At 44.2% G+C, this 142,715-nt stretch overlaps 3 protein-coding genes across 6 annotated transcripts in view; all 3 read left to right on the top strand.

The window, feature by feature from the left end:
* Fam117a (family with sequence similarity 117 member A) overlaps positions 1-24,428 on the top strand; it is a 45,330-nt gene extending 20,902 nt beyond the window's left edge. The window contains exons 2-8 of the mRNA XM_021177542.3: positions 6,505-6,674; positions 14,166-14,261; positions 17,502-17,612; positions 18,039-18,173; positions 19,903-20,101; positions 21,239-21,389; positions 23,111-24,428. Of these exons, the coding sequence (XP_021033201.1) occupies positions 6,505-6,674; positions 14,166-14,261; positions 17,502-17,612; positions 18,039-18,173; positions 19,903-20,101; positions 21,239-21,389; positions 23,111-23,411 (1,163 nt within the window). The 3' untranslated portion in view covers positions 23,412-24,428. The remainder of the gene's footprint in view (positions 1-6,504; positions 6,675-14,165; positions 14,262-17,501; positions 17,613-18,038; positions 18,174-19,902; positions 20,102-21,238; positions 21,390-23,110) is intronic.
* A 2,794-nt stretch (positions 24,429-27,222) lies between these two features.
* On the top strand, positions 27,223-34,250 carry Slc35b1 (solute carrier family 35 member B1). 2 transcript variants are annotated; one of them, XM_021176473.3, is made up of 9 exons: positions 27,223-27,615; positions 28,270-28,373; positions 28,956-29,086; positions 29,691-29,721; positions 30,250-30,407; positions 31,579-31,705; positions 32,779-32,885; positions 33,026-33,179; positions 33,962-34,250. In XM_021176473.3, exons 1-9 carry the CDS (start codon positions 27,404-27,406, stop codon positions 34,012-34,014), a joined length of 1,077 nt encoding a protein of 358 aa, XP_021032132.1. In that variant the 5' UTR covers positions 27,223-27,403; the 3' UTR covers positions 34,015-34,250. The 2 variants fall into 2 exon arrangements, with proteins under 2 accessions (XP_021032132.1, XP_029340085.1); XM_029484225.2 differs by having other exon boundaries at positions 27,431-27,615; positions 28,981-29,086.
* Positions 34,251-57,112: 22,862 nt separating this feature from the next.
* Positions 57,113-135,819, top strand: Spop (speckle type BTB/POZ protein). Of its 3 annotated transcripts, none has more exons than XM_085829629.1 (11): positions 57,113-57,163; positions 57,366-57,438; positions 112,664-112,807; positions 113,965-114,086; positions 117,160-117,311; positions 117,414-117,541; positions 124,679-124,856; positions 128,082-128,137; positions 128,649-128,771; positions 133,104-133,246; positions 134,486-135,819. In XM_085829629.1, exons 3-11 carry the CDS (start codon positions 112,730-112,732, stop codon positions 134,628-134,630), a joined length of 1,125 nt encoding a protein of 374 aa, XP_085685755.1. In that variant the 5' UTR covers positions 57,113-57,163; positions 57,366-57,438; positions 112,664-112,729; the 3' UTR covers positions 134,631-135,819. The 3 variants fall into 3 exon arrangements, with proteins under 3 accessions (XP_085685755.1, XP_085685756.1, XP_085685754.1); XM_085829630.1 differs by having other exon boundaries at positions 57,149-57,173; XM_085829628.1 differs by lacking the exon at positions 57,113-57,163 and having other exon boundaries at positions 57,180-57,438.
* The last annotated feature ends 6,896 nt before the right edge of the window (positions 135,820-142,715 follow it).

The following is a 142,715-nucleotide window of genomic DNA, read 5'->3' as shown; positions in this document are numbered from 1 at the left end:
GGAGGCAAGGTGGGCCAGATTGGGCCCTGCTGGCAGAGGGAAGGCAGATCCGTGAAGATGGTAGTGTTGGCTGCAGTCACACTGCAGTGAGGATAGGGCTGTCAGGCCTATGCTGTCTGGATAGCCCCTCCTAGGTATCAGCGCTGAGCCTGCTGGTCTGCAGCCTCTTTAAGGATGGCACAGGATAACATCACTATCTGGTTTTGGCTTTGGTTTGTCCTTAGGGGAAATTGATGCCTTGGGTTAGCAGCTCCCACTCAGTTTTGGTGCCTAAAACAACAGGTGCTTGCCAAACCATTTTGGGGGATGCAGTGGGTTAGTTTGTTTTTTTTTTTTTTTTTCCCTAGTCGAAAACCTAATCTTTTTAGAAGTGCCCTCTCCTTTATTTTCTAGGCAGGAGAGAAACATGGCATTTTAGTCTCCTCAGAGGGGTTGGGACATGCCAAGAATTTGGGGATTTGGGAGGGGCCGTGGAGCCTTGCTAAGGGCTCTGAGACAGGAGGTAATTCTACCTTGTGGCTAGCTAGGAGCTGAGCCAGCACCCTGTGCTGGGATGTGGCCGCTGTGGAGATAAGGCTGGAGCCCAGCTGTGACCTCATCTGCGGGGGTGGGGAAGCAGGTGGGACCTGCAGGTGGGCCGAGCAAGGTCTTTGCAGGTCTGTCTGCCAGCAAGGGAGGCAGCGCAGCCCTTCCTCATTCCATTCTCTCCTTCCCTCCGTTTCTAGCTTTTTTTTTTTTTTAAAGATTTATTTATTATTATAAGTAAGTACACTGTAGCTGTCTTCAGACACACCAGAAAAGGGCGTCAGATCTCATTACGGATGGTTGTGAGCCACCATGTGGGTGCTGGGATTTGAACTCTGGACATTCAGAAGAACAGTCGGGTGTTCTTACCCACTGAGCCATCTCTCCAGCCCGTTTCTAGCTTTTTTTCCTTTAACTTTTTCCCTTTTTTCCCCATTTCTGTTATGTTTATGTATATGGAGGAACAGGTCACACAGCTTTTGTGATCAGTTTTGATCCGAGGCAGCTGAGTAGAATGAGGTATCAAGGGGAATAATGGTTAGGTCTCTTACTGATTCCAGGATTTTGAGTATTTCCTGGAGCCTGTCTGTCAGTAATTGTGAGTGAAATACCATTCAGTTCCCTGTTGTTGAAATCGGACCCCAGCTAAATAGTTTGCTGACTAGGGTGGTTCTGAGGGTGGTGAGAACTGACATAAAATCAGTGGGGGCAGTTGTTGCTAGGTGATAGATTCCTCTGTTACAGGCTTCAAAGGCCTGACCAGAAACAAATGAAAACAAATACACTTTACAGCAGACCCCAAACTCAGGCCTGCCCCTACCACACAAGCACGCACGCATGCACGCAGGGATAGATGGAGATATAGATCCCTATATATCCACACACACATCCCGAAGAGGAGCTGACAGGGCAGTCCCCTCCAGGGACCCAGCAGCCTCAGGGCAGGTGGAAAGGGGCTTGGTTTAGGTATAGGACACAGCCATCTTCTTGAGATGTGGAGTGTCATCAGGCACTGCCTCTCTGGTTGACATTCCTCAGTCTCCCTATCCCTTTCCAGGGCCGACAGGACAGGAAAGGGCGACTGCAGACCAAAGTATTTGTAGCAATGGGGCAAGACTGAAAAGTATTCTCTAAGCCTGAGACGTTTCAGACTCTCCACAGGGTCTCCCTGCTGAGAGGACGGGGCAAGTGACTCTGACTGACCTTTCTCCCCCATCACTGTTCCTCAGCCCTGGAGGCAGTCTCTGTCCTTCCAAACTAGGAAGACGCAGCTGCTAGGATTGTGACATCCTAGCCTACATGCTAGTCATTTTCTTACCTGCCTCTTTGATTATCTGTCATGTAATACTGCAAAGGTGCTTTCTAGAGGCCATGCCTTCTAATTGGGTTCTCAGGGACCGCCTTAAAGGAGGCCTAGAGGACAGGATTTCAGTGTCTGAGCCGGTTTCCATAGTAGACCAGAAGCCTCCAGAAATATTTGAATTACCACCTTTCTACCTTAAGCCCAACTCAGAATAATGCCTGATTGAATTGCTTGTGTAGGAGGTAAACTTGAAGCTTAAACCAGTGGGCCTGTCTGTAAACCACTGCAGTAACAGGGTCACAAGGAAGTGAAGGAGGAGGTGGCCCCCAGAACCTCAGACACAGCAGAGACGTGGCTATGGGGTCTTTCTGAAGGTGAGCGGCTGCTGTGGATGCCCAGAGGTGCAGCGGGCTAATTACAGAAGCTTTGCCTTTCGACTATAGGGTTTTCAGTTTTATTCAAGTGCTTGGGTTCTTGCCAACCTGGGCTCTCTGTGCTGTAGACAGTGGGGACTACAAAGCTAAATCAGAGCCCGACCTCACAGACTGTTCATTCTCTAGGAGTCACAAGTGCCTGCAACCCTAGAGAGAGGCAGTAAGTACAAGGAGAGCCCAGACCATTCTGAAACACTCCTCCAAGGAGCTTCCCAGCAACCGCAAGCTGGGGCGGAGGTGGAGGCAGTTAGGCTGGCCTGGCGGATGGCTCAGACATCAGCAGCCCGGAGAGGAAAAGGCCCTGGTAGTGGTGGGAAATGGCACAGGGTGTCGTGTTTGCAGTGTAGAGGAATGAAGGGCACAGGACAGGTAAGTAGGCCAGAGCATGGCCTGTGACTCCGGGCTTTTACCCATGTGTACATGTACATGTGCATGTGTGCGTGTGTGTGCGCGTGTGTGTGTGTATTGTGTGTGTTGTACACATTCGTAGCCAAGGCATGAGAATGGAGGTCAGAGGACAATCTGAACAACTTTCAGGAGTTGGTCTTTCCACCAATGCGACCGGGGTATCAACCTTGGGCCTTTAGGCTTGGCATCAGGTGCCTTTTCCTTCCGGGTCATCTTGCTAGTTCCTGACTTCCAACTTTGAAAGAGCCTTTGGAAAATTTTAGAGTAGAGATTTTTTTTTTTTTTTTTTTTGGTTTTTCGAGGCAGGGTTTCTCTGTGTAGCCTTGGCTGTCCTGGAACTCACTTTGTAGACCAGGCTGGCCTCGAACTCAGAAATCCACCTGCCTCTGCCTCCCGAGTGCTGGGATTAAAGGCGTGCGCCACCACGCCCGGCTTAGAGTAGAGATTTTATAAACATTTAAAATAATGTATTGCCAGGCATGGTGGTGCTTACCTATAACCCTAACCCCTGGGAGGCAGAAGAGGAGTGCAAGTTTAAGGCCTGATTGGGCTATATAAGAGACCAGCTGGAAGCCAAAAACATGGGTGGTGGTAATGCTCTCGGCAGGCAGATGGATCTGAGTTGAGGCTAGCCCAGTCTACAAATTCAGGGGTACACAGAGAAATCATGACTTGAAACAAAACAAACAAACAAAATCCAAGGTCTGCCTGGATGTGATAGTGAAACACTGTCTCAAAAACAAAAAACAATTTCCTGGTAAATGTATGTTGTAGTCAGCATATACTGATTTAGAAAGAAGGTAGGGACACAGCCAAACAACATTATGATGTGCTTCCGTTTTATTATCGTTATCACCATCATCATCACCATCACCATCATCATCATCATCACCCTCACCATCATCGACAGGGTTTCTCTGTGTAGCTCTGACTGTCTGGAACTCTCTGTAGACTAGGCTGGCCTCCAACTGAGAGTTCTGCCTGCCTCTGCCTCCTGAGTGTGTGTCCAGCCTTTTTGTTTGTTTTGTTTTGTTTTGTTTCTTACCCTAGCCCATTTAAAACATTTAAAATGTATGCGTGTTCACATTCAGAAAGTAAGGTTACATGATGAAACTTCTTTTTTCCCCAGACAGGGTCTCTCTATGCAACCCTTGCTTGCCTAGAACTCACTGTGTAAGGCTGCCCTCAAACATAGAGACCCACCTCCTGAGTGCGGAGACTAAAGGTGTGAGCCACCGCACCCACCAGTGTTTCATGATTAACAGTGATTGTCTCTGGGTGAGGAGGTGGGGATGACCCATCTCTCTGTGTGTGTTTCTTTTGTTTATATATTTCTTGAATTTTTTTGACAACTCATACTTACAACTTTTTTCATTGAAAGTCATTTTCAGTCCCTTCTAAGTGAGTACTTATTTGCTGGCTGACGGAGATGATTTACAGTATGACAAAGGTTACATTAAAAACTAAGAGAGCAGGCTGGAGAGATGGCTCACCTGTTAAGAGCACTGGCTGCTCTGCCAGAGGTCCTGAGTTCAATTCCCAGCAACCACATGGTGGCTCACAACCATCTGCAGTGGGATCCGATGCCCTCTACTGGTGTGTCTGAAGACAGCTATATATACTAACAGCATATTAGAGAGCAATCCAAATGTCCAGCAAAGTAGGAATGGTTAAACAAATCACTGTTTGATATCATAAATTCTTTAAAATGGCAAATATGTAGATCATTGATTCTTTGAATTGGGATTTTGTAATATATGAAACAATGCAAAATATGTTTTATAATTTATATTGATTATGAGCCTGTCAAATCTAAAGTAATTTGAAGAATTTCACATTATTGGTATATTTTTTTTAAAAAAATGGTTAACATAAATAATGTAAGATTTACTGCCAGGTAACAGTAGTGCACACCTTTAGTCTCAGCACTTGAGAGGCAGAGGCAGGTAGATTTCTGTGACTTCCAGGACAGCCAGGGCTACACAGAGAAGCCCTGTCTTAAAAAATAAAACAACCCACCGAGCAGTGGTGGCTCATGCTTTTAATCCTAGCACTTGGGAGGCGGATTTCTGAATTTGAGGCTAGCCTGGTCTACGGAGTGAGCTCTAGAACAGACAGGGCTACACAGAGAAACCCTGTCTTGAAAAATCAAAAACAACAACAACAACAAAAAAACCAAAACCAAACAAACAACAAAAAAGCAAAACAACAGCAAAATTACCATTTTAAGCATCTTAAGTTTACAATTCCATGGCATAAGTACATTTACAGTGTAGCCATCAGAATATCATTTCTGGAATGTTTTACCATCCCAGAGGTAAGCATCGATTAACAGAAGCCCCCATCCCCTTCTTTCTGTGCTCATGGCCACCTTAGTCATCCTTGGCCCTATGGATTTGGCTATTCCAGATGTCTCATGAGGGTGGACTCCTATGACATTTGCTGTCTGTCTGAATCTGGGTTATTTCACCCTGTGCCACCAGGTTGCCTTCAATTTATGGCTATTATAATTGATGCTACTGTGATCATACGTGTACAAATATCTGCTTTCAGAGGTGTTTTTCTATTTTCTTTTTTTTTTTTTTTTTTTTTTGAGGGGAGTCTCTACCTAGAATTGGACTTTCTGGACCCGAAGGGAATTTTCTGTTTAATTTTTTGGGGAACTGCCAATCTTTCTGTGTCTTTTTAATGTAAACCTCTTCAAGTCTATTTATACCTACAGTTCCCAGTTCCTTCTGCTATGCTGAATATACACATAAGTCACAAGGGATTACTACAGATGTGAAGGCAGTTTGTCTGTTTAAAGGAGAGTCTTTATAGATCCTCAGACAGTGGGGTGTTTGAACATGGACATAGAAAACAGAGTCAACCCAGACCCCGAGACTTCCAGATGATCCCAGAACTCTTATGTTTTAAAAAGAGTTTCAACTTTTAATTTCTCCCAGAAGTCTTAAGCCAACATAAAATAAAATGAATGCATTTATAATTACCCCTTCTTGTGTTTTGTTTTTTGCCATTCAGATAAAAGTCAGAGAAGGGATTGGGAAAGGCCTGCAGACTTGGCTGCTGTCTTCTGCTGCACGCCTTGCCTTAGAGCTTTGAGGCTCTTTCTGGGCCAGTGCCCTAGCTCTCCTGGAGCTGCCTGGGCTGGAGGAAGTAGTAAGGACCCTTCATGCTGGGCCTGGTGGTGCACACCCGAAATCCCAGTTTGGGAGGCAGGCAGAGGATTGAATTCAGGATGGGCCTGGGCCACACAGCCCTTTCAAGGCCATCCTGGGCAATATAGCAAGATCCTATCTCAAAAACAGAGGGCTGTGGAATACAGTCCTTGTTTGGCCTATGTAAGGATCTGGTCCAGTCTCTAACACCATAAAAAGAAGAAAAGAATGTTTTTTAATTAATTGAGCCATTTGTGCAGCAAAGAAGATTCAAAATGGATGCAGGAGGAGGGAAGGAGGGCAGAAAATGTAAAAAGGGAAGAAGGCTTGTGTTTTATGAACATGGAGTTCCCTCCGAGGCTGGGAAACAGTTCCTCCAGGGAGTCTCTCGGACTGGACACCTGGGAGTGCTGGACTCAGAGTCCCCTAGAGCAGGAACAAAGGGAACATCATAAGAGACCTCTGTGTCCACTGTGAAGTGGTCAGAAGGGATCCAGTGAGGACGTGAAGTCAGGGTTGCTGGTCAGACAGGATGGGCCTTTGCTGTTGTGAATTCATTCAGGAAGGTGGAAAGACATGGCAGGCAGATGAGGTATCCTGGGAGAGAGGAGGCTGATTGCCATGACTTCTTCCTCCATGCTGATGGCAAGGCCTTGCGGGCTGTGCTCTCTTTCAGCCAGCGTTCCATGTTCGGTGGCCCCAGAAAAGTCGGTGTGTAGGCCTCAGCCACCCCAGGTCCGGCGTACGTTCTCCCTGGATACCATCCTCAGTTCTTACCTTCTGGGCCAGTGGCCACGAGATGCCGATGGGGCCTTCACCTGCTGTACCAATGACAAGGCCACCCAGGTAATGGGATCAGGAGGGGTGGGAGGGCTGGCTGAGGCCAATGGTGACTTCTGTCACAAAAGTGACTTGTCCTGGGTTTTGGGTGTACATAAAAGCTTTTCTTCTTCTACTGTTTACCAGGGTTTTTCCATCTTTGTTTTCTTTTGTAAACATAGGTGAAAATGAGTTTGCATTCCACCTGGTGGAAAAGAGATGTCAAGCTGGGGCTTACAGTTTGGATTTCAGGGTTTACAGGTGGAGAATCTGCAGCTGGCTTTTAATTTTGGGACTTTTAAAATGAGATTTGCCTTCCTGAAATTAAACTAAGGCCAACATTTGGTCTGGTTTGCATTCCCCAGGCATTCGAGGAAGTGGCCAAAGAGGTGCTGAGCCAGGGTCGGCCCCATTGGATCAGTAGGAGTAGGGCATTCTCGTGAAGAACCACGCCTTGCCAGCAGCCAGGCCAGAGCTGCTCCAGGGCATGCGAGTCCTGCACAGCCCAGCTTTCTCTCCTATGTTTCCATGAAGAGCCCTGCCCTTGGAAGGGATCTCCACAGACCATCCAGCCCATGTGTCCATCGTTTGGATAAGATTTGTTAACTTGAGCAAAAAGTCAATCTCATCTGGAAACTACCCAAAGAAGTGTCTTAGTCTGACCTAGGGCTTCAGTCTTCTTAGCATTTAAGTTTGGTAAGAGCCAGGCTCCCTTTGGGGGCAGCTTAAGCTGAGTCCTGTTCAACTTGCAGGGAAGAACACCTAGCTTGGCCCAGCCCTCCATTCTGGGTAACAGGACAAGAAGGGGTGAGGCAGCTCTTCCTTTGCTGCGTAGAGTGTATCCAGTCTGTCCCCATCCATGTTGCATTACGGCCGGGGCGTATGGACCCCGTGCTCCATGCAGCTCGCTCTGCCTCCTCAGCTCATCCCGCAGCTCCTTTTTTTTTTTTTTTCTCCAACTAAATCATTTACTTTTCCTTGAAGAAATGACTGAAAAACACAACTCTAGAAAAACAAGGCTGAGATAACATTCTTCGTGTTGTGTAACAAAACCGACCCTTTAGGAGACACGGTCATAATGCCCATGGCGGGTCTAGCTATGGAGATGTGAAATCCATGCATACAAGTTTCATAACTGAAAAAGAGAGGAAAAAAAGCCAAAGGAAAAACTCCAAATAAATGCTGCGTATACATGATGTCCCTTTTGCATTGCACGTCAGAAGGGAGCTCCTTTCTTTTTATGAGATCCATTTTCAAATGTGTTTAATGAACATTTGAACACCCTCTCTTTTCCAATGGTTACAAGATTTGGTTTCTTTGAGCCTGGTTTCCAGTTGCCTGAAGGCCTGAGAACAGACAACCAAGGAATGTCATGGGGCTGATGTCTGGCAAAGTCTAGAGGAGCAAGAGTCTTCCAGAAATGCCCCTTGTTGTATCAAAAAGAATTGAAACAAGGTTAAAGCAGTAAGGTGATATCAATGGCCAGTCCTCTGTAGACGTGCAGGAAGGAGGTGAAGGGGAGCAGGCGCTCTCCTGGGAGCCTGCACTGGTCTCCCTTTATCCTTAGGCACGGAGAAAGGGACTTTATCCCTCGTGAGCCTGGCAGTATACACTCCTTTCTCTATGGCTCAGGCCAGATAATGTAGTAAATCACGGAGGGCTTCCTGCAGGGGTAGACCTTGATGTTGCTTCAAGTAGGTGGATGCATGAGCATCTTGCTTTGCTAGACATCAGGCAGCGTATCCCTCACGCGGTCATTTCCTGTTTGCCAGCCTCTGTCCAGTGGCTGTCCTATTCCTCATGGAGCTTTCTCTCTGTCACCCCAGGCAGGGCTGGCCTCAGACGTTCTCTGGCCAAGTTGGAGTGGCCCTGGTTCCGAGCTGCGTGTTTTTGCTTCGGCTCCAGCTGCAGGCCAGATCTTTTATATAACAAGTCTGGGCTCCTTGCCACAGCGAGACAGAGGTCAGCGATGTGCCTCCATGGGTCTGGCAAGGCCCAGCCCTCGAGCTTTCCTCTTTCCCGGGATGGGCTCCAGCCCTCGCTCGAGGAACTCTTAGCAACCTGTCAATATTGTGGCTGCAGGCAAGAGGTGGGAGGATTCTGATCAGTGTAAGCATCCAACCCCAAGTATGTGCTCTGCCCATCTCCCAAGCCTGCTCTTCAGGGAAGTTTCTGCTCCTAGGCTTGGGTTCCACTCAAATTACTGCTTGAGGCTCCTGTGCCTGGCACAAGCTGCCACATTTAGCACTGGCATTACACTGTGAAAGCTTTAGGCTCAACTGCCATCTCCCCAGAAGGCCTTGTGCATCCCTTCTGTACAGCGAGAGATCACCCAGGAGGATGGCTAAAGAAGAAATCTTCAGGAAATGTGGAGAAGGGAAAGGGGAGTGGAGAATCTAGATCTATTAAGGTCTTTGAAAGCATGCCTCTGTGTATGTGTGTGTGTCTGTGTCTGTGTGTGTGTGTGTCTGTGTCTGTCTGTCTATCTGGTTGGTTTGCTTGTTGGGTTGTAATGCTGGAGATAGAGCTTAGGGCTTCAGGCAGGCAAGGCAAGTGCTTGTGCTCTACCACTGAGCTACATCCTGAGTTCATTAAAAGCTTTTCAGCTGTTAGGAGTGGATGGATGCCAGACCTTTCCCAGTCACTTTGAGCAAGCCAGCTATTCCTACCCTGCCCCTCACTCGCACCCTTTCTCTCCTAGCCACAGCAGTGAAACATTCCGTGGTCTGCTTCATCCAGCCTAATGACGACAGCCTAATACTTGTTAGTGTTCTCCTGGGTGCCTAACCTCCCTGTGTTGGAGGCTATGCCATTGCTGACACTCCCAGGGATGTGCTTTTCAGTTACGGCTGAGGCTAAGCAGCTCTTTCCCAGAACCTCCCCTAGAGGGCTTTGCTTCTTCCAAGCCAGTGTCAGAGCTAGGCCTCAGACCCAGAGCACCTGCCATTAGAGAGCTGGGCGTGCTGTGTGCTCCAGGCCTGTTAGTGCATAGGGCAGAAGAGACTGAAGAACGCTCAGCACTTGGGTCTATGGCAATGCTGTAATCCCAGGATCCCCTTCCTGGCCATGTCCATGCTTTCAGTCAAGTACAAGTCAATGTTCAGGCAACCATAGATTGAGTAGGAGCTAGGCTCCTCACATATGAGGTAAGAGGAACAAAAACAGCTATTCTGGAAAGGAGGAAGGGGTGTAACCGGGACACCTGGGGAGGGGCCACAGCTTAGATGCTTGTATCTTTTTCAATGTTGGGGATGGAACCCAGGGCCTGCACATGCTAGCCAGATGCTGTACTTCTGAGCTAGACTTCCAGCCAGCTTGTTTTGAGCCAAGAGGGCCAATGTGAAAGGTGTGAACAGGTGTTTCCAGCAGTGGCTTCCTGAGACAGGGCCAGCGAGAGCTAGGGAGTCAGTCCCCCAACACCACTTCCTGTGGCATCTCCATCTTCTGCAGGAAGTCCTGTGTCTGAGAGGAGTTTTTCAGAATTGTCTCAGTTTATTTGAGTGTTTTCTCTTCTGTGGCCCAGGCCATCTGGGAACCCAGAGCTGGCCACCAAGTGCTTTGAGTTGGCCTCTCCTAGTGGCTGGGCCCTGGCCAGGGCTCGTGATGGCAGCACATGCCAGTGGCTGTGGTTACCTCTCTCCCTTCTTACTGGGCAAAGTATATGAGCCTTGTACTCTTCTGGAGGGAGGAAGTGGGCTTCCCACAGCTGGGATGACTGTTTGAACAAAGTTCCCCAGCTGGTGGCATCCTTCCCACAGAAGGGACCTCGGGTACCTCCCCTGCCTGGCTCCACTCATACTCGCTTCTTTCCATCCCCATTTCTGCTTAATTGTGGGGAAACCTCTGTGATCCCCAGTCCTGCTCCCACTTACCTCTGACTTTTCTTTAGTCTTAAGTTCTTACCAGACATCGTCAGGGAGCATCCCAAAGGCCTGAGGCTGAGCAGCCTCCTGACTGGAGAGGACTTCCTTTCTGTCTTTCCTGCTTCAGGGGGAGGGGTCCTGCCTTTCCCTGAGTTGCTGCCTCAGTGTTCCCTGATGGCACATGACCCAGTGTGACCAGCATAGACCTTTAAAAAATTGTTTTGTTTTTTGTTTGTTTTTGTGGGCATAAGGGCTTGGGCACAGAGTCTGGTTTCCAAACTAGTGTCCAAGACCAGTGGCTCAGTGGATGGTTTGACAATACAACAAATACTTGAAAATGTGGCCATGATGGAAAATCTGAGAGTTATCCAGTCACTACTACGGTAGAAATGGCAGCTTTGGCCACCTACAGCCATAGTTCTGGTGCTGGCCAGTGGACCACCCTCCGAGCCTTTTTGTTTGGTCAAAGTCCTAATGGACTGGCTTCCTTCTGAACTGAGCTCAGCACGTGCCCTCTGACCTATATATATATCCCCAGTCAGGTCCTGGGTTGCTCTTTACTTCTGACAGGTACAGTGTGGGTAATGTTCCCAGGCCCCAGCCCGGCTCTGCGCATGGAGCATGCTCAGGAGCCAAGGTCACTGGAGACATTGAGGGCCTGGACTCTTCCCCTCCTGGTCATGACCTCCAGGTAGAAACTTAGCTGGGTTGGAGACCAAGAAAGACATCCCAGTGTGGAGGGCCCATTCTCCTTGCTTTGGTTGCTCTGTAGGCTCTGTGGGGAAGCTGTCTTCCTCTTCCATGCCCATCTATCCCTCCACATGCTGCCCTGGAATCTTATAATCCCTGGCAAGACAATCGTCCTCTACCCAGGCATGCATGGTTTTATACAGCAGCTGCAGACCTGGCTGCTCACTCATGGTTAGTAATCTTACCCCTCCCTCCCTCGCTCCCTTAGCCAGGGTGTGGAGAAAGTCCATTCTAGTGCCTGAGTCCCCTGACAAGCATGGATTTTTGGTCCCCTATGGCCAGACTCTCCTCCACACAAAGGGGCGTCTAGCATGACTATTTACACGGCTGCCCCACAGCTTGGCCTGACTCTATCCTGGTGACCTCCTTGAAGTGGATCTTAGCTGTGACTTTACTGTTCCCCAAGGAGACCATGATCGAGGCCTTTGTAGTGAGGCTCAGAAAGGAGGATCCTGAGCAATCTGGGGTACATTTCCCCCACTTGACATATCCACTGCAGCTAGAAAGGCAGAAAGCTGGACCTTTGTACCTGCCTGGCTTGACAGTACTCACACCAGCCTATAAACAGCTTTCAGTGGTGGTTGGCTTCTCTTAGCTCATAGCACCTTGCTCTAGCCTCTGCTTTAGTCTGTCTTCTTCTTCACATGACTTTATCCTCTGTATGTACCGGCTCCTTCAGCCTCTCTCTTACAAAAACACTCTGGCAAGGCAGGGATTGAAAGTAAGGCTCGCCCATCGTAGAAGGGAGAGAGATGAGTTTGTCTGGGTTGAGGGATGTGATGATTCCCATGGGCAGGTGGTGGATGCTGAGATAAAGTGATGGCGTCAGCATCACATGTACAGAGAGTACGCAGTAGTTTGTAGGAAGATGTTGCTCAGGAGAGGTCGGGAATGGATTAGGAAAGGAGATGATACCAACTCCTATGGTTTCCTCATCTTTCTTCCACTCCTGTACCAGTCTACACCTCCCTGTACGCCTTCACAGCTCCTAGGAGGAGGGAGCTGAGACATTTGTAGAGGTGTTAGTCGCCAGTTGCAACCTGACCCAGCATCCTTCTTGTCTTTCACCACCCACTTGTGAGCACGGTATCTTCAGTGGTGAGGAGGGAACATCACCCTCTTAGGTTTTGCCATCTCTCCTCTGTGGTCTTTGCTCCTTTTCCAGAGGTGACAGAGATGTGTAGGACTCAACTATCCTGGCAGCACTGGTGATCTGCAAGCTTGGTCTAGGCACAGCAGCAGAGGAGGACATGTGTATTACTGCAGAGTCCTAGTAGCTGATGGGGAGATAGGCTATGTTCTCCCTGTCAGCTGGTGTAGCTCTTCTGAGGTCTGATAGCCTGAGTTAGAGACCCGGGCATGTGGAAGGAGATCAGCTATTTGGTTTCCAGAGACTGTGAGAGCCAGCGTCACCTGAGGGCTTTGGGGTACACGCCTGCATTCCTGGCTGCTCTTTTCATAAAGGAAGAAATCTGGGAATGAAGCTGAGGATGCACTCCCTGGGGCTGCCAGTGGTCTCACCCTGGCTGTGGTCCACGGCCTGGGAAAGGTCCTGCTCGCGGGCAGCTGCAGACCGGAAGGGCCAGAAGCTCAGTCTGCAGCAGCTTCTCCAGTGCAGCTGTCGCACCAGGCCGTCTGTTCTCACAGTCCTGGCTCAGACTTGCCCTGCGAGCTCCTCTTAGCAGCTGTTGGGTGGTGAGGAGTCTTGTTTTCCCCTGATCCTCCCCCTCTCTCTGTGTACAGCAGCCTCTCAGGGGAGGTCAGCAGATCTCTTAGAGGAGCTGGTTCCCAGGCCCTGTGTTTTTGGCAGCTTGTGCATAGTAGTCAGAAGAGGAGCTGGTCCCACTAGAGCACTCCCCTCGGCCGCTCCCTTGGAATGGAAATAGGATGTTGGTGATGGGGAAGGATCTGCGCCTCTTGAGCTTCATGCTTGGAACCAGTAACTTCCTCTTTTAGTGGAGGCTCCTCCACTACCATCTCGGGTCCCCTGTCTTTGTGCAGCAGAGGGAAGGGAGCACATGGAATGTTCTTCCCCACGAGGAACAAAGAAGGACCACGGGGAGGAGGCATGAACAGACCAAGAATCAGTGCTGGATTCAGAATTCTGAAACGGTCTTTCCCTGCCTGTGCTGGAGGACTTTGGCATCCCTGACACTCTGCCTACGTGATGACACAAGCTTGCACGGTGGCATTAAACAGTTGCCACCTGCTTCATCCCGAGGCACCCATGGAGACATTTCTCCTGTTTCCTCTTTGGGATCCTGTATGATCACTTGTTTTCCCCAGGTTCCCAGGCACCTGGCCTTGGCTGGGTTCATGGGGAGAGAATAAAGGATGCAGGGCTTTTTGGAAACTTCCTGGGAGAGGGACAGCACTTGGCCTCACCATGGGAGTGTATCCAGACTGACTATAACATAGGTTTGAAAGGGATAAGGAAGGGCTGATGCAGCTCAGTCATAGAACACTTGCCTAGCATTTGCAAGGCCCTGGGTTCCATCCCCAGTACCAAACACTCAATAAAAAAAATAAAAGAGCCTTTAATCCCAGCACTCGGGAGGCAGAGGCAGGCAGATTTCTGAGTTCGAGGCCAGCCTGGTCTACAAAGTGAGTTCCAGGACAGCCAGAGCTATACAGAGAAACCCTGTCTCAAAAAACCAAAATAAATAAATAAAAGAGAAAGGAGGCCAGCACTGTTGGGCCTTGGGGACGGTTTCCTGGAGAGTAAAGATCGGGATGAGGCCACACACATGCTTCTCTTGCCCAAAAGGATAAAGTGGGCTGGGTGCGTCCATGAGGTTGATGAACAGATGTGAGGAGGCTGTACAGGTCGCCACCTCTATCCAGGAAACCGACCGGCTGTTTCCTGCCAGTGGAGCTGCCTGTCTCACTGCATGTCTTTCTACAGACACCCCTGTCCTGGCAAGAGCCAGAAGGTGAGCGGGCCAGCTTCTGCATGCACAAGCGATCAGCATCGTGGGGCAGCACAGACCACCGAAAAGAGGTAAATGCCTTCTCCCTACACCCTCCATCTCTTGGTACTATATAACAGTTTTATCCTGAGGATAGCTACACCTCCATCCTCTCTTCTTCCTGCTAGCCTTCTTCTGAGGGAGTGGCTCTTCAACCGGCTCCCAGGCTTCTAGTAGCTTGGGTGTGGGGCCTCAGACCCTTTTGCTAGAGAAACTCCAGGCAGTGGCTGCTGGGGAGTCCAGCCTGCAGGTTGGGAGAGCCGTTTGCTTAGTTCCTTTGAGGCTGGACTCTGGTAAGTGAGTCAGAGACTGAAGGAAGACAGGGAGCAAGGCCCTGGCAATCAGGAGCCCCCCAGCCTCGTTTGCTACTTAACCATCCACCAAGTTTCCTTTTAAAAGAAGAGAAAAACAATCCTGGGTTCCTAATACTTTTTCTTGGTCCTCCTCCCTCTGCCGCTGGGAGGGCTGGAGGCCCTGACACCGAGGAGAATTCCACAGGCTGGAATTCCAGGGCTTCTGAACCAGCTCCTTCTGACATGTCCTGTGGCAGCTCCAAAGGAAAGGTCAACTTAGCAGGACTCACCCCTGACCCATTCACAGAGGGAAGTTGTTTCTGCCCTCGGTGGTCACGCTCAGAGCGCTGAGAAAACGCACAACCACTGGACTGTAAGCTTCAAGCCACGTGGGATGTAAAACATTCTCAAAACCCTTAACCGGCAGAGTAAATGCATTCTGCCTAGGAAGGCTGGAGCGTCCTGGTCTCTCTGCATGGTCGGATCGATCCCCAGCAGCAAGTCTAAAGGCAGGCACATCCTTGGGCTGGGAGATGCAGCCCAGGGGCTAGTGCCCACCTTAGCATGGCTGAGGCCCTGGGTTCAGTCCCCAGCAGTGTGATTGCAAAGGGGCTAGAGAGGTGGCTGGAGAGGTGGCTCAGAAGTTAAGAGTGCCGCTCATTGCTGTTTCTGAGGTTCTGTCCCCAGCACCTACATGGTGGCACATAACCATCAGAAACTCCAGTTCTAGGGGACTCAGTGCCCTCTTTGACCTCCATGGACACCAGGCACACATGCAGGTAGGCAAGACACTCATACACATACACTAAATGCATTGAAAACAATAATTTAAAAAAGTAGTTTCTTAGCCAGGCAGTGGTGATGCACACCTTTCGTCCCAGCACTTGAGAGGCAGAGGCAGGCAGGTCTGTGGCCAGCTGGGTCTATGGAGTGAGTTCTAAGACAGCCAAGGCTATACAGAGAAACCCTGTCTCAAAAAACCAAAACCAATAAAACAAACAAATAAATAAGCAAATAAATAAAATATGCTTCTTCTTGACTGTCATCACAGCCTTTATGGCAGTGGGCAGCAAATCTACTTTCTGAATTTCATTAGGCTCCTTCCCATTCATAAAATTCTGCATCCTGCTCAGGGTATAAAGGCCCAGAATTACAAGTGTGATGGGAATCATATTTCAAAAGTGGTTGTCTGTTTATTTGTTTGGTTTAGGGATTGTTGGTGGGGGACAGGGCAGGATATTGCTGCATAGCTTAGTCTGGCCTCAAACTAAGACTTGTGACTCAGCCTCCTGAGTCTGGATTATCGTAGGCTTGATCCTCCAGCACTACCGAAATGCCTGTGATACCCTGTATTGTTACAGGGCCTGGGCGTCTCCCTCTTTTCTTGGTATAATTTACCTTTAAACAAGTGGAAGGATTGGATGTCCATACGCTCTGGTCTCGGGGTCTTTGGGATACTTGAGGAAATCATTTGAGAAATGAAAGGTTATTGACCCTCGGAAATGCCACTTTCAGTCAGGTATGGAGGCAATGCCTATAATTCCAACCCTCAGGAGGCTAAGGCAGGAAGACTGTTGTGTTCAGCGCAGCCTGCGCTACACAGAAGGAGACCTGCCTCAAAATAAGAAAAAAGAAAAATCCAGCCAAGTTAGAGAGATGGCTCCACAGTTAAGACCATTCATTGTCCTTGGAAAGGACTAGTGTTCAGTTCTCAGCACCTATGTCAGACAGCTCACAGCCACATATACCTAACTCCAGCTCCAGGGGACCTGGGGCCTTGGTTTCTATGCTCACCTGCACATACCTGCACACATTGCACACACACCCACACACATGCACACAATTAAAAATGAGGCTTGGAAAATTTTTTTTAATTTTTTAGATTTATTTTAAATGTATGACTATTTTGCCTACATGTGTGTCTATTATTGTATGCATGGTTAGTGCTCACAGAATTCAGAAGAGAGCATTAGATCCCCTGGAATCTGAGTTACAGATGGTTGTAAGCGACAGTGTGGGTGCGGAGACTCGAACTCAGATCCATAGCAAGAGCAGTAAGTTGCAAGTGCTCTCAATCACTAAGCCATCTCTCCAGCCTCCTGAAAAGAATCCTTAAAAAAAGAAAAGAGGCTGGAGAGATGGCTCAGTGGTTGAGAGCACTCACTGCTCTTCTGAAGGTCCTGAGTTCAAATCCCAGCAACCACATGGTGGCTCACAACCATCCGTAATGAGATCTGACTCCCTCTTCTGGTGTGTCTGAAGACAGCTACAGTGTACTTACATATAATAAATAAATAAATCTTTAAAAAAAAAAAAAAGGAAAAGAAAAGAAAAGGCTACACATTGCCCCCCACCTTTTTGAGACATTGCCTTTTTTTTTCCCCAAGTACCCCTAACTGACCTGGAGCTTGTTAATGTAGAGCAGGCTGGCCTGCAACTTATAGAGACCTGTCTGCCTCTGCCTCCCAAGTGCTGGGATTAAACTGTATGCCACCATGCCTGCCTCATACACTTAGCGGAAGGGTGTCCCTCACAGTCCATAACCATGATGTTGTATGTTCTCTGTTTGGAGTCTGACTCATCCAGGACATCAGCTTTCAAGCATCCTCACTCTGCGACCCTTTGATACGGTTCTTCATGTTGTGGTGACCCCAACTATAAAACTATTTTTGTCGCTACTTCATAACTGTCATTTTGCTGCTGTTAGGAATCGTAATGCAAATGTCTGATATGTTACCCCCAAAGAGGTCGTGACCCACAGGTTGAGAACTGCTGATCTCTAGGGGAGGAATAACAATTTAAAAAATCAGGTCTAGCAGCAGGGTATCTAGCTTAGTGGAACCTCTGGCTGCCATGGGTTAGCACTGTTGGTGTCCATGTCCCTTTTAGGTATCCTCAGGGATGGGGGCCTCACCTAGGGAAGGAACCAGGATACTCCGGCTTTGCCTCATGTCCTTTCTCCCCCATCTCTTCTGCTAGATCACCAAGTTGAAGCAGCAGCTGCAGAGGACAAAGCTGAGCCGCAGTGGGAAGGAGAAGGAGCGGAGCTGCCCTGTCCAAGGGGACCATGCTGCGCTGGGAGCAGGGAGGGTACGCTGTCTCCCCTGACCTCCAGCTCCCCTGTCCTCCCTCATGGCAGGCTTCTGTGGCAATAGAGTTCTGTCTGTCTGTGCAGCACAGAGCTGCATAGATGCCTGTCAGGAGAAGTTTTAGTCCAAAGTTGGGCTCCGCTGCATGGCCTTGGAAGGCCTCACTGTGCTTAGTGTCTTTTTCCTCTGTCTCAATAAAGGCAGTGACACTAGCAGCATCTTCCAGGTGTCTAAGCTCCAACTCCTGGAGAAATTCCCTCTGAATCAGTTTGTTGGCAATATCCAGTTCACCCACCCCCCCACAACTTGGAAAAAAGGTGAAGAAAAACGCTTTATGGACATGATCATTCCCTCCAGTCATAGCTGATAACTGTCGGGGCTGAGTGTGGAGGGACATCATCTGATGGATTCATTTGCCTCTCTGTAGGCATCCCTTCCCAGCCACCCCCCAGGACCCCCTGTCCTGCGACTCAGCCCTTGTCTGCACAGAAGCCTAGAAGGGCTCAACCAGGAGCTGGAAGAGGTGTTTGTGAAGGAGCAGGGTGAAGAGGAGCTGCTGAGGGTGAGTGGTGGCTGCCCCGACGGTACTGACCGGCTGCTCCTGCATGAGGACAGACGGCAGTGCCACTCTTTGGGGACTCTCAGGCTGTGGCTCTGGAAGCAACAACATGTAAACACCGCCTTCCAGAAGTACACAAATGGAGCTCGTTTGTCTCAAGTGAACTTAAGCTCGGGGGCATCAGGGGTAGGTGGGTGTCACTAGGGAAGGCCGTGTGGTAGGGACACAAAAGCAGCTCAAGGAAGGGAGCATAGTCTGCCTCCCAGTCCCAGGTGTGGTAGGCAGTCATGGTAACAGGGTGAGGCAGGAGGTCGAGGGGCATCTGTGGCCATGACACAGAAAGCAGCAAGTGCTTGGCCTCAGTTTGGGTTTTTCTCTTTACTCAGTGTGGGACCCCTGCCTGGGACGGGGCTGTGTCCTTTATGATGGCTCTGCCCAGCTCAGCTAACCTGATTCAGGGAGTGCCTCACAGACATGCTCAGAGACTGTTGCTGCTGGGATGTTAATGTCCATAAAGTTAGATTAGCTGTCACAAATGAGCACAGAGAGGGCCCCTGCTAGGAGGAAACCATCAGCTGACTGGCCACCCTTACCCACACGTGCCCAGCTTACACTACCTTACTCTCAGTCACTACATCCCTCCCCGTGTCTCACTACTCACAGGCACCCATCAGTCCTTCATGTACAGTTGCCATATGCAGTCTTCCTCCATCCCACGCCCAGGCAGAATCACCAGCCGCCTCCTTTGCCATCTCAGGACATCTTTATATTGGCACAGTTCAGTTAGGGAACGGCAGTTGAGCTGTATGAACATAATTTTGATGGGCACAAAAAAATTCCTCGGCTTGTTATTTCCCTACAGGCTAGTTTTTGTTTGTTTGTTTGTTTGTTTGTTTGTTTCGAGACAGGGTTTCTCTGTATAGTCCTGGCTGTCCTGGAACTCACTCTGTAGACCAGGCTGGCCTCAAACTCAGAAATCCGCCTGCCTCTGCTTCCCAAGTGCTGGGATTAAAGGCATGCGCTACCACCACCTGACTTGTTTGTTTATTTTTATGTGTTTGTTTGTTTGGTTGTTTTGAGACAGGGTCTCACTATGTCTGGCTGTCCTGGAACTCCATATATAGATTAGTCTGATCTTGGCAGGAAGGTCTCTGTGGGTTCAAGAGCACAGAGATCAACTCACAGAGATCTCGGTGCTGGGATTAAAGACATGTTCTACCACAGCCGGCTTCTGGCTGATTTTTAAATGGATGTATGGGCGATTCCTTATGCCCCTGAACACATGCACACACTAGTTCACTGGGAGACAAAATATCAAATATTTAAAAAGAAGGATGTGAGGTATTTAATGTATGATAACCATCTGCACGTTTGTCCTGCAGTGGCCTATAGCATGTGTGATGTTCTGGTACCTTGCCCCTATTATGTCACCCTGTGTATCAGTCACCTTTGTGTCCAAGAGCCTCGTACATAGAGAGGCACTGATCACATCACACAAATGAACGTGACTCTAGTAGAGAGGGTTAACAAGTCTCGAGGAAAAAGAACAAAAGTACTCTAGGAGAAACAGTTTCTCCTAGGCTGCAAGTTGTCAGGAAATAAATGGCTTGAGGAAGTGGCATTCTTCTGTCCTCGAGGCTAAGAGAAAAGGTACAGGGAGACCCCTGAGGGTCACTGCAATGTCACAGGCCTGAGAAGACCCTGGACTGAGTCTCTTCTCTTTCCTCATCAGATACTTGAGGTCCCTGATGGGCACCGTGCCCCAGCTCCTCCACAGAATAGCAGCTGTGACCATTCCCTCCTTTTGGAGCCAGGCAACCTGACCAGCTCTCCCTCCGTGCCACTGGCATCCCCCCAGCCTCCCAGCCAGGCCAGCCGTGAGGAGCACCAGGGTGCCACTGAGGAACTAGCATCCATCCACAGTAACAAAGGTAAGTCATGGAACCGGAGCACTAGAGCTGGCTCTAGGCTATAGCAGGGGCTCCACTGATCTTTGCTGTGAAGCATCCAGGCCTAGCATTCTGAACCAACCAGCTCTGTGTGAGTCAGTTCTGCACACTATACCTGTGATAATAACGGTCCTTACAGCACTCTGACTCCATGTTTATATTATAAAGTCTCTTACCAAAAAGAGCAGCCTTTCCCATCCCTGTTATTTGGCTAAGGTTCAGGCTGCCAAGGTAGAAAGCTAGCCCATCTGTGTTCAAGGGTCCCCTTGACTCATCCAGCAAGACCTTCAAGGCAGTCACAAATTAGATAAGAGAATTATAGTCTCTTATTCAGGGTCCTGCATGTATGACCCAGACTGATTCCACAGATTTTTGGTTCTAAATCCCTAGTTTTTCCCATGTAGGACTTGGCTTTCTACTTAGAATAAGGCAGGAATCCTACTAACACCCAATGTTAGAAAAAAACGGTTGCCCACAACACCTGACTTGTTCTTAGTAACCTCATGAGCTAGGCTAGTCAAGGGCATCATTTAACAATACACACAGGAAATAGACAGCACAGAATGGGAAGGAAGAAGTATAAGAGAAACACAGATAAAGTCAATATTTGCAGCCTAGGCAAAGTGCAGTCACAGGATGGAAAGTGAGAGAAATGTTATCCTCTGAGTGGGGCAGAGTCAAGGTTGCTTCTTGGAGTTAATACAGGAATCCTCTCTGCAAGGAGGGGCTGCCTTTCCAAAATACAGATGGGATGAAGCTATGGTGCTCCTTGGGCAGGGCACTGGCCCCAGGAGAAGGCAGAGGACAGCAGGTATTTCCTTTATGTCAGAGATCCAGGCATTCTCTTTGCTCTGGGAATACAGGATTAAAAGGAATCTTCTCCATCAATTCAGCAAGTTTTGTCCCCTTTCATGGTGCTACTGGAATAGGACCCATGGCCTCATGCTGTTTAACACGTGCTCTACAGCTGGGCTACAGCCCCCATCTCCAGTGGTGTGGCATGAAACACAGCAGCCCAAATAGCAGCACTACATGGCCCCGTGGTACAGAAGGCTTGAGCTAAGGAGAGTAGAGGTTTCCCTTGGTCTCCACTGACTCAGCCCTGCTCTCTCTCTCTAGCCTCCTCTCCAGGCCACCCAGCCTTCCTAGAAGATGGCAGTCCATCTCCAGTCCTTGCCTTTGCTGCTTCCCCTCGGCCCAATCACAGCTACGTCTTCAAACGGGAGCCCCCAGAAGGCTGTGAGAGAGTGCGTGTGTTTGAGGAGGCCACGTGAGTGCATCCCATGGATGAAGCATGGGAGGGAGGGAGGGAGGGACACTATGGAAGGGGAGCCCGTGTTGTCCCACTGTTCAGGTCCTTCTTCAGTCTCCAATCTCTCCAGTCTAGAGAATCTAGAGGTTGTCAACATTAGACTATCGGTCTCGCAGATTTTCCATGATCAAACTTGTTGACATTGCCTACTCTGAGCACTTAAATCTTTGCTTATCATTATCTCCATAGAAACCTGCTTTCTGCCCACACGCCAGCCACAAGCGCAGCGGGAGCTGGAAGGGAAAGAGATCTGAAACTTAAGCCTTTTGTTCCTTCTATTTTTTTTTTTTAACCATCCCTGGGGAAAGTGTGAGGACTTGCTAGACCATGATGGGGGGTAGAGGGGGGAGTGTGAGGACTTGCTAGACCATGATGGGGGGGGAGACGGGGGAGGGAGGTGCAGAGACAGAGATACAGAGAGAGAATGAATATGAATGAGCGAGAGAGAAAATGAACACACCAGTATTTCTTTACCCCCTGGCTGTTCAGTTCCAGTGTTGTAAACTTCCAGGGAGAAATTTCTAATTCTTGCAAGAAAGAACTTTGGAATATTCTCAAGTCATATTGGACGGTTCAGGAGCCAGACACTGATCTCTTTACCATCCGTGTGGGGTTTGACCATGGCCTTTCCTGAGTCCACCCCAGTCCCCTTTGTAGGCCTGAGAGAGCTTGCTCTATTTTCTCCTGCAGCTTTATATTCGTTTAGGCAGATTCACACTGGAAGTTGTGGTTTTGATAGCAGCCAGGAAGTTTAGTCATGGTGTGGGAGTAAAGATTTGGCTAGGTGTGGGTTTGGGCATTGAGGGCACCATTTATATCTCAGCTGAGGGAGAGGACAACCCATGGGAGTAGGCATTTTGGAAAAACAAACCCACTGTCAGCAGGTCTTCATTACCATTCCCACTGCTGCCTGGTGTTCTCCTGACTTCTGGTCCTCTGAGGCACTGTGGAGGAAGGAGGTTTTGTTCCACAATTTATGCAGGCTTGTAGCTTTCCTCTCTCTCCCATAGAGGCAGGTAGAAGTGAGGCTGTGACTGGTCCTCATCTGTCACAGGCTCATGAAGCTAGGGCAGCCTCCCTCCCAGTCATCTCTGCTAGCTTCCCACTGTGTTAGACCTTTAAGGAAGGTGGTGTTGATCAGTTATTTCCTAAGAACTCCTGGGCTTTCTTCAGTCAGCAGCTTTCCTCCTGGGAAGCTCCTGATGGGTATATGCTTCTGTATTGAGGAGTAGAACCCAAGCCTTACACATTTACTCCCTAGCCTGAGACGTTTTTTAGTTGTCATAACTAGGGAGAAAGGGACATGATCCTGCTGAGATCTAGTTGGTACAGTCCAGGGATGCTGTTAAATGTCCTGTGACTTGTAGGGAAGTGTTCTCTACCGTGACCCCTGCAGCAGGAAATCATTCAACTTTGGATGTGAATAGGGTTAAGGCTGAGAACCTTGCTTCAGGCAAAACCCACCACAGCAGCAATGAGACCCGAGAGGCCTCAAAAGTGGCAGAGCTTTCCAGGTTTTGACCAGGTTACTGCCCTTTTGAGCAGGGACCCAGCTCCCCAAACGCCCTGCTGAGGCAATCACCCTTCCAGCTCCCCAGGGACCCTGCTCAGGCAGCCCCCCTTACTTCGCTGACTATTTTTCTTGTACTTATGTGTCTGTGTCTCTCTCCATTCCTCAGGTCCCCAGGTCCTGACTTGGCCTTCTTGACTTCCTGTCCTGACAAGAACAAAGTCCATTTCAACCCGACTGGCTCCGCCTTCTGCCCTGTCAGCTTGATCAAGCCCCTCTTCCCCAGTATGGGCTTCATCTTCCGTAACTGCCCCTCCAGCCCTGGCTCTCCTCTTCCCCCTGCCAGCCCCAGGGCGCCACCTCGGAAGGATCCAGAAGCTTCCAAGGCCTCCTCACTGCCATTTGAGCCATGGCAGCGCACCCCACCATCAGAAGAGTCTGTGCTTTTCCAGAGCTCCTTGGTAGTCTGAGTCCCCCAGGCCCCTACCACACTTTACCATGGAGACTAGTGCCTTGGCGGCAAGCTCTTCGTTAGCTTCCCAAGCTGGGGGATGGAGGAGCCCTTCCTTCCCTCTTGGCCTTTGAGCACTTTCATTTATTGTGTCAAAGCCCCAGGTCCTTTGGTGGACATCAGCCCTCCACAAGGGAGGAGACTTACCTCCTCCACCAGCAGCAGGCAGCTCACAACTTACACTTGTGGACCTGCGCTTTCCCTCACCTGCCAGAAGGTCTTGAATCTTCTAGCCCAGGCTGTGAGTCCAGATGACTTCTAAGAGGCTCTTGTCATGGAACAGTAGGCTGTGGCTGAGAGAGGGGAGGTGCCACAGGCTTCCTGACAGCTCCACTCTAGAGACACAGAAAGGCAGACCAGATGCCTCCCTCCTAGAGGAGCTGACCAGAGCGGCCCTCGGGGCCAGAACACTTGACCAATCAGCTGTTGGCAGGGGACCACGAGATTTCCCAAGTGGCATTTTCATCTCAGTTTTACCCTGACTAAAGATTGTCTTAGGCAGCATCCCAGCCCCAAATGAATAGTGGGAAGAGGGATCTGGCATTCCTTCAGGGGGCATGCAGCAGGCCCCTACTCTCCACCTGCCCCAGGGGGCATGCAGCAGCCCCCTACTCTCCACCTGCCCCAGGGGGCATGCAGCAGCCCCGTACTTTCCACCTGCCCCAGGGGGCATACAGCAGCCCCCTACTCTACACCTGCCCCAGGGGGCATATAGCAGCTCCATGCCCTCTACCCACCCCAGGGTTGGGTTGAATTAGAAAAATGCCTATTTTTCTTGTATCGATGTAGAAACTCTATTTTCTCCCAAAGACACTATTTTTGCAGCTATTTGAAGTTTGTATATTTTCCGTATTGCAGAGCTTACACGAAATTGAAGAATGTTAATGTTCAAGGTTTCATATCTTGTGTTTAGAGGTTATTGTGGTTTTGTTTGTTTATTTTTTGCAGATCTTGATTTTAATAGACCAAATAAATATTCCAGCAGTTTGGGTTTTCTGAATACCTGGGATGGGAGGAGTGAAGTAGAGTGGAAGGTATTGTATCCATCACTGTATCCTGTCTTCAAGAGAAGGAACTTCCATTTAACGTACAATGGTCTAGTTGCTGTATGGATGGGCCTTGCTAGAGACTCTTCACAGAGACACACTAACATGACATCTTGTGTAGAATGGAGAACGTGATGTGTCCTGCAAGTGGACATGGAAGTCACTAGGGAAGGGGCCCATCCTAATAGGAGTCCCCAAAGGCTCCTGAGCGACAGTGGACTTGAGAGAGAACATGAAGCCGGGTGTGGTGGCGCACGCCTTTAATCCCAGCACTCGGGAGGCAGAGGCAGGCGGATTTCTGAGTTTGAGGCCAGCCTGGTCTACAAAGTGAGTGCCAGGACAGCCAGGGCTACACAGAGAAATGAATACAACTGAAGGGAGACAGTCTGGCATTCCAGGGACTCCTTGTACTTGCAGGGAAAATGAGACTAGGAAACGGCTTGCAGCTGGAGCAGCGTTAAGGCAGTAGCTGCCATGCCTATCTGTGTTCCAGTGAGTACCCAAGGCAAGAGTGTGCAGCCTTGGACACAGAAACCCTTCTTGTCCTTTCATAGCCTCTCAGATGTAAGAGCTCTTAGATGTTTGAGCAAAGTGGGAATCACCATCCCAACATTCTGTTAGTGCGTGAAATTTATGAAGCATTTCAGCAAAAGGCATTTCTATTCTACTGGGGGGAATACAGTGGTGCAGTCATATCTGTCTCAGAAGACTTCAGACACGCCCCCACCCCATCCCCCACTCGCAGGCCAGGCTAACCCAAGTACTATCACCGGCAAACCAAATGAGAAGATGTAAGAGAATGTCATTGAAAATATGACAACCATTGGGTGAGAGAAGAACCATTCTGTGAGTGAAGGAATATCCACATAGCTTTTTCTAAAAAGACTGTACCAAGTCAGGGAGTAAGGATTGGCACCCTGATCCACTTCACAGCTGGTGCTTCCTAACCAAAGAGCCCCCCTGCTGGTTATCACCATTGATCTCACCTGAGGGGAGACTCAGCCAGGTGGTGGTGGCAACAGCACACATCTTTAATTCCAGCACTTAGGAGGCAGAGGCAGGTAGATCTCTTGAGTTCAAGGCCAGCCTGTCTACAGAGAGTTCCAGGACAGCCAGTGAAAATAAAAAACACGAGGGGAAAATCAACCCAGGTCAAGTGAATTGTTTGAGGTCCCAGTTGGAAAATAAAAGGCAGAAGTGGAATCCAGACTCACCCAGTTACTGTTTGGTTCCCTGGAAGTTGCTGATTCACTAGAAAAAAAACCAAAGACCAAGGAAGTAAACGTATAGTGACTCCCAGAAGGAGACACCAGGCAAGGGACAGACCCTATTTTCTCTTAGTCCTCCTAGCCCTGAAAGATGTCTGGCTTGTCCCCAAAGCCTTAGTGAGTCAGGTCCCCAGTGATGGGTGTGGTGCTGCCTGCCTTTCCTTCCTTTGCCTGAGGCCGTGCCAAAGGAGCAAGCCTGCTTAGAGGAAAGCAACCCAAGACCCACAACTGCCTGACAATTGGGACTGTTATTAGGTAGGGGACTTGGTGACCTGGTGTTAAGTCTTGCTTTTGCAATTCTAGCAAAGCAGGTGAAGACCCAACTGTTAAATCAGGGAGAAGTCCATGGATGAGACCAAAAGTAGGAAGAGGTGAGGTGTGGTGTGGTGTGGTGTGTGTGTGTGTCTGTGTGTGTGTGTTGCTTCATTGGAGAGTTGGAAGGTCGTGAAGAAAATTTACTTAAGAACTTGGAAGGGAGCGAGGCGGTGGTGGCGCACGCCTTTAATCCCAGCACTTGGGAGGCAGAGGCAGGTGGATTTCTGAGTTCCAGGCCAGCCTGGTCTACAGAGTGAGTTCCAGGACAGCCAGGGCTACACAGAGAAACCTTGTCTCGAAAAACCAAAAAAAAAAAAAAAAAAAAAAAAAAAAAAAAAAAAAAAAAGAACTCGGAAGGGAGGTAGAGAGAAAAGGATTGTAAATTCAACGTTATTCTCCTACATAGCAGATTCGAGGACAGCCTGCACTACATGTGATTATGTCTTTTGTTGTTTTTTTTTTTTTAAAGGCATTTCAATAAAGTTGAATTTTTCACCTCGAAGAGGTGAGGAAATACGATTAGAGTTGAGAAAATATGATGACTAATACTCCAAACTTGCACAGCGCACTTAACAGTTTATAAAACACTTTGGTAAACCTTAGCTCATTTAATCCTCACACCGTTCAATGAGTGACAGGGTGGTTATTACTAATTACCCCTGGTTTACAGAGCGAGAAAACAGTAGCTCGGAATTTAAGCAACACGTGATGTGCTGCCTCTAAGTGATAAGAGACCTGATCTATCACAGAGCCTGCCCGGTGGCTCCCTGCCCAAAGAAGAGGACCTGGACTTCTTAGCCAGGTCTTGAACACAGGGTAGACAGGGTTGGAGTGGCTAACGCTGGGCAGCGGCTAGAGGGCGCTACGGCTCTATGAAGCGTTCTTGGCGTTAGGACCCAGCCGAGGCCTGACAGCCAACTGCAAAAAAAAAAAAAAAAAAAAAAAAGCCTTTAATTCTCTCCTGGCCTCACCGCCTCTTTCTCCGCCCATCAGTCTATTTTCGCTCCGCGGAGCCAATTGATAACATCCACATACTTATACGTCATCACTATACGCCGCGTAATCGCCTAGGCCTCCCCACTGAGCTCCAGCTTGTAGATGTCCTCGGCGTTGCCTGATCGGAAAAACCTAAAAGAGGAGACAATAACCTCGATATGGCTGGCTTTCCTGGCCACCAGGAATGGAGCCAAGGTCTTAAAGCCTGCCTTCTTTCCTAGAACGCTCCTGCCGGGGCGGGAGGCATTTCCCTCTCGGAAGCTCTGAGCTGGCATATCAGGAGGTAGCTGCTCCGGCCTACGAGCCGGCGGTCGCACGCAGCTCCTATGAGGTCCCTGCCGCCGGCCGGCGATGTCCGCCTGGAGCTTTCGCCTTCGCCGCCGGTACCGCTACCTGCTCTGAACGGATCTTCGGCCGACTCGTCCGTGCGTCTCATGGCCGCTAGCAGATCCCTGGTGCCTGATCGGCTGCGCCTGCCGCTCTGCTTCTTGGGTGTCTTTGTCTGCTATTTCTACTATGGGATCCTGCAGGAGAAGATGTGAGCAGACCCTTGAGGGGGCGGGACTGCTAGCATCCCCCAGCCAGGGCCAGGATTCGGTCTCCACCGTCCATTTTACGGTCTAGTCTTCAGGCTTCCTGTGTCTGGTACAGGGTTTTCTCTTCTCCGGCTCGGCCCTCTGACCTTTTTTTGCACCCTGTTATTATGCATTGCTAGCTGAGCATCCTTGTAATTCTAAAATTTCAGGGCCGGCCTCTGGAGTTTTAGAACGCGATTCTTTTTTCCCTTTAGATATTTTTACTTTTGTTGATTCCAAGAGCGCTCCGTGACCTGAGCCAGGTCTTATTTTATTTTATTTTTAGAAAGCCCCGAGGTGTTTGCAGACCGTTAATCTTCTTGCTCTCGGTCTTGCTTTCTCTCTCTCTCTCTCTCTCTCTCTCTACGGGGGATAATTTTGTTCAACTGTCTGACTTTTACGGATATTTTTTCCTTAGGCTATGGTAGCAGTAGGTTGGCGTCTAGTTTTTAGGCTTAAATCAAATCTGCTCCTTTGGGTAAATGAGCTCAGTAATCCTTCCTAACTCTAACTACACCCACAAAAGCATGATATTTCCAAAGCTCTCCGTGGATCTGAACATACTTGATGCCACCGAGTAGCACACACTAATTGCTTTTTTATGTGTTTCATCTTAGCACAAGAGGGAAGTATGGAGAAGGACCCAAACAGGAGACATTCACCTTTGCCTTAACTTTGGTTTTCATCCAGTGTGTGATCAATGCTATGTTTGCCAAGATCTGTGAGTACCTCATAGTAATTTGTTGGGCTCACTCTCCTTTCTCCCATATTCTGGGCATAGACGTGGATTCATCTTTAAAAATCAAAGTTTTCCCTACCTCCACACCCTTGAGTATTTAAACAGCTTCTCTACAGTCTGTAAAACCAATGGCTGTGAAATGAGATTAAAATATTAGGCCTCTAAATTATACCAACATTTGAGTTGAAGATGACTGGGCCGTCTATATTCCAAATCCCCATTGAAAGCCCTTAGAACATTTTCCTCTTTATCCCTTTGACTTTGCTTTGTGTGTCAGCTTCAAACATGTCTTTGTTCCTGTCAGTAGAGTTAAGCCATCCTTTCTTGAACTCAGTGAATCCCTCCCTCCACTCAGCATGTGGTTGTGTTAGGCTTAAGGGGAACTGGGACGATGAATAATTTTCAGAGATTTCCCAGCTTAAGAGGATAGAAATAGCGGTCTTAACTTTACAGGCAAGTTCCTTTCCTATGGCCTCAACTTTTTGCTTAGTGGTCCATCCTTGGCCTACCGGGTTTCTCTTGTATGTTTTGTTTGTTTTTGTTTTATTTTTTGTCTTCTCCCAGTGATCCAGTTTTTTGACACTGCCAGGGTGGATCGCACTCGGACCTGGCTCTATGCTGCCTGTTCTGTCTCCTATGTGGGTGCCATGGTCTCCAGCAACTCAGCCCTGCAGTTTGTCAACTATCCAACTCAGGTGAAACCTCAGGGTGAGATGAGAGTTGGCTCAGAAATTGTGTGGACAGGACTAAGGGGATCTTCTCTCCTCTTCCCCTCAGGTCTGTGACTTAAAGGAAACAATCCTAGAAGGCTAGGGATTGAGCTCAGTTAGTGGAGCTGGCTTAGCATGCGTGAAGACCTGGGTTCCATCCCAGCACTGCATGAGCGAGGCGTGGTGTCACATGCCTGCCTGCAGTCCTTGTACTTGGGAGGTAGAGGCTGGAGGGTCAGAATCAGAGGTTCATGATCATGTTCTGCTGTAGCAGTGTATCCGGTTCAAAGCCAGCCTGGGCTACTTGAAACTATGTCCCATACAAAACAAACCTTGAAACTATGTTCAAAATATAAATAAATGAAGGAAGGAAGGAAGGAAGGAAGGAAGAAATACTCAAAGCAGAGTATGCTTGAGAAAGAGTTTAGGACCTAGAGTTGGGTACAGGTTGGGTTTGGCTATGATAGGGCTGCCGCCTGAGGCCAAGCTGTGGGGTTGAGGGCCGATGCTGTCGCCTCTGAATGTGGCAGCGACATCCCTCCTGGGACCCCACAGATGCTCAGAAGTTATCTGCTCACTTTTATTTCAGGTTCTCGGTAAATCCTGCAAGCCAATCCCAGGTAAGCAGAGACTGTGAACTCTGGCTTCCTCTTCCTCCCCAAGTGACTCTGGGTGGCCCCTTCCCATCGGAGGTCTCCCTAGTGTCTTTCCTGTTGCCGGTGTTGCTTCCTGTGGTGTGCACAGGCCAAGTGGGAGCGAGAGGCTGACCTTGCCTGCCTTGTGTCCTCAGTTACTGTAGTGTCCCCCATGTTTTCATTATCACCACACACCCAGAATCCCGTGCGGGCCAGCTACCTCTTCCTTTCAGTGTCTGGTGTTCCCTCCCTTGTCCTCCGCCCTTCCCAGGTCCTCCCTGGACCTTTGACTTTTGTCCCCTCCCTTCCCCACCTGTGCACTACTCAGGCCCTGTTGCTCAATCATCTTTATCTGGGTGCCAGCCTGACACCCCTCCCACCTCACCCTCTGTAGGGCTTCTTTCTCAGACGTTTCTCCATCAGTCTTGACATGGCTTTCAGGAGGAGGGTGCTGGGGTCACTGAGACCAGTGGGACTTGAGTTTCACTGTCTTGTTTGCTTGTCTCTCTGTAGTTATGCTCCTGGGAGTGACGCTCTTGAAGAAGAAGTACCCGCTGGCCAAGTACCTGTGTGTATTGCTAATTGTGGCTGGCGTGGCTCTTTTCATGTATAAGCCCAAGAAGGTGGTTGGGATAGAAGAGCACACTGTCGGCTTTGGAGAGCTCCTTCTGGTATGCAGTCCTATTTTGAAGGCAGCCCTTTCTAGCAGATTCCACCAAGGACAGCCCTTAACAAGGCAGGCAGAAAGCCAAGGGAGGGCGTGTTGTCCCCTGACTCCTTCCTGTTGCTGGTCTTTGCTGCAAGGTCCCTGACTCTGCTATGGCCACAACAAGGAGCCTGAAATATTTAGCCATAGCTAAGGAAGCTCTCCTGGAGAAGAGCGCTCTGAAGTCTGTGCCTAGATCCCTGTGTGAGCTCAGAGATACCGGAGAGCTGAGGAGGAAAGGATGCAGTGTGCGTCCCTGGGTTTCCAGGCAACACAGAAGCCAGACTTGAATGAACGGCAGCTGTCGTATAGTGTTAGGCCCTGTCCCAAGTGCTTCACGTCGTCGCTGATTTACTCTTTCAACAGTATTCTAACACAGTGTTATCTCCCATTTTATAAATGAAGAAACTGAGGGGAGGCTAACTCACTTGATCACTTAAGTGGCAGTCAGGGTTCCAGGCCAGGCAGTCTGATCACAGAACCTAGGCTCTGGAGTATAGTTCTCGCCACCCCCACCTCCCAACCACTTTTTGAGACAGGATTTCTGTGTATAGACCTGACTGGCCTCAAATTTTAAAGATCTGCCTGTCTCTGCTTCCTGAGTGCTGGGATTAAAGGCGTGCACTACCACTACCCTGCAGTAAGAACACAGTCCTTACTGAGCCAGAAAGCTAGCCTGCAGAAGAAGCAGCCCTTGCCCAACTCCCTGGTTCAGTCCCTGTGCACCTACAAGGCTTTGACACTGAGAACTGGTGGGCTTCCTGTTCTACTCTGATTACAGCCCCATTGTGACCAGTCTGGTGCCTGCCAGGAAAGAGGCTGGCACAGTCTTTCTTTTTTTTTCTTTCTTTTTTTTTTTTTTTTTTTTTTTTTGGTTTTTTGAGACAGGGTTCCTCTATGTAGCCCTGGCTGTCCTGGAACTCACTCTGTAGACCAGGCTGGCCTTGAACTCAGAAATCCACCAGCCTCTGCCTCCTAGGTGCTGGGATTAAAGGCGTGCGCCACCACGCCCGGCTGACACAGTCTTTCTACCCCTGCACCTGACTGTAGGCAGTGTAATTCTGAGGACTCTGTCCAGGGCTGTGGAGGCACCCTGCTGGCCAGCTCACTGCCGGCTGCTCTTCTTCCTTTCCCAGCTCATGTCTCTGACCCTGGATGGACTGACAGGTGTTTCCCAGGACCATATGCGGGCTCATTACCAAACAGGTTCCAACCACATGATGTTGAACATCAACCTTTGGTCCACGTTCTTGCTTGGTGCTGGTAAGGAGCCATTGTGTTGTTCTGTGCACAGATCACCAGAGGGCAGACTCCTCTCATCCAGTAATCCCTACCCTAGCTTGGCCTCCAGTTGTTAACTTCCTTGCAGGACAAGGGCCCCACTTAATTCCAAAATGTCCTACTGTCTAATGCCTGAGAGACCTTCCTGGAAAGACCAGTGCTGGCAGTATCTCTCCTCTCCCTATTACTAACACTGTAGGGGTAGACATGTTCCAGCAGTCGAGAAGGCACACGGTGAAACACACAGAGATAACTAGGAACAGTCTTTCTCATGAGGTAGATGAGACATGAGTACAGTGCTTGCCGACTTACGAGGGCACTGAATGGAGCTTACAGATGACGGCCTTTACTTTGGAGACATCTGAGCACACATAGAGAGTATTTTTCATGTAACACACTGGGATAATGGAGAAGACTATTGGTGCTAGAGGTGACCGATTCCCGGAGCTTCCTTGAGCTGCAGACCTGTGGGTCACTGTCTGCAACATCTAAGGATGCCTGCGTTCGATCACTTTTTAAATTGCTGGTTTGGTTTTGTTTTTAAAAATTTATTTCTTTTATGTACACTGTCTTCAGACACAGCAGAAAAGGGCATTGGATCTCATGACAGATGGTTGTGAGCCACCATGTGGTTGCTGGGATTTGAACTCGGGACCCCTGGAAAAGCAGCCAATGCTCACTGAGCCATCTCTCCAGCCCACTGGCTTTGGATTTTACTTTTGTTTTTCTGAGGCATTTTCTCACTCTAGTTCAGGCTAACCTAAAACTCACAATCCGTCCAGTCTCAGCTTCCCAGACTCTGAGATTATAGACACAAGCCAAACATACCCACCATCAGTCACTTTGGCAGAAGAAAACCATTAACTTCGAAGCCTTTCTTGGAAAATCAAGTTGGTTTCTGTAACTAGATAAGAGTTTGAGAAAGATGCATACCAGGCCAGAATAAACTCCACACATGGTTCCTTCTTCCCCCAGCTGCCCTCAAGTTGTTTAAGCAGGCTGCATGCAGTGTGCGGGTAAGCATAAGACATGCTGGTCACCTCTTCTCTTTTTAGGGATCCTATTTACTGGGGAGCTCTGGGAGTTCTTGAGCTTCGCCGAGAGGTACCCGACCATCATCTATAGCATCCTGCTCTTTGGCCTGACCAGTGCCTTGGGTCAGGTGAGTTCCTTGGAGGAGGCAGCTTGGCTTCCCTCCTGTGTGGTTCAGAAAGAATGGCTGGGAGCAGAGGGGAGCAGTTAGCCCTGGTATGGGTGGCGACCTCAGGGCTGTGCTTGGTCTCATTCTGCTTCTCTTTCTAGAGCTTTATCTTCATGACAGTCGTGTACTTCGGTCCCCTGACCTGCTCCATCATCACCACAACCCGGAAGTTCTTCACCATCTTGGCTTCTGTGATCCTCTTTGCCAACCCCATCAGCTCCATGCAGTGGGTGGGCACCGTGCTGGTTTTCCTGGGTGAGTTCTACCCAGAGGGAATGCCTGTAGGGGCCACAGAGGGAAAGCGGCAGAGACTTGCCTTGTTATTTACGGAAAACTTTCCTAAAGGAGAAGAGGAAGCATTCTTTGTAATGCAGCCTCCCTCTTGTGCATTCCATCTTAGTGATGCCCTTTAATGTCATGGGCTTTCAGGATCCTGAGTGGGACAAAGTCTGGTATTTACTCCCCTGCTAATGTGTGTGTGTGTGTATGTATGTGTGTTTGTGTGTGTGTGTGTGTATGTGTATGTATGTATATGTGTGTGTGTGTCTGTGTGTGTCTGTGTGTATGTATATGCATGTGTGTGTCTGTGTGTGTGTCTGTATATGTGTGTTTGTATGTGTGTCTGTATTTGTGTGTGTGTGTGTGTGTGTGTGTGTGTGTGTGTGTGTGTATGTGTGTGTGTCTGTATGTGTTCCCAGTGTCTTGGTGACTTTTCATTTGTTGGCATTCTCTTGTCTTTGAGGAAGCTTTATACAACTATTCATCCAAAGTGTGTTGTGCCCAAAACTGGGCGCAGTGATGCCCACCTTTAATCCCAAAGCTTGGGAAGCAGAAGCAGACAGAAAGGTCTCTATTGACAGAGTGAGTTCCAGGAAGCTAAATCTATGTAGTGAGACCTTGTCTCAAAACAAACACAAACAAAGCAAAGTTGGTTGCATCTGAAGCCCCACCTTGGGGAAGCTAAGCTGAGTTCCTTAGGCCATTGGTAGGCTTCAGGTCCTCCTGTGGAACTTAAGTAGCTTTTCTCCTTTCCATAGGTCTCGGTCTTGATGCCAAGTTTGGGAAAGGAACAAAGAAGACCTCCCACTAGGAAGAGAGAGGCCTCCTCTACTCCAGAAACACTTAAATTATTATCTCGAACAGGGACATCTTGGAAAGATGGACTCAGTCATGATAAGGGACTGGGTTCCAATCTTTTTATAAAAAAAAAAAAAAAAAATCAAAGGAAGCAAGATGGAATATTCTAAACAAAGCGCTTAGGGTTTAACAAGATGTGTTGCTAATTTCTGATTTTGCACAAATAAAGAGAAGAAAGGCAAGCTGGAAGTGCGAGACCCTGCTGCTGCTCGCTGGGCTGGGCTGGGCTGGGTGAGACTGGGTGGTGAGGCTCCCCCCCTGAAGTGCACAGAAGTGTGTGTGAGCAGGGGGAGCTCTGGGAGTTGGCAGGATTGAGCCAGCAGCCTCTGTTCCCACAGGCGAGCTCTAAATATGCTGAGACAGGTGGCTGGCCCTGAGAGCCAGGGGATGTAAAATCACTTCAAAGCACGGAGGCAAAATGAGTTGCCAAAAAAAAAAAAAAAAAAAAAAACCCACCACCACCAACAACAAAAAAAAAACCCGAAAGGTGTGTTCTCAAGGAACACCTTGAGGTTGAAATGGGCCCAGGGCCTTAGAATCTGCTGGCTTTTGTCTTGTCCCCCACTGCCACCCCTCAGCCAGAACTTAACCCAGAACCTGTACGTGAATCATGAACATGTTTCCAAGGTCCCTGAACATGCTTTCCCCGATTTCTCCCTCCCTCCCTCCCCTGTCCACCAGGCCCCCCGGGGAGCCTGGATTCATTCCTCCTATTCCCCTACCCCCCTCGGCAGAAGAATCTCAGTTCTCTGCCGTTCTAGCGTGCCAAGGTGTCACCATGCCAGCTTCTGCCTGTTGAAAAGGACGCTGGCGGAAGGCAGGGTAGCTGAGTCCTGGCTCAGAGCAGCTGTCAAGTGCTCTGGGTGGTAAGGGGGTTGGGGGGGGGGGGAGAAGGAGGAGCATGGAGCAGAGCCACCTGCCCACTGCTGCCTTCAGAGCTAGATCACAATCCTCCAAGGACCAAACTTTACACATGAAAGTGCATTGCCACCAGCTGCAACTTTCTTTCCATCTGTTGCAGCCCCCACCCCCCTTGGTTCTCCAGATGGGAGCCTGGCCTCCTTCCTGTGTGCTGCCGCAACTGCACCCTCTGCACAGCCTCCTAAACCCTTCCCTACTCAAGCTTCCTAGGGGCTGGGGTATCACAAAGTCCCATCTCTAAGCTCCTCTTCTTTTGAACTCCTTTCTTTTAGGGAGTTTTAAATCCATTTGGTGGAATTGACTTTTTCCTCTACCTCTCTCCCTGTTGGTTTTTGTTTTGTTTCGTTTTTTTTCATCATGCTGAAAGTGGTTGGCACTCACGGAGCCTTCCTGGGTGTTCTTCTGTGGGTCAGATGGTGGTTAGATCCTGTTGGCAAGGCCAGGGCCTCACAGGTGGCCAACATCTGTGTCTACTGTTCTAACAAGAAACATCAGTTTCCCGGCCACCAAACTTGCCCCTTTCCACCACTTTCTCCATGCCATTTAGCTGTCTTGAAAGTGTCCTATGCTGGTCACCGAGACAAGACTGCTTTCAGCAGCTTGAGATTAAAAGGCTCATGGACTCAACTTGTCCTTCCAGCTGCGTGCTTGGGAGTCCAGTTCTTGGGCATTCCTGGCTGCTCATCTGACACTTTTGGTGCCACCTTCCGTGAACATGCAGGCACTTCAGTGGTAGCTTAGACTGGTGCTTGCCCCTGGGAGGCTCACGGTCCAATAACAGGCAGGAAAACAAAACACTACATCTCAGAAACAGGAAGGTGTCCAGGCAAGGTGAGGCTTGACTATTGTGTAGGAAGATGAAAGTCTGGGCGGATGAGCGTTGGCCTTGCTGCCAAGCAGGAGAAGTGCCTTTCAGCTGCCCCGAGCTCTTGCCTGGTTTGCTGTGTTCAGTTAACTTCAGTGAGAGCATGTGGCAGGACCATGGTTTTCAAGCGGGGCAGCATTCTACTCAAAGAGACCTAAGAGCTATGCTGCCAGCTCGTTCAGCCTGCCATGCTCACCTGCTGGAGCATGGGAACTGAAAGCCAGCATTGACAGAATCAGTCCTATTGTCTCTAACAGGCTAGATACTGAAATACCAGGCAAGTTCAAACAGGCGATGTTGATCTGCTAACCCTGGGCAACCTGATGCCTCAGGTTTCGAAAGATCAAAGGACCTCCTCTGCAGTTAATTCTCAGCTATGTGCTGAAGGAGGAACCCAGCCTGCAGACATCCCTAAGCCCCGTGTTTTCACCAGGGCTGCATTGTACTTAACTCTGTTTTGGTCCCTTTCTCTGGATCTCCGTGCTCAGGCTCCTGACAAACTGATTTTCCACTTTGGCCTACAACAAGGAATGGTGACCCACAAGTGCTATTTGGGGTGTAATCTTAGGGATTGCTCTTCTAGAATTGAACAGAAATAAAAAATTATATTGCTTTCAAAAGGATGTAGAAGGGCAGGTATTAGGTATTACTGTAGATCATGCAGAAGGAACAGATTTCGTACCCTCGCTCCCCTGTAACACTTGCAAGGAACGTTGAACAAATGTCTGTGTTTTTAGAGATAGGAGAACCCGTGAGCTGAAAGGTTAGGTGATCAGCTGTAGGCTCCTGGTGTGTCTTCCAGTGGTTGTCTCCTGGACCTTGGCCCTCCAAAGGAGGGATGTGCAGCCCCTCGGGAGGCCCGTTGCCTTCAATAGCTGGTTCCACTTGTCAGGGAACAGTTTGTATGGTTTACAAGCAGAACTGGTCATTTCCCCCAGATGCCCTGGCAGAGAAATTGCCCCCCGGGTCCCTGTGGGATCATTCAGTCCTTCCCATTGACAACAGAGCAGCTGTCTTCAGGAACAGTGAGCTCACATGTTTATTACTCTCCTGCTTTGCCAGGGCTCTTTAGGCTGTGCCATTTCATCCTTAAGACACTCCTGGGGAGAGCTGGGGCCAGAAGCAACCTCCCACATCTGAAGTAGGAAGCCTGAAATTCACCAATCCCGAAATAAATTCAGCTGAAGACTGAACACAGCTTAGCTGAGGGCTGGGGGGGGCTGGGGGACAGGGAAGGTGGGGGTGGGGGTGCAGCAAAAATAGCCTGTTTTGTTTCCCTATGTTAGGTAATGTTGGGTCAGGGACTGCTTTAACCCTCAGCAGGCTAAGCTGGTGGACTGCAGCTGTACAGATTTTCTGGTAATTCCAAGTATAACTTCCAAAACATCTGGGAACTGACAATAAATCCTATATAAAAATATTTATGGTCATATATAATACTATATATAATATATATATATAATACTATAATAGGATATGTAGGATATATAATATATATAGTACTACAATTGGATATATAATATATATGTGTGGAGGGGTACTTTGTTTTGTTTTATTTTTTGAGACCAGGTCTCATCTAGCCCAGGGTGGCTTAAAACTCAAAAGTCAATACGTAGTTGGGACTAAACATGGACTCCTCCCACCTAGGTGATGGAGAGATGGCTTAGGGGTTAAGGGTACTCTCTTCTCTTGCAGATGATTGACCTTGGGTTCTCAATACGCCTGGTGGTGCTTCATAGCCACCGGTGACTCCAGCTTCAGAGGATCCAATACCTCTGGCTTCTGAGGGCACCCATACTCACATGCACACACCCCAGCACAGACACATATATATAATTAAGAAACACACAGAGACTCCTGTCTTTACCTCTCAAGGGCTACAATTACACAGTGTGTAATACCACGCCCAACACCATTACAGTTTAGAAAAGAACATTTTAGGGAAAGCCTAGCCAATCCCTTCCAAAGAGAATATAATCATCCCAGTATTTTGATGATAAATCCAATTTTCAGTTGTAGAAGCCATTGGACAAAATGTTATCCTCTGTAGAAAGGTCTGGTGGCATATGCCTCTAATTTCAGCTACTAGTGAGGCTACGGTAGGTTGCAAAATCAAGGTTATCCTGGGCAAGTTAATGAGAGCCTGGCTCAAAAAAAAAAAAAAAAAAATGGGGAAGGAGAGAGTACAGGGCATAGTTACCTTGCCTGGAATCCTAGCATTTGGGAGTTGGAGACAAGAGGATCAGGAATTCAAGATTATCCTTGGCTCCTCAAAGAGTTCAAGGTTAGCCTGGGCTACATGAGACTCTCAAAATTTTTACTGAACTCATGAATGACGCTGGGGATGTAGTTTCGCTCAGGAGATTTCTTACCTGAGCAGGCATGAAGTCCATGAGATTGCCAGCATAGCACAAAACCAGACATGACAGAACGTGCCTGTATCCCCAGCATTCTGTAGGAGATGAAGGTAGGAGGACCAGAAATTCAAGGTCATCTTAACTAAACAGCAGGTTTGAGGTCAGCCTTGGCTACATGTGATCCTGTCTCACAGGACAAGGACAAAGGGTAGCAGGGACACTGGGGATTTAGCTCAGTGGCAGAGCCTCAGGTTCAATCCCCTGTACTGTATAAATAAACATAGTCTCTGATTAGATATTGCAGGGTATCTTACTAGGAGTGTTCATGTGGTGTAATTCTCAGTTTGAGCTAGTACAGTGGCTCACTTCTGGTAATCCTAGCTACTGAGTGGGGCAGAGGTAAGAAGATTGCAAGTTCAAGGCCAGCCTAGGCAACTTCCCAAGACCGTGTCTCAGAGCAAACATTAGAAAAGGCCGGAGTGGAGCTCAGTGACAGAGCACTTACCTAGCTAGGATTGGTGAAACCCTTGGTTCAAGTCATAGAGCTAGAAAACCAAAATCCCTTACAATTTAGGGACCATGTTCCACAGGGCACTCAGCCCAGCAGGGACTCAAGGTCAAGTGTGATGAAAAAAATTAAGAAAAGAAAAGAAAACAAGAAAGCGACCTGAGATGAAAGTGTCCATAACTCAGAGCAATCGGGGGGGGGGGCTTGAATCACCCACCCTGGCCTCAGTCCCTCTAGGCAGCCAGCTGGAGGGTAGTCTGTGGGGGCTACGGGAGCTTTTCAAGAAGGGCTGCAAGGAACCTCCTGTGGTTCTTCCTGAGACCTCCCTCCAATATGTTTGGACTGGCTTTAGTCACAGGGCTCCCCCGTGTCATCCAGAATATTCTGGAGAGAAGCCACTGCCTTGTTTAAGCCATCTGACAGGCATGATCCTCAGGCCTATAGCATGTGCCAAAGTCTGCCACTGGCAGGGAGGGTGGGGAGGGGACCCAGAGGAACTTGAAACCTTGAGTGGTTCTGTTGGTGTGAAGGGCCACCAGGAGCCTCAGAGGCATGAGAAGCTGATAGCAGTTCACCTGGCTCCTGCCCACAGAGACACAAGCTCTCAAGTGCAGGTCGCTGCTTCTGCTGCCCCTGAAGCTCGCCTTTTTCATCCAAAATGGGCAGACTCCCTGTGATTTCTGGGAAAGGTAAAAAGGGAAATGCTTCAAGCCATACGCCAACGCAAAGGACATGTGTGCTTCGGCCCACTCTCAGTTTTGATTGCGGCATCAGGACATTCAGAGCTAGCAAAGGTGCCATGTTGTAACTTAACGTCTGACTAGATGTCTTGCTTCCTACCTAGGATCCTAGAATTGCCACAACGTGACCACAGGCCTGCAGGCATTCTGTACATGAAGGCTGGGAACTCGATGTGGGAGATAGAGATAGAGGTAGAGGTAGAGAGAGCAAGAGAGCGAGAGCAAGCAAGTTATGGGAAAGGGTCCATACTCCCTTCAGAGTCCCTGGGGGCTCCATACACAAGATTCATCCTAATCACATAACCTATTAATTCAAAGGGACTTCCTAGCCAGGCACAGTGCTGCACGCCTTTAATCCCAGCACTCGGGAGGCAGAGGCAGAGGCAGGCAGATCTTTGTGAGTTCGAGGCCAGCCCAGGCTATATATAGAGACTTTGTCTCAACACACACACACACACAGACACACACTCACACAGACACACACACACACAGACACACACTCACACAGACACACACACACAGACACACAGTAGTTTCCCAAGCAGAGCAGTATAACTAACTAGGCAGCACTGTGTGATATGGTAATTGTTTCCAGAGGCTGTACAGATGGACAATGAGGTTGAGCGCATGGATACCAATCACAGCAGCCCATCCGGTTGGATTCCCACTTTCCTCCTGGACTCTCCATATACTCTCCAGGGCTGCCAGGTTTAATGAATAAAAATACAGGCTGCTTATCTCACGTTGAGTCTCAGATAAATAACACATTCTTGGTATATGTCTCTGTATTCCAATTTAGCCAGCATTCTATATTTTATCTGGCATTAGTCATTACCCAAAATGTTCTCATGGGCCCCTCTCCTCCCAAGGAGGCGCTCTCATTTTCATTCAAATCGCAGTTCTGTGCTCAAGGTACGTTTTGTTCAGGGCCAGACTTCTTGTTTCCCTGGTGGCCTGGGGAAGTGCAGTACCAGATCTCATCAGCAGGGGGCACCACTCTCCTAGATGAGATTCTTCAGAATTTGCTGGGGGCTTCAGGAAAGGAAAGGTGGGGACACGGAATTGAAGGCTCTATTTGTTGCTTCAGTCCTCCCCCTGGAGCTCACGTCTCACCCCAACACCCTGCCAGAGCTATTTCTGTGGACCAAGAACCTGATCCTGTCACTTGGCTCCGAAATCACTTCCAAGGTTCCAGAGTTACCTTCTCGACGCAGCTTAAAAAGCCCTTCAGGATCCCACTGGTGTCTATTTTGCCTCGTCAACTCCTGCTACTTCCAGCCTGCTCCATCCCACCCACCTCACACTCCCAGCTCTCCCATTCACCAGGGACTATTTGTAGCTTCCCCTGTATGATATTTACTGTCATGCCTTTGTGCCCAGCGTTCCAATCCCTTTTTCCATTTGGTTCGTTTAGCCACTCCGCTCATTCAGCACACTGCAGTGGTATGTACTGAGACAGACCGTGGAAATGTGCTATGTGGAGCAGAAGGCTGCCTGGAACCCTTCCCCTATGATTCCCACGGGAGGAGGGATGAGACAGGTAAATATATAACAAAATATTTGGATTCCGTTCAAGGGTTGATGGATCTGTCTTCCTCAAACTGTTCCCTCTCAGATTCTCTGATGGCTTTCATGTTAAGGGTCCCGAATCCTGACACACCTGCCCAGTCACTGTGGAGAATACACATGAGATGAAGTAACAGGTTTAAATCAGTGTGTGTGTGTGTGGGGGGGGGGGTCGGGATGAAATTGTCTGTGACAGACTGAAATGCAGGTACCACCTAGAGGATGCAGTAGCTCTCTACCTCCTCCATTCAATGACGTTTGCCATTTCCAGAGAAGATGGAAGGCGGTGGATGTAGTTCAGTTGATAAGCTGCTCGCCTAACATGGACGAAGCCCTGGGTTTGAACCCCAGCATTTCCAAACACCAGGCGTGGGGGTACATGCCAGTAGTCCCAGCACTTGGAAGATAGAGGGAGACCCTAAGTTAGAGCTCATTCTTAGTTACATCGTGAATTCAAGGTCAGCCTGAAACTACATGAGGCCCTACCTCAAAGAAAGGAAAGGAAAGAGAGGGGTGGAGGAGGTGGACAAGGAGAAGAAGAGAATAGAAATGGTCCCTTTTTTCAAGAACTTTCCCAGGTTTTTGTTTGATTCTTTGCTGGCTTAAAGTAGACATGCCTTCTGGTCAGGTATGCCCTAGGCTGCCAGGCGGCCATCACCTTTCCTAGAGCAGTTCCATCAGAGCCTACTATCAATGTAGAACTTCTGTGGGTTCTGTGCAAGACTGACCAGCTCACTGTAAGTGTTCAACAAACGCTGTGAAAGAGTAAGAAGGAGGGATGCTTATGAAAGAGAAAGGAAGCAAGGACGGAGGGGGTAAAAAGGCAGGAGACAAGGAGTGACAGTTTGCTGATAGAAGTTCTTACTGCCTTTGCTTTGGACATGGAACAGATGGGACACAATAGCCTGACATTGAATTTATTGCTGAGTGTGCGTGTGTGCATACACATGTGTGAGTTCTCATGTTAGCAGGTGTGACAGCTGGAAAATATGTCTAAGAACCATCAACTCCATTCTCCAGCGGGCTCTCCAGCTAAGCCCTTCTTATTCTGGGAGAATGGGGGCTGGGGAAGAAGGCAGGGGCTCACGGTGGACTTCCTGGCTTTCCTCCAGGACCTGCAGCCGCCTGCATAGAGATGAGAAAGAGTCTATGTAGGCTTTTGGTACCAACTGATACATCCTCAGGGGAAGGTGTCTGGCAGCTGCTGCCACCCACTGCCTACACACCGGAGTGCCCACTGCATAGCAAGCAGTCGAGCGGGTCAGAGTTAAAAAGCTTCCTCTTCTCACTTGTCCAAAAATGAGATCATCAAAATGATCCCTTCCCCTGCGTTGGGGGAGTAGGGGGTGCGCGGTGGTGGTGAAGATGTAAGATGTATGAGTGATCAAAACTTCCAAGTGACAGAGAAGGTGGGGGTGGCTCACACTCTTCCTTGTGGCCCCCAGAAGCAGATCAGTCACTTGACCCTGCCATCATCTGCTGCTTTTCTGGAAGGCCATGCTTTTCATCTAGAGAGGACGCTGCTTCCTGCCCACACAGAGCAACCCATATGCATTCTCATTGCCCCAGCGAATAAGGGCATATCTTTGAAAAACTAGATATCTGAGGCTTCCAAAGTCTATTTTATCTTCGATGTAACTGGATCATTCAAGAAGCAGACTCCATCTTGGCCCTGAAATGCCTCTGGAGTCTTTCTGAATGGGGTAAAGCAGAGGGGACTGGGGCAGTCGCAGCAGACTGGAGTCACTCTCTAGCTTGGATTTTGGAAGCATCTGCCCCATGCTGTTCTCTCTGATGAGAGGAATTTAGAAAGGTAAAAACTATCCGCTGCCAGACTCAGCCATCCAGCGCATAGCAGGAGGGAAACATTGTAGCTAGCAAGCAAGACTTTCCAGGAAGCAATCCCTCTGGCAGGTTGCTCTGACTTGCCCAGGCTCTAAGCTCTTGGTCTGATCCTTGTTTCAGAGTGGCAAATTAGGCAGGGGTGCTTGGAGAACTGTGGTTCAGGGAAGGGGAAGGGGAGCGGGTGGGGGGCGGGGGGAGGAGAACGGGATAATAATACAAAGATCTTGAACCAGGGATGCTTTTGCAGGAGAGGAGAAAAGAGAATCAAAGAGGTCTGGTCTTCCAGTTTGCAGCATCTTTTAACAGTGTATCTTTTCTAAACTCCCAGAGACAGATGGTGGCAAAAGCAGTATCTGGTTTTATTTGTTTGTTTGTGTGTGTGTGTGTGGGTAGACATATGTGTGTGTGTTAAAGACCGGAGGGCAACCTTGGGTACCATCTCTCAGGCTCCATATACATTTTCTTGGTGACAGGGTGCCTCATTCACTAATGACTCACCAAATGGGCTGACTGGCCCACGAGCCTGAGGAATCCACCTGTGCCTGCCGCCCCAGCAGTGAGATTACAAATGCATACCATCAGGCCTGGCTTTTTTTTTTTTTTTTTTTTTAAGATTTATTTATTTATTATATATAAGTACACTGTAACTGTCTTCAGACACTCCAGAAGAGGGCGCCAGATCTCGTTGTGGATGGTTGTGAGCCACCATGTGGTTGCTGGGATTTGAACTCTGGACCTTTGGAAGAGCAGTCGGGTGCTCTTACCCACTGAGCCATCTCACCAGCCCCTGGCTTTTTTTTTATGTGGGTGTTGGGGATCGAACTCAGGTCCTCATGCTTGCAAGACAAACACTTTAGCTACTAAATCATCTCCCTAACTTTTATCTGTTTATTTGACTATTCATTTATTTATGTGTAAGGGTTTGTGCCTGGGTGTTTGTATTGTGTTACTACATGCATGCAGTACCTGAGGAGGTCAGAAGAAACACTGGAGCCCATGAAACTGGAGTTATGGGTGGTTGTGAGCAACCATGTGGGTGCTAGGAACCGGACCTGGGTCCTCTGCAAACACTGTAAGTGCTGGTAACCACTAAGCCATCTCTACAGCGCCCTATATATTTATTGGATGTGTTATTTTGTTATGTAATCCAAGCTGGACTCAAACTCATAATCCTCCTGTCTCAGCCCCTCATGTGGCAAGATTATGAGAGTATACCAAGACACTCCTTTATGAAGTCTGGGTCTTGAATCACAGAGTAAAACCAGTCACTATAACATTGCCCAGACTTTTGTTAATGTTTCTGTCTCCCCCCCCTTCATTTTTCCTTCCCTTCTTTCTCCTTACTTTTCTCCCTCTTTTCTTTCTTGAGTCAGAGTCTCGTATAGCCCAGGCTGGCCCCAATATTGCCATGAATCCAAGGATGGCCTTGAACTTCTGATCCTCCTGCCTTTGCCTTCTGAATCCTGGAATTGCAGGTGGGTGCTAGCATGCCCGGTTTCTTGGGTGCTGGGGATCAGACCCAGGGTTTTGCGTATGCCAGACAGCACTCTGCTAATGAACTACATCCACAATCTTCCTCTTCTCCTCTCTTCCACCCCTCGGGCTGCCTCCGCCCCCTTCTTTCAGGACAGTAGACAGAGTCTCACTATATAGTTTAATCCGATCTGAAATTCCCAATCCTCCTGCCTCAGCCTTCTAAATGCTAAGATTACAGGCAGGTACCACCATGTTGTGTACTAGTCACAACTCGGGTCGGGACTGACCATCTCTCTGGTGTTACCACCTGAGTCTAACCTGCTTCCCGCCATTCCACACCACTTGGATTAAAGGGGGTTCCCTGCATCCTCTCTTTCCTGTCCCTCGACCGACCCCCTTCCATCTCTGCTGCCCCCTCTTCCCTTCCTTGCCTGGTGTTTCCAATCCCTTTCCCAATAGCTCCCCCTCCCCCACTCCTCCTGTGCGCTCCTTCTCCAGCTCTGCAGTGGCCATACCAAATCCTTTCCTTGGCACAGGCCCTCCATTGCCCTGCTGGGTTCCTCTCCTTGTTTCTGCACCTTCTGCCCAATTATCCCTCTGGCCAGGCTGCTTGGGAGCCCTTCCCTCTGGCCATCCTGCCTCCTTCTAACATCCAATGACTAATTTCCATTTGGAGGTGGGGCTTTGGAAACCAATTTGAGGGAAAAAAAAAAAAAAACAAAAAACCCTGTGGCTGTTAGGCGAGCTACTCTGTGTTTGGCCCTGGCCCTGAGACTCCAGCATAGCAGAGAGAATCTCAGGGAAGGTGACACCACAGGCCAGGTCATTAAGGGCCACCGGATCTAGTTTTAAGGAGAGTAAGATCAAATGCTTTTTAGAGTCAGGCGGGCCTCAAAAAACAAGGGCTGGTGACGGGAGGACTCGAGGCTCTTCCAAAAAAATAAAAAATAAAAAAACCAACAGAGCTCTGACTCAAAGGAATCCTTGCTCATCCACGTTCCTGAGTTTAATGTCCTTGGCTTGGGAATTAGCTTTGAGGCTTTCCAGCACAGATAAAAATAGGTCTCATAAATGCCATCACGGGCACTTTCCGATAAGGTGGCCTTTTAAGGGAAGCTTGGCTTCCAGCAGAGGGTCTGAGTCAAGGAGCCTTTGGGTAGAATGTTCCTGTTCCCAGAACCGGCTAAACAATGGATGCAGGAAGAGGAAGCTCATGGGAGCGTCTGGGCCCCAAAGACCAGGAGTCACGCTCTTGAAACCAATGTTGATGTGATGTCACTCCTACATTTGTATATTCAGCCCACATGCCATTTATCCGAGGACCTGCTATGTGCTAGGAATGCTGCTGCATTGCAGAGTCACAGAAGAGAGGAGAGAGAGGGAGGGAGGGAGAAAAAAAAAAAAAAGGAAACCCCCGCCTTTAGGAGTAACAGTTTGGCAGTAACATGAGGGAGGAACCACACAACTGGAACACAAAACGAGAGTGCAGAGCAGGAGACAGAGGCAGAAAGAAGTGGCTCAGGAATACGAATACCAGACAGACAGTGTCTTGAAGGCACACTGGGTAAAGGGCCTCACCAATCACCAGAAAATTAAATTAAATGTTTTTATTATATTAATCTCTCTCTCTCTCTCTCTGTGTGTGTGTGTGTGTGTAAGGGAGCATGGCACAGCATGCATATAGAGGTCAGAATCTGTGTGTGTGTGTGTGTGTGTGTGTGTGTGTGTGTATAAGGAGCATGGCACAGCATGCATATAGAGGTCAGAATCTGTGTGTGTGTGTGTGTAAGGAGCATGGCACAGCATGCATATAGAGGTCAGAATCTGTGTGTGTGTGTGGGTGTGTGTGTGTGTAAGGGAGCATGGCACAGCATGCATATAGAGGTCAGAAAATCACTTCTGGGTTGGGTTATTGATTTGTTCCTTCCATCACGTGGGACCCAGGAGTTGAACCCAGGCCATCAGGCTTGGCAGCAAACACTTCTACCCACTGACCCATCTTGCTGGCCCATCAGAAGAATATTAAGATGGGCAGCAGTGGGAGAGTGAGGGCCCAGAAAGGTGTCCTGGGAGGGTAATGTGTGCAGAAAGGTAGAACTTGTTCTACCCCAGCAGTGCAAGCAGGTCCGGGTATGGCTGGAAAACCCCATTGCTAAGGGAAGGAGGAGCCTGGAGACAAAGGCACAGGTCACAAGGGCACAGGTCACAAGGGCACAGGTCATCTGGCAGGCAGAGTCTTCTTTATGAAAGAGTCTGGACTTTATTTCCCTGAGGGTAGAGTGGCGCCATTGAAGGGTTTTATGCAAACAAGTGATCAGAGGAGACTGGTATTTTAGAGGGTTTGCTCTGGCTGCAGAGGGGAGAATGAAAGGCTAGGAGGCCTGGGAGGAGGCCTTCCCTATCCCTGGAACAACCGGGGATGTGTCAGCAGGGATGGAAGGAAGTGGGCGGGACTGAGGGATGAGTAAAGGGTGATGCATGGCGCGAGGCCTGGGGGAGCTGAGCCTGCGTCCCAGTTCCTAGGCTCACATTGCAGGTTCCAGATCTGCTGTTGTCAGGTGTCCGTAGGTCACCAAGGAGGTATCTGGGTACCTCTCCAGTGCGAGAGAAGGGCCTGGCTCGAGGCAGTTTGGGACTATTCTTTAGCAGATGGGTGGCAGTGGAGCCAAGAGAGAATGAACGGGCTCCAGGCAGGTAAGGACACCGTGACAAGAGGAAGTGAACAGATCCAAGGGGAGCCAGCGTTCAGAGATAGAGATGGAAAAGAGTCCGCTGTGTCAGAAGGAGTAGTCGGAGCCAGAGGGGAGGCAGGAATAGGGGTCTTCAAGTTGGCCTTCCTCTCTCTCCAGTAACAATCTCTAACTTCTCGTTCGAAAGCTCCCTTTAGGGGCTGGAGAGATGCCTCCGTGGTTAAGAGCACTGACTGCTCTTCCAGAGGTCCTGAATTCAATTCCCAGCAACCACATGGTGGCTCACAACCATCTGCAATGGAGATTTGGTGCTGTCTGAAGACAGTGACAGTGTACTCACATACATGCAGTAAATAAATCTTTTTAAAAAAAGTTTCCTTTAGCTTCAGACCCTCCTGTCCCAATGCCTGTGGTTTGTCCCCCAAGGCCTGGGTCTGTCCAACACCTCAACCCCATTTCACACTGCCCTCCCACTTGGTCTGTGCCCTTCATTCATGGCTGTGTGTGCACGTGCACACACACACACACACACACACACACACACATACACACGTGCGAGCGCCTGGTACCCTCCCTGGCCTCTATCTCCAGACTTGCCCTCCTTATTTGTCTTCTCTATTACCCCCTTGCTTATCAGTTTTCCACTTAGGTCTTTGTCCTAGTTTGCTTTCTAGCTCTGTAATAAAACACTGACCGAAAGCAGCTCAGGAGGGAAAGGTTTTCTTTCATATTCTATCTTGCAGTTCATTAAAGCCCTTCCACAGTCCCCCTGCACGCAACATGGTCAGCTCTGTCACAGAAATATGCCACAATCCGGATACTGATTTTTGTTTTAGGTCTCTTTGGCTGTGATAAAACACCAAGATGCTGGGCAGTGATGGCTCACACCTTTAATCTCAGTACTTGGGAGGCAGAGGTAGGTAGGTGGGTCTCTATGAGTTTGAGGCCAGCTTGGATCACAGAGCAAGTTACAGGACAGTCAGGGCTACATAGAAAAGCTCTGTCTCACAAAACAAAACAAAACAAAACAAGACAAAACACCTCCATAACCAAAAGCAATGTGGGAAGGAAAGGGTTTATTTATTTCAACTTATAACTTACATCTCTTCATGATGGGAAGTCAGGGCAGGAACTCAAGGCCAGGAGAACCTGGAGGCAGGAACTGAAGTGTAGCCCATGGAGCAGCACGCTTGCTTGTCTTCATGGCTTACTCAATTGGCTTTCTTATAGCACCCGGAACGTACCCGATACCATCTCCCCAGAGGTGGCACCACATACAAAGTTCTGGGCCCTCCCACATCAATCATTAATCAAAACCAAAAAACAAACAAATAAACAAATATGCGTGACAGGCTTGCCCACAGTCCAATCTGATGGAGGCATTTTCTCAATTGAGGTTCCTCTTCCCAAATTCGTACCTTGTGTCAAGTTGACCAAAAAAAAAAAAAAAAAAAAAAAACCTAACCAGGACAGCTGCCAATGTTCACTCAAGTCTTCTCTGACCTTCCAGAGGGAGTTATGGTCACCATTTGTTCTTCCAGGAAATACGTGCTAAGCACTTTCTAGCCACGGTCAGCGTTGGGCTACATACCAGGACTTCAGGGCCAGCAGAACTGACCTGTCCCCAGGGAGATGACAGTCTTAGCAGGGGAAGAGTCATTCACAAATGATTACACAGAACCACTTATACATTATTGTTCGAGTTAAGGAGAAAATAAAACCAGAATACAATGATGGAAAATAACAGAAGATCTGTATTTTGGAGCTTGACTAAGTGACCAGAGAAGGGTTTCTGAGGATGTAGAGGATGAAAAGTTTCTGTTTCAGGCAGAAGGAATAGTAAGTACAAAGAGCTATGTGGGCAGTGAGCTCGAAGGGTTCTGGGTACTCTGATAGATCGGCCGTGTGTGTGGAGCTCTTCCTGCGATTGCACACGAGCTTAAGTGTCTGCAGCTGCCAATAAGCCGCAGCCGCCATTCAAAGATTTGTTTGTTTGTTTGCTTTTCTTTAAGATTTATTTGTTTTTATTTTATGTGTACATGGAAGTACCTGTATGTGTGCATTGCTTGGTACCGATGGAAACCAGAAGAGGCACTGGGTACCCTGAAACTGGAATCGCATGTATTCGCAGACCCCCTTGTCAGTTTGGAGAACCGAACAGACCTATGTCCTTTGCAAGACCAGGAAGTGCTCTTTTTTTTTTTTTTCCGAGACAGGGTTTCTTTGTGTAGCCCTGGCTGTCCTGGAACTCACTTTGTAGTTCGAATTCAGAAATCTGCCTGCCTCTGCCTCCCAAGTGCTGGGATTAAAGGCGTGCACCACCATGCCGGCTCAGGAAGTGCTCTTAAGAGCTGAGCTATCTCTTCAGTACCTTGTTTGTTGTTGTTGTTTGTTTTGTTTTGTTTTTGAGTCGGAGTCTTCTGGATCTCAGGCTGGCCTCAACCTTGATTTGTGGCTGAGTGGGGTCTCGAACTCCTGATTTCCTGCCTTCTTCTCCTCAGTGCTAGGATTAAAGGCATGCCCTACCAGTCCTGGCCCATTCAAAGATTTTAATTAGGACTTACAATTGACTTTAGTTTTTGTTAGAATGCCCTAGTTGCTAAGGGAAAAAATGGATTAAGGGACACGTAGAAGACTAGGAAAATCACTGGCCATGGTAGTAACACAACTTTATTTATTTATTTATTTATTTGGTTTTTCGAGACAAGGTTTCTCTGTGTAGCCCTGGCTGTCCTGGGCTACTCTGTAGACCAGGCTGGCCTTGAACTCAGAAATCCTCCTGCCTCTGCCTCCCGAGTGCTATAAGGCGTGCGCCATCATGCCCGGCCTATTTATTTATTTTTAAAAGAATTATTTTCTTTTATGTATATGAGTACACTGCAGCTGTCTTCAGACACATCAGAAGAGGGCATCAGATCTCATTACAGATGGTTGGGAGCCACCATGTGGTCGCTGGGAATTAACCGCTGAGCCATCTCTCCAGCCCAGTAACACAACGGGGGAGGCAGACCTCCCCAAGGTCTACATATGGTCTACATAGTGGTTGCTAGGCTAGCCAAAGCTACAGAGTATCTCAATTTTTTTTTTTTAAGATTTATTTATTTATTATATGTAAGTACACTGTAGCTGTCTTCAGACACTCCAGAAGAGGGCGCCAGATCTCGTTACGGATGGTTGTGAGCCACCATGTGGTTGCTGGGATTTGAACTCTGGACCTTCGGAAGAGCAGTCGGGTGCTCTTACCCACTGAGCCATCTCACCAGCCCGGTATCTCAAATTTAAAACCACAAATAGAACGATTAAGATCAGTTAGGACTTTTTAGACCCAAGCAAGTGAAGATGTTAGCTAGAACTGGAATAAGTGAGTGAAAAGTTGTGGATTCCAAAGCTATTTAAATTTGGACTTTATGGGAGTTCCTGAAAGATTTGATGTGAGGTTCTGGGAGATGGAAGAATGAGAGACTGTCAGTGCCTAACTTCTGCTCTAAAGGAGCAGAGAGGGGGTGACTTATGCTAACCTTGCCGGTCCTATCTTTCTATGAAGCCCCTGGGCAAATTGTCAGAAGCCTAGAGCTTGAGAAACAAGCACCGGTTGGAAGCGGCAACCTCTGAGGTCCCTCCTGGTTGCAACCTAGTTTTGTTATGGACTGAAAATTGGAACAATCTTGTGATTTCTTCGGACTCATCCTGTGGTACCTGGCGGAGCTCCGTGCACGAGGAGCATTCAGCAATCGCTTCACTTTTCCTGTGGGCAGCAAACTTCTGTAATTGAATTTTAGATTAAATTCTTTAAAAAAACAAAACAAAACAAAACAAAACAAAACAAAGCCCTTCTGACGTAGGGTAAACTTTCATTTGAAATCATTTCGCCTTGAGAAAGTAGAGCCACAGCAAGACTAACCTAAACTTGTAAAATCCAAAGTCATTCCCTACTTAGGGCAGAAACTTTTTGTTTTTCTTAATTATCTGCATCTGCATTCAGGCAAAGGTCATCTTAGAACAGATGTCAGCAGGCGAGTCAATCACATTCAAAATAGCAAAGAAAGAAAAAGGCCAGGTGTGGAGGGGCACACCTTTAACCCCAGCACTCAGGAAGCAGAGGCAGGCAGCTCTCCCTTGAGTTTGAGGCCAATCTGGCAAGCTCTAGGCCAGCCAGGGCTACAGAGTGAGATCCTGTCTCAAACAAACAAACAAACAAACAAACAAACAAACAAACAGACAGACAGATAAAATGAAATAATAAAAAAATACCCAACCTCTTCCAAAATACACTGATAATAATTGATAATGGGGTATGCAACCTAGATAAAATCTACTCTTTACTGCATCTTCTCCACCCCCAATTTACTCTGTTTGAGATAGGGTCTCAGCGTAAAATCCTGACTGACCTGAATCACACTTGTATTGACCACAAACTCACAGAGATCTGCCTGCCTCTGCCTCTGCCTCCTGTCTTTAGTCTATTCTTCGTTTAAAACAAATCGTTAACAAATTGTCAATGCTTCTACGATTTATTTTGAAGTGATGAGTTCTGATAACTCTTAGAATTTTATTTATTTGTTATTGACTTATTTGAAACTGAATCTCACTCTGTAGCCCAGGATGGCCCGGAACTCACTATATAGCCCAGTCAGGTCTTGAATTTATGGGAGATCCTCCTGCCTCAACCTCCCAAGCGCTGGGATTACAGGCTCAAACTGCTACATCTGGCTTTAGAGCCAGTCTTGAAAGCTAATGACATGCAGGTGGAGTTGTGTGGCTGGTGCGGGCAAAATCTATGATTTAAATCTGCACTCTCCCTTCCTTTGCGGCTTTTTTTGCCTGGTGCTCCACCTCTCCCCGTAGCATGTTTCCCAGCCATTTTCTCGGGTTAAAAATTCAGAACTTCAATATCTATAAGCTTATTGAAATCAAATACTCAAGTAAGTACATCATTCCCAGCCTTTTGTTTTATTAAAGAGAGAAGTAAGATGACAGAATACCTTTTATATGCCAAGAGCTTTTGAACAAACACACTGTTCGGTGCTTTGTATATCCTGTGGTGCATGGTCCATTTCACCAAGGAGATAGGCAGAGGTCCTGCTTCCTGTGAGTTCCTTGCCTCAAACATCATCTAGGAACAGGAGTGTGATCTGCCTCACACACCACAGCGGGGAGGCCTCTCTTCATTGATCCCTTCATGGTCAGGGTCTCAGGAGTGACCTAGGGGTTGCCCAGATGGAATGCAGCCCCCTAGGGGTTGAGGTTTGCAATATAAAGCACAAAATGGGGGGGGGGGATGGTGGTGGGGGTGGAGATTTGGTATCCTTTGTAGGTTGATGTGTCTGACAGTGGCATTTAGCAGCAATGTTCTGAGGCTGGACCCCGTTGGCACCAGTCTGAGGATGGTTCTTTTTACACCAGCCCTCGGTTTCCAGCTGAATTGCCAAATCAGACACTTGAGGTCCTGTCAGTATTTCTTTAGGAAATTCCAGTTTAGGTGGATAGAACCGGAGTTGGCACAGTTCCTGCAACCAAGTACTCTTATCAAAAAGTAAAGAAACTGGCTCCAGTTTGTTCAACTGGCAAGAGGCAGTGTTCTGGCGAGGCTGTCTTTTTTTTTTTTTTTTTTTTTTTTTTTGGTGTTTGGTTTTTATGAGACAGGGTTTCTCTGCATAGCCCTGGCTGTCCTGGAACTCACTCTGTAGACCAGGCTGGCCTCGAACTCAGAAATCCCCCTGCCTCTGCCTCCCAAGGGCTGGGATTCAAGGCGTGTGCCACCACGCCCGGCACAATGCTGTCTTGTTTCCTTGATCCTGTGCTGCCTGGGGAATTGTACAAAAGGGCACCGCCTGGGTGCAGGGTTAAGCAGGGTACACATATGTGATCGGCAAGTGAAGAACATTTACCCCAAATTCATGCTCAATGACACATGCATAAACAAGCAAGTCTACTCGTACCAGGGATGAGTTGTGTTCGAATATTATTTCACTTCATCCTCATCACTATATACTAAGTTAGAAAACAGTGAGTCTTGGGAAGAGTTATCTATATTTATACCATAGAAAAATGTTAGTGCTGGGTTTGAACTTGAATCTGCAGAAAAGAAACATGCTGACTCATTAAGCCACAGCCTCGCTGTGGAACTTGTTTGTTTGTTTGTTTTTAAGATTTATTTATTTATTTTATGCACATGAATTCATTGTAGCTGTCTTCAGACAGACCAGAAGAGAGCAACAGATCCCATTACAGATGGTTGTGAGCTACTAAGTGGGAGCTACTAATTGAACTTAGGACCTCTGAAAGAACAGCTAGTGCTCTTAATTGTTGAGCCATCTCACCAGCTCCTTCACCTTGGAATTTAATCAACCAATTAACATGTTTCTATTGTCAGTTTTCTTTTTTTCTTTTTTAAAGGTTTTATTTATTTATTATATGTAAGTACACTGTAGCTGTCTTCAGACACTCCAGAAGAGAGCATCAGATTTTGTTATGGATGGTTGTGAGCCACCATGTGGTTGCTGGGATTTGAACTTGGGACCTTTGGAAGAGCAGTCGGCGCTCTTAACCACTGAGCCATCTCGCCAGCCTATTGTCAGTTTTCTATTAGCCTTATAATGGCCCTAGAACAACACTATCAATGTGTTCTTGTTTTTTCTTTGTTTTTGTTCTTTTGTTTTGTTTTGTTTTGTTTTTTTCTTGTTTGTGATCTTACATCTGTGTCCTCGAATGTGTCACCTGTCTTTTTTGGGGAGCTGGATATTGTCAGGACACAGGACTGTATTCCCTACTGGTCTTCCCGTCTATCTATCCATCTCTACAAAGACTCAAATATGGCAGATACTAGGCTTGGGCAGGATGGTGGATGGGTGGGATACAAAGCTGTCATTGAACCAACTGAAGAACTCTATAAAGGCAAGAGACTTACCTTCTTAAAGTACTTACATCTAAAACAGTAGTTCATATTTCTCTTCAGGCTGGCCTGCCTCTACCTCCCCTATGGTTCCTGGGGGTGGGGAATCTGCCTTTGCTTATTGAACTGTTCAAGATCCATGCTGGCAAAATAAATAAACAACAGACATCTCAGGGTCTTTGGGGACAGATCCCTTGCCCAGACCTGGCTCATGACAGCCAATGAACATTTTGTCGTTTGTGTTTTGGATTAAGAAAATGAGTTCTGCATGTATCCTAGTATCACAAGGAGCACTGAATTGAATTGGTGCCATTGTAAGCTTGATTGTTGTTGCATAGATAAAAGCCTCATTAAGTCCCTCATGAGGAGAGAGAAATTTTATTTTGAGGAAAGAGGAGCAACGAGGGCTTCTTTGCTTGTTGTGGTTACAACAACAAAACATTAAATGGAGGAAATAATTAAATAACTGAACTTTTGTTTTTCTTTACCCAAACCTTGTCAAGAGGCTGGGTGAGTTTTTAATTAGTGCTGCATTTTCAATAAATCCAGATCAGTACGTGGTACCGATTCTTTCCTGGATAAGGGAAAGATAATAATGAGAATCTTATTTTTCAGTCCCACACTAAAGGGATGCCTGGTATATTTAATCATGCTGTAGAAATCCTGGCAGCCTTCTCTGAGCCTGGCCTCTGCTCTAATTACATTTCTAGATTTTAGTAAATTGAAAGGGAAAATGTAGGAACAAAATAATTAAAACCGAAGAGGAAGTGCATATTAAAAAGGAGAAGCTGTTTAAAATTCTTACACGTAGTGCTTCCAAGGACATCCACAATCGCTTAATCAGCCCCACACCAAATCAAAGCCCTTTGTGCAGAGGCTGGAGGGATCAGATCTCAGGTGGGCGGTGTGGTCCTCGCAGTAAAATGGGAGCCTCATTGCACAGAGCTACAGATGGCAAAAGAACCTCTTATGGCCTTCCAGATCACTGGGGATTCAGACCGGGGTCTGGACAAGCTGCTGGCACATATTCCACACCCGGAGGAGCCCTCTCCCTTTCCCATATCCTGGGCAGAGTCTGGCTAAACTGTAAGGATTAGTCTCAATTGTAAGGAAGCTGAAACAGATGTCCAGATGTGTCTATTCTTCATAACCAACTCTTTCTGTACCTCTTCCCTACGCTCCTTTCTCAAGAGTCTCTCTCTCTCTCTCTCTCTCTCTCTCTCCCCCCTCCCCCTCTCTCCTTCTCTGTGAAATCCTAAGTCAAGAGAATAGGTAACTAAACAGCCACGGTGTCACCAAGGGCTAGTGATTTGTAACTGGTTACTGAGTTACCCATGGGACAGCCAGAATTTTTACAAGGAGCCAACACCTCTCTGGCTTCAGCTCAAGAGAGGAGGGTTTGTTGATAGTGATGGTAAATGAAATCTAATTGAAAAGTTTCAAGAATCTGCCTCAGGTGTCAAGAGCTCTTTCTGCTTTAGAGCCAAGCACACGGACCACATCAGTAGAGAATCTGGGCTCTCCAGTTCTTAAAGAAACCATTTTGGTTGGGCAGAGTGGAGGACCCTTTCAGTCTTAGTACTCAGAAGGTAGAGGCAGAAGATCAGGAGCTCAAAACCAGCCTCTGTTACATAGTGAGCTTGGGGGGGGGGGCGGTCAGCCTGGACTGTGTGAGATCATCTCAAAACCCCAAACCCCCCAAATAAAGCAGAGAAAAAAAAAAACAATAAGAGCAATTTCATCTAGAATCTAGGTTGTGTAAGGCCCCGAGGGTTTGGAAGGTTTTGCTTATGATTCCTAGGATATTTCACATGGGGATTACAGGGTCTGCTTCTATACTTGAAAGTGGAAAGCCTCCTGGCACTGTCGGGGTTCTTTCCAAACCCAGTGGCTTGGTTCCTGGGCTGCCAGCCTTCCCTGCTGAACAGGCTCACCAGCCACTGGGTGCCAAGGAGCATGTGGCAAGAGATAGGAGCAGAGTCTCCTGGAGACTGTCCCACGGCCTGGAAAGCAGTAGGGCTCCAGGAAGCAGCTCTCAATCAGGCTGCAACCCTGTTACCTCATGACCCACAGGGTCACTGGGTTGATCTCTCAGAGCTAGGTGTGTGCTTGATATGTGTATGCAAGAGGCAGTCTGCTTTTGATTTTGAGAGCTTGATTCAGTAATAAGATATTTTCTTTTAAGTTTAAGGTAATCGAAGAATGTAACACGAAGGTGACTGTTTTCTTCCATGGCCAAGATGCTCTGAGACAATTCTACCCAACTTCAGAATCACTTTTGGTCCATGGGAGCTAAGACATGAGACAGACTGAGGACCCGGATGGCTTAGCCAAGGAATTGTCACAGAATCAGCTTCCTCTCCATTGGGTCTCTCTCTCTCTCTCTCTCACCCCTTCTGCCTTTCCCAGAAAGAACAGCTCTTTGGTTATTGTTGTGAAATGCTAATTTATTTAGTTTTCGAGACATGGTATCCCCTTGTAATTCTAGCTGACTTTGAACTCAGTAAGTAGACCAAGCTGGCCTTAAATTCACAGAGCTCCTCCTGCCTCTGCCTCCCGAGTTCTGGGGTTAAAGGTGTGCCCCACAGTACCCTAGCAAAGTACCTTATAAATGTTAGCATTTGCAGGCTAGGCTTATTGGACATGGATCTCTATAAATTTAAGGCCAGCTTGTCAACAAAGAGAGTGCTAGGTCAGCCAATCCTACAGAGCGAAACCCTATTTCAAAAAATAAAACAAACTAAAACACATGTAAAAAGTTCTTTAAAAAGTATTTTAGCTGAGAGTTGTCTAAAAAAGAAAGTAAGAGCTAAGTCATCGGTAATCCACAAACTGCACATCTAGGTTTCAGTTGCGAAATGCCTGTTGCTGCTCCACCCACCCGGTCCCTGGATCTCAGCTTCCTTCCTCCATTCTGGCCTCGCACCTCAGCGCGAACTTCTGCGCGCTGCACGCGACCCCCTCCGAGTTCCCGCCTCTTTCCACTCTGGCCCCGCCTTCCGCTCAAATTCCCGGGCCCTGGCACCACCTCGCGACGCTTGCGCACTAGGGAAGGTAGGCGGAGTCTTAAAAGAGGAGGAGCTGGAGAGTCCAGAGCGGGGCGGGGTGGGGCGGGGCAGGACGGGGCGGGGCGAGGCGGGGTGGGGCGGGGCGGGAAGCCGGGGGGAGGAGGCCGCGCGGGGTGGGGCCCGGCGGGTACGCGCTCGCTGCGTCGACGTGCTGACGACAGGACGCCCAGGCCGGTGTGTGTCGGTGTGTATGTGTGTGTGTGTGTGTGTGTGTATGTGTGTGTGTGTGTGTGTGGTGTGTGTGTGTGTGGTGTGTGTGTGTGTGTGTGTGTGGTGTGTGTGTGTGTGTGTGTATGTGTGTATGTGTGTGTGTGTGTGTATGTGTTTGTATGTGTGCGCGCTCCAAGAGTGTATTTGTGTATCGGCGGTCCCGCAGGTCCCGGATGTTGCGGGCAGTATGAGGCGAGCGCAGGGGGACAGGGACCAGCAGCTGTCGCCGCCGTTCTCAGGTGAGTGTGTGTATGTGTGTGTCAAGAGTCGAAGAAGGGGTTGGCCTGTTGGGGTGCGGGGCTTTTCCTTGAGAAGTGACTAAACCCTCCCCCCCCAACACACACTTTCCCTAATGTACTATTCTCTGCCCCATTTCCTATGTTGGTTTCCTGGCCCGAGGAAGCCAGAGCCTAGTCTGCCGTCCGTTCTTCCTACCTCAAGCATTCTGGAAACACAAACGCGCCCCCTGCCTCCTGCCTCCCTCACCATCATATCCCCAACCCCATCCCCCTAGCCAAATAGTGAGCTGTCGCCTGCGGCGAGATGGGGAACTGCGCATGCTCGAATGTGAAGGAGCTCCGGGTGCCTGGTCGCTGCTTCAGGACGCATGCGCATTGCTGTTTTGCAGGGACCTGCGGGATAAAGAGCCCCTTGACCACGAGCCCGCCTTCTTCGCTAGACTTGCCACCCAATAGTGAGCTTGTCACTCCGATCCGAGAGGGAGAATTTAAATTATGCGAGGGATTTAAGGACAAAGCACTATTTGCATCTGGTGTTGCCCTAGAGACTCCCAGGCTACCAACGCCTCCTAGAGCCAACGTGTCCCACGCTGACCCTTCTTTTTGAAACTAACTGCTACTTCTAGTTCTAGTATTACTTCCCTTTCCACCACTCCCGTCGTCATGCTGAAACCTTACTACAAACTTCCCCTAAGTTTAGGAGTAAGTCCAACTCGTTTATTCTGGCAGGGGATTTTGATAGTCTTGTTAAAAAGGATTTGTTAAAAGGTCCATTAAAAAAGAAACTAAGGTGGGAATTTCTCTTTAGTAAAATTCTGAGTTGCCTTTACAGAGTAGCTAAGGAAGGGATAAGTGCCACACACAGACTTGAGGTAACAAGAAAACGGAAATCAAGATGGCAATCAGTAGCTTCATTTCGGCCCTTTTACTTAGTGTGACCTATTTGGTTCATTTTGTGTGTGTGTGTGTGTGTGTAAGTTCTTCCATAGTGTTTCAGTTTAGTTATACATTTAGTTGTATAGTTTAGTTGTGACCATATGGAAACAGGGGCAATCAGAAACAATTGGAACAACTTGTCCAGAAGTATTAGTTTCAAATAATTTGAGCACTAATTCTTTTATATTGGCAAGTTCCAAAAAATTAAAATGAGGAACTTTACAAAAATATTCTAGTGACTTAGGACCCAGGGTTTTAGCTGACAGACTGCAGTTGGTTCTTTAGTTTGGTGCTGTGCCGTCCCTCTTAGAAACTTTGTCTTAGCTCTACCATGTAGAGGAAAAGGTGTTTTATTTGTTTGTTTTTGACATAGTCAAGTTCTTATGTAGCTATGACTGGCATGGAATTCCCTATGAAGACCAAGCTGGTCTCAAGACTGTATTCACAGAGATCTGCTTACCTCTGCCTCCCGAGTGCCAGGCATACATTTGGTCCCATAGATAAACACTTTCCTACTAGCAAAAGGTTTGCTGAATTGTATTGAAATGAATAGCTAACTTGTTGTTGGGTGGAGAGAATGGAAAAAAGAGGGGCGTCTTCTGTTTTTCAGTTGTCTGGCTAGCCTAATGTCTCAGACTCTTGGGAGTGGGACATGAATCAGCCTTGTTTTGAAATTCCTTTTCCTTTGTGTTCTTTCTTTGGTATTCTCACAAGACATAATTTTGGTTGGTATTTTATCCCTAGAACCTCATGTTCTTGGGCTTGAAAGTGTATGAACACTTCTCACTTCCTCATTTAACTGGGCTTTCTGTGGTTCAGCTGTCTATTGTGCTGTTTCCGGTTGCCATGTTGCACTTGGATCCAGAGGATGACATAGAGCAGCACAGGGGCTGGGGGCAGGAGAACATACATCATCCTGTGTTGGGAAAGAGCTGGATCCTCAGTCTCCCACCCCTACCCTCACCCCTCAACATCCCCAGCCGTACAAGTTACTGTGTCAACTTCACATTTAGGATCAGGGCACTTGGCGTCCTTTTGGTATTTTGGTGACTACACCTCTTAAAAGAGTTATTGCAGAGGCTAGTATGGTACTGGGAAGTACTTTATGAGGTGTACGTCCTTGCCTGGATCAGGCTGTTGTAAAATCTAGAAGTGAAGCTAGTGAGGTAATCCCTGTCTGTCTTCTCTGTAAGCTTTCTTCATTTGGATGCTTTGTTCTTATCTGGAAACACTTTATCTCTGAGTTCACTGAAAGCCTTATTTAAGTTTTTCATCATGCAAAGGCTTGGGATGCTTTTAGGATTAAGATAAGTTGTTAATTAATTCATATTGGTGCAGAAATTTGTTTAGAAATAAAAGGTAATAGATGTTTAAAACAAAGGAAAAAAAAAACCCAACCCAAAAGCTCCACAGTGAGAATGCAGACCCTTCCATGGTTCTCCTGCCCGTCAAGTTTACCTTCTCAAAGGCAGCAGCTCCTCCTCCCAGCGTCCGCACAGCACAGACGCAGACAGATCCTTTGGTTTCTGTTTTTCACAAATGATTAGACACTCTGTATATTTTTTATTTTTTCAATTTATCTTGGTGATCATTTCATATAGTATGTGTAGTATCTCTTAAGTGACAACGGTTGTTCTGTATATGATATGCCATTGTTCAACAAGTTTAGTAAGCATTAGGTTTTCAAAGCCACAGTTCATTTTTTTATGTGTTCTGGTGTCTATTGGATTAGATTTTTTTTGTGAATGTACCAGATCAATGGGTGTATGCATTTTGAATGTTGGCAGTATTGTTTTCTACAGAGGTGTATGAATTTATATTATTGCCAACAGCTCGTCTGTGTGTTTCCTAATCTACACTTTCATAATTTAAAAATCGTATACAGTGTTTTCTCTGAGATTTTAAGTTCATTATATAGTTTAATAAATTTCCTTACACCGAGAAGTTGTGGACAGACTGTCACCGTTTTGTAGGTCATGAAAGAGTGATGCCGTAGGAACAAAGACATACGCCTGTGTTACAGCAGACTCAGGGCAGTTCTAGGAAGGCCTATGAGACCTGGATTCTAGGGTTCTCCTCTTCACACTCAGTTCCAGTTTCTTTGTGTGGAACTCCAAAAGCTTATGTAACTTTTTTGTGATATCATTTTGGTAGCTTTGAGCAAAGGCAAGTGAGCTGCTTTTTGTTGAGTTGAAAAGGTAACTCAGTGGCTAAGTGTCTCTTTTCTCCACCAGAATGTTGGCCTTAGCAGTCTTCTGACTGCAGAATGCCTTATTATGAGCTGTAAAGAAAGAGAAAAGGCTGGGTATGTTGGAGTACACCTTTAATCCCAGTACTCAAGAGGCAGAGGCAGGCAGATGGATGTGGGTTTAAGGCCAGCTAGAACTTTATAGTGAGACCCCGCACCCCTCCCAGATCCAGTCTCCCCCAAAAGAATGAATGAATGAATGAAGAGATGTACCTGAAGGAGATTGTGATCTTACCAGATGTACTGACTATGTGAAATAGAAGTCAGAAAATAAAAGTAAATAATACTATGCCTGTCTTCTACCCTGAGAAGACCTGAGAGGAGTGACGAAGGACTGGAAGAGAGTTAGTTTGGGAGGGCTTTCTGGAGGAAGTGTGTGCTGAGGTGTGTGTTGTTTGTTTTTCTTCAACTATTGAATGTTCAAACTTACAGAAAAGTAGAAAGGTACAGTTATTACCCTTCTGTCTACCACTTTAATTGTTCACACTTGCTGTATTATAAAAAGTATACATGCTGTACATGTTAGGATGTATAATATTCAAACTTTTCTATATTTCAGATATATTCCACCCTTTAGATGAAATACATTGTTTTACTCAGTTCTTACAGTGTTTGTGACAAGGCAATTTGAGTAATTTTAAATTTTATTTTATATTTTGAGACAAGATGTAGCCCTGGCTGGCCTAAAGTTTACTTTGTAGACCAAGCTGGCCTAAAATTCATAGAGTGCCACCTGCCTCTGCCCCTCAAAGGAGAGCACCCCTGTACCTACCATTGTTTGTCTTTTTCCCCTTCAAACACATCTCTTTGGTTTCAGAACTGTTTGAAGCTACTCAGGATTAGTGGCTTTTGTGTTTTGAAGCAGCCAGGCCAGGCCATCTGTGTTCTAGTGTATATCACCTCTTAGAATTTCCTGATTCTTGGTTTTAGTAATTTGTGCTTTTTTTTTTTTTTTTTTTTTGAGACAGGGTTTCTCTGTGTAGCCCTGGCTGTCCTGGAACTCACTCTGTAGACCAGGCTGGCCTCGAACTCAGAGATCCGCCTGCCTCTGCCTCCCAAGTGCTGGGATTAAAGGCGTGCCCACCACGCCTGGCTAGTTGTATGTTTTAAGGTGGTAAAGCTCAGACTTTTCAATGAAATGTCTTCCTTCTATAACTAGCAGATAGTCTGTAGATGGTCCCATTCTGGCTACTGTTACTTTCCTAGTAGCCTCTTTCCTAATGTGGTGGCCTTCCCTTTCTCAATTAGGTAGTTGTAAAATGGTGATTTAAAACATTCTGCCATTCTTTTCCTTCGGCTAGTTTTTTATTTTCTATAAAACTTTCCCTTATCAGTTAGGAGGAAATTACAGTTTCTACAACAAAAGGTTGAGGTGAATCTTTCTTTCCATTTAATATTTTCAGAACTAGGAGGTGGTATAATAATTAATAGGCAGTTTAGAAAGGCTACTGACAAACAACCGTTCTGGGGATTTATTTGACGCCTGGAGCCTGAGAGGCAAGTAAGACTCTACTTTGGGTTAGCCCCGTAGCTCCAGCTGTCGTCTTGACTGCTAGCAAATGAATAGTTGCTTTTTCTTTCTGTTAGTATCATCTTGCACACATGGCTTTTAATGTATTGTGTCTTACCAACAGTTACAACGTTCTTTACGATGCACAAGATGTTCTCTATTCTGCCTCTGGAGTCCTCTCAGCTCAGCAATATGAGTGCATCCTTGCTTTCTGGCACAAGAAGTTTCTGGCTGTATTTTTTCTGTCCCAGATGTGCAGTCCTTACTTTTCCTTTCTTTCTTATTTTAAAAATGTTAACCCTATTTTTATTTTATGTGTATGGTGTCTGGCCTGTATGTATGTCTGTGCACTGTGTGAATGCAGTGCCCTTGGAGGCTAGAAGAAGAAATCTCCTGAACAGTTATGAACTGCTCTGTGGGTGCTGGGACTTGAACCTGGGCCCTCTAGAGGAGCAGCCAGTGTTCTTAGCCAATGAGCCATCTCTCTAGCCTCACAGTTTACCTTTCTGCAGTTTCTCTTTTAGTAAATTAGGTTGTTTATTCCCTTTATGGGGCTCTGCAGCTAAATTATGAAAAACCAAGTTGCCGTTATTTTAACTCTGTATATCTAGTGTTTGACTCTGTGCTGCTGGCATTGCTAAGATCCAGATCTTAGAACTCACAACGTCTTTGTCTTGAATATTCTTTGTGAAGATAGGTAGTGTCCCAAGTGAAAGAATTGCTATATCCCACATGAACATAAAGTTGGCTATAGAAAATATTGGAGGTTCCCTCCCCCAGGGCAATGTTGCAATGTCACTTTTTTTTCTAGGGTGAAATATAAGGAAATGAGGGCTGGGATGTAGCTCAGTTCTTAGAGTGCTTACCTAGCATGTAGAAAGCCCTGGATTGGATTCCTAGCACCACCTAAACTGGGCTGCTGGCCCACACCGTATGATCCAAGCACTTGGGAGGTCAGAGCAGGAGGAACAGAAGTGTAAGGCATCCAATAGCAACACAGGGAGTTTGTCTGTCGCACAGCTTTGTGGAGCATGTGCTCTAACGTTGTATAAAAGAAGTACTTGTGCGGATGTGTGTGAATATTTGCTTTGCTTTCCTTTTCCTCAGTTAAAGCATTTCTTTTAAAAATTTCCACATATATTTCTCTACATGAATGTTATGTAAGATTCTGCTGTTACAGCATATTTTTCATTATCATTAGATTTTCATCTTTTAAAAAGGAGCAAGACAAATTGTTCTTAATTAGGGAAATTTTTCAGCCAAACCATGACCTCTGATTCCCAGTTGTCTTAACTCAGGGTCTGGAACATTGCTGCACCCTGTGATACTGTGTACTGTAGACTTAGGGAAAATGTCTGCTCATCTGAGTGCTTTTTGCAACTCTGTCACACTAATGAAGGCTAATTTGTAGCTGGTCCTAGGATCTAGACTAATTCTTGCCTTAGTAAAAAATGTTTAATGAGATGTTTCCTATGCAGGGAGACTTTGAATAATTTTATGTTACTCAGAGCCAGACAATAACAATATTCTGATACCTATCTGAAATCCAATTCCCAAGTTCTCTTTACCATCTTGTCATATTTATAAGGTTATTTATTCTCAGTCTGGTTTCATAACAATACTGGCTCCACATTACATTCTGCTTGTGTATTTGAGGAAGCACACCTGTTTCTTGTGTTTGTTTTCAGGCATGGTAAAATTACTCAGCAAGGCTCTGTGGACATATTTGCTAATAAATTGGATCCAGTTCCTTCTTTCACTTTTGTATTTATAAAACTCCCATTACAGGAAAATACTTTAAAATTAGAGTTTTGAAGGAACATCTGGGCCGTTATTCTTATTACTATAGTCAATATTTTATGTATTTTTGAATTATTCATTTATTTTGTATGTGTGTGTGTGTGTGTGTAAACATGTGCATTTCAGGTTACATGTGTACCACCGGGCATGTGTGGAGGTCACAGTATAACTTCCAAGAGTTGGTTCTCTATTTCTACCACGTGGGTCTCAGGGATGAAGCTCAGGTTGTCAGGCTTGACACCAAGTGCTTTTACCAACTGAGCCATCTCTTAGATGTGGTAGTCACATTTTCATAGACTTGGCCAGAAGCTGCAAGCGTGTTCTCTGTATATAGCAAAGCTAGCCATGCAGCTTTATGGAAACTGGATACAGATCACAAGAGTAGGTATTAACATACAGTAAGTCTTCCTTGATACAATCACCATTACTCTTGACTGTCGTAAGAAGCTGTTGGCATAAATTTTCCTGCCATCACCAGCTACCTTCGAGAGGGCTTACACATTTTTTTCAAAAAAGTTCTAATTTCTCCTGTCTGCAGATCTTTTGTATTTGTAAGAGGAAAAATGTACTTGTAATTATTTATCTCCCTAAATTGAGATGTATATATTCTTTTACCTGATATTTATAAAAAGGCAGCCATGTAGAAGTTTGCTATAAATAAAAATAAGCTTTTCAATGTTGAACATCATTTGTACTGCTGGCCTTAAGTTTTAAATTGTAAGTTGGCTGTACTGGTGCACACCTGTATATCCAGTACTTGGATGGTAGAGGCAGTTCTATTCAAGGACAGTCTGATCTATGTGTGGTGGTCCAGGGCAGTCAGGGCCACACAGTGAGATCTTGCCTTAAGAACACAAAAAGAGGGGGCTGGAGAGCACTGACTGCTCTTCCAGAGGTCCTGAGTTCAATTCTCAGCAACCACCTGGTGGCTTAAAACCATCTACAGTGGGATCTGATGCCTTCTTCTGGTGTGTCTGAAGAGAGAGACAGTGCATTCACATACATAAAATAAATCTTTAAAAACACACAAAGTAGGGGCTAGAGAGAACTCAGTTGGTAAATTGAATTGAGATCTCTAGAACCTATAAAAAGCCAGCATGGTACCTCATACCCATAATTCCAGTGCCAGGAGGCAGAGACAGAAATATTCCTGGGGCTTGACAGTCTAGCCAAATCAGTGAACTCCAGGTTCAGTGAAAGAGCCTGTCTCAAAACACAAGGGAAAATGACTGAAGAAGACACCTGATGGTGACCTTTGCCTCCACATGCACTCATATTCACTGCCCAAAATAATAATCTTAAATATGATCTACTTTAAACATGTAGAAAAGTATAAAGAACAATGCCACTCACATACCATCACCCAGTTATACAAAATCATTTCTTATGTGTGTTTTGTATGTATGTAAAGGCCAGAGGGCAACTTTGGGTATCATTCCAGGAACACTGACCAAGTTCTTTGAGACATGTCTCTTATTGGCCTGGAGCTGGAGCTTAACAATTGGTGTAGATTGTAGATTGTAGATTGCAAGGTTCCCCTAGGATGCTTTTAACTGTCTTCCCAGCACTGGGATTATAAGCCTGAGTCATGCCCAGCCTTTAAAAAAAAAAAACTCTTTTATTAAAAAGATTTATTTATTTTTAGTTTATGTTTGAGTGTTTGCCTCTGTGTGTGTGTGTGTGTGTGTGTGTGTGTGTGTGTGTGTCCACAGAGGCCAGAAGAGGGTGTTGAGTCATTGAATCACTTGGAGAAGAAATGACAGGTAGTTACAGGTTGCCATTGGGTGCTATGACCCAAACCCTGGGGTCTCTGGAAGAGCAACCAGTGCTCTTAGCAACTGAGCTGATTATTTCTCCAGCCCCTTTGCCTGGCATTGTTATGTTGATTTCCAGAATCTAACTTAGAAATGCTATGAATAATAGCTATACAAACTTCTCTTTAAAATATTGCTTTCAATTCTTTAGTGTATAGATCTAGAGTTAGAATTCCTAGATCATGTGGTAATTCTATTTTTGATGTTTTTTTTCAAGATCCTTCGTTCCATTTTTCATGGTGCCTGTACCATTTTATATTCCCATCAACACAGACGTTCCAAGTTCTCCACATCCTTACCAACACTTTTTTTCTTCTTGGTACTGGCATCCTAACGGGTGTTGTTGAATTCTTTTTTTAGCTTTATCTTTTATTGAAGTTGAGTTGTAAGTTTTATTTTATTTATCTTTAATTTTTAAAAGGTTCATTATGTTTTTCTGTTTGTTTGTTTGTTTATGTGTCTGTGTGCTATGAGTATGTGGGTGGCCATGCGGACCACAAGAGGGCGTCAGATCCCTTGGAGCTGGAGCTGCTGGTGGTTTTGCGCCACAGGATGTGGGAACTGAATTCTGGTTCTCTGGAAGAGTAATATGTGCTTTTAACTGCTGAGCCAGCTCTCCAGTCCCCAAGGTTTGTTTTTGGGACTGAGTTTCACTCAGTAGCTGGGCTGGCTTGAAACTCATGATCCTCCTTCCTCAGTCTCTCCAGTCTTAGAGTCTAGAATACAAGTGTGAGTCTTCATGACCAGGATAAACTATGTCAGACCTACTTTGTTGTCCTTTTGATGTTTGTATAACCTACTCTGGCTTCAAACTTATGCTTTTTCTGCTTCCCTAGTGCCAGGCTTGAAGTCATATGCTACTATACCTGGTTTTGTTTGTTTGTTTTGTTTTGTTCTGTTTTCTCTGTATGTGCTTGCTTTACAGAAGGAATTCTCTTATATTAGGGTAATAATTAAGTCTTATTTTCTCATATGTGTTTATAGTTTTGCTTTTTTACATATAGTTCTCTACTGTCAATTTATTTTGATATTCAGTGTGGGAATGATTAAACTTTTTTCTATAAGAAAGCCTTAAGCCATGGATCTACTTTTCCATGAGGATAACTCTGTGACCCAGCTCCATGTTTTGGAAAATCCAGCTGTTTCCTACTCTTGTTAAAATGTCATCTGTGTTTGTGTGTATGAGGGTTTTCTCTCTAGTCTCTTTATGTGCCGTTGGCTGGCTGGCCTTCTTGTGCTATTACTGTACTGCTTTTCTTATCAGAGACTTACAGTAATTGTTCTTGTCTGACAAGCAAGGCTCAATGTCTCCTTTTTATGTTCATCAAGCTCCTTGAAAAAACCCTATTTGGTTGATTGGTACAATTTTTTTTTTTTAATTTTTTTTTTGTTGGTTTTTGTTTTTTTTGGAGACAGGGTTTCTCTGTGTAGCCCTGGCAGTCCTGGAACTCACTCTGTAGACCAGACTGGCCTTGAACTCAGACATCCTTCTGTCTCTGCCTCCCAAGTGCTGGGATTAAAGGCGTGGGCCACCACCACTGCCTGGCTTGGTTGGTACATTTTAATGTAGTCATTTGACATTGAAATATGTTCATGTGATATATCATGACCTCCAAAAGGAGGAAAAATTAAACCTTGCTGTCTTATCAATTAACTAATTAATTTCAACTCACTGTTTTGTTTGTGTGGTCATTATTTTTATATAGAGATAAGATCTTCATGTGGAAAGTGACCTGTTATGATTGTATAAAAACACCAATAAAAACTGGGTGGTGGTGGTGCACGCCTTTAATCCCAGCACATGGAAGGCAGAGACAGGCGGATTTCTGAGTTCGGGGCTAGCCTGGTCTACAAAGTGAGTTCCAGGACAGCCAGGGCTATACAGAGAAACCCTGTCTCAAAAAACCAACAAAACAAAAGATCTCCCTCTCCCTCTCCCTCTCCCTCTCCCTCTCCCTCTCCCTCTCCCTCTCCCTCTCCCTCTCCCTCTCCCTCTCCCTCTCCCTCTCCCTCTCCCTCTCCCTCTCCCTCTCCCTCTCCCTCTCCCTCTCCCTCTCCCTCTCCCTCTCCCTCTCCCTCTCCCTCTCCCTCTCCCTCTCCCTCTCCCTCTCCCTCTCCCTCTCCCTCTCCCTCTCCCTCTCCCTCTCCCTCTCTCTCTCTCTCTCTCTGTCTGTTGTTATTTTTAAGACATGATCTCAGTTTATCTCAGACTGGCTTCCAATTTGTGGCAATCCTCCTGACTCAACTTCCTAAATGCTGGGATTACAAGTGTGAGCCACCCTGCCCAGTCGTTAAAACCCTAATAATAAGGAAATGGGACCTACTTAAACAAGATTATCAAAAAGATCTATAGCAGCTGTATAACACAACAAAAGCTAAACAGATAGATTTTAGAAAGGCCTCGAACCAAAACAGTTGCATGGACTTCAGCAGTAAGAACTGGTAGACTCTGGTGCTCTATAAATAAACTTCAGTTTCCATGAGGCTTAATTCAGATTCCTGAGGGAGATCTGATTCGGTCAGGCCAAGGCTTGATTTCCCATGGGCCACATATGTGCCCCAGGTTCAACTCCAGTTGTTTATGGGGAAGGGGAAGTTTGATATAAATAGAAGTGAGGGGGGGATGGCTGGAATTAGAGACAAATTTTGAGTAATGATGAATCTTAAGACTCCTTACAATCTTAAAGTTCTTAGTGTCTTGAGGGTTTTTTGTTTGTCTTTAAAATGTGGGTTGTATCTATTGGTCATTACTAAATTAGAACTTAGGATACAGGGTTGGAGAGATGGCTCAGCAGGTAAAGGTGCTTGCCACCACCACGGTGGAAGAAGAGAATTGACTCCTACAGGTTGTCCTCTAACCATTACTTTGTATGCCATGGCATGCACACACTAAATACATATATTAAAATAAAGAAAATATATTTAAAAAGAAAATGTCAAGAAAAATGTTTTAAGAATTTTTTTTTAACTTTAAAAATAAAGTTATGTCACTTTAATCCCAGTACTCAAGCAAGCAGGTGGATCTCTTGAATTTGAGGTCAGCTTGGTCTATGTAGTAAGTTCTAAGCCAGCCAGGGCTATATAGTGAGACTCTGTCTCAAAATAAACAAACTGAAGTCCTCATCTTGTATTAAACTAAGTAGTATTTAAAAGAAAAAAAATTGAGCCAAGTGGTGGTACATACCTTTAATCCCAGCACTTGGAAGGCAAGAGGAAAGCAGATCTCTGTGAGTTCAAGGCCTGCCTGGTCTGCAGAGTGAGTTTCAGGATATCCAGGGCTATATAGAGAAACTCTGTCTTGAAAAAACAAAATCAACCAACCAAATAAACAAAAAACTTGAAAAATTAGTAAGTTTGGTTTTAAGTCCCTTTAATGTCTACCTTAATAGAAGATAGACACTAAATTTTAATATCTGGTTCTATATCCTTGATTGTTTAATTTTTCAAGACAGGGTTTCTCTATTTAGCTCTGGCTGTTCTGGAACTTACTCTGTAGACCAAGCTAGCCTCTAACTCACAGAGATATACCTGTCTCTGCCTCCTGAGTGCTGGAATTAAAAGCATGCTTCTTTTTGAGACAATCTTTTTACTTATCTGTGGTGTCTTGGAACTTACTATGTAGACCAGATCTGCCTGCCTCTGCCTCCTAAGTCCTGGGATGAAAGGTGTGAGCACTCCTAGCATTCTATATCCTTTTATTATTGTTGTTTGTGCGCGCGCACGCACACACACACACACACACACACACACACACAGGTGAGAGAGAGAGAGAGAGGAAGAGAGAGGAAGAGAGAGAGAGAGAATATGAATGAGCACATATGTGCTACTGTGAGTTTGTAAGGATCAGAGGATAACTTTCAGAAGTCATTTCTTGCCTTCTACCTTGTTTTTGAGGAAGAGCCTATTTGTTTCTGCAGTATTGCATACTTCAGTTTAGCCAGCTTCAGAGCCTGTGAGTGAGTCTACAGGGAGATTCTCCCATTCCCACCATCTCAGCTAGGATTGCAGATGTCTGTCATCCATTGGGCTTTTTTTGTTTGTTTGTTTTGTTTTTTGTTTTTTTGTTGTTAAAAAAAAAACAACAACCATGGATTCAAGAGATCAAACTCAGGGTTGTCAGGGCTTCCTGCCAAGTACTTTTACCAGCTGAGCCATGTTCCTGGCTCTTTGCTTCTATATGCAATCTGATGTGATAGATTATTTTTGTTGAAATACAGGAAGGAAATGTAGTCTCAAAGGACAGTTAGAAAAGGGAGAGGTATTTTATAGCCATTTCAGACAATCACATACATTTGATATTATAATAAAACTGACAAACATTAGTTTCCTTTTAAGTTAGTTTGCACTGTTGATCTGAAATTGTATTGATGTAATTGTTATATTGACATATGTTGATATATCTTACATTTGGATATGTTATTTATTTAAAGAGATGGAATCTCCTTGTGTTGCCCAAGCTGGCTCCAGACTCTTTCAGGAGAGCCTTCTGTCTTCCTGAGTAGCTGGAACAAGTGGACAGTTGAATGGATTTTACCAATAGTCTCAGACACTGATCATTTGGAAAATTATTGACTCACTGAGTTCAGCTAATCTTCTAAATGTCTAAAACATCATTTTCAAAAAACACTTTAGTTATGATCACCATTCTTTTCATGAAAAAAAAAAATCAGTGTTGGGAAGCTGTCAAGCAGCTACAATTACTCAAAATTGTAAATTTTTTTTTATTAAATGCTCAGATTTTATCATTGGCAACAAATACTGTCAGTTGTTTTCCTTAATGTGACAGACTTACTTCATTTTCAAGAAAATCTCTGCTATCTATTTATGTCTGAATAACTAGTTTGTTCTTTTTCCAAGAAAAAGTAGTGTTTCATGAAAAAGCTGGTTGAGCTCAAAACTCAGTCACAAGTGCTTTTCCTCGAAACCATTGTGCTCAAGGATACTGAGAAGTGCTTCTGTGTACCTCCTGTTTCTGTTCACAAGATAGTCATGGGTTTATTTTTATTACTTCATCCAGAACGTTCTTGAGCCAGGCGTGGTGGTCCACATATGTAATCCTAGCATTTGGGAAGTTGAGGAAGAGGATCTGGAGTTTAGTTGAAGGTCAGGCCTGGGCTACATGAGATCTTGTCTCAACAAAACAGGAGGAACATTCTTAGTGCAGTTGACTTTATTTCTAAGTCATCAGTGGACAACATCTCAAAGATTAGTACTAATTTAATACCACTTACCTTACCTTATGCAACAGTTTCTACTCATTATTACTTTGTGTGATCAGAACAAATGTCAACATAATCATAAATCTAAACTACTTATTATGGTTAATATTGGAGTAGTTATGACTTTGAAGACCTTTTGAAAGGGCTCTGCCATGCATCTGCACACCACACTTTGAGAACTGCAGCCTTAGGAGGAGGTGTCATGGTGTAGTCTTACTGGGTTGCTAGTGTAGTCACATTGAGTTGCTTAACATGGTTATCAAAAGGAATGCTGTATTTTAAAAGTGCATAAAATGTGTTAGATTTCTTGATTAGAAATATATCCTAGGAATTAACATTTTTAAACATCAGAGTTGAAGGGATTAAGCTTTTCAGCTAGATATTCTTTCAAGTATGTGATAATCTTGGTATAAACTATTTTAATAACATGTCATTTATGTATTACAGTACATACAATAATTTAACATTTTTCAAACATTAAAATTTTTAAGTAAATTTTATTTCTTTAGTTAGTTTGCACATGTGTGTGTGGAGGTCAGAGGACAGTTTGGAGGAGGCGGGTCTCTCCTTCTACCATGTAGGTCCTAGGAATCAAAAATCAAAGTTGTAGAACTTTGATTGGCAGAGAAGGGAAAGAGAAATTTAGGTAGAAGATGCTAGGAGAAAAACTGTGGAGCTAAAGAAGGGATGAGGAATATTGGGTTGTAATCCTAGGTCTACTTAGAGAGGCCCTCTTGAAATCTCTGAATAGATAATTTTTAAGAAAATGTCTGTTGGAGGTCAAAGAGACGAGCAGGGGCAAAAGCTAGGAGGCATGCTGTGTCTGGTGTGCTCAGAGATTCAGTAAGGAGACCAGCATGGCTAGAATTAAGTGAGCAAGAGACAAAGTAGAAATGAAGCCTAGTTCTTACAGTGCTGTTTGTTAGGATAGCCGGCCCAGAGACCCTGCAAGAGTTCTAATTCCTGCACTATGCCTGTGCAGAAATCTTTGCAGGTAGGACTGTGGCAGAGAAGAGGGAGAGAAGTGACTGTGTTTGAGAAGTATGTCAAAGAAGGAATCCATTTAATTATAGATTGAATGTGGGGGTTGCAGGAAAGGAAATGTCATGAATGATTCCAGGTTTCTGGCTCAAGAAACGAGATGGGTAGAGGTGTCACTTACTGAGCTGAGAGTGAAAGATAGAGAGGAATGGGAGTAGGTGGGGAGTTTAGACGGAAGATCAGAAATCAGTAGTTCAGTTTTAGACATGTCAAATTTGGGATGTGAATGAGGCTAAGTATACATATGTTAAGTAGGCAGATATATGAGTGGAGCTTCAAGTGAAATCAGACACTAAGGTAATACCATATGCTTATTGATGGTCTTTACTGTGTCTAAATGACATCTTATACAAGATAAATTTGATGGATGAAGATCTTGGAGTGTGGGAACTAGTTAGCCTCTCGCAGTTATCTGAACAAGAAGTGAGGTGGTAATGCGAATCAGGATGGTGTTGGCTGGAGAGAACAGGAAGTAGGTTGGAGATCTGAGGACCTGTGGGATGATATTCAGTAAAGGTGGACACTGGACAAGGAATTGAAGATGACTTTGGAATGTCAAGCTTGGATGGATGGTGGGTCTGTTAGCAGTTATAAAAGTCAGAAGGAGCTGGCTTAGGAGTGGTTGGTTTTAGATGTATTAACATTTAGTAGAAGCATCCCAGTAGTAGGTAGGTGGGGGCGGGGGGGGGGGTTGCACCGAGTTTTGGAAGGGCAAATGAAGTTCAAAACAGTCCATTTCCATGAAAAAATTTCATTTGTATAAAAATGATTCACCAAGATTTATAAAAAATGGTAACATCTACAGCCAGTTTTGATGTGTTAGGGTGTCTGTTATGTGTCCTTGGCTGCTTTTTGTATAACTTCCATTCGGTCACCATATTTGAGATGTACTGTCTTTTTTCCTGTAGTTCTAGGATTCCCAGTTAATTCTTCCCTTGTAACTTTTAATTTTTTTTTCTTCATCTTGATTCTTCAGAAGTTAGTATCTGAGGAATGAAGAAAGTTCCAAAAATAAAATGTGGGAGTAGGGGCAGGAGAAGATGGTTCAGTAATTAAGAGGGCTTGAAGCACAATCGTGAGAATTGGAGTTCAGATCTCAGTTTCTATGAAACAATTTAGGCATCTCACAGACACCTGTAACTCCAGCTCTGAGGGATCCAGCCCCCTACAGGTATACATTCAGACACTCATAAGTACAATTAGTCTTTTCTTCTTTAATATATGGTAGTACAAATGAACATTTGAAATGGAATGGCTATGAAAGCTGATGATGTTAAAAACCTGCCAACACAAAGGCACAGTGCATGATGGTCTTGGTGTACTCCAGTACTCAAGTCTGTTCATCAGAGATGCCAAAGCAGTGGGATGGTAGTGATGGTTAACCTTTGGAATTTGGCTTGACTCATGGTCATCCATCCTGTTTATGGAAATATATTCTGCAGAGGTGAAAACCTGCCTTCAGTGAAAATGACTCTAAATTATTTTGGAAATGCATTGAAGAAGATAGCTGGGTGTGTACCTTAATTGGCAGAGTGCTTGCCTGGCATGCCAGAAGCTCTGGGTTTGACCTGCAACGCCACATAAATTGGGTGTGGTGATGTATGCCCATAAGTGAGATGTAGGAGCAAGCAGATCAGGAGCTCAAGGGCATCCTTGGCTATATAGTAAATTCAGAGCCAGATTGGACCACGTGGGGTTGGGGAGGAAAGGAGCTGAGGAGTAAGTTAAGCTAGCTTTGATGTACTGTTAGTGATTACTACTCTTCATGAGCTACCTTATCATTCCTTAAGTAGTGTGATAATAGATGGTGTGATGAACTGGTCCTTAAAGAATTATTTTTAAAAAAAAAACTTTTTTTTTTTTTTTTTTCCCGAGACAGGGTTTATCTGTGTAGCCCTGGCTGTCCTGGAACTCACTCTGTAGTTGAACAGGCTGGCCTCAGAAATTCGCCCGCCTCTACCCCCCCCCCCCCAAATCTATTTTTATATAATTAAAGCATTCTTTTTTCTCATAATAAAATAATTCATGAAAAAAATAAGTAAAAGTGGAAAAAATCACCCTAACACTCATTCCATGGGATTAACAACAGTTGGCATTTTCATTTTTCTAAACCATTTATTTGTTACTGTTTGTGTAAAGTGCAAGTCTGTGAATGCCACATGCCACTGGGGATATGTGGAGGTTAAAGGACAATTCTCAGGAATCAGGTCTTATCTTGTACTTCGCTGAGGCAGGGTCTGTCTGCTTCTGTCACTGTGTACTCTAGGCTAGTTGGTCCCCCAGCTTCAGGTGATGTTCTTTCTTATCGCCTGTCTCGCTGTAAGAACAGATGGAGCAGTAGAACAAGTAGGATTCTGTATGTCTGTGGGTTTGTTCACAGGAGTGCAGGCACTCTCAGAGGCCAGAGGCATTGGGCCCCACTGGAGCTGGAGTTTCAGGCAGTTGGGAGTAGTACAGACTCATAACCACAGAGCCCCATCTCTAGCCCCCTTTTCTGTTTTTAGTGGCTGAGATCATCAAGTTTTTAACCCACTGAGCCATCTCACAAGTCCAACATTGTCTCTTTTTGTACATTTCTTTAAATGTCCATGTGTATTTTATATATTTATGTAAAGATATTTTTTCAAAAATTGAATTATTTTAAAATTTGCCTCTATAGCCAGGTGCGTTGGCACATGCCTGTAATTCTAGAACTTGGAAGGCAGAGGGAGACTGATTTTTGTGAGTAAGAGGCCACTTAGAGCTACATAGTGAAGCTCTATTTCAAAGAAAGGAAAGTGCCTTAAAAATTCAATATATCCAGGCTAGAGAGATGGCTTAACTGTTAAGAACACTGGCTATAGCTGGGTGTGGTGGGACATGCCTTTAATCCCAGCACTTGGGAGGCAGAGGCAGGTGGATTTCTGAGTTCGAGGCCAGCCTGGTCTACAAAGTGAGATCCAGTACAGCCAGGGCTACACAGAGAAACCCTGTCTCGAAAAACCAAAAACAAACAAACAAACAAACAAAAAAACCCAAAAAACAAAAGAACACTTGCTATTCTTTTAGAGGACCTGGGTTCAATTGCCAGCATCCATTTCGTGGCTCAAAACTGAAACTCCAGTCCCAGGGGACCCAGTGCCCTCTTCTGGCCTCCATGGGCACTGCATCTACATGCCAGAAACCACTCATACACACAAAATATAAATAAAATCTCAAAAAAACAGTATCTTTTCTATGCTGGTGAGAAGAAAACATGATTTCTTAAAGTATCTCCATGGAAAGAAAGCAGAGTATAATGGCGCACTCTATAAGCTCAACAATTGAGAGACGGAGGCAGGAGGATTGTAAGTTCAAACCAGCATTGGCCACATAGGAACCTTAAGGCTAGCCTAGGCCATATGAGATCATATTACAAATGAAAACAAAAATAGTGCTGAGGAGATGGTTTTGGAGGAGCAGTGTTTGCTGTGTAAGCACGAGGATCTGAGTTCAAAGGTGTCAGTGGTTTATGCTTGTGACCCCAGCACTGGGAGTGAAGACAGCTCACTAGCCTGTCAACCAAGGGAAAACAGTGATCTTCTGAATCAGTGACAGACACAGTCTGAAGGAATGAAGCAAAGATTGACAGACAAAAAGGCCTGACAGCCTCATCTAGCATCTACACATGCACATACAGAATCATACACACAGACAAACCAACCACAGACAAAGGAATCATGGGCATCTGAGGTATGGATACATAATATGTTAGTGTTTGTTTAGTGAGGGCGGTTTTGTTTGCTTTTGTTGTTGTTAGTTGGGCTGTTTTGTATTTTTGAGATAGGGTCTCATGTAGTGTGAACTGGCTTGGAACTTGTTGGGTGATAGGAATTCTTTGAACTTCGGATTCTTTTGTCTCTAGCTCTCAAGTTCTGTGAGTACGGCATGTGCAGTCATTTCTGCTTTACATGGCTCTCAGAGTGGGACACAGGGCTTTGTGCATGCTAACCAAATACTGGACTACCTGACTTATATCCCTAGTCCCTGAATACATAACTCTGTTAATTAAACATTCTTCCCTACTTTGATCTGTAAATTATCCTGTCACAGATACCCTTGTGCATAAATCTTTATATGCCGATTTCCTAGGATTGATTTCTCAAATGACATTTTACTTTGTGAAAGCCTGTGCAGTGGGACCCATGCTATGGCTCAGTAGATAGAGGTGCCTACTGCCCAGGCTCACTGCCGAGGCATCTCTTCATCCCCAGATTTTAATCTTTTCATAAGCACTTATCCTGGGTGTCATTATCTCTATCAAAAGGATGTGTGTGAGACTGGAAAGGTGGCTCAGCAGTTAAGAACAGTTAAGGTGGCTCCTCTTGCAAAGGCCTGGGTTTTCATTCCCAGCACCCACACAACGACTTACAGCTGTTCATAACTTTAATTCCAGGGACTCTTGCACCGTCTTCTGCTCCCCTGGTACCTGGTTTAATGTGGTGCATATATACACATTCAGACAACCACTCAGATGCATAAAATCTTTAAAAAGGGAGTGTGTAAGATTTGAGTGAGACATTATAGAAGAATTACAGTTCTGGGCATTCTAGTTAATTGTCAGCTCCTGAGTTCTAAGTAGCACTTAGTTTACTGTAAGTATGATAGGAATTCAGAGTGAACTGGGGCGGCAAGGTAGAACTTGACCTGGATCTAGAAAAGCAATATTGTGATAAGAGGAAGAGGAATGTTTTTAGCTTTCAGAGTGCTGTGAATCAATTTGAGAAAGGCAGGTGAGTGAGATGACTGAGAGGCCACAGTCAGCCAGTTGGAGAGGAGAGGTTATTTGTGGTGTACTTGAAAGGCTTTCTGAGAGCTATGTTGTATCTCAGAGGACTGCTCTTATTTTTAGTATATTTTAAGTTGTATAGTATAGAGACATAAGATAAAGTAGACAGACATGGCTCATTTGTAAACAAACTAGAAACAGGGTAGTCACTTTTTCAAGAAAAAAAGATTAAGGGTTATTTTTGTGTAAATTACTTTAAGAGTGACCTTCCCAACAACAACTATTTATTTTGCTGTAGAGTCTGATAATCATATTGCTACTGTTGTGCTTCTTACTCTCCTGTAAAGTTGAAGAGTCTAGCTTTTTCTGACAGTGAAATTATTACAGAACTCCCCAAGTATAAAGAAGTTTATGAAATATCTAGTCTATATTCATGTTGGTGCCCATTTCTGGCTCCTTAGGCACGTACTGCAGCTTGGTTCTTCTCATCTTTTATTTTCAAATATCATTTAGAGATGTTAAAATTTATATTATTTATTTTGCGTGCGTGTGTGTGTGTGTGTGTGTGTGAGCACACATGGCACGTGTCGTGGTTGGTGAAAGGTGGTCAGAGGACAAACTTGTAGGAATTCTGTCCGTGTAGGTTCTAGGATTCTTAGTTCTCCGGTTTGGTGACAGGTGAATTTACCTTCCGAGCTATCTTGCTGGCCCAGAGATTTTCGTTTAAAAGTGTTTTATGGCTAAGAACAAGCAGCGGGAGGATGGGAGGAGGTCAAAGGGAGATTGTTTTCAATTTACTCATGTTGGCTTCTTACTTTATTTATTTCCATGATATCTTTAATGCATATCAAGGATATGTGAATTATTATTTCATAGGGGAGATAATTTTGGATGTAAATCTTTAGGAAAAATTATGTTAGTGCATTTGAAAGTAAAATGTTAAGGATTTTGTTTTTAGTATCTATTTTTAATTCGTATTTTAAAAAATGCAGTACAGATAATAATAGCAATTTTTAAACTCAATAGCTTTCAGCAAGGTAGTGGTGGCGCATGCCTTTAATCCCAGCACTCAAGGCAGAGAGAGAGATGGATCTCTGAGTTCGAGGCCAGCCTGGCCTATAGAGTGAGTTCCAGGACAGCCAGGGCTACACAGAGAAGCCCTGTCTTGGAAAACAAAGCAAAACACAAACTCAAGCACTTTCTCTTTAAAGTACATAATGCTGAAAGCTAATTAGTGACTTACTTTATTTCTCTTCTAGGAACACTTTCTTAGGTAATTACATTCACAGGGAATGACAGAGAAACTAGGCTGGCATTTTGTCAGTGTACATCAACCAGTATTTTTTCTGTGATAGAGAACATGTCTCTCTTTGGTCCTTTCCCTTTCTAGAGACATAGTAATGTTAAAAATAATTACAGTAATATTTGAGCACAAGTGTCAAACATTGTATTAGACACTATACACATTTAACTTATCCAATGTTCATAACACTCTACTAAGATATTCTCATCAGTATTTTACAGGTGAAGAGTCTGAGGCACAGAAAGGTTTTTAAGTAACTTGCCTGAGATTTTATAAGTAGTATTCTCTGCTGTAACAATCAAAAGATCCCTACTACATGGTAAGCCTGAAATCTTAGCCAAGGAAAGTCAGTGGCCTAGAGGCTGACTTACCTGAGCCATGATGTGTGCACTCCTTCCTTTTTCATTTACTTCATTTATTAAGCACCTACAATTTCCTGGGCACTACACTGCGCCTAGACACCAGACTTACTAAGGCTAATGCAGCATAGCAAGCGCTCTCCAGGGAGTCTCAGTCTAGTGGGAAAGAATAATAATAATGACAACAGCAAGAGATCTACACATTGAGAGTAAGGAGGAAGCATTTAATTCTCCTTGGAAAGATTACAGTAGGTATTTGCAAAGATGAGGGAAGCATTCTGGGTAGAAGGAAAACCTTCAAAGATGACAAGAACCGAGCTCACTGTTAGTGGGACGGGATGGGTGTCTGCACTGATGTGTGCTGACCGAGAGGTGGCGAGTTGAGATAGAGGTGGAGGCTGACTCCTGGGCTTTTAGTTTGACTATCTTGTGTGGGTTTCCTTTTTTGTCTTTCTGAGACAGGATTTCAATAGCCCTGACTGCCCTGAATTCACAGAGATCTCTTTGCCTCTGTTTGAGTAGCAGGAAGTTACAGGATGAGTAGATAGGCAAGCTTGCAACTCAGTGAAAGGATGGATCAGTGGGTAGTTTGGACTGACTTGGAGACTGAAGTAGAGAATGGGCCATTTCTCTGTTTTCATTAAAAACTCACCTACATTTTTATCTTATTAATATAAGTTTTGGGACAGGGTCTTACAACGATGTCTTGACTGGCCTGGAACTTTCTACGTAGATCTGGGTGACCTGGCACTCTGAGATCTGCCTGCTGAGTACTCGTATTAAGGGTGTACGTTACCATGCTTGGCTCTGGTCTAAATTTTTAGATCCTGATTTATCTGCTTCAAACTTGGTTAAAAAAAATTACTTCTGAAATAAATGCTTTTAGTTAGCTCTTACTAGGTGATTGTCCCCAAATTTACTGTATTGTTTTATGTCTTTGTTGGGGTGACATGACTATAGGTATTTGTCAGAATTCACAGAACTATATACCAAAAAGTGTAAAATTGTAACAGAAAAGATTATCTATAGTTCAGTAGATATTCTGCTGTCTCTACCCTTAGGCAGCATATGGCTAGATATTTTTATGATATTAAAAACCCAATTTTATTTATTTTAAATCTTCTCTCTCTCTCTCTCTCTCTCTCTCTTTCTTCTTTCTTTTCAAGATAGGGGTTCTCTGTGTAACAGCCCTGGCTGTTCTAGAAATGGCTTTGTAGACCAGGCTGACCTCAAACTCACCAAGATCTGCCTGCCTCTGCCTCCCAAGTGCTGGGATTAAAGATGTACATTACCACTGCCTGGCTAAATTATTTATTTTATGTGTGTATGTATATGTGTGCTTGAGTGTATGTATGTGTACCAAATGTGTGCAGGAGCCTCCTGAGGTCAAAAGGACCATTTGGATCCCTTGGAACTGGAGATAGAGCATGTTGTGAGTCATGTGAGTGCTGGGAGTTAAACCTGGGTCCTTTGCAAGAACAGCAAATGCTCTTAATGTGAGCTATCTCTCCATCTTCCTAACCTCATTTTAATTAACTTGTTTTAACTTTGAAGCCACTTCATAAATATGTAGTCAAGTTCATAAATAAACATTGGTTTGGATTGTAACTGTTCTTCTTATACTTATTTATACACTTGAGAAGCAAGTAAGAAAAGTCCTGAAGAGCCACACACTGCAAAGCAGGTTCTGAATGAGCTCCAGCCTTCTTGTTCCATGTAGTTTGTTTAACAGAAATACTTTTTGTTTGTTTTGAGAGTCTTATGTATTTCAGGCTGGCCTCCATCTTACAGTGTAGCTGAGAATGACCTTGAATTTATTATGCCCACTTCACATCCCAAGTGATAGGATTACAGGTGTGAGCCATCACACCTGCCCAAAAAGCATTTGTTTTCTTTCCTTTGTTGTTGTTGTTTTTGGTTTCTCTATGTCTGGCTGTCCTATAAATGGCTTTGTAGACCAGGTTGGCCTGGAACTCACAGAGATCCACCTGCCTCTGCCTCCCAAGTGAATATTTTGTTTTCCAATTTCTTTTTGTATAAGCTTGTTCAACTATGGTTGATATATGAATCAAGGTCATAGTTTTATTCCAGAATAAAAATAAACATAATCATCGTTGTTTCTAACCATAGTACAAAGATATGTTAATATATGTGAAAAATTACAGTTTATAAAAGCATTGAATGAATTATAAGTGATATAAAAGTATCAAAACATTGGTCATCAGTTTTAAGTCACTTATTTTTGTAAATTATTTGTATTAGATAATCTGGTTGGATAAAACTTTCTGGTACTAGTGAATAGCAGCCAATGAATATACAGTTTAGTTATCAGGCTGTATATAGCAAATCACGACCTTTTCTTTTTCTCTTATGTCAAAGTGGTTTGTCATTTAACATAGCAGCCCAACCTAACATTGCTTTAGCTTGTTTTTTTGTTTGTTTGGTTGTTTGTTTGGTTGGTTGGTTTTTTTTTTTTTGGTTTTTTTTTTTGGTTTTTTGAGACAGGGTTTCTCTGTATAGCCTTGGCTTTCCTGGAACTCACTTTGTAGACCAGGCTGGCCTCGAACTCAGAAATCCACCTGCCTCTGCCTCCCAAGTGCTGGGATTAAAGGCGTGAGCCATTTTATCTCAGTTCATTGTATGATTAGATTATTTGTTTTTCTTTGATTTAAATTTTTTTATTTGAAAATTCTTACTTGCTAATGTGTAGAATTTGTCTGATAGATGGGATGTTGAGCTGTTAGGTAGCACTTGCCAACACACCTGGAAGACTTGAGTTTTTCTTCAGCCTTCATTCAATCTGAAACAGCCTCCCAAGTCAGGAACCTTGGGATCTAAGCTTTATATTCTTAAGAGTTTTGGGGCCGCCCACATGTTGGCCTGGCCCTTGCACCAGGCTGCCTTGTGCTTACAGATTCACCTGTGTCTGCCTTCTAAATTCTGGCATTAAAGAATCCTGGCCTTGACTTCTTTTTGTGTGTTGTTGATTGTGTGAATCTGGGTACGTGTGTGCATGTGTGTGTGTGTTTAACACACACATGGACACTAGGAATTGAATTTAGGAACTCATGTTAATAAGGCAAGCACTTTTCTGATTAAGTCATCACCCCAGCCCCTTATTGACACTATATTCAATTAACGTACATATTGATATGTCTCTTTGGGTGACTGGAACTATTTACTGTGAGTCCTGTCACAGTTGGCAGCTATACTGACATAATCAAAACAAAGGCTAAAAGACAAGCCTCATTCTAAGAAAGAATTCTGGCCTTCAGCATTGTACTTAGCATACAGTTTTACAGGTCGATGGCCTTGATTCTGAGTATTTCCTATTTAATGTCTACAATTGTGAGGCTTGTACTTTGGTGGTCCCTGCTAATAACAGAAATGAGAAGCAATTTTCTTAAGTAGTTTGATGTTAGATGTAGTTGGTTTACATAGATGAGGAAGAAAGAATATATTGAGAATAGTCACGTGTTGTTTTTTCTTCCATAGAAAACTAGAGAGAGCTTTTGCTGAAAATACTTTTATTTTTTGAGTCAAGGGCTTGCTTTGAAACCCAGAACAACCTTAAACTCGCAATTCTCCTGCCTTAGCATTCTTGAAAGTAATATTTTTAAGCCAGGTGGTGGTGGTACATGCCTTTAATCCCAGTACTTGGGAGGCAGAGGCAGGCAGACCTCTGTGAGACTGAGGTCAAGCCAGGTCTACAAAGTTCCAGGACAGCCAGGATACACATAGAAACCCTGTCTTGAAAAACAAAAACAAGAAAGAAAATATTTTTAATCTTTGTCTAGAACTTGATAGTATGCTGCAGTCGAAATATCATAAATGTATAAAATAGCAAATTATAGAGAAGTTAAATAGGAACTTTATTTTATTTTGCTTTTAAGAACCCATATACTGGGCTGGAGACATAGCTCAGCAGTTAAGAGCACTGTCTGCTCTTCCAGAGGTCCTGAGTTCAATTCCCAACAACCTCATGGTGGCTTCCAACCATCTGTAATGGGATCTGATGGCCTCTTCTGGTGTGTCTTAAGAAAGTGACAATCATGTGTACTCACATAAATAAAATAATACATAAAATAAATAAATAAGTCTTAAACAAAACCCATATACTCCTTTTCTTCATGCATATAATCTCTTAGGATTGTCTGGTGTTTACTTTTCTTTTTTTTTCAAATACTTCCATTACAGAATTAGATGACAATATCCAAAATAGATGCTATTAATTAAATCAGTTATAACTGGATGTCTATTACATTTTAAATGTATGAATTGTTCATTTAAAAATTGTAAAATACCAAGAGCTTCTTATATGTTCTGTTAGCACATTTTACCACCTTTGGAATCTTAGACTAATGTGCAGAAGACAGTTGAATTAATAGGAATTCTTTCTCAGTAACAAAGGCAAGGAACCAAATCATATTTACCATGCGGCAGCCCTTTTTGAGCAAAAGTGACCAGGTCAGCATACATCTTAGTAAAATACATCTTGATCTAAGACAGAACTGCCTTTCTTGTGGTTGATAGAATTCACAATACAAGGTGGTTTTTTTTACCTGCTCTCTGAATAGAAATATATTTCCTGTCAACAGAGACACTACAACCTTACAAACCATAGACAGTACTGTAATCACATCTACTGTAGTTTTAGTTGAAGTTTGTCCACTTAGTTTATAAAAGACAATTTGGCCTGTTTGTTTTGGTCTAAACCTCACTGACTCTTTTACTTTAAAATCTATTCATTCCCATTTTTTTCCCTTCGCTGGCCATCTTGAATGGATAGATACTCAGTGAGGAATTACACTGGAAGTATGTATTAGTACATTTTGGAGGACAGTTATTTTGATAACATAGTTATCAAACAGTGTGCCAAGATTCCTTGGCCTCCTTAAAGAGTGGTTGTTAAATTGTTTGTAGTAGCAAAAACTTGGAAATGATACAGCCGGGTTAGAAGGGAGTTCTGTATAATCCTTAAAAGGAATAGGTGTGCCGGGCATGGTGGCATAGTCATTTAATCCCAGCACTTGGGAGGCAGAGGCAGGCGGATTTCTGAGTTCGAGGCCAGCCTGGTCTAAAAGATCCAGGACAGCCAGGACTATACAAAGAAACCCTGTCTCAAAAAAACAAATAAAAAACAAAACAAAACAAAAAAACCAACAAAAAAAGAAAGGAGAGAAGGTAGAAAGAGAGAGACCGGCCATGGCCACATGAAGAGAGAGTGGAAGGGAAAGAGAGAAGGAGGGTTAGAGAGTAAGAAAGGTGAGAGCTTCAGAGCTCTTTTCCTTTTTTTAGAAAGCAGAATCTTGCTGTATTACCCAGGCAGGGCTCAAACTCAGTTCTCCTGCGTCAGCTTCCCAAGTGCAGGGATCACAGCGACGACAGACTTGTGTGCCACCATGCTTCTTATAACTTGTGAATCATGTGAACTGCTTCTAAACTCACTCCTAAAGAGAGACAAGTAACATTGTTTTTTAAATAATATTTCCAAAGGGACACAGAAAGTTATCACTGGAAATCAGATGAACTTTAGTATCTGACTAGTCTAGATTTTACTGTTTTTATTTCATTGCTGATCCAGGGCTGAATAGCTAAGATAGTCTTTGTGACTGTCTTGTGACATTCTTACACTGTTAGCTTAGAAAATTCAGGGTTAGGAATGTTACATGTAAAGCTACACTAGAATTCATGTGCCAGAACATCAGTAGCTTATGAATAGATTGGCAACTTTTGCTTTTTTCCAGTTTGTCTTCCAAGTCTATTTAACTGGTGGCTATTTCCTGTTTTCCAGAAGAACCAATAAAATGTTGGCATGCCTCTTCCAACCATGATGACGTGGTATTAACTCCTCCCCATGTTTATAAGCTTAAGCGGCTCAGTCGACCCCTTAAAAGTGAATTCACTTATGAGATTTGTCTGAAGTCTAGTGCTTCCTTTTTTTGAACTAGTTAACTAGTTATAGAATAGTTTGTTAATATTAGCTAATTAATATTAGTTAATATTAAGTAACAGCTAATTACTAGGTAGTTAATTATTCTAAAATTTTAGATTAATTTTATGATATCTTTAGAAACTAAAACTCATATACCAGGATGAATATTTTCTGACATTTTAATAATTTTCTGTTTAAAAGCAAACCCTTTAAAAGATGTTAAGAAATGTTTAAGAGGAAAAATATGTATATATTATTTATATAGTAGAGAATTTCTTAGTTCTTGAAAAATACTTATTCTTTCAACTATACCTTGAATATTTTTCTACTTCTTCAAGGCTAAAGACATTTTCAGTCCATGCCAAGCAGGGAAATGCATAATGGTGAGGTTGGTAGCTCAGTGTGGGACTAGACATTCAGGTTACAGTCAATACATTTTAAACAATTATTTTTTTTATCATATATGAGTGTTTTGTCTGCCTGTATGTCTATGCAGCATATATGCCTGATACCCAACAAGGCCAGAAGGGGACATAGGATTTCCTAGGACTGGTTACAGTCGGCTTGCAAGTGGACATGTTGGTGCTGAAATTGAACCTAGGTCCTCTCTCTAAGATCAACCAGTGCTCTTAACCGCCGAGTCGTCTCTCAACAAATATTTTTTATGCTTGAATGACTTCAGGGCTCAAGCAGTAGAAAAACTACTAATTTTTTACTACTTACTAATTTACTTACTAATTTACATTATTTACTGATGTTATAATTAGTTAGATTTAGGATTTTAAAAAAAATCAGTTATGTAACCTTACTGCTAGTAGGGATGGGGAAAACTTTTATAAAACTTAAGTGACTCACAGTCCTGTTTCAAATGGGAACTCTAAATATTTGATAATAATTCAAATCATTTGATTTAGCTGATAGTATGATTCTACCTTGAAAGAGAGTTTTAAGGGGAAAGCCCTTTTACATCTTGAACATCAGAGTCAAACTATGTAGGTGCTGTTTTACTCAGTAATGATTAGTTGAATTGTAAAGGGAAAGGGCTACTGGGGTCAAGAGCAAATGGATTTCCAAATTTATCTTTGTAACTCCACATCCTTAGGGAGTCATTCAGGTGGTAAAGCTGCCTTAGTTCTGTATGGTTGTGACTGAGCAGTGGATTGGGCAGTTTGACAGTGTACTTAGGTCAGTAAGACTGCTTTGTTTTCTGATTTGTTTATAGTATCTTCACTCTTAGTGGAGAGAATTTGCTTGGTCCTTTGTACTCCATGTGATGGGTAACCAGTGCTTCACCAATCTGTGGTGCTCTCATCTCCTCCTCATCCTGAAGCTAGTGCTCTTAGCTGCACTTAGCTGGGTCTGTTGTCAGTGTGTTATCTTTCATTTGCTCCCTTTGACATTCTTCTGCCCAGTACCCCCCTTTCCCTATACAGCTGTATTTGGTCTCAGCTCTGCTATTGGCTTCAGTGTCAGTGTCACATTTGGGAAGCTACTAAGTTGCTTTGGTGTTCAACTTCTTGATCTGTAGTACAAACTTATGTTTCAGAGTGGTTTTATTAACACGGAGCACATTTTTTTGTGGCAAGCACAGCATAGAGCACACTGGGTGCAGTATTTCTCCCCCAGGAGAATAGTTGTGTCCCACGCAAAGAACTGCCTTTGTTTATCTCAGATCAAGTTAGTCTTTTACTTCTGAAAAATTAGTATTAGTGAAGTCTCTCAATTTTTGCTTTGTAAGTATTTGTTAAAGTGGTTGATGCAGGAGGGAGAGTCAGTTTTCTTTACAGATGTGGTCACAGGTTGGTTCTCATGCCCCAGGGGATGAGCCATGCCTATGTGTGTATGGACAGGACTAATTGGACCCAGTGGGCTAGGAAGGGAGGAAGGAAGGAGAGAAGACAGGGCAGGAGAGGAGAGGAGAGGGAGGGAGGGAGACAGAATATGAATATGAACCTAGAGGCATAATCTTCCACAATACTCACGTGGTTCCCTCTCCCCTGCACTCTGTTTCTATAAGCAGTCTTTTGTCTGGAAAAAGATGCCAGTGTTGTTGTCATGGCTCATTGTGATCAATTGTTTTCTTTTTTGAGACAGAGTGTCTTAGTCAGGGTTTCTATTCCTGCACAAACATCATGACCAAGAAGCAAGTTGGGGAGGAAAGGGTTTATTCGCCTTACACTTCCATACTGCTGTTCATCACCAAAGGAAGTCAGGACTGGAACTCAAGCAGGTCAGGAAGCAGGAGCTGATGCAGAGGCCATGGAGGGATGTTCTTCACTGGCTTGCCTCCCCTGGCTTGCTCAGCCTACTCCCTTATAGAACCCAAGACTACCAGCCCAGGGATGGTCCCACCCACAAGGGGCCTTTCCCCCTTGATCACTAATTGAGAAAATGCCTAACAGTTGGATTTCATGGAGGCATTTCCTCACCTGAAGCTCCTTTCTCTGTGGTAACTCCAGCTGTGTCAAGTTGACACAAAACTAGCCAGTACACAGAGTATCACTATGTAGCTCTGGCTGCCTGGAACCCACTCTTTAGATCTACAGAGTACAAGTCAGTGTTATAGGACTATAGAGATGACTGAGCACTTAAGGCCACCAGCTGCTCTTACAGAAGACTAGGGTTCTATTTCCAGTATCTTCATGGTGGCTCATTCACCATTTGTAACTTCAAACCCAGGGGATTTGATGCCTTCTCTGGTATCCTTGGGCACAAGGCATGTACATGGTGTACAGACATACTTGCAGACAAAATATGCATACACATAAAATAGTTAGTGACAGGAAAAAAGAGCCTGCCTTTCCCTCCTCCCTGTCTTCATCCCTCCTTCCATTCTTCTCTGGTGGGGGATGAGTCTAGGACCTTTGTAATGCTAGGCAAGATCTCCACCACGGAGCTATGCCCTCAGCCCTAAACTAGTGATCTCTCTTGAAGTGAAGGGGTACTCTGAGAGTGGCACAGAGGCTAGACACTTCCCCTGTAGCCTAGCAACCTGAGTATTCCATCCATAGGACCCAAGGTGGAAGGAGACTCCTGAAAGTTGTCCTTTGACTTCCACATGCACACTGTGGCATGTATGTGCCCCCTCCCCTTACACACACTGTCAAAGAAGAGCAGCAGCGGCTCGGGAAGCCTCACGCCTTAGCTGAGGAGCTAGTGATGGGCAGCTGATGGCTGCTGGGGGCGGGAGTCATGGTTTTCCTTACAAGTGTAGCCTGGGTGTATTTCTGCTCAGATGGAAGGGCATTGTGAGACATGGGAGCCCAGGAACCTTGCAGCTCTGAGAGGGAGCCTCCTCAGCAGAGGTGGTGCAGCTCCTAGGGGAGGGTATCCCCAGCTGAGCTCAGGAGCCTCAGCTCTACATTTTCACCTCTTCCCTTCTTCTCTTCATTGCTTCTTGGCTTCTTCTGCTGAGAGAGTCACATTAGACAGCAAATCTCATGAAAGAGATTTGTTGTAGGGGCCAGGGAGAGGATGAATCCAGGGATGGCTGCCCTCTGCTCCCAGGGTGGACAGTGGGGAGTTGGGCAAAGGGCAAGGCATAGATAGGATTTCTTAGGGAACAGAGATTTTTAGGGCAGAGCTTTCCAGATTGAAGATTGGTGGGATTTTTAAGTTCTGAGCTTAGGAGCTCAGGGATTGGTGGTTTTTTTTTCACCCCCTTTTCCCTGTATTGGGCCTGTGGGTTAGGATGAAACGTCTGCAGGCGATTTTAGCTGAGGTGCCATCTCTGTGGAGCTGCTGGGGAGGCTGGAGAAGTGCTGCTACTGTGGACAGTTCCTGTGGGGCAGTGCCTGCGGGTGGTATTTCACGAAGTCGTGCATGTCTTTGTGCAGACACACAGCACTAATTGGACACAGTGGGTTAAAAGAGACAGATAAAATCTAGAGGCAGAATAATTATTTTTAAAAATCATACCTAACTGATTATATATAAGAGAATTTTCTGAGATTAAATATGGCCTAGAGTTGGACCCAGTGGCATGCAGCTGTCTTCAGCTACTCAGGAAGCTGAAGTAAGAGGGTCTCTTGGCCTTGGGAGATTGACATAACCTACATAGCATAGTGAATCCTGGACTCAAAACCATACTTACTCTGTATCATAAGTCTGTGGCTTTCTTTGAAAAGTTTATGACCAAAGTAACAAGAAAATCCTATTGGATGCCAAAAAGAAAAGAAGCAAGCCACTGTATTAAAAAATCAGCATTTTCTCAGGAGAGCCTCAGTGCCCTCCCCGCCCTGTTCTCAGCTCTGGAGAAACAGAATGTGTTTGTTTTTGCTTTTTGTTTGTTGGCATAGGGTCTGGCTACATAGCTCAAGCTGTCTTTGAACTCTTGCCCCTTGAGAACTGGAATTATAGGCATGTGTACCACACCTGTCTAGAATGTTATAGGTGCACCAAGAAGATGGTTAGGCTATGGACTGTAAACACCATTATAGGTTAATACACACGAAACAAATCATCCATGGTATAGAGACTGAGCTGTTACTTTTGAATGAGGCCAGAAAGTCTTTATAAAAAGGACACTTTGTCCGCTACTAGCCCCTTTCCTTCTTCTACCCCTGAAGAGATGACTTGAGTTAGTAAAAAGAACCTACCAGTGAGCCAGTGTGGTGATGCACATCTTCAGTCTCAGCACTAGGAGGCAGAAGCAGAGGAAGTGGGGGGATCTCTTGTGAGGGCAGCCTGGTCTATACAGTGAGTTCCAGGCCATTCAGGGCTACCTAGTGAGACCCTGTCTCAAAAAACAAAACAACAAGCAGGACGTGGTGGCACACGCCTTTAATCTCAGCACTTGGGAGGCAGAGGCAGGCGGATTTCTGAGTTCGAGGCCAGCTTGGTCTAAAGAGTGAGTTCCAGGACAGCCAGGGCTATACAGAGAAACCCTGTCTCGAAAAGCCAACCAACCAACCAAACAAAAAACCAAAAAGGAGCTAGCAATTAAAATGTCTAGGAAAATGGTTTTAAGGAACTTCTCAGCAAGGAAGAGAGAATCAAAGGCCTGAGATGAAAACAAGCTTGGCTTGTTTATAGAAGGGCAGTGTTTTTTGAGTTAAAAGATGGGCAAGAAGGGTAGGTAGGCCATGAATTTAACATAAGCTGGCTTCCATATATAAGAGTCCTATAGGGTGAGATAATAAAGGCTGAATTTTACTTTAAATGTGGTGTGATCTGGTTGGCATTTTAAAATGTTTACCATGGCTGCTTTGTAGAGAATAGGCTGAGCTTCATACAGAGGAAGTTAAGATACTAGGAAGAGGTAACAACTCTGTTCAGTGGAGAGACCCCTGTGACTTGGATACAGTGACTAATAGAAAGTAAAGCCTCGTGATTGGAAGGACTTGATAATGAACAGAATATACAAATACAGGGCTTTGGCCTAAGCATCTGCCTTGAAGTTCGTGCAGTTAATATTGTAGTTATGCTGGATACCACAAACAAATACAAAGAACCGTAGAAATTCTGCTTTTAAATTCTGTAACTTTAGAAGGAAAGGAACTGATTTCCTAGAAACAGTAGAATATTAATCTGATACATTGGGATAGTAAACATTCTAAAGAACTGAGGATGGGCTGTTAATGTGTGGAGAGTTAGTCTAGAAGGTACATAGTGTCTGTTCTTAGATGAAGGTATAAACCCAGTCAGTGGCCTGCTGATGTCTCCATTTTAATGACGATGCTCAGAATTCACTAGAACCCAAAACCATTTCTACAGAGTTGCCACTTAAAAATGAAACCGAGCCAGGCACAATGGCACATTCTAGCAATGAGGAGGCCAAGGCAGGAGACTCGGAATTTCAAAGCCATCTTCAGTTACATAGAGACTTTGAGGCCAGCCTGTGCTCATAAGATCCTATCTTAAAAAGAAAATGAAATAAAAATCAAATCAAATTTCAAGCTAGAGTATTTAAACATACTGTCTGTGAGATATTTTCCCAAATTTTTACATGTTTAACAAAAGACATTCTTACATAGAACCTTATGTAAGGATCGGGAAGTCAAAGGATTAAACTATTAGATTAGTAGTTAAAAGGCTCGTAGTCTAACTTAAGCTGCTTAATAACCATGTGACAGGACAGCTGGGAAGCCCGTTTCCTTGTTTGTAAGATGCTTGTTTTGCATGCTTCACCAAGTTGGTAAAAATCCCAAATAAGATCATGAATGTCAGAGTGCTTTGGAAATAGGACTGAAGCCACTTAGCACTGAATGCAGTTCTGCTTTTGAGGGAGCCTTTCCACTGCCCCAAACATGGACCTAAACAGGCCCTCGGTGGAGGCCAGGAGGATGAGGTAGGATACAGAGTGTATGACAGCTCTGGATTTTGAAGTTATAGATTCTACTATAGTAGTCAGTTGTACAGACCTATTCAGGTGCCTTTATCCTTCATAAGCAAAATGATTTGTAAAAGAGGTAACTCTGAATTAATTGAATATTATGAAGTGTGAGTAAGTTTGATTTCACCCCCTTACCTGATAGTCAGAACTTTATTTCTAGTCTTGTTGCTGAAATGAAGACAGCAATATAAAGTTAATTTTTCTTTCTTACTTTTCCCCTTTTATTTTAGATTTGGGCTATGTAATGGAGTTTTATTTGGTTTCTTTAGAATTATATTTTCTCTCAAGAAATGAAAAGTACAAATATTCCAGAGATAGAACAAACAGAAAAAGAAAAGGAAGGAGAAATATTAGAATGAAGAAAGACTTAAAATGTTTCAAAGTAGTCTTCCCCCCTCAAAATAAAAATCTCAAGTGTTTTTTCACACACTAAAATTTGAGGTCATTAGAAGAGGAGGGTTGGTTTTTCAAGGCAGCATGGTAGAGAGGGGTGAGAAGGGGCTCTGTTCAAGCATTCCCTACAGAGACCAAAGTCTTTTTGCAGGCCTGATAGGTCACTGAGCTTTCCTTTTGTTTAAAAGGTGCTTCCTTACTAAAGCATGAAGCCAGTCTCTTTGTACTCTATGCTCAAGTCACCCAATGCTACATTATTTCTATCAGTTACAGGAAAGATGTTTTACTACCAAGGTTTTCACTAATGAGATCTGGTTAGATTCATTGGTTTTGTAGGTGTGATGAGGCTTCATTCAGACTACATTATTGTGTGTTTAAAAGATTACTCTGTTTTTAGCTTTTCTAATTCTGTTTCTCCTGAATTTTGATGAAAGCCCAATAAAGAACATGAGAAATATCATCAGTTAAAGAAGTCATCCTTAGTTCCTATCCTTGTTCCACAGAAAATGTTATAATACATATCCTTTCAGTGTAAGCTTTATATGTTCCATCTTCATATACATTTTATATAGATATGTAAGTACTTATAGATGTATATACATATATATGTATACTGTACATATTTAAAGATTCTTTTTTCTTTTCTTTTCTTTTTTTTTCTGGACAGGGTCTCTATGTAGTCCTTGCTGTCCTGGAGCTATCTGTATAAAATGGGCTGGTCTGGAACTCAGATGCTTCTGCCTCTGGCTCCCAAGTGCTGGGATCAAATGTGTGCCACCACACTTAGCTAAAGATTCTACAACAATCACTTCTTCATTTATTATTTTCTGACCTCTATCCATGTTGGTATACATATGCTTAGGCATTCATATTTTATTTGTTTGGTTTTGAGACAGGGTCTCACTATGTGGCCCTTGCTGGTCTGAAACACTCTCTCTTTCTCTCTGTGTGTGTCTGTGTGTAATACATTGTCTTATATCTGATAACTTTTTATAAACTTCTAGACTATCGAGATTTGCCTCTTCTATGGAAACTGGGCTGGTCTTGAATTTGTGATGATTTTTCCTGTTTCTACTTCCCAAGAGCTAGAATTACAGGCTAGAATCATTTTACTACTTTTTAACTAATCAGATAATTGAGTTCACCAAATGTGGGACTGTTTAATGACCTCTGACCTGGTCTGTGCAGTTCTTTTATTACCTCAGATATTCAGTGTGTCTTAGTCATAGCTGTTAAACTACTGGGCTTTCACAGAAATATGACATAAAAAGCAGAGTCCCAGCTCTGAGTGTTCTTCCGGATTTGTTCTTACCTTAGGATGTGGTTCAGGTCATAAGCTCCCGGGTTGGAAAGAACCTCAGGTCTAGGCTTACTCTCCCTTTTATGTGGATGAAGTATTCCCTCAAAAGTGCAGATGCAGTGGGGTACAGCACACACAGCACACATACATACACATAGCCAAAATACTTCATGCACATAAAATAAAAATAAATCTTTAAAAATATGATATTTAAAAAACAAAAATAGGAGTTTGAGGAACTTGTATTCCAGGACAGCCAGTGCTACACAAAGAAACCCTATCTCATAAAAAGGAACTTTTTCTTTCTTTATTATTTTGGCTTTTTGAGACAGAGTGCCACTATGTAGCCATGGTTGGCCTGAAACTCTATGTAGGCCAGGCCGTGAGTTCACAGAAATCTGCCCACTTGGGTCTCTGCCTCTCAAGTGCAGGGATCAGAGCACCACCGCCTAAGGCCTGGATATCTTTAAGGTTATATTTCATTTACATTTTTATGTTATTTTTATTTATTTATTTCATGCATGTGAGTACACTGTAGCTGTCTTCAGACACAGCAGAAGAGGGCATTGGATCCTCATTACAGATGGTTGTGAGCCACCATGTGGTTGCTGGGAATTGAATTCAGGACCTCTGGAAGAACGGTTAGTGCTTTTAACTGCTGAGCCATCTCTCCATCCCACATATTTATTTTTAAAAATATTTTATTTTATAATAGAAATAAAACATGTTCAGTTTTTACAAACTTAAAAATAACAAGAGACACAAAAGGAGCCCTGTATCATACATTGTCAGATGTTCCCAGGACACAGGGCTTCTAGACTCTTTTTGCCCTCAAGGATGTTATCATTAAAAACAGGTAGTTTGCTTTGTTGGGGGGAAAGATAATTATGCTTTCATCAGTGTTCTGGACATCTGTGTTCCATTAATATGAACTACATAAACCTAAAACTTGTTCATTTTAAGAGGCTGGAGAGGTGACTCACAGTTAAGAAAGCACTGGCTGCTCTTCCAGAGGTCTTGGGTTCATTTTCCAGCATGCACATGGCAGTTGACAACCATCTATAACTAGTCCCATGGGATCCCATGTCGTCTTCCATTGTGCAGACATAAATGCAGATGAAATATCCACTTACATTAAATAAGTAAATCTTTAAGGCCAAATGTGTTGGCACACACTTCCAGCACTTGGAGGCAGAAGCAGGCAAATCTCTGTGTTCAAGGATAGCCTGGTCTCACAGTTCCAACACACACAGCCAGAGCCACACAGAGAATCCCTGTCTCAAAAAAACCAACCAAACAAAAAAAATTTGCTAATTTATAAAGAGGTATTTTTTGTTTGTTTGTTTTGAGACGGGGCATCCTTATGTATTCCAAGCTGGACGGAAGCTTTAGTCTGTAACCCTTAGTAACCTCAAACTTACCCTCAAGCCTCATCTGTTCCCGTGCCTCCAAAGGAATGTATAGACTGAATGACTGTGAAATCTTTAAAGGACTGACGTTCAGAAGGGAAGGTGAGCTCACTCATTTATTAAATAGGTTTGTTTCTGGCTTTCCATGTGCCAGGCGCTGTCTAGGTGCAGCAACAAAACACATAAACCTGCCTTTGTACAGCTTATTTCTCAGTGAGACGAAACAGACTGTAAAAAATATAGTGTGCTAGATGACTTTAGTATAGAAACAAATAATGAGGCAGGACTACAACTGACTGGGAGAGAGGATTGCATTTAAGGGTATCAGGGAAAGCTCTCATAGAGATGATGACAATTAAGGAGTCAGCAGTGGCGAAGGACTGGAGAGTGTTAACCCAACTCCAAGTACAAAGCCCTGAGACAGGAATGGACCTGTGCTGTGAGGAGGTACAACAAAGAAAAGCGGCATGACTGGAACATAGCGAGCTTAGGAGGTGTAGTGAGAGATGCGACCACAGAGGTGCAAGAGTACAGCGTGTGCAGGCCTCTTCAGGCCTCTGTACAGACTGTGGCTTTTACTCAGTGAGATGGGGTGGCTAGAAGTTCCCTCAACCACAGTGACATTCTACAAAGCAAAAAACAAAACAAAACAAAAAAAATCACTATGTTCTGCTTTTGCTTTTTTCAGGGTTTTTTCTTATATAATTGGAGTAATGGCTCCTGGTGTATAGTCACATGTATTAGATTTCAGCATTTATATCAAGAGAGGAAACTCCTGAAATACAAATCTTAGGTATTAAAATTAAATTTTAAGTAATATGATAGGATATCAGCCTGTGAATATCCTTGGGTGACACTGCTCTATTACCAAGTTCTCAATCTCCAGTTATCTTTGAAAGAAGATAAAAGAAAGATAAGGTCAAGGGCGTGATCTCTAGAGAGGTTTAACTGTTACGCAGTAGCGGGGAGCTGTCTAGCTATATACTGTAGTGTTACTTTAGCAACGTGTTTCAAACAGTTTTATTATGTATTATGATAAAAAAAATGCACAGTGCATGATGTCCTAGTTAGCTTTCTGTAGCTGTGATAAACTTCTCTGACCAAAAGCACCTCTCAGAGGGAAGGATTTATCTGGCTTACAGGTTACAATCTATGACCTGGGAAAGCTGAGAGGCCGGAGCTCAGAGCAGGGAACCTGGAGGCAAGATCTGAAGCAGAGACCACAGAGGAACATTGTGTATGGGCTTTTTCACCTTGCTTTTGTAGGCAACTCAGGACCGCCTCCCCAAGGGTAGTATAGCCCATATCAATCAATAATTTCAGTATGGACTGAGTCATCCCTTATCAATCAATCAATAATTAAAAAAAAATACTCACAGTATGCCCACCGGCAGATCTGGTGGAGGCAGTTTCTCCCATGACGTTCACTTTTCCCAGTTGATTCTAGTCTGTGGAAATTGACAAAAACTAACCAGCACATACGGTTACATAGTTTTTTGTTTTTTGGTTTTTTTTGGTTTTTCAAGACAGGGTTTCTCTGTATTGCTCTGGCTATCCTGGGATTCACTGTGTAGACCAGGCTGGCCTCGAACTCAGAAATTCACCTGCCTCTGCCTCCCAAGTGCTGGGATTAAAGGTGTGTGCCACCACGCCCGGCTTCAGTTACATAGTTTAAGGATTAAGCCACTGTCTGGCTAGATCTTGACTCCTACCACTGTTTAGAGAGACCCATGTCTGACATGGTGATAATTGTTCACTTAACCTTCATCACAGTCTTACCACTCAGGTTTCATGCTTACCTTCTAGTTTGATTTTGTTTGTTTTTGAACTTTGTATGCATGGAATAATGATACAGTATATGTTTTGTGGGTTTTTTTTAGAACTCAAAAATACGTCTATGACTTTGATATGTGCTACATAGAACTATAGTTGAATCTCACGGTCCTACAGCATACTTTAAATGAATAAATCATTATTCATTCCATGTTGTTTCTAATACAGGCACTTAGGAAGGTTGCTGCACTACTCATACACAATGGTAGCCACAAACAGGAGTTTTTCTAGGCCACATATTTGGGGGTGGAATTGCTGGATCTTCAATATTAATAATATGTTATCTTATATATACACAAAGGATACCTTTAATCCCATCATTCAGGAGGCAGAGGCAGGTGAATCTTTAAGTTAACGGTCAGCCTGTAACTCCCTATAGAGGGAGTTCCAGGACAGCCAGTTGCTATGGAGAGAAACTCTGTCTTGGGAGAAGAGAAAAATGAGTTGATGGGTGTATTAACTATCTTGGTCTGAGCACTGTACGTTGTACACAAGTATCGAGATGCCACATTTAAAAGCTTTTAAAATGAAACTTTGTTATATATTTTAGTTTATTTTGTGTGTGTGTGTGTGTGTGTGTGTGTGTGTGCGCGCTTGTGCAATATGGCAGATGTGTGGAGGTCACAGGATAACTTGGCAATAAGTCAGTTCCCTTATTTGACCTCTGACTCCCTGGAATTGAACTCAGGTCACAGGCTTGGAAGGCATCTGCCATTAGTCACAGAGTCATAAAATTGCCAGCCCAATTTAAAGGTTTTAAAATTTAAGAAATAAACTTATTTGCCAAATAGTGGCACTCATTTGTCTTTATATCACTACTGAGTCTTGGTTTCTTCTTTCCTTGCTAGTATTGTCAGGTTCTTTAGCTTTTCCAGTGAATTGGCTCTAAAGATGTTAATTCTGGAAAAGTAATTGACAACAAACCCCAGAAACTTAAGGAAAAGTGAGGAGGGACTAAAAGTTTCAGCTTCAAGAACCACACATACAAACTGGGAATGGTGGCACACACCTTTAATCCCAGCCCTCGGGAGGTAGAAGCAGGCGGATTTCTGAGTTCAAGGCCAGCCTGGTCTACAAAGTGAGTTCCAGGACAGCTAGGGCTACACAGAGAAACCCTGTCTCCAAAAAAACGAAAAAAAAGTTGGCCGCCATCTGCCTGTCAACTAGTACTTAAAGGCATTTCTTTTCCTACCTTTGGGATTTCAGGAGCTTTGTCCCTTTCACTACTTCAGTTTCAAAAACTGCCTTGTTCAGTGGTGCTCACCAAATAGTTGTTGAGTGGATTTCATCAGACTGCTATTCTCTTGATAGAACTTTGTGACATTTTTCTGAGTTTTATGTTGTGGTATCTGGCTGATTAAAGCTGTCCTGATGCAGCATCGTGCTTAGGGGGATGCTCTTTCTGTTACTAATAGTAACCACATTTGGTTTTACTCTTAAGGGAAATTAATTTGAGTCAGTGAGTTAAAGTTCCCGAGCACACGTTTGAGAGCCTGTGACGGCTAACCAGGAAGCTGCACGGCACTTTATCTCTCCAAACGAAAGCAAAGTCGGTTCCGTGGGTTCCTTGAGTTTTGTTTTGTCTTCTCTCTCTCTCTCTCTCTCTCTCGCTCGCTCGCTCGCTCGCTCGCCTAGGTTTTGTTCCTAGAAGCCTAATTCCTGTTGTAGGATATGTGATAGACTTTTTAGAGCAGTTGTGCTACAGACAGCAGCCAAGATAACTCACCAAACATGAATAGTTTCTTTTTCTCCCTTTATCGTCAGTCATTTGTGGCCTCCTTCTTGCTGTTTCCTAAAACCATAGGATAAATAACTTTTTTAAATGTGTCTTGCTTTGGTATTATTTAGCCACATAGCACCTTTAATAAACGGATAATCTTATATATTGTTATAATATTTTCTCAACAATATTGACATGGTGTAAATAATATTTTATTTTTGCTTATAAGCAAGAGTATTAGAAACAACTATGGTTTTCTGACTTTCATTTTAAGTGTACTCTTTTTTGAGAGCTGAATATGAAATAGATTTCAGGCCAGAGATATTAGAATAGTAATTTTGTTCAGTAAGTCCTTTTATCAGTCATTTCATTGCAAACATATCATCTGATTTTTGTGAATTTTTTACCTTTAAGACTAGCAGAAGTAAGACATGTGTGAGACGCAGAAGCTAGTTAAGCTGACTCAGCATCTCTGTGTCCAACAGAAATTTCCTGCTAGACAAGACAAATTAGTTTTCCTACAGATTTAACTTGGTGAGTTTTATTTATACAATTTAAATGAAAGGATAAAGCAGAACGAGATGAACAGAAATATTTACCACGACTGAAAAATGTACATTTTTAGTGCCTATGCAAGGTAATGCTGAAGTCATATAAAAAAAACAACATCTAAGTTTGATTTTCTTTTTAGTGTGTGTGTAATTGAATGTATGTGCATGTGCAAGCGGAAGGCCAGAGGACACTCGGAGCCATCCTCAGGAACAGTAGCCATCTCCTTTGACGCAGGGCCTCTTGTAGGCCTGGAGTTACCAATTCGGATAAACTGGGGTCACAAGGGAGTGCTGACATGCCCAGCTTTCTGTGGATCTGGGGGTTGAACCCAGGTCCCTGTTCTTACAGAGAAAGCATTCCAGCTTCTTATGACTGACTTCAAGAAAGGCTTCATCATAAATATCTCTGCTGGGAATTAACCAGAATCTTTTAGTCATATCTTGTATATACTAGGAAAATATTATATATACTAATATTGAAGTAAGCAATTATATAATGATTTAAAATTTTTTTTCGAGACATAGTGACACTATATAACTGGCCTCAAACTCAACTTTCTTCTGCCTCAGGCTTGTCAATGAATGCTAGGATTATAGGTGGATAGCAGAAGTCCCAGACAGGTTAAATTTTTAATTAAAGATTGACAATGCATGATTTGGAAACAGTAGAGTAGGGAGAGCTCCCCAGTGGGTTAGAAACACAATTGACAGAGCCAAAGCCTAAGCAGTGTGCTGGCCTTTTTAGTCTATAAAAGAAGTTTGAATTTTGAGCACTTTGCCTTTTTATATTGTACTTTAGAACTCAGCTCTTTAATATTAACTTAAAATCTTGCTACCAAAATGGCTACTCTCTTTAACTTTGTTTACTTTGTGCTCTGATTTATGCTTCAAACTCTAACGTATACTTTTACAGGGTCTTACTGGGTGAAATAGGTGTTACTCCATTTTAACCTTTCTGACAAAGGACATTAGGAAGTCAGGACATTCTCTTAAGATAGAAATCCGGGCCAACTTGTCCCTGTTTTGGCTGCCTGTGTGTTTTCACTTTCTCCTTGACTCAAGAGTTTGGAGTAAATGCTGGAGATTGAGAACGTCTGATTCTCTTTTGTTCTGTTGAGTTTATGTAGATCTTTAACATGGTTCATTGCCTGGATAGATTACACATTCAGCTCCAAAGGCTCTACCTGCCTTCTAGTGCTGGGGCTTCCGGTCTAGGTCCCTGGCAACACTTAACCCAAAGAGCCGTCTCCTCTGAGTGTTTCCCCCTCTCTCCCCTTTCCTTTCTCTCTGTTCTGAGCCCTCCATCCCCAACACACACACCACAGTAGAATCTCTCCTGTCCCTGTCCTCAAATGATGTGACCATCGTCTTTTAACCACTGGTTGGTTTGGATTCCACTTTCCAAATGCTGGGATTATGGACGCGTGCTGTCATGCCCAGTTTATGTGGTGCTGGGAATCAACTCCAGAGCTTCCTGTGTGCTAGGCAAGAACACTGACTGAACTCCATGCCTAGCCTAGAATCTGGTTATGTTAAGAAAGAATTTATTAGCCGGGCGTGGTGGCGCACGCCTTTAATCCCAGCACTCGGGAGGCAGAGGCAGGCGGATTTCTGAGTTCGAGGCCAGCCTGGTCTACAAAGTGAGTGCCAGGACAGCCAGGGCTACACAGAGAAACCCTGTCTCGAAAAATCAAAAAAAAAAAAAAAAAAAAAGAAAGAATTTATTTTCTATGTTTAGGTTTTAGATAAGGCACCTTGCTTCATTTAATCAGAAGATATCTTAGTTAAGACCCTAAAGGAGAAAATGACAAGCCTTCCCCCCTACACACACACACACACACACACACACACACACACACACACACGAAGGCTGGGTTGGTAGTTCTATGATTGAGTGATTGCTTATCATAGTTGGAAGAGGCTTTTCCTTTCAAAAAGTATTTGTGAAGAAAACTGAGTTCCCTAATGCAGAACACACTGGGTTGCTTTTGTAGGGTAGTGAGTCCTCTGGAGCAGAGGAGCCTTTATTTTCCAAGTTTCTAAGTTTATTCCATATTCTATATCCCAATACTGATTCTGATTCTTTTATGTTCATTCTTTGGGCTTCTGTCTGGCCAATTTTTATTAGCAATAAATATTTTAAATGGTTTCTTCTTATAAGGCCAGAGGATATTATGGGGTAATAGACCTCTGTCTCTCTCTCTCTGTCTCTCTGTCTCTCTGTCTCTCTCTCTCTCTCTCTGTCTCTCTCTCTCTCTGTCTCAATAAATCTTTTTTATTATTTTCCAGCTTTTGTTTAGAATAAGTAAATTTTCTTCCCCTAGGAGAAAAGTTTTGGTTTGACATGTGGGAATGTTAACATCTTTACCTTTACCGTGCTTGCTCTTTGTCATCTTGTCCATTCTGATCATTGGAAGTAACACATGGCTTCAATTTATGAAAATTGAGTCATTGCTTATTGTTTGATTTTTGCCTTTCTACATTTCTAAAGATTTCTTTCTTTTGGAACTGAGACCTACTTTGAAGTGAAACAGCCCCTTTATTCGTAACTTTGTTTCTTGATTTGAATTTGTGTTGTTCTATTTTGGACATGTCCCAAGTGATGGGTTTGAAAGTGGTGTGTGGAGATCACACTCTGATGGGCCCTATGTACTGTTTCTTTATGGTTGTTTTGTTGTTGCTCTATTCTTTTTTAAAAAGCAGCTAGTAGAGTTTTTCTTCTTAACAGGGGTTCAGTAATTAACAAAGCAACATATCACCTGCCCAGGGCTTGTTTTGGACATGTTTTATTCTTCTGGATCCCCCATCCAAGTAAAGATGTATTTCCCCCCTCATATGCTGTTATATTGCATGTACTTTGTTTCATAGATATTTCTGCTTAAATTAAAAAGCAAACTGGAACTCCAAAAGTCTTTCTAATCTTTGTGGAGTTTTCAGTTTAAGGTTGTTAAATGGAATATGGTTTCCAGGACAAGCTTGAGTTCAGAGCATAGATGCAGTGCCTTCTTCCAGCATATATTCTGAGGGTAGATGATGATGGCCAGTTTGTCTGTATCCATAACTCTTCAATAAGTGGTGGGCAGATCTTATGGGAAGGAAATTATTTCCAGACCCTTAAATTGGCAATAAAATTGTTCGCTTTTTTATTTAATTTATTTAATTAATTAATTTATTTTGCTATCTAGAAGAGTTGTGCCTAAAGTGAACATTATTCCATATTTTATCTTTTGAGTTGGCTGCTAGAGCTCCGTAGGGACAGGACAGTTTGTGGTTATTTATAACCTACTGCCTTCTAAGGTGGTCAGTAAGGCTGGAAACTCTCAGCATACCCTGAAGCTTGGGAATGAGTGGGGACATTCTGCTGTTAACCAGTTGCATTTTGGGAAGGACTTGATAGTCTTTCATATACCTTCTTATTCATTGCTAGTTTAACTTGAAAGCATGAGTCCTGCCAGTCTATTTCTGTAAAACTCTAGCTTATAGTACTGGAGAAGAGGGAAAAATATTGCTTAAAGGTACTGACTTGTACACTAAATGCCATCTTTGCCTTGGATTTTTCTGCATATTCAATAGTTTGAAAAATTTTTTAACTCTTTTTGAGATGAGAGTCTCACTATGTTGGCTAGGCTGGACTTGAACTCCTATGCTCATGCCTGGGTTTGAATCTTAATTAGACAAATATTTAGCTATACCAGAAAAATTGTCTACATGTTAGCCTCGTTTAGGAAAACTTAGTTAAGTGCCTAGACAGATGAGTCTCCCATTGTACATATTTGAACATGTTTAATTTGATCATTTTATTGGCATTTTATTATATAGAATTTAACTTGAAATAACTTAGATTTAGACTGGCACCCTGGCTATTATTATAATGATACTTTCTTCATGTTTTGTTGTTGTTGTTGTTGTTTTGTTATGATGGGGTCTCACAGTGTAGCCCTAGCTGTCCAGGAAGCCACTATATAGACCAGGCTGTCCTCAATTTCAGAGATCCACCTGCCTCTACTTCCAGTGGCCACCTGTAATCCCAGCAGACAGAAACAGGATCCAGGAACAAGCTGACTCATTAGACTAGTCAGAACTGGCAAACTTCTGGATTCAGTAAGAGACCCAGCCTTAGTAAACAAAAGGGAGAGTGATGGAAGATGCCCGACATCAATTTTTGGCTTTGACACATGCACGTGTCAGAGCAGGTTCACCTGAACATACACACACGCACCCACTCACATGTGAATGCATATCCATGCATGTGTGAATATATATGTGTGTGTGTGTATGTATATTCTATATGTGTGTACGTGTACCAAAATGTGTGTATCTGTATTGATGAAATTTAACTTACTAAGTAGAGCACAATAAAGAAAAAGAAATCACAAGAGTCTAGCTATTCAACAACAGGCTTATGGAACAAATATTTATTGAGTGCCTGTCATGTCACCATTGGAGACACAGGGAGATGCTATTCTTCCATGGAACATAAATTCTGGTGGGGAAATGTGGAAATACAAGCAAAATAATTTTAATTAGTGACAGTAAAGAGAAAAATGGGGTAATGTGGTAAAAGAAACAGGCTTAGCAATAAGGACTGCCCCAGATTGGGTGGTCAGGGAGAGCTCTCTTAGGATACTACTTTTATAGGATGTCTAAATGACAAGAAGCAGTCAGCTATAAACGACCTGATGGGACCAAGTACTGTGCCTCATGCTTCTAATCCAGTAATTGGGAGGCTGTGGCAGGAAGATGACAGTGAGATGAAGGCCAGCCTGGGCTACAGAGGGAAGCCCTATTTGAACCCCTGCCCCCATAGTAGATGAACGTGAGGAAAGAAAGCTCTGTGGTCTGAGGATAAAGTCCATGTACTCAGTAATGATTTGTTCCAACAGAATTAAAGACTAAATAAAGCATATTGATTGAAAAGAACTGCAGGCATTATTATGAGGCAAGGAGGCCGTGGTGGTCAGGACAAGGCTTATTTTACTCAGAACAGTATAAAATGCTGAAGAATTTATGTCTTGTCTCATTTGGATTAAAAACATAAAGGTGTGTGCGTGTGTAGGTGTGTGGAGGGGTAGGTAGGTAAGTCAGTCTCAGGTTTCTTTCTCGTTTGTTTGTTTGTTTGTTTATTTATTTATTTGAGACAGGGTCTTTTCCTGAACTGTGAGCTTGGCAAGACTAGCTCGCCAGCAGGCTCCAGGGGTCTTCTTGTTTCTGCCTCCCCAGCACTGGGATTATGTATGTATGTTGCCATTCTCAGCTTTTTATGAGGGTGCTAGAGATCTGAGCTCAGGTCCTTATATTGTTTTAAAAAGCTAGAACCAAGAGCTCTCCCAAGATAATCTCTGCCCTGTATTGCTGGAATCAGGCAGACAGAGGACCCTCAAGACAACCCTCACCTCGTGCCTTGCAGCCCAAGCACCCTGAGATGACTCCTTCCTGATGCCATAGCACAGGAAGGACATAGCACTCCTGAGACAATCCTAGATACCCAGAGACTCTGGGTGCCACTAAGATGAGCAAGTAAGTAGTGGAGGAAGAGAAGCAGAAGGATGTGGGCACAATGAAGACAGGCAGAACTCAGATTCGAGGCAGTGAGGAACAGCCTGATATGAAGAGCTGGTGGTGTCACTTTGCCACCTAAGGCCATGGTGAGGTCCGGGCCCATGCTGCCGATGAGGGCCATGTCTGGGTCTGTGGCGCTCCAGTAGCAGGAATCTGTTAGCACCAAAAGCCAGGTGGAAGTCCCTGGTCTAAGCTCTCCCTGCATCTTGCCTGGGCAGTGCTGGAGAGCTCACCCTAGTGGTATGGGTGCAGGAGAACTGGCAGGCTGATCAGCTCAGCTACCACAAACGCCCAGATCCAGAGCTTTGAGTTGGCCCACCCCACCATCTACCCCATCTATGAACTGCTGGAGTGTGTGAAGGGGCCAGTCCTACAGATCCAGAGTCACAGGATCTCCATGACACGGGGCAACAACAGGAGTCTCAGTGAGAATACAGCATTGATAGTGTAGCAGAAGCCCAAGGCCTCAAACAAAACCAGACTCATTGCATGCACATGTGTAAGTAAAGCTGTGTGGACAAAAGGGTGGACTGTGGGACACACTGTGACACACTGCAGCTTACACAACAAGGTTTTTTTTTTCTCTTGGGGAAAAGGTTGCAAGGTTGGAAGGCAGATATGAAGGGATAGGGAGGTAAGTGGGATTGGAGTACATGGTGTGAAATTCACAAAGACTCAATGAAAAGTTAAATACAAAAGCCAGACTCTAGCTTAAGGAAAGGAAATCCATTTATGCCTCAGACCCTTCTACACTAGGAACCAGCGTTGTCACATTATTGCCATCAGTAAAATCTGATCTAATTAGATCTTCTTTCTCCTGGTGTAATTTCAAATTCTGTGACATCTTCCAGCACCATAATGACAAAGTCATCAAATCCTAGAAGTATACCAACAATTTCTTTATCAAGTATGAATAGTTGATCTTGCACCACAGGACTTGCAACAGGTCCATGGATGCAGTGGCTACCATGGTCATGCTGGATGCATTGCCTTTTTTAATAATCTTGTAGGATTGTACAGACTATGAACTGGATAGACATACAAGAAACCCCAGCCTTTCCTTTGCTGTTTGAGATTCTCTTCACAGTGCTTCTAGTTTCATTTTAAAAGTGTCTCTACCAAAAAAAAAAAAAAAAAAAGACCCAGTGTATTTAATATTACATTAGATTAAGCCAATCATACAAAGGGTCTACTTATAACAAATATTCAAAACTCATTCAAATATTGCAACAAAAGATGTCAATATGACCTGTCCTAGCTGTCTCTAAGATAATGAAAAATTATAACCACCTGGGCAGAATATGCTTGAGCACATTAATAGAAATTCCTTTTAGGTCACATTAGCCTTTTGAAAATGAATATACCCAAGTCTTTTATACTTTTTTTTTAAATCAACAGTGTTTTGGCATCCTATATTAAGAAGAATGGAAGTGTCTCTGAGGTTTAACATGCGTGTGGCCTTGGGGATCTTCTTTAGAAACCATACAAGCCTTTAAAGCCCACAGACAAAAAGGTAGAGGTAGGCTTTTAAAAATTCTTAACCTTTCTCTGGCAGAAACCTCTATTCCTAGCTCACATCCCATTCTTAGCTCACTTGTGCTGGGTGTTACGTTGTACCACATGGAATTGCCAACACAAACCTACTTTGGCATATAAAACAAGTTTCGTGGTTCAGCTTAGTATCTTCATGATCTTATTCCTATCATTTTAAAACTGGTGGATATACAGCTGACTCAGATGTAATCAGAATGTATGAGATATATGTCTGTGTACATTGATTTATTCTTTAATTCTCTGGATGAGTAGATTAGGTTGATGAAGAAATACTTATGAAAGATTAAACAAAATAGCTGCACAAGCTGTGTGTTTTACACTTTTCGGAGATATTCTGTCTTAGCTCAGTGAATACCACACATCAACTATTGGCTTTTTGGTTTACTATTAATAGCATCTGTCTATATCTGTCTTGAAAAAAATTCTGATTATATAAGAAGTTAGGGCGAGGCAGTGGTGGTTCACGCCTTTAATCCCAGCACTTGGGAGGCAGAGGCAGGCAGATTTCTGAGTTTGAGGCCAGCCTGGTCTACAGAGTGAGTTCCAGGACAGCCAGGGCTACAAAACCCTGTCTCAAAAAACCAAAAACAATAAATAAATAAATTAAAAAATAAAATAAAAAGAAGTTAGCCCAATTAATTAGCCCATTTGATAACCACGTTTTTAAAATGAAGAAAATTATAGCCAGTTTTTTGTTTTGTTTTGTTTTGTTTTGTTTCCCTTTAAAAAAGAAAGATATACTTCATTCTGGCCAAAATGATATGGGATTTGATGTTACAGGCTAGGAGTTTGGACCTATGTTTATCTTTTATCCAAGAGAAGAAATTACTGATTGTCATTAGATCACACGTCTGGTGTACTTAGTGTTCTTTGAAAACCTGCCTTAGAGATCTGTCAAACGAAACCATAAAAACCAGAAAAGTTGACTAACTAATATAACTAGATAAATATTTTAATCGTCAAGGTATTTTTACTGGGTGGTTAACACCTTTGTGTCTAGACCCTGCGCTAGATGGTAAAGGGATGGATGCAAAGAGCAGATGCAAATTATGTTTAAGTCACTTTAAAATCTAATGCAGGTAGTGGACTGTTTATACATTTACAAAAAGACAGGAAGAGGAGGGTCAGCTGAAAACTGACCTGTGTAGACTCAGCTTAAACATCATTGTTACTCGGAAGTATTCATGTTTCTCTTATCTATATCTACCTTCCACAGTTTAACCTTCTTAGAAATCATATGATATTTAGTGATTTCTTTTCAATAAACCACCCTTTTTCAAAGGATGGTTAGTGATTTCAGGGTCTTATACTAGTGCTAGGAAGCATCCCATCGTAGATGGCTAAAAGCTTATAACACTGCATCCAGTAGTAGAGTTGAGAGGAATATGCTGAAATACATTTTTTCTGTAATCTGGGAGCATCTTTCCTTACAGGTCAGGATTTTGTAGAGTCAGCAGGAAAATAATACGGTGGTACATAAAGGCATCTTCAACTTAGAGCTGTCAGTGCAGTGGAGTTTGGTAATCTTGAGAAACTTATTTTCTCATTAAAGAGATTGGATGGTCATGTTTTGACATGTCTGAAGCTGTGAAGAATTTATTTTGGCTCAAGTTGTCTCTTGCAAGCATTCTCAAAGTCTGACCCTCAAATAGGTCTCTCCTTCCCGGGATTGTTCTTGCTGAGCTGCTGCGGCAGTGGGTGACGTACTGAGGGGCTCAGGCAGCGCCAGGTGACTTTGCTGATGAGCACTTCACTCACGGTGCCCACGGTGCCCACGGTGCTCACTGTGAGTGAGATTAATTACACTGCTGCCATCGCAGCCAATTTCTCTCCCAGCATGTCGTGTGGTTAGAGCTTCTCAGAGCGAGATTGAGTCTCTAGTTCTCCTAGGTGCTGCGTTGGACATTTAGATGATAAGTGGTTTCTTTTGTTTGGTTGGGTTTTTTTTTTTGTTTTGTTTTCAAAGAAAGACTTGGTTATAAAACAAGTCAAACACAAAAAATGGAGAAAAATGCCCAAGACCAAAATAGTATTTCTTTTAAATTTTTTTATTTTAATTTTTAAAATAATAGACTAACAAAATAATAGACTAAGGGGCTGGTGAGATGGCTCAGTGGGTAAGAGCACCCGACTGCTCTTCCAAAGGTCCGAAGTTCAAATCCCAGCAACCACATGGTGGCTCACAACCACCCGTAATGAGATCTGATGCCCTCTTCTGGTGCGTCTGAAGACAAAGACAGCTACAGTGTACTTACATATAATAAATAAATAAATAAATAAACCTTTAAAAAAAAAAAGACTAAAATAGCCACTCAAACAAATACTTGCCCAATCCCAACAAAATAGCATTTCTTTATTCCTGGTCATAATGGAGTAATAGTCAGTGGAAAGAAACTAATGAATTAATAGAATGTCATTTGAAAAAATATGTCTTTTTCCTAGACTTTTAAATTTTGTACTTGTTAAAGCAATGGGTATTGAACCTAGCAAACACTCTACTACTCAGCTACATCCCCAGCCTTCTAAACTGTTAGATGAATTTGAAAGTTAAAAAAGAACTTCAAAATAAGTTTAGATCAGTATTTTGTGATGACTCAATGTGGAGTGTAGCCTTCAACACACACCTTATGAGCCAAGTGTTAAGCTCTTAACTCACATGTAAAATTCACTTTTTCATTTCTGCACTGTCCAGAACTAGGAAATTGGAAGCTTCAGTCTAGGTAGCAATGATAACTGGGATTTGTAAAACTAGTTACTAGACCAATGAGCCTGTGAAACCAGGTCTTATGACTTAAACCAGCAGGTGAATGCAGTGGTTTGAAAGATTAAATGAAACAGCATTCCATGTATATAAGACACTTAACTTCATCTGTGAGGGCAAATAACGCTTTAGTTAAAAATTCTAGGGTAGTGCTTGTGACCAATGGAACGAACATTCAGTTACATTTATAAGTATATTTATTCTGGATAGGTACAAATATGTCCTATTAATCCTGCCAATGCTATCTTAAGCAAATGTTTGTGAGTTGAATTATTTCAGGATGATTTTGTCGTTATTCATTTATATCATCCTCTACCAGGATTTGAAGCAGACTGAAAAATACTTGGGAGACAGCTTAGTCAGTAAACATGCACATAAATACAAAGGCCTGAGTGCTGACCCCCAGCACCCATGCAAAGCCATGGATGGTGGTAATGTCTGTAATCTCAGCACTGTGGAGGCAGAGACAAGAGGATCCCTGGAGCCTAGGGATTCTGGACAGCTAGCCTAGCTGAATCTCTGAGCTCTAGTTTCAAGGAGAAATCCTGTCTCAAAAAATAAGGTGGAGAGCCGTAGAAAAAGACACTCTATATCATCTTCTGCTGGGTGTGGGAACACACATGCACAAGATAAAAGCTCAGCTGGTAGTGGTGGCGCACACCTTTAATCCCAGCACTTGGAAGGCAGAGGGCGGAATATTTCTGTGAGTTCGAGGCCCACCTAGTCTACAGAGTGAGTTCCAGGACAGCCATGGCTACACACACAGAGAAACCCTGTTTCAACAAACAAACAAACTCTTCTCTCTCTCTCTCTCTCTCTCTCTCTCTCTCTCTCTCTCTCTCTCTCTCTCTCTTTCTGTCTCTCTCTCTATGTATATATATCTATATAGGTATCTTCGTGAATTATAGCAAAGAGACAAAAGAAAATGCATCAAATTGAAACTAACGTAGAGTGAATGTGTCATTACATATAAAGCAGCGCTTATAGAGCAGAAATATAAACATGTCATTTTAGGAGATGTGTCAAAAAATTTTGTCTTACAGCTTCTAAGTAGCCAGGCAGAAAGGACAGATAGCACCATATTGGTGAGGTAGCCCAGCAGTTAAAGCACTTCCTGACCACCTGAACTGAGTCCGTGGAATCTGTGCAGAAGGGAGAGGAGAAAACTAATGCTAAAGAGTAAAGAGCTGTCCTCTAACTTCCACATACATAGCATGGCATGTGCTCACACACACATGTGTGCATGCACACACAGAATACACACACAGCCATTATTTTAAAAATTACTTAAGCCAAACAGTTTGGCTTAAATAAAACAATAGTAGGTATTCAAGCAACTGTTATCTCTAAGATTTGTGTTGTTTTATTTGCTTTCTAGCATCCTTATTATAAAGTAAACATCAGAGGGCCCTCTGTGGTTATTACCTAGGCTGCTCTTCCTGAGGACCCAGGTTCAATTCCCTGCACCCACATAGCAACTGTCATAACTCCAGCTCCAGGGTTTTCTTCAGGCCCTTGTGGGCTAGGCACATATGTACACACATACACATATAAGGCAAAGTACCTACATACAGAAAATAAAAATAAATGTTTAAGAACAAAAACATGAGAGACAAAGTTAAAGTGTCTTCTCTATTCTTTTCTGTTTGGTTGGTTTTGTTTTTGGTTTTCTGAGACAGGGTTTCTCTATGTAGCCCTGGCTGTCCTGGAACTCACTCTGTAGACCAGGCTGGCCTTGCTCAGAAGTCCACCTGCCTCTGCCTCCCGAGTGCTGGGATTAAAGGTGTGCGCCACCACCACCACCACCTCCTCCCTGCTGCTTTCTAGCTTTTTATTGTTACAGTGTCCGTTATACTCTAGTTCATGTCTTGTTCATAAGTGCGGAATTTCTCTAGGGTAGTGGTACCCAGTGTGGTTCCAGAACTAGCACAGTAGGATTACCAAGGACCTTGCTAGAAATGCAGTCTCTTGGGCTCATCCCAAATTGCTGACTCAGAAGCTTGGGGGTAGGATCAACATTCTTAAGAGGTAATTCTGTTGCTTTCCAAATTTGGCAATCCCTACTGCTGTATGCATTCTGTTCAAAGTGGAAGTGCTAAGTTCTGTGATATGTGTACTTTAAACTTTGCTAGATATGACCAAATTCCTACACATACAGTATGATTCTTGATCCACTGTCTCACCAACAGTGTGAGAGTTTCTGTGTCTATCCTATATCTCTGTAACTTTGCATCCTTTGACTTACTTTATTTGTTTGCTTGCTTGTTTGTTTTGAGAAATGGGGTCTCATTGTTTAGCCATGGCTGACCTATAACTTTCTATGTCAACCCAGTTAGCCTTGAACTCTCAGAGATCTGCTCTTGTGGACCCCAAGTGCTAGGATTCAATTATGTACCAGTGTTCCTGGCCTGGCTTACATTGTTAATCCTTCTGTGGGGATGTCATGCACATGCCACAACACACGGTGGACTGAGGACAGTTTGTAGGGCTTGCTTCTTCCCTTCTATGTTGTGGATCCCAGGTCAGTAGACTTGATGGCAAGCATCTTTTCCTGCAGAGCCATTATGCTAGTCCATCACTTACATTTTTTAAAATAATTTTGAGTTGGATTTTATTGTTAGTGGTACATCCCATACAGGTGTATAGCAGCTATTTAAAAGGGGTCTCGGACTATGAGAAAGGTATAAAGAGACTTGGAAATGTTTGTATACTGACTGAAATTTGATATTGTTGAAATGATTGATCTCCATAAGAATGTAAATCAAGAGCCAGGCGTGGTGGCGCACGCCTTTAGGAGGCGGAGGCAGGCGGATTTCTGAGTTCCAGGACAGCCAGGGCTATACAGAGAAACCCTGTCTCGAAAAACCAAGAAAAAAAAAAATGTAAATCAAGAAATGATTGAACTGTGCAGTGGTGGCTCACGCCTTTAATCCCAGCACTTGGGAGGCAGAGGCAGGCGGATTTCTGAGTTCAAGGCCAGCCTGGTCTACAGAGTGAGTTCCAGAACAGTCAGGGCTATACAGAGAAACCCTGTCTCAAAAAACCAAAAAAAAAAAAAAAAAAAGAAAAAAAAAAAAGAAAGAAAGAAAAAAGAAAAAGATTGAGAATTAAAGTATGGGGAGTGATCGTGAACAAAGACAGTCCAATAAAACCTGAGGAAGACTGCATGTGGCGGCACTTGCTTTTCATTCCAGTTCCATTCTGAAGGCAGAGGGAGGTGAGAGAAGGAGAGCAAGGGAAGGGAAGGGAAATTGAGATTGAGGAGCTATTAGCAGAGAAAGCAAGAAAAATTTAGAGAGTCAGGTAAAAACTTGAATTGGTGTTGTGGAGAAAGGAACACATCTAAGGGAGGTGTAAAAATGCTGCCCTTTAAGAGAGCAGCTGGCAGAGGAGTGGAACAGAAGGCTGTTCTTAAGTTTGTAGGGAGGCACAGGAGACCAGGAGAATTGGAGGGTTGGGTACCAAGGTCATCTATCTATCTTTCTTTCTTTCTTTCTTTCTTTCTTTCTTTCTTTCTTTCTTTCTTAAGATTTATTTATTTATTTTATGCATATGAGTACACTGTAGCTGTACAGATGGTTGTAAGCCATCATGTGGTTGCTGGGAATTGAACTCAGGACCTCTGCTTGCTCTGGGCCCTGCTCGCTCCAGCCAAAGATTTATTCATTATTATATGTAAGTAAAATAAAGGACATCAGATCTCATTACGGGTTGGTTGTGAGCCACCATGTGGTTGCTGGAATTTGAACTCAGGACCTTCAGAAGAACAGTCAGTGCTCTTAACCGCTGAGCCATCTCTCCAGCTTACCAAAGTCATTTTTTTTTTTTTTTGGTTTTTCGAGACAGGGTTTCTCTGTATAGCCCTGGCTGTCCTGGAACTCACTTTGTAGACCAGGCTGGCCTCGAACTCAGAAATCCGCCTGCCTCTGCCTCCCGAGTGCTGGGATTAAAGGCGTGTGCCACCACGCCCGGCTCAAAGTCATTTTCAATGGGAGTAGATGTGTCCTAAGAGCAGGTTCTGGTGACAAGGAGGTATCTAGTATTAACCATGTTATCTGTTTATCAAGCAGCCTTTTTAGATATCTGCTTTAATTAAGTTTGTCTCAATTTGTTTTTCCAGAGTTTCCCTGTGTAGCCTTGGCTATGCTGAAATTCACCTTGTAGAACCAGGCTGGCCTTGAACTCACAGAGATATGCCTACTTCTACTTCCTGAATGCTGGGATTAAAGGTGTACATCACCATACCCAGCTAATTTGTCTCTTTTTGTTGTTTTATTTTACTCTGTAGCATATGTTAGCTTGATACTGGCTGTGTAGACTAGGTTGGCCTCAAATTCAAGAGATCTACCAGCCTCTGTTTCCAGAGTGCTAGAATGAAAGGTATATGTGCCACCCTGCCCAGCTGGGTTTTTCTTTTTCTTTCTTTTTTTTTCTTAAAGATGATGTTGAACATTATGAATAAGGGCAAGGCACAGTAATGGAATTTTATTTATTCAGTTCATTCATTTATTTGAGACACAGTTTCATGTAGCACTGGCTGGCCTGGAACTTGCTGTGCACGGCTCTGAGTCACAGAGATCCACCTTAGTCTGCCTCCTGAGTGCTGGGATTAGAGGATTAGAGGTGTAAACCACCATGCCTGGACAATAATGTAATTTTGCCCAGGAGACAACATGGTCTTCTCTGAAGTTAGTTTTTAAATCAGGATAGAACGTTTCAACAGGCAACAAAGTTTCCAGTCTCTTAGAAGATTAAACAAATCATAGGACAATAGAGGGAAAGGAGAGGTGGGCTAGAGGGAGTGGAGGGAGGGGATGGGTTATATAAGAGCAGAATTAACATTAAAGTAATCAATTTTTAAAAGTCTAATAAGTCTTTTTAATTATTGGGTCTTACCAGGGTGAAGAAAAACCAGAAACCTTTGCCCCCTGACTTTGGAGACTCAGTTTAACCTTCAAACTGGCGATGTCAAGGGTTCCAAGTCCTCCACCTCCGGCAGAAATGTCGAGTGGCCCCGTTGCCGAGAGCTGGTGCTATACACAGGTAAGCTCGGGTGCCACTGCTGGGCAGAAGCACCACACTCATGCTCTTACTCTTGAGTTTCCTGGTTTCTCTGGCAAACAGCACAAGATGAGGACCTTATTGGCCTTGTTTTTCTGACATAGAACCTGAATCCCCAAGGCTAGTGCCTACCATGGTAGTTGAAGGGGAATCTTTGCCTGTATCCTTTACATCCTCCTTGATGGGGCTGTGTTGTAAAGCTTGGAATAGTGTTTGAGATCCACAGCCCCGGGATGGCATCAGCATCTCAGCTGCGGCTTGTTTAGGACCACAGAGCTTTAGACTTCCCCTACCCTGTTGGTAGTTTGTTCTTACTGTTGCTGTTCTTTCCGGGACTTGGGTTTTCTTTTTTTTTTTTTTTTTTTTTTTTTTTTTTTTTTTTCTAAAGATTTATTTATTTATTATATGTAAGTACACTGTAGCTGTCTTCATACACACCAGAAGAGGGAGTCAGATCTCATTACAGATGGTTGTGAGCCACCATGTGGTTGCTGGGATTTGAACTCTGGACCTTCGGAAGAGCAGTCGGGTGCTCTTACCCACTGAGCCATCTCACCAGCCCTTTTTTTTTGTTTGTTTTTTGTTTTTTTTTTGTTTTTTTCGAGACAGGGTTTTTCTGTATAGCCCTGGCTGTCCTGGAACTCACTCTGTAGACCAGGCTGGCCTCGAACTCAGAAATCCGCCTGCCTCTGCCTCCCGAGTGCTGGGATTAAAGGCATGCGCCACCATGCCCGGCAACTTGGGTTTTCTCACTTCCAGCCAGTGTTTTCAGAAGGTGAAAAGTTATAAAACAGTAGGTCACTGAGACTTCTTTAATTTCTTTTTTTTTTTTAAGATTTATTTATTTATTATATGTAAGTACACTGTAGCTGTCTTCAGACACTCCAGAAGAGGGCGCCAGATCTCGTTATGGATGGTTGTTAGCCACCATGTGGTTGCTGGGATTTGAACTCTGGACCTTTGGAAGAGCAGTCGGGTGCTCTTACCCACTGAGCCATCTCACCAGCCCATCTTTAATTTCTTTTAATGAACGGATGTCTTCCTGTGGGGATAAGGGAAGGATACTTGTCTGATTTACAGCCTGTTTTCCCCAGGTTGCCCAGATCCTATTTAATTCCTTCCTAATTTTCTATCAACAGATCAAGGTAGTGAAGTTCTCCTACATGTGGACCATCAATAACTTTAGTTTTTGCCGGGAGGAAATGGGTGAAGTCATAAAAAGTTCAACTTTTTCATCAGGAGCCAATGATAAACTGAAATGGTGAGGAAGAACACCTCTAGGTGTGCTTTTTCTATCAGTTGCCTGTTTTGTTTGGTTTGAATAGACTATGGATGGAATGTAATTTCTTTTTTTTTTTTTTTTTTTTTTGGTTTTTCGAGACAGGGTTTCTCTGTGTAGCCTTGGCTGTCCTGGAACTCACTTTGTAGACCAGGCTGGCCTCGAACTCAGAAATCCGCCTGCCTCTGCCTCCCAAGTGCTGGGATTAAAGGCGTGTGCCACCACGCCCGGCTGGAATGTAATTTCTTAAAGGCAGGACCTTACTTTCTTATTCCCGTTGTCTAGAATAGTTGCAGATATGGTATGTACTCACAAACAAATGGTTGAAATAATTTAATGAGTTTAGTATATTTAGCAAACTCTAGTTGTATAGGGTAATGTAAATGAATAAAGAGGGCAGGCGTTACCCGAAGACCCGAGTTTGATCCCTGGAGCCCACACTGTGCAAGGACAAGAACTGGTTTCTGTAAGTTGTCCTTTGACCTCCACACTTAGCCATGGCACTTGGGGGACACTTATGGACACACAAAAGAATTCATAACTATAATTTGAATGTTTTAAAGGACTGCTAAAGGGCTGGCCCTGTAGCTCAGCAGCAGCGCGCTCACCTAGCATGTGTGAAGGTCTAGGGTTAGTTCTTGGCACTGCAGTAAGTATATGAAGGACTGGTAACAACCCACCTCTAGCCAACCAGGGCTATGTGTGGAGAAAGGCCTACTATCATCAGGTTTTCTGTGTGGTGTGTTTGTTTGTTTGTTTGTTTTTCCAAGAAAAGCAAAACGTCTAATTTTTGTGACTTTTTGTTTGTGTTGAGATGTGGTCTCACTATAGTATTGGCTGGCCTGAAACCCAACATGTAAGCCAGACTGATTTTGACTCACAGAGATAGATCCACCTGCCTCTGCTTCAGGAGAGCTAAGATTAAAGGTGTGTGTCGTTGCCTCTGGCAGTAAATCTAAAGGTTTTTAACTTAAAATCTTGACTTTTAAGTTTTCTGCACACATATAAAGACTTAGACTCCATCCCCAGAACTCATAGATGGGGTGTGGTGGTAGATAGTTGAAATCCTACCGCTCAGAGGAGAGAGTTCAAGGGTAGGCTGGGGATGCTGGTGCATGCCTTTCATCTCCATACTGGAGAGGTGGAGTTGGGGGGTGGGGGGGGAGGTGGATCTCTGGATTCAAGGACAACCTAGTCTAAATAGCAAGTTCCATGGTAGCCAGGGTTACATAATGAGACTCTCAAAAAGGAGAACAGGACAATGGTTCAAGGTCATCCTACTATATAGGGAGTTTGAGGCCAGCCTGGACCACATAAGATCCCGTCTCAAATAATAATAATAATAGTAACTTACTTTTAAGCAATAAAGAACATTTCTTTGGCTTTGTAACTGGCAGGGTAGAGATAAGCTTCTTCCAGGAGACACATTATTAGATTGCAGACCTCATTTTCATGGTATAAATGTCTTAAGTGTAGCTTCCCTATGCTTGAAGTAACAATGTGTATATCTACCACATGCCAACAAATCTTTGAGCTTTCTCTGAATTAGCTGTATAGTCAAGCGTGTGTCATTCATGTACTGAATGGGTTAAGTCTGGGATTCCTGAACTTAGTGCCTATTGCCAGGTGAATATGATCGGGGTGTGAGGATTAATGCCTTCTAAGCCAAGTATCACCTTGAGATATAGGAGCAGGTGGTTAAGGCTACAACCATATGTCCCCAGCAAAGATCAAAACATGTTGTCTCTGAACCACCACTTTGATCTCTGATAACCCTCTGAAAATTTTATTAATTTAATATTTGTTGACTTTGTACATTAAGTGGCAGACTACTTACTGAGTGAAATGTTTGTTCTAGGCATATATTTAAATCTCTCTAGCATCTTGTACCGTGATATATATAGCATCTGTACTCCCTAGAGAGGCACTGGATTAGACCACCTGTTTGAGAGACGTGACACAACCTTGGCAAGGCCTGAAGATACGTGTGACTTGTGCTCTGTGGTGGTAAAGCAGTGTCTGAACTACATGTGTTTCAGCTAATGCCATTTACAACTTAACTCAGTTGAACCTATTAAGTTCTGTGTCTAAATTCTGTTTTGAATCATCCTTAACAGATTGGCATCTCAAATTCTTACTTAGAAGCGAAGCTTGGGACATTCCCCTGTAGAATAAGTTTTACTTTTATCTGTGCTTCTTTGACAATACCTCTGTTATTTTAAATCTTAAAATATAGTTGCTGGGGGTTAGAGGTATGGCTCAGCAGGTAAGAATACTTGCTGTTTTTGAAAAGAATCTGAGTTTACTTCCTAACACACACATTGGATGGCTTGTAACTAACTCCCTGACTCTAGTACTGGAGGGATCCCATGTCTTTGCCACCACACGTGTGACACAGACACACACACACACACATACATAAATACCTGCAAAGGTGTGTATCAGCCAGGCATGGTAACACATGTCTTTAATACCAACACTTGGCAAGCAGAAGTAGGGAGATCTTTGTGAGTTCAAGGCCAGCCTGGTGTACACAGCAGTTCTAGAAAAGCCAAGGTTATTTATGCAGAGAAACTTGCCTTGAACAAAGAATATGTAGTATGTGCATACTTCTCCAGAATATATTTTTTTCTCCTACAGTGTTACTAAAAGACTTTTTGACTTTGAAAAAAAAATTATTCCTTCATGAAAAACTAAGGGCTACCTTTTCTGAGTTTGAAGAATGAAAAACAAACTAGTCTGAAATATTCTAAATATTTTAGAGAGACAGGTTAATGATTTGGCAATTAGTAAAGAAATGGCAGAGATGTAAGGGATGTGAACGCTCCGTGATTCTTGTCTGTTTTTTAAAAGTTGATCCAAATTGGTGGAGAAAAGTTGTTTTCAAGTTTCTATTGAGTCAGTCTCCTGGTGAGGGCTTAGAGTTTAAAAAAGCAAAACCTAACTAACAACAGCGTCAACAGAAACAAATCTTCCCTCTGGATTCTCATGTTCATGCTGGGCTGCAGGAGCCATAAGGGTTCTTTTGATGCACATTTCTTTCTATGATGAGCAGGTGTTTGCGAGTAAACCCGAAAGGGCTAGATGAAGAAAGCAAAGATTACCTGTCGCTTTACCTGTTGTTGGTCAGCTGTCCAAAGAGTGAAGTTCGGGCAAAGTTCAAGTTCTCCATCCTGAATGCCAAGGGAGAAGAAACCAAAGCTATGGGTAAGTGTTCTCTACTTTCACATCAGTCCTGACATACACCGATGCGTTGTAGATGTGGGCTGGTCTTTGTGTAACTAAATATGACTTTCTTTTCTATCCCAGAGAGTCAGCGAGCTTATAGGTTTGTGCAAGGCAAAGACTGGGGATTCAAAAAATTCATCCGCAGAGATTTTCTCTTAGACGAGGCCAATGGGCTTCTCCCTGATGACAAGCTCACCCTCTTCTGTGAGGTGAGTCCTTTTGCCCTACTTTGAGACTGGCAATTCCCTGACCTGATGTGTTTTGGTGGATTTAATTGTATTGTGTCAAGGATGTGGAATGAGAAAAATCCCCAAGGGGAGTGGTTCTGTACAAATGTTATTTATGTGACTGATTGAACTGCCTTATGATTTCAAGGTTGCTGGGCACCTGAGCTCTCCACTTGTTACTGTTCATAAGAACAAAGATTGTAGCTGTCAGTTTTGAGTTGCTTGAGTCCTCCCTTCTTCTCTTTTTTGAGCTGTGGGGTTTTCACGTAGTATTTGGAAGGTCTGATGCTTCAAGCTGAGCAGTGGCCAGCAAGTGCAACTAAAGTTGTGTATCTGTTGCTTAAACTTCCTGGCTCCTTCTTAAGTGGCAAGTTTAGGTATGTTTAACTGTTGCTTGCTCTCCTTTTTTGCTCTCTGGCCTTTGTAGGAGTTGAGTGTACATGGTTTGTCTTGCTGGAGTCATACAAAATTGAAAAGTGAATGGCCACTTTTTGAAAGCTGTGGAAACTTGAAGCTTAGAGGGCGAGAGTTAGCTGTTATCATATTGAGAGGTCAGTCTCTCTCACCAGAGGCCTAAGAGCCTTTGGAGAAGCTTCTAAAAATTCCTTCACCCAAGATCTAATCGAAAGGGGATTTTTAATATGGTACTGAGTATTGCAATGAGCCAATTTATGCCATTTTCCATACAATTAGAAATGCAACTTGGAGCGAAACAAATAACCAGTGTACTTTCAGGAGGCAGAGTGCAGGCCAAGAGTCCCAACTGACAGCGAGCCCATGAAATAACAGGCTTGCCTGTGAGTTAATGGCCTTTGTAAAGGCATATCACACCTGTGTAGTCCAGGAACTTGTCCCTTAGGAATCTTGCCCTTTTGTGAAAGAAGCATGGTTCGCAGTAACAGGCTTGTGGATGGTAACAAACACTGCTAACGATTAGAAAGTGTTGCACGCTAAAAAGGTAAAATTTAGTTTTCATGATAGCCAATCTTGTCCATTTTAATTGTGGAGTAACTGAATGAAATGGTGCAGTATCAGTATCTATATAAATATATGAAATGTGGCAGTTTTATGTTTAATGAACTTGAAGTGTGAGTTTCATGTTAGTCTTATTAGCTGCAAGTCATACTCACTTAGCTCAGTAGAACAATGAGAGTAACTCTATGGCGTTGTTTGAGGTTAGCTGTTGTATAAACAGCATCAGCATGGGCTGGTGAGATGGCTCAGCAGGTAAGAGCACCCGACCGCTCTTCCAAAGGTCCTTAGTTCAAATCCCAGCAACCACATGGTGGCTCACAACCATCTGTAACAAGATCTGACTCCCTCTTCTGGTGTGTCTGAAGACAGCTACAGTGTACTTACATATAATAAATAAATAAATCTTAAAAAAAAAAAATAAACAGCATCAGCTTCAATCTTTGCCTGTTACCTATCCTAGGGATTTGTGGGGTGTTTGTTTGTTTGTTTAAAGGAGGTTTCTCTGTAGCCTGGGATGAACTGGATAGAAGCTCACCACTGTCTTCCTGCCTAGCCTCCTAAGTGCTGAAGACTCGGGTTTCAAGGAAAACTTTCAGATTGTGGAAAATTCTAATTTTGTTGGAAATGGAAGCTAGCCTTCAAGCGTCTCTGATTCGAGTCTTTAAACATTACCCGTGGCGTTTCAGGCAGTGCTGCACTTTATATTGTAGCATTTGCAGGTCTGCAGTGGGCCCATGTTTCTCTCATGTGCCTCCTCTTTCCCCACACTGTCCCAGCTGCTCCAACCCCTGGATTGTCATCGTGACTTGGAAACCGTTTGGCCTGCCCTTAACTTGGTTACTCTTATCCTATGGTTAGGTCTGAGGCTGAGTTCCAGCATTTTCTCCTCACTTCCCCATATGAAATTCTCTTAGGAGAAATCCTGTGGTTAAGTTTAGATTTGCCTTACTGACTTAGAAGGGAAGTGAGATGACACATTGGAGATGAGGAGATGTTGAACAGGGAAACGTCTGCTGAGTTCTGCTGATGCCGTGCTTTCTCGCCATAGAACCAGGTGTGCCATCTGTTCCGCTCACACTTCCCAGTTGGCCACAGGTGCCGAGTGTTGCTTCTCGTACTTGGTCTTGTGCCTAGTGAGACTCATTCCTGTTCCAAGGCTCTCTGTGGACTTAGTAGCATTCAACACTGCAAGACGGTTGCGTGGGGGTGTGTATGGGATGTGTGGGTTTTTAAAATGTCTGCAATTCATCCAAGTTCTCAGCACTTTTCACAGCTGAAGCCCTCTCCATTTAAGTCCTGTTCCTTTGCCCTGTTTTCCCCTGTATCAGGGAATATTTATAAACAAGTTTATTTTAATTCATGTTTATATTTTATTTTCTATTTTAATTATTTCCTAATTAATTAGAGGCTTTTATGAAAGGCTATCCACATGGAAATTTAGTTGCAAATACCCACTATGCTACAATGCTCCCTCAGACTGTGCCCAGATACTTCTGTGCTATCCTGATGTGCACTAAGTGCAGCTGCTTCAAGGATTCTTGGTGCACCCAGCAGTCTTAAGGGAATCCTATAGTTAAAGACTGAGAACCACACATGTGCACATTTGGCCTTTATCTCAGTGGCATTACTTCGACTGAATGTTTAAATTATCTTGTAAACTGAATGTACCAGGTAGGTGGTCTTGTTTGTAATGTGCCACACAGGGTCCACTTTTAGATCTCTGTGATTTTTGACTATTAGGAAATACGGCGATTCTTCCAAGTTGATTTTGTTTAATTAACATACTTAGAAGTGTTTTCTAAGCATTTCTGGAATCATCCCTTATCACAATCTTTAGAACTCGGTTAGATCTGTTTTCGTCATTTCTTGTTATACAGAGACAAGTAGTGTCTCGGGAGGTCAGGTGATTTTTCCTAACATTGTACAGCAAATTAATGTCAAGGCCATGTCAGCTCTCCATTTCCCACTTCCTGTCTGCTGTGCTGTCCTCAGTGGAGCTGAGAGCCTTACTCAGGAGAGCAAGGGCTCTTCCAAAATTTCTTAACAGAGAGCATTTGCTTTGGTAATGAAAGGGAGGACATAAACAGCATGTTTAAATTATATTTTTAATTTCCTCCTTAATAATTTGGACCATAGAAAATGTTCAGCTTCTGTTAATCCTTTCTAGTTACTTACATTGAGAACAAATACTCGTTAGCAATGAAGGTGCGTGCATTTCCCCTTCATTGCCTATGAAGGTGGAAGAGTCCTCTTTGTAAGGTGGTAGTTAAGGTGAAATAGCACTTATAAAATATAGCACATATGAAATACCACTTATAAAATATCTGGACATAGCCGGGCATGGTGGCGCATGCCTCTAATCCCAGCACTCGGGAGGCAGAGGCAGGCGGATTTCTGAGTTCGAGGCCAGCCTGGTCTGCAGAGTGAGTTCCAGGACAGCCAGGGCTATACAGAGAAACCCTGTCTCGAAAAACCAAAAAAAAAAATCTCTGGACATGAGTTTATGCTTCTAAAACATAACTTTTCATTCTCATGCATAGAATATTCCTTTGGTTGCCTAAGAATATATATTTTCACCAAATTTTAAATAAATATGTTAGGGAGATGGCTTAGCAGTTAAGAGCACTAACTCTTCTTCCTAAGGTCCTGAGTTCAATTCCCAGCAACTGCATGGTTGCTCCTTTGATGGGATCTGATGCCCTCTTCTGGTGTGTCTGAAGACAGCTACAGTGTACTCATATACGTAAAGTAAATAGAATCTTTTTTTAAAAATAAATATGTCTATTCCTTTTTTTCCTTTTTATTAGTGAATTGTTGGCATGCATTAGTTACACTATATGAAACAACCAGTTTGTTCTTGACCTATGAAGATATTAGCTTGATATGCAGCATCTTTGAAGGTTATAAACTATGTTGATAGTAAGCACACATCCACACTTGAAGTTAACCTGTGTATGCTGTTCCCTGACCACGCTCTGCAGATTTACTTGGTTTTGAGCTTTGTAAAACTCATAAGACATGGACTGTTGTCACCGAGGACTTGCTGTTTTTTCCTTTTTTCTTTCTAAACATTGTTTCTAAGATGTATACTTTGTAAGCACGGTTTAATTTGGTGCAGGGGAACATGTCATTGTTGGTACTGTTTGTTCTCTTACTGACTGACTTTCAGATTGTCGCTGCTGTGCTTTGAATGATGTGTGCTATACTATAAACACTGTGTGCTGTTTCCTTATCTTTTCAATTTTTAAAATGTTTTTCAAATTATTATTATTTTTTTTTAATGTATAGGAGCACATTGCACCTGTCTTCAGACACACCAGAAGAGGACATCAGCTCCCATTACATATGGTTGTGAGCCACCATGTGGTTGCTGGAATTGAACTCAGGACCTCTGGAAGAGCAGTCAGTGCTCTTAATACTGAGCCTTCTCTCCAGCCCCTATTCTTTCAATTTTTAATTATTATATAGGCACTAAAGTATTTTTCATGGATTTCCCTCTTATGTGGGGATGAATATACACTACTCAACAGCCCTTAGTCATTCATGAAATTTCCTTTAAATTTTTTTATTTTAAATTTCCTTTTTTACAAAAGAGAAGTTGAAGCCAGGCATGGTAGCCCATGCTTTTAATCACATACTCAGCAAACATAGTCAGAATCTCTGAATTTGAGGCCAGCGTGATCTACTGAGCTAATTTCAAGACAGCCAGGGCTACACAGAAAAACCCTGTCTTGAAAACTCAGAGGGGGCCAGGGAAGAGAAGTTGATTTTAAAAGTGAGACCCTTGGGTCTGGAGAGATGGCTCAGATGGTTGAGAGAGAATACTGGCTGCTCTTCCAGCCATCCTGCCTGAGTTTAAATTCTCAGCAACCACATGGTTTCATAACCATCTATAATGAGATCTTGTGCCCTCTTCTGGCTTACAGGCATACATGCAGGCAGAACACAACGTAATAAATAAATCTTTTTTTTTTTTTTTTTTAAACAAAGTGATACCCTCCTTAACTTGAAGCTTGGGAGATTATACACCCTTCCTGAGACATTTTCATGCATTCATTTATAAGACGACATAAATGTCACAGTCCTGTCATCCTCACAGCTGCACTTCTGAATGAGTCTCCATAGTCAACTTTATAGGCATAAAAACATCTTTCGTTTTTCTCAAAATGGTCTCATTTTAGCATCATCATTTGCAGAGGAAAACAATCCCTCTCTAAGTTAAAAGTTTGGGCTCTGAAGACTCATTTGTGAGTGCCATTTAAAATTTATTTTTAATTAAGCGAATTTAATGTTGGTAAGAGGTGCCAGACATTCAGAGCTCTGGAGAATCCAAGCATCCATATATCTACAGAACAAGTCTGGCTCAAACCGTAAAGGTACATTCTCCTTCCTGCTGTGTTCCTGTCTGTGTCCAGAGAGAAGAATTGCCCTTCTGAGAGGTGTCGTAGACTTTGGGCCCCACTCATTACCAAGCGTGTATCTAGCCAGCAGAAGGTCCACTGGTAACCATAGTTCATTTGAAACTCGGCTTAGCTTTTGCCAATTCATTTTACCCAGTCTACTCAATTGCTATTAAGTGTTAATGATTTTGGGCTCCTGTCAGCCTGGTTTAATTCAAACTAGAAACATAGTGCCAAAAGCTTCCTCTGTTCCCTTCATTGGCCATCCCTCGAGATCTCGGCCTTTCCCTAGGAGGAAGGTGGGTTTAATTGGTCTTTTCCTTTTTTTTTTTTTTTATCAGTATTTAGAACTATAACTGGGAACAGACAACTTTCACTTTTAATGTTAATATTATATCAAAGAAATGAGGGCACCAATATGATAAAATGGTTGTAAAATTAGAAATCTTACAAAGGACAAGAGAGGATCTCTGTGGGGTGGTTTGTGCTGGCTTCTGGGTTATTAAAATGTTGTTATAAACTGTCTCTGATAAATGTGCTGTAATGCTGAGCACATTCATAATTGATTAACTTGACTCCCTCCTTGTGCAAGATCATAACAGCTTGTTTTAAAGAAATGAGTAAGTTTCCTGACTTGGTAGTAAATATCTCACTCGAACAAGAAGGCATTATAGGTCATTTGGATCAAGCATTAACCTTGCCTCTGGGTTTATGACTGCAGCTAAAGGATGACTTGCATCTTGGAGGTCAAAAGACATCTGGGTCATCAAGGATGTTCTTAAACTGTCTTTCTCATCAGACTCTTAGCAGTAGAAGAGCAGGGAGTTGATTCTCAGGGATTGAATTTGGCTTAGCCCTAACTTTTCTCACATGGTGTATGGTTGTAGGGGAGAAAACAGTGTTGTTGGCTACTTATTTCCTGTTTGAAGGCTAGAATATTTTATAATGTTAATGTGGTTTCTAAATCCTTGTAATTGGTATCCTAACATCTGACTTTCACAAACTCATCTATACATTTAGCTTGGTTTCTATCTAGGTTGAATCAATTCAACTAGTTGAAACATGCTACTGAAGCCCGAGTGGGAAGTCGGAGCTTTACATACAGTTGGCATTGCCATTCTGTCCTAGGAGTGTAAACGCATGTGTAAGCTGAAGTTCGTCATCTTGAATGTCATTGTCACAGATGATGCAAGTTCAGGTGTAAAACTTACGGCATACTCACTCGGTCCTTGTGGGAATTGGGCCATCGTGTTCATTAATGGAACGTCTTTGAGAAATGCCTTACTATAGGAACTATACTCATCTGTGTTTCCTGACCTGACTAACGTCAGTGAGATGCTTTTGAACTTAAGTTACTAGGTTTCTTTAGAGAGTTTTATATGATGACTTCTATAGCATCTCTTATGTGTAACTTTCTTTTAAGGTGGGATAAGGGGACTATTTGACATTTAGCATTTGTTCTTGTCAGTTTCTCCTTGGGGGCTCTGCTTGGGTTTGCAAGGGTATGGGACTTATAGAAACTGTAGGAGAACTCACTCTGTGAGGCTGTCACTGGCCTAAGGTGTGGTAGGAAAGAGATGTATTTGTAATAAATGGGGAAACAATTGAGCCAAAGGAGGAAGTCTTGATTTGTGGAGATAATTCAAGAAAATGTGGTATCTGACTGTCTGTAGCACTAAGGTAGAAGTCCTCTCTCCACCTGCTGGTAACAAAAGCTTTGTTTCTGTCTCTTTATATTTCACAGGTGAGTGTAGTACAAGACTCTGTCAATATTTCTGGGCAGAATACTATGAACATGGTAAAGGTTCCTGAATGCCGGTTGGCAGATGAGTTAGGAGGGCTGTGGGAGAACTCTCGATTCACCGACTGCTGCTTGTGTGTGGCTGGTCAAGAATTCCAGGCTCACAAGGCTATCTTAGCAGGTTGGTATTTATTCATGATTCACTTTATAATTTTGATTCAATAGGAAGAATAGTGGCTACGCAATTGCCTTTAGGGAACAACTTCAGCTTATGAACTCTGTACCTAAATACTTTTTTAAAATTTATTTTCATTTTGGTGTTTTGAGATAGGGTCTCACTTTATAGCTTAAGCAGACCTAGAACTTATTGTTAGCCTAGACTATCCTCAAACTTCAATCCTCAGCCCCATCCCACTTCCTGCCCCCACTGCTGAAGTAGTAGGTAGTATGCCACTGTACCTGAACTGTATTTTATATTCTAACGACAGTTCTCATAACCAAAAGTGCTACTCTTCATAAAAATGGCATTTCTGGTTTGTCTTTGGTGGACTTGGGTACTATTTTAAGAGTATAAATGGTGGTCATACAAAGGTACTACCTATGTCTACACTGGGCAAGTAGCTCTTGGAGTACCTAAGAGCAAGTGGTAGCTCCTAGCTGGACTTTGGATGCCTTCGAGAGAATTCTGTTCTAGGGACTAAGTACTGTGAGGCTGAGACCTAGGCCTCTCAGATGGTTAAGCCAATCCCTTCACTATAAACACACAAGAAGAATGAGGCTGTGCTACTGACCCAGAGGATCAGTTCTTGTTCTGTCAGGTTCTTGATCTTTAAAACCAGAAGGACTCACCCCGAGGAAGAACTGAGAGGGGGCTGACTTCGCCTTATAGAAAAGCCGAGCCATAGCCACACACTGCTCTGCAGACCATAGAGCATGGAATAGTATCGAGTGACTCTCTAAATAACAAATGTTTTCCCAAGACTCCTCGGCTGAGCTGTCTCAGCTCCATCATTCTAAAGTACACACTTGAGATGAGCTCAGCCTGTCTCATGTGACAACTTTCCATTCTCTGCCTCAGCTAGGTATTGTTGTCAATGCTGAAGAAAGTGCGTAACTTAGACTAATATCTACCTGTATAGTGAGACCCTCAACGTGCTTGCTTCCCCCAATCCCTGCTCCCTTTAGTGTTTCTTTCTTGCTTGTGTATGTGGTACAAACATGTCTATGCAAGTTCATGTACTTTGTGTGAATACGCAGAGGCCAGAGGTTGAATGCCTTCTTTTGTCACCCTCTACCTTACTTTTTGAGATAGGGTCTCAGTGACATAGAGCTCACTCTTTTTACTGGCATGACTGGCAAGTGAGGTCTAAGAATCCTCTGTGTCTCTCCTATATCCTCACTTAGTGCTGGAGTTATGGATCCATACCTGGTTTTTAAGTGGATGCTAAGGGTCCGAACAGAGGTCCTCAGGCATGGACAGCGAGCACTTTATCCACTACGCCATCTCCTCAGCTCTCCTTTCCTCCTTGTGTGTCTTTATGTAGATGTAGTAAGCTTCCTCCCCGCGCCCGCAACAGTAGATATTTCAGACTTCAGCCTTTCCCTCTAACCTCTTCCAACTCCTAAAGGATTTCCTTGCCTTCCAAGGGGCCCTTTCGTAGGAACACGCGTGAGGCTTACTGTTCTGTCACCTGCCTTCTCACTGGCAAGGAGGCATTACTCATCTTCAGAATCGATTGATTTGTATACTTGTGCTCTCTGGCCTTGCCCTGCCTTCCCAGAGCCCTCGGTCTCTCAGTGCACGCACTCCCTTTCTCCCCACATGCTCTAAGCTGCCATAGTCACTGCCTTCTTCCTTTCCCCACAATGTCCTCACTTCACCTCCTTGCCAGAAAAGCAATTTTCCAAAGTTAGATGAATGACCTGCTAGCTTCTAAGTTTGAGAGACTCAATCATGTGCTAGTTGACTCCATGCTCCAGTTTTTCCTGGTTCTTCAACTATCTTATTCTTTCCTTTTATGGCTCAGAAAATCGAACCCTGGGCCCCATGTATGCTTGGCAAGCACTCCATCTCTGGGCTGTATCTCCTGCTTGGTCCAGCTATTTCTACTGTGTGGCTTCCCTCTCTCTCCCTCGCCTGTCCCTTCAGACATCAGCCAGCCCTAAGGGTCTGCTTCAGTGTTCCCTCTGTTCTCTCTGATGATTCTGTTCCCGTTGCATCAGTTGCAGTCTGTCTACTAATGACTTTCTAAGCCCTTCCTGCTGCTGTGCACCCTCCCATATTGAAGCACCATATAGCCTGGGACTCTTCTGAGATAAGAAGAACATAGAGAGAACCTTCTGAAATAGATTAAAACACTGAGGTTCACATTTGAAATCTGAAAAGGTGGGGAGAAATTTCTGCTACATAACCCAGGCTGACCTCACATGCAGAATTCTCCTGCCTTACAGGTATAGAGTGTACACTACTATGCCTGGTTAATTTATTAATTTTAAAAAAGGAGGGGGATCAGAAGGTTAAATGATTCTTCCAAGAAAATAGTTAGAAAATGACAGGGCTAAAATGAGTTCTTTCTGACATAAACTACATACAGGCTCAAAGCTCCAGGTCTCTGCCACCTTCCTACACTCTCCACCTGTCCTTCCACTCCTAGGTACTGGGTTGGGAGTTTCAACTGTGACCCCCAACCCCTAATTTACTCAGCAACATGAACATTTTTTGAGTTCTTAGTCATTTTATTATTTTTCATGGTTGAAAGTAAGCTTTGTGTGTGTGTTATTTTCATGGGTGTTCATAGAATGTACATGGGCTCTGTTTCTTGATTATCTTTTTCTTTATTCCCATTTCTAAAAGGAAAAGCAGAATTCTCCATAATGAAAGAAATTAAATGCTAAGAAAAATGGTTTTACCAAATAGAGGGAGCTTTGAAGGGCCATAAACCATTATACTTAATGTAAGACTTTTACAGCCTTTGGGGATAATAACAACTTCATTGAGAACACATAGCTGGAGGAAGAGACAACTTGCCAAAAATGTTGGTCACCAAGCTAGCACATGCCATTGAGCCCAGCTCTTGACCTTCTCACTGTGTGGTCTCTATACAGGTGCCCTTTCCAGCCAGACATCCAGGATTAGAACACCCTGCTTCAACAATGGAATACCTTCTTTCCATTGGGATTTCAGTCTGTACAAGTAGGCCATATGCCATTCTTGTCATACACAGATAAATCATTTCCATAAAATGTAGATGATTAAACTACAGCCAGTGACATATTTTGAAAGTGTATGTTTTATAATTCTGATGTTATTTCCATGCGAGACAGGAAGAGCAAAGATCTTCATTATTACTGGGGTAACTGAGCAGTTCCCGTGTGATAACCTCATTGTTTCCCTCTCCTGTTGTAGCTCGGTCTCCAGTCTTCAGTGCCATGTTTGAACATGAAATGGAGGAGAGCAAAAAGGTGTGTACCAGGATGCACATGCACCTTCTTAACCCAGCGACTGCAGTCAGACCTTGCCAGGCCACGGACTTTGATCTAATTATCTTTCTCTTGCTGTGTTATTAAAATACAGTTTCATGAACAGACACCTTCTGAGAGCAGAGAGGTGATCTGAAATGTCCCAGGTGATGTGGACTTACCTGCTCAGCAGGGCAGCTCAACAGTTTGGATTAAAGATACTAGAAAGTCCAGAGATTTAAAACACAAAAAACAAATCACACATTTTAGTACTTGTGTTGCTACTGTGTTGGAGAAGATAAAGGTGGTATACAGTGGTGGGAGGAGAGGAAAGCTACTGCAGCCAACAGTCACTGGGTGGGGGGTGGGGGGTGGGGGTGAGGGGCGACTTTCTACCCATGGTGTTAGGTTTAACTCACACAAGCTTCTCTCCTCACCAGAACTTAAAATCATGACTGTAGGTTAGGGATTTTGTCTGTTAGGATGATCCTCACTCTCGGCTTTTCCGGCGTAGAATCGGGTTGAGATTAACGACGTGGAGCCTGAGGTGTTTAAGGAGATGATGTGCTTCATCTACACAGGGAAGGCACCGAACCTCGACAAAATGGCTGATGACTTGCTGGCAGCTGCTGATAAGGTAAAATAAGAACAGGAAAATCGTCGTAAGACTAGGTGACTTAATCGTTTATGTGTTAGTATTGTGTGTAGGTGAAGTGAACATACATATATCTTAGAATTTCGGCAAGACAGTCTTACACATTATTCTAACACAGTAGTAACCTTTTGGTACTAAAAGTGTCCTGCTCAAAATGGTAAACTCTCAGGGTCAACTTAACTATGGAAAAGAAGGGCATGTTTGATATTCACCCCTCTTCTTGTTCTACCTGAAATTTAACCCTGTCAAGAATTAAGTAAGTAGCCGAAGTGTGGTTTGCGCACACCTTTAATCCTAGCACTCCAGAGGCAGAGGCAGGCGGATCTCTGAGTTCGAGTCCAGCCTGGTCTACAGAGTGAGTTCCAGGACAGCCAGTGCTACACAGAGAAACCTGTCTCGGAAAAAAAAAAAAAAAGAATTAAGTAAGTAAATAGATGTGATTTTTTTTAATTTTATTTTATTTTTTCTGTTTTTTGTTTTGTTTGGTTTTTTTGAAGATTGGGTTTCTCTGTGTAACCGTCATTTCCTAGAACTGTAAGTGAAGACCAGGCTGGCCTTGAATTCCGAGGTCTGCCTGCCTCTGCCCCTAAGGGTGAGCACCATCACCACCTGGCGTTTGAGTTGTTATGTGGGTACCTGGAATTGAGCCTGAGTCTTTTGGAAGAGCAGCCAATGTCTTTAATCATTAAGCCATCTTCTCAGCCCCAAATAAATGTAATTTTGAGAGGAAAAAATAGCCTGGTGGTAGTGGCACATACTTTAATCTCAGAACTCAGGAGGCAGAGGCAGGTGGCTCTCTGTGCCTTGGAGGACAGGCTGGTGTATAGAGCTAGTTCCAAGAGAGTGAAGGCTACAGAGACATGCTCGTGCACGCACACACACACACACACACACACACACACACTTCCTCACACACACTCACACTCACAGGGGCTGGGGAGAGGGAGGAGAGACCTTTATCTGCATCTTGGCTCCCATTTTACTGTAGGATTCCTCAGACGCTAGAGCATCTTAATGTGTATTGGAAGTTTTGTTTTCTTCTTTCTTCCCTCCTCCTTGAGACAGAGTCTCTCTATGTAGCTCTGGCTGGCCTAGAATTCATTCTGTAGACCAGGCTGTCCTCTAACTCACAGAGATCCTCTTGCCTCTGCCTCCCAAGTGCTGGCTGGGATTAAAAGTGAGAGCCACCACACTGAGTTTACAGAGATTTTCCAGAAAGCAGGTATTGAAAGTTGCACGTCTCCAACTCAGTTAACCCTGGAAGCATTTTCTCAAGAATCCCATCAGATCAGGGGACCTGAGGACACAGTGGGAACTGGCTTGCACTGTAAAGCCACATCAGCTGGAGGCGGGAGGCCCATGCAGTACCTGTGCTAAGGTGGACAGTGTGATTGACAGTTGCCCTGTATACTAGGCAGGGGCAGTTGATGCAGACGGTTAAAAGGGCTTCCTTACTACTAGCAGGAGACCTCAGGAGAAAGCAGACTCTGTGCTGGGAGTGCAGCCTCTTTCTGTTGTGTCCTGGGCTCTAGTACTTTTCTGAGGAAAAAGTTCCTATAACCAAGAGCACCAGAGCCTCTCCAAGTTTTGCTCTGGAAAATCGGGTCCTAAGGACAGAGGATGGTGCATACAGCAGAGGTTTTTCTGAGTTGATCAGCATTTTGAAGTGTTATTGAAGATAAAGAATATAGACCTAGTTGTTTCTCTTGATGAAGATCGGGATAGTAACTCCGTTCTTACTACCTTTAAGACTTGATTAATAGTTAGCAACATGAAAATGCCATGCTCTCCCAGTCAGCCTCATTTCTGACTAGGAGGAACTAAGTTTCATTAAAGACAGTAAGAAAGTATTACCTTTAATCTGGGTAAAATTAGCACCGCCCACTGCTCATTTTATTTGAGACAGGGGTTTGCACTGTAGCCCAAGCTGGCTTGGACCTCATCGTCATCCTGCTTAGCTCTTGAGTAGTAGGGTTAGCTGTGAGTGCCCAAGCCTGGCCCAGGCCTGCTTCAGAGAGTAGCTGTGCTTCTGTTGATCTACCGCTGGGTCCGGTGCAGTAGTCATTTGTGCTTGTACACCTCAAGTCTGTATCCTCTTATCTTTGAGGTTCTAAAAGGGTGATGAGTATGTAAAGTTCACGTTTTAGACAAAAATACTAAGGATCAAAGTTTTATATCCTTAGAACCAAAGTTAAAACTTCTTTACCTCTGGGTTTTCATCAGTTCAGGGAGAAAGGGAATCAGGCTGAATTATCAGTCAAGAGTGGAGTTTTTAGTGTACCATGTTTCCTTCTGATTTTAAAAAAGAAGGCAGTTGAATCCAACAATGCTTTAAATTTATGAATGAAGTTGCCAGGTGGTGGTGGCCCACACCTTTACTCCCAGTGCTCAGGAGGCAGGGGCAGGCAGTCTGTGAATTTGAGGTCAGCCGGATCTACAGAGCCAGTTCCAGGACAGTTAGGGCTACACAGAGAAACCTTATCCTGGAGGAGAGGGAGGGAAGTGGGTGTCAGCAGCTAATGCCTGCATTTTCAAATCCTACTCAGAATCCCCGCTGGGAAGCCCTTGCTCCAAGACTATTTGAAAGCTTGCTTTACCTTTATACCTCTCTGTGAGTTTAGGAAAACAGTGAAAAATCCTTCGTGGAAGGATCTAAACACCTAGAATTTACCCAGGAGGCTGAACAGCTTCTTCTGCGCCTTACCAATCTCCTGGGACATGTGTAATTAGACTCAAAACAAAACAACACGCTGGCCAGGCCTAGGAGAAACAGTTTCAATCTCCCAAGTAAGTACTGCCATTAGGCAAGGTTTTCAGAAGCATAATTAAGAAAAAAACTTTGTCCCCCAAGAGACAAGAGTGGCTACTTTTGTCTAATTGTGCAGGCGGGGTCAGAGCTATTCACAGCAGAAGTCCTTTGAAAAGAACGTGTGAAGAAGGATAAGAGGGGCAGTCCTTGTGGCGCTGTAGAGAGGCTGACCGTGGACTCAGCCCCTCCAGCACCTCATCTCCTGCCAGTCTGTGTCATTTTCCCTTTTCCATGGAAACTGTGTTTCAGTTACTTAAATGTAAGAAATTAAACTGGCACCAAAACCAATAAAACTCCTTTTTGCTCTAGGAGATCACAGTGCCAACAGGTTTGCCTCCTTGCCTGAAATTCATAATAAAATTGTAGTGGTTTGATTGCCATGATTCAGCCTGGTAGGGCATTGTGTCATCGAATTCTGAGGCCCTAAAGGTGGAGGCCCTATGGAGAAACTGTGGAAAACCTCATAGCGAATGCTTCTCCGGTGAACTAATTAATGGCATGTTATTTCTTGCCTTCTTTATTCCTCTGGAAGTTCATGCTATAGTAGAGAGCAGGTAGCAGAGGGTCATCAGACCGAATCAGCTGGGTCAGCGCACCAACCTCAACCTCGACCCTCTGCTTCCAGAATGCGTGTGCTGTTTATTTAGAAAATAGGAGTATTTAAACTGAAATTGGAACCAGGGTATCTGCTGCTTTGTCCTTTTCTTCTCTTCAGAATCTTAACCTCAACCCCAATAAAATAAGACTTAATTTATCTTTTCTTTTTTCAAAGAAGCCCTTGGCTCACCCATACTCAGGAACAGTTATGTGTCAGAGATGCTGGGAAAACCACCACAGGGTCCCTGTGCACAGCTTGATAGGTCAGATGAGACATTTGCGTGTTTAAGTAATGAGAACTGTGGCAAATGTGGTGGTACACGCCTTAATCCCAGCACTTGGGAAGCAGAGGCAGGCGAATTTCTGAGTTCGAGGCCAGCCTGGTCTACAGAGTGAGTTCCAGGACAGCTAGGGTACACAGAGAAACCCTGTCTCAATAAAACAAAAAAAGAAAGGAAAGAAGGAAGGAAGGAAGGAAGGAAGGAAGGAAGCCAGGAAGGAAGGAAGCCCACCCCCAACAAAACAGTGCTTCAGCTATAAGCAGTCGGGCTGCAGAAGCCGTGATGGCATGTTCTGCTGGTGCAGCTGCCTAGTGCTCCATTGTCAGGGTAGATGGGGACTGTGTAAGAAAGGCAGGGGATAAGCGACCGTGGGATATAAATCTGCTCTGGTGGTCACTTCCTAACAGGTAAGCTTTACAATCTGATAGACAAGGCTACCCATGTCCTTTCAGTTGCCTTCACTTCAGGCGTAAGCAGCTACCCTTCAGAGTGTGGTTGTGTTTGTGGCTGTGTTGGCACTTTCCTGCACTCTGCCTCGTTCCCCAGCCACACAACTAAGGAGAAGGCTTCAGTGGCGGTCAGCCCTGGGCCATTGCTGCTCTGACCACAGCTCTGCTTGCTCCACAGTACGCCCTGGAGCGTCTGAAGGTCATGTGTGAGGACGCCCTCTGCAGTAACCTCTCTGTGGAGAACGCTGCAGAGATTCTCATCCTGGCTGACCTCCACAGTGCAGATCAGCTGAAGACACAGGCAGTGGATTTCATCAACTAGTGAGTAGCGCCTTCAAAGTCCCTCCTTGAGAATAGTTGGGAGGAAGAAGTAAGAACGACTGAATTAGGGGGGAAGTGAGCAAGCAGCCTCATTAACCTTTCGATGGGAATAGAGAATTGTTATCTTTCCACTCAGCTCGGCAGTGTGACAGTGGTTTTGCTTGCATGGGTCAGGTTGTACATGTGAGGCTCCTTACTTCCAAACAGTGCTGGAGCTGAGTAGTGGTGCTCGCTGGCCCATGACAGCAGCTTCCCTTCACTTTGACTAACAAAGTAAAGATAGATTCCAGAAAAATAGATGTTCCTGCTTTATGACTTAGTAAACTATGTTTTATAGTCTCTGGTGAGATCAGGAAAAGAGAAGGGGTAGACATTAACTGATTGCTAAAGACCATTTTGGAAAGGAGACAGCCTACCAGATCTGTTACTTGATTCCAAGTGACAGGTGAGCTCACCACAGTGCTTTCTAGAGTACTGTGAAGGAGCTGGGGCAGGTTATAAGTATAGCCTTTCTCATTGAGATGCACTTTATCACTCCTTTGCGTGATGGGGAGCAAAACTTGGAGGGGGAAAAAGCCCTCCTAACAGCACCTGGGGGTTAGCAAGTCTAAGGGGTTCAGGTAGATGAATGAACAATTTTAACACAGAAAATACCCAAATATGGGGAAATAATGACTCCTTAGTCTAGTTACCTAGCTGTCTCTAAGGTGTTAGCCTGAGACAGAAGAGGAAAGGAAGGAGCAGTAAGTCAGATCTGTTCAGGGTGCACTGTATGTTGGATAGGTGCTTGTTCCTTTTTAGAAGGTAACAGCCATTGAGCAAAGAGTGGCTGTCATCTTCTCTTTTCTGACCCTCAATAGGTCCTGGCTGTGATGTGCCTCGTGGTCAGCAAAACTAGTAAATGGCGATAGCAGGGGGAGTCAGAGCCCTTGTTCTTTCTCTTTATTAGCATCCCTGAGTATAAATATCTTCAACAGTGTTGAGTCTAATGTACAACCCACATTTTGAAAGTGCAGTACCTCAGAGTCCGAGCTTTCAGAATTAGAAGAGCCACAGCCCAGTCTACGGTCTGCACGCTGTCTAGGAAGCACATTCTTATGCATGTTAAGAGTTCTGTCTGGGTCTTGCTGATTGCATTAACATCTCTACACCACACACTGGAAAAGTGGGCTGTCTAGGTAGCTGTTTGGTCCATGTGCACACTCCCTGTGCTAACCTCTCTCTCCACGTTTCTCCTAGTCATGCTTCGGATGTCTTGGAGACCTCTGGGTGGAAGTCAATGGTGGTGTCACACCCCCACTTAGTGGCAGAAGCATACCGTTCTCTGGCTTCAGCACAGTGCCCTTTCCTGGGGCCCCCACGCAAACGCCTGAAGCAATCCTAAGATGCTGCCAGTCGGGAGACTCCATTTATTTTCCAGAAGCAGCAGCCACCGTTGCTGCCACTGACTACCAGGTAGACAGCGCAATCTGTGGAGCTTTTACTCTGTGTCAGGGGAAAGACTGCACCATGACCCAGACTTTAAAACAGCACTAAATAACTTAGGGGGACTGGGGGAGGGAAGGGCCCAAGGACTCGGGCCACTCAACCTAATGAAACCCTGTTGGCTCTGTCACCGTGTGCCCTTTGGCCTGACCAAGTTTGACACTGGGATTCAGTTTAGGCACTGGCCCCAAGCACATCCCAGCAGTGGTACTTCGGAGAAATGGGCGTCTGACTGAGCAGAACAAATCGTCAGTGCCTGGAGCAAAACGGAAAAAAAGCAGAAACAAGCAGACATTTAGTCTTCAGAGGTGGAAAAGGAAAGAAGAAAGATTTTTTTTTCCAAAAATCAGTTTGTGGATTCCAGTAGTATTTATGTTGAAAGAAGCAAATTTTAGTCCTTCCAACTGTGGATATTTGTGAAAACTCCTCACTACCATCCAAGTATCAGAAGAGCTCTCTCGTTAGCACTTACTGTTTGCAAGAACAAGCCCATCCTTTTATCCTCTTATGACAAGTGATGCGTGATGGCGGGGGAAGTCATCTGATCTGGAAAATGAGTGTTTGGCGGTAGTGGCTTCTGCAAAAATTCTTATTGGTGTTAAAAACTGGAAAAAAATAATTCATCCAGAATTCATACTGTCTTGATAAAAACTATGGTTCTTTTTTTTAGATATTGTGAAAAATGGATTTTGGGGGGGCATTTTTCTCTGATTTTATTTTTTTCTTCCCTTCCCCTTCCCTTTTTCTAAGAGAGAGAGAGAGAGAGAGAAAGAGAGGGAGGGAGAGGGAGAGGGGAGAGAGAAAGAGAGAGAGAAAGAGAAAGAAAGAGAGAGAGAAAGAGAGAGAGAGAAAAGAGGAGAGGAGAAACAAATCCAGAAAATACATAAAACAAAAAGAAGAGAAAGGAAATTTTATTATTATTGCTATGTGAAAAAAAATCCCAGTCCAGGTGGCCCGGCTGTTTGCACCTGCCTTGTTGCCTGCATAGGAGCCGGTCCTGTCCCTTCTGATTAGCCCCTCTTCCAAAGGGGAGACTTCCAAATGTTAACTTTTTTCTTTTTGAAAATATAAATAATTACTATTTTGTACTGTGTGGTATCTCTGGTCTTTTGTTTCATTCACTTGGCTTGTCTCTTGGGTCTGAGATGCTTGCCTGTGAGATCTGGAAGCCCTGGTTTGATCTCCATCGTGCAGGGATTATGTTCAGAATGTCTAAGAAGCGGTAGGATTTATTTACTCTCCATAGTCTCTCACAGCTGCCAGCCTGTTGTCCTCCTTGAGGAGCTGCCAGCCATGTCCTGGCGAGTGTCTGAGACCAGGTCCTACTCTGCCAAGGCAAGCAATTGTAGTGGGCTTCTTCTGCACCCTGTGTGTGTTAATACCTAATCCCAAATCTCCTTTCTCCTAACAAAATCAAAATATATATATATATATATATTTAGGGGACATGAATATGGAGATTAAATAAAGGGAAATTGTTGTGTCTTCTGGGTCCTGTCATTGATGTATTTCTGGAAAAGCTGAGGTCTTAACTTCCAGTGAGCTCAAGAGTGCTGTGGGGTTCCAAGCTTCACAGCACTGGGCAGTTAGTGGAACACACTAAAAACATACATTGTTTGGCCAAGGTTGCATTATTTAACCTTAGATGGAACTTCAGCCCTTTTCACATTCCATTGTCTTTCAATGACTTTACTCTTAGCTAATTTTCTGGTTTTCATCATGTACCTACTATTGGCTGGGTATGTGTAGGTGAGCAGCAGTTTTTACACAAGTGGGACTCCTTTATTTTACCCTGTGGCACTTCCCAGTTTCCTCCTTCATGTGACCTGTGTAAAGAAGTGTCTGCCTCCCTGTGTACTGGCTGCTGGCCACTTTCACTCTGGCCCCCACTTCCAAACTGATGCATAGACACAGTGGTACAGGTGGATACAGCATCTCCTCTGCCCGTGCTGCCTCTGTGTTGGTTCTATAATCCCCAGTTTTCAGCAGACCTTTATCCACAGGGTCCTTTCCAAACCTCCTGACCTCTCCAGGAGTTTGGTTGGACAGGTGATAGGTGGTGCTGGCCTGTAGCTGGAAATGATGAAACCCAAGGGAGGCACGTGCCTAAGGTCACACAAGTACCGAGCAGCCGCTCATCTAATGTCACATCCTGACGATTACATAAGGAAGGGAGGAAGTTCCATTTTGGGAGTGCTTAGGTACAAAATTGGAAGTGAAGCTCGCTTCCTCTGGGAATAGTAAGAACAAAGCCCCAGAAAGGTGCCTCCACTGGCCTGTTCTTCAGAGCTCCCAGCAGGGCGAAGCAGATCTGCTTTCCTGAACTTCACTCATTCACAGCCCTGGGTTGAAGATGGAGGACTCAGAGAAAGTGCTTTCAGGAAGGGAGCTGTCCTGACATCTGGCTTTTAGCAGGATAAAGAGGTCTGTTCTGGGATTTTCCATACTTGTAGAATTTCCAGCATGGACTTCACTGAGGATCGCAAACTGGTGGAATTTCAGGTATAGATGAAATGGCTCAGCACTTCTGTTATTACACTCTTTCTGGCCATGTTTGTTTTTGTTTAAACGATACAGTTGAAGCCATCTGGTTATGACAACATCAGAGCCCCAGCATACTGTTCATAAACCTCCCACTGCCACCACCTCTTCCCTTAGCTCCCCCACATCTGAAATTTAATTCAAGTTAACTCCACAATCTGGGCCATGTGCTGTCACTGCAGAGATGTCCGTGCCAGTGGAACAGTTGGAGATTGCAATTCCACAAGGATATGGCTTATTTATCAAAACAATATTTCAGGCAAGTAGTTCCACAGAACCTTTGGAGTTGTGGTTTGGGGGCCAAATAGAATATCTGGCAATGTCCCCATCTCCCCACCTCCCTATGGTCAGCCTCTGCCTCATATCTGACCATCCATGGGGGGAGATTTTTTTTTTCCCATTTCCTACGTGGAGATTAAACCTGTCTGTTGTTATTAGGCAGCTTGGAGACCTTTATAGGTTTGAACAGTTTAGGAAAGCAATGTCCCTCTTTCCCTTCTCACTGATAAGGCTGCCGGCCCTCAGCTGTCAGAGAGCTGCTGCCGCTTTTTTCTTGTTTAATTCTAGCCAGGAACATGAAGGTCCTACGACAGGCAGGCCCGAAGATCTCTGGCTGGACCAGTGTTCCGAGAATTCCTTTTAAAGCGCGGCTTCAGCCTATCATGGGATCTCCATGTTGGATGAACCCATGCAGATGAAGGGAAACTGTCTGTGTTTGTGAGCAAGCACCCAGGCTGGGGAGAAGGGGTGGCCCTGCACGTGAAGCTGACTGGTGCTTTGTTCTGGCCCTTCAACTCCTATAAAAGAACTGCTAAATCAACATGCAACATGGCTGCATTTGCAGCTTTCTGTATACCTTTGTCAAAGACAAATTCTTGGCTGGAACCCAACCTTATTTTCCACAACTAATTATCTTTTTAATCAGCCTGGACCCCGTGTGTTTCCTTTGTCTCCCGACTTTTCACCGTTCTGTGCCCTCCATCCTTTAGATTCATTTCTGATGGCTTGCTGACTAATCAAACATTCAGGTGAGTCTCACTGGCCTGCCGTGTACGTGCATGCACAAGGTAGCCATGCTTTCCCCGCTTTTAATTTCATAGGTGGCTGTGCCACTGTGGGGACCTTTGACCGGATAGGTGGATGCCTCCTGGATCCCGTGAGCAAGAAAGCAGATGTAGAAGATGAATCTTGGGGATAATGAGCTGGGAGAACCAGAAGCTCTGACCTCCAGATGAGAATAGAAACTTGAATGTTGTTGGCTGATAGGATCTCTAAACCATTAGCAAAGTGAGCGGAGGCTCCCCCTCTGTAAATCCTCTAATGCTGGAGGAGGAAGTGACATCTGCAGTACTGTTTGCTGATTTCTGCACTCTGAGGGGGAAAAAAAAAAGGATTGGAGACTTGAGGGAATTCAATATAAGCAACAGAAATGATTAAGGAGTTGAAGGGGATCAACTCTGGGGGAGAGACATTATGAAGATAAAGTACACGCCACTCCAGTATAGGAACGGACCTGCAGCAGACAGATGTCAGGGGCATTCTGAGCACTTGCTGGCTTGTCCTGTGGCTCTCATTCATTCCAGTTGTGTAAGCTGGGAAGGTAGAGATGTCACTTCCTCAAGGTCACGCCTCCTGACCCAGAGCCAAGAAATAACTGCGGGCAATAGAATATTTGGTGCTTAGACCCGAGGACCAAAGAGAAGGTGAAAAGCCACTGTGGCCTGGCGGTGACATGGAATTGTCCACTAACACTCAGGGAAATGATCTTAATGATGACTTCCCAAACTGAAGAAGGCCGTGGCCAAAATATTCATCTTTCCAAATCCAAGAAAACAGACATCCAGGAAAGAGATGTGTGCTCAAAGTGACGAGAGACTAAAACTTAGGCCACTCAGAGAGCAAATGCTCACGTAGCACGGGAGAGCTCGGCCTTCCCAAGGCTCGCTGTCGGGTAGAGGGTAGGATTTCTGCTCTACCGCATAAATAAACCAGAGGGGCTTTAGAACTCAGGACTGGAAAGCATACATTAGGAGATGAGTGGTTACCAGAAAGCACCTTCAGCCATGGTGGAGGCAGAAGCCAAGGCTAAAAAAGGATGAATCAACATACCGAGTACAAGCTAAGTCGGCATAAGTAAGAGAAGAAGGGAGCCAACACCTAAGAACACAGTTCAGTCAATGTGTGCAATGGTGTACAGGTTGTTCGTGTGGTGGGCTAACGTGAGACGCATGTTTGTAGAATAACTGTAGCTTTCAGTTGAGAAAGAAAACAGCCGGATTCAATCTACACTCTTTTGAGAATGAATCCCTAAAGACTCGTGTCTGTCCTTCTTCAGCCTATCTTTCAAGTAAAAGTTTGCTTCACGCCTTAAATCTTTTCATGGGCCAGTGGTTGGTTCCCTGGCGTGCTATGAAAAGCGGGTTATTTAGCTCCTAAATACAGAAACCCTTTGCCAGGCTGCAGGATTCAAGTACTCTCACCATGGCTAACTTCACATCTTCAAGGTGACCTTACTGAATGAGAACTAGGAAGGAATGTGCTCTGTGCCCTTTTCTAGAATCTTCCCTGCACAGACACCATGGATGCAAATAACCTCATGTGATAGAAGAGGTTTTGAGCGTATATTGTCTTTGTTAATTGTATGGTCATACAATTTAATTCCTTTTTGCTGTTTTTTTTTTTTTTTTTTTTTTTGAGACAGGGTTTCTCTGTATAGCCCTGGCTGTCCTGGAACTCACTTTGTAGACCAGGCTGGCCTGGAACTCAGAAACCTGCCTGCAGTGATTTATCAGCTAGCTCTTAGGATTTCCTGAAAATTTAGCAGTTGGCTCTAGAAAGCCAGTGTGAACCAGCTGTAGCACACCACTAGTGTGGCTTTAGATTGTTCTTTGAGCTCTCTGTGCCTGGTCATTTACTGTTAACCCACAGTACTTTAAAATAATGCACTTGTGGGACTAGAGAGATAGCTCAGCAGCTTTGAGCACTGGCCGCTCTTCTGATTCCCAGCGCCCACTTCTAGCCACCTCGGGCACCAACATGCTTGCGGTGCACAGACACTTATGCAGACAAATCTCTATATACACAAAATAAAAATAAAATGTAAAATGCACTTGTGTCACTTAATGGCAAACTGAAATAGTATGTCATTGTTCATCTGTAGATCTGTTGACATTGATACATGAACCAATAGTCTTGTAACGCGTTTTGATCTCTCTGGGTAAATTAACACATTTTTATTTCTGTCTCTCACCAGTACGAGGAATCTGTGTTGATTGGCGCACTAACGGAAAGCAAACATCAGCACCAAGGATTTATGCGGCAGTACCAGTGGTTCTTGGGGGGCCGTGGTCTCCACTGTGCATCCTTTCAAAGTTCTCTAGAAAAGAAAGGGCATGTGAGCGTGTCCAGGTGGCAGTGGGTGGTCCGCAGGGTCCCCCCACTAACGTTGAAAAATCTTTGCCTTGATTTGGCTCCACAAAGGTTTCAGAGACGCTAGAGTGAAGCTAGGGAAGCTCTGGTTAAGCATTTGTACTGGCTCATCCAGAGGGCCCACACCAGCTTCCCAGGATCCATGGCGGGTGGCTCATGACCACCAGGAACATCAGCTCCAGGGAGTCCAGTGCCCTCTTCTGGCCTCTTTGAGACCCCACACGCACTCAGCATGCACACACACACACACACAAATAAATAAATAAAAATAAATCTTTTGGAGCTGGAGAGGCGGCTCAGTGGTTGACTGCTCTTGCAGAGGACTCAAGTTGGAATCCCAGCTTCCAGCTCACAGCTGCATGTGACACTAGCTCCAAAAGGATCAGTCACCTCTGGTCTCGGGGCCCCTGCGCTCACATGTACATGTTTGTACATATATGTACATAATTAAAGATAGATATTTTTAAAGGTTTTATGCTGTTTCTGTTTACTACTAATAATTCACTCACAGATGCAACAGTATGCCACGGACTGTGCCTGTCTCTAGGCACACAGCCACAAGTAAAACTGACTCTTCCTTGTTAAGCTTAGAGTTTGACAAAATATAATAAGCCCATAAATACTGTTTAAAATATTTATTAAAGGAAGATTCATCAGTGGCATAGAGATGATAATAACCAGAGAAAATACAGTTAAAATATGTTAAAAGTGTCAACAAGAAAAAGTAAGAAAATATGTTCATTAGAATTGTCAACCTGGCAGCTGGATGGTGGTGGCTCATTTGATCCTAGCGCTTGGGAGACAGAGAAGAATTGGCCACACAGCAATCCTTGGTGTCTATGGTCATTCCAGGATAAGACTGCAAATGGGTCAGGTAGTACACGGGTAAGATATGCAGGCAAGGGCTGGTGAGATGGCTCAGTGGGTAAGAGCACCCGACTGCTCTTCTGAAGGTCCAGAGTTCAAATCCCAGCAACCACATGGTGGCTCACAACCATCTGTAACGAGATCTGGCGCCTTCTTCTGGAGTGTCTGAAGACAGCTACAGTATACTTACATATAATAAATAAATAAATCTTTAAAAAAAAAGATATGCAGGCAAATCATTGAGATGTGGCTGTGTTGTGATGGATAAAGGAGGCAGAGGAGCACACGAGGATGTGACTGTCTGTGTGTGTGTGTCTACAGAAAGTTTTAAGGTATTTATTTATTAAGATTTATTCATTATTATATCTGAGTACACTGTAGCTGTCTTCAGATGCACCAGAAGAGGGCGTCAGATCTCATTTAGGATGGTTGTGAGCCACCATGTGGTTGCTGGGATTTGAACTCAGGACCTTCAGAAGAGCAGTCGGTGCTCTTAACCGCTGAGCCATCTCTCCAGCCCAAGATTTTTTTTTTTAATTTTTGAAAATTATGTGTTGGATTGGAGAGAGAGCTCAGGGGTTAAGAACACTAGCCACTTCTCCAGAGGATCCAGATTCAATTCCTAGCACCCACATAGCAGCCCACAACCATCAATTACTGCAGTCCCAGGAGATCTGATGCTGCCTTCTAGCCTCTCGGAACATCTGGCACACATGTGCATAGACATTCATGCAGCCAAAACACTCATCCACATTTTTATGTGCATATCGGGTGGAGTGTGTGTGCACATGAGTACAGGTAGCTTTGAGATAACTGGCCCCCTTGGCGCTGACAGTACAGGTGGCTGTGAGCTGCTGGACATGGGTGCCTGGGACTGAACTTGTGTCCTCTGAAAGAGCAGTACTTGCTCTTAACTGCTAAGATGTGAGCATATTTAGAGCTGGACGTGGTGGTGTAGACCAATAGAGAGGAAGCCAGTAAGGTCCAACTGAGCTCAGTAGAGAGGGGACAACCTACAGTAAGGCCAGGTAGCCTGGGCTCAAGCAGTGCACAAACTAGTAGGCCTGTCTAGTAGTGGGAAGGTAAGCACATTTGTATCTAGTGACTCATTGTTTGTTTGGTCAGTTTGGGGGTGGAGGGAGTAGGG

The sequence above is a fragment of the Mus caroli genome, unplaced genomic scaffold (genome assembly GCF_978045245.1).
Source record: "Mus caroli unplaced genomic scaffold, Mus_caroli_1 scaffold_13, whole genome shotgun sequence".
NCBI lineage: Eukaryota > Metazoa > Chordata > Mammalia > Rodentia > Muridae > Mus > Mus caroli.
The sequence above is the reverse complement of the archived record's forward strand: the minus strand, read 5'-3'. Positions and strand labels throughout refer to the sequence as shown.

Excerpts from the sequence above, each read along its gene's own strand:
- Slc35b1 (XM_021176473.3), top strand. The coding sequence starts at position 27,404 with ATGAGGTCCCTGCCGCCGGCCGGCGATGTCCGCCTGGAGCTTTCGCCT. Across the intron at positions 29,087-29,690 it reads TTGTCAACTATCCAACTCAG|GTTCTCGGTAAATCCTGCAA; the intron begins GTGAAACCTCAG and ends CTTTTATTTCAG. Across the intron at positions 32,886-33,025 it reads TGACCAGTGCCTTGGGTCAG|AGCTTTATCTTCATGACAGT; the intron begins GTGAGTTCCTTG and ends TTCTCTTTCTAG.
- Spop (XM_085829629.1), top strand. The coding sequence starts at position 112,730 with ATGTCAAGGGTTCCAAGTCCTCCACCTCCGGCAGAAATGTCGAGTGGC. Across the intron at positions 112,808-113,964 it reads AGAGCTGGTGCTATACACAG|ATCAAGGTAGTGAAGTTCTC; the intron begins GTAAGCTCGGGT and ends TTCTATCAACAG. Across the intron at positions 133,247-134,485 it reads GCAGTGGATTTCATCAACTA|TCATGCTTCGGATGTCTTGG; the intron begins GTGAGTAGCGCC and ends CGTTTCTCCTAG.